The sequence below is a fragment of the Ranitomeya imitator genome, chromosome 4 (assembly GCF_032444005.1).
Source record: "Ranitomeya imitator isolate aRanImi1 chromosome 4, aRanImi1.pri, whole genome shotgun sequence".
NCBI lineage: Eukaryota > Metazoa > Chordata > Amphibia > Anura > Dendrobatidae > Ranitomeya > Ranitomeya imitator.
In genome coordinates, this window is record NC_091285.1 from 599,455,474 (window position 1) to 599,599,652 (window position 144,179).

At 48.2% G+C, this 144,179-nt stretch overlaps 1 non-coding gene across 1 annotated transcript; it reads left to right on the forward strand.

Annotated features, from left to right (window-relative positions):
• The first annotated feature begins 127,539 nt into the window (after window positions 1-127,539).
• TRNAH-GUG (transfer RNA histidin (anticodon GUG)) lies at window positions 127,540-127,611 on the forward strand. The gene has a single exon. It is a non-coding gene; the product is annotated as a tRNA-His (tRNA).
• The last annotated feature ends 16,568 nt before the right edge of the window (window positions 127,612-144,179 follow it).

Here is a 144,179-nt window from a genome sequence, read left to right on the forward strand (position 1 = left end):
TGCTATTTCATCCTTCTTCTCCACTAGATTTCTAAAACTTAACATGGACAAAACAGAATTCATCATCTTTCCCCCATCTCACACGACCTCCCCAACGAACCTATCCATTACAGTAAACGGCTGCCCACTCTCCCCAGTCCCACAAGCCCACTGTCTTGGGGTAATCCTTGACACTGATCTCTCTTTTAAACCACATATCCAAACCCTTTCCACTTCCTGCCGCCTCCAACTCAAAAATATTTCACGGATCTGCACATTCCTAAACCAAGAATCCGCAAAGACCCTAGTCCATGCCCTCATCATCTCCTGCCTTGACTACTGTAACCTCCTGCTCTGTGGCCTCCCCTCTAACACTTTTGCACCCCTCCAATCTATTCTAAACTCTGCTGCCCGACTAATCCACCTGTCCCCCCGCTATTCCCCGGCCTCTCCCCTCTGTCAATCCCTGCACTGGCTCCCCATCACCCAGAGACTCCAGTACAAAAGCCTAACCATGACATACAAAGCCATCCACAACCTGTCTCCTCCATACATCTGCGACCTCGTCTCCCGGTAGTCTCCTGCACGCAACCTCCGATCCTCACAAGATCTCCTTCTCTACTCCCCTATTATCTCCTCTTCCCACAATCGCATACAAGATTTCTCTCGTGCATCCCCCCTACTCTGGAATTCTCTACCACAAAATATCAGACTCTCGCCTACCATCGAAACCTTCAAAAAGAACCTGAAGACCCACCTCTTCCGACAAGCCTACAACCTGCAGTAACCACCGATCGACCAAACCGCTGAACGGCCAGCTCTACCCTACCTACTGTATCCTCACCCATCCCTTGTAGATTGTGAGCCCTCGCGGGCAGGGTCCTCTCTCCTCCTGTACCAGTTGTGACTTGTATTGTTCAAGATTATTGTACTTGTTTATTATGTATACCCCTCCTCACATGTAAAGCGCCATGGAATAAATGGCGCTATAATAATAAATAATAATAATAATCTAATTGGAAAGTGTTGAATCTAGGAACCGGACAGAAGGTAAGTCCTTTCTGTAAGACAGTCATTTCTGAGGGAGAGAGGCACTGTGAAGAAATATTGTACACTATGTTATTGGTGTTTTCAGTACCTGTAATCTGGTGGTCATTCTGCATTGTTCTAGTCCGTATCCGCTTCCCCCTTCGCATTTCCTTTGAAAGGGAGGCTTTGGGGTTGCTCTAAAAAAGACGAGCGTGTTGTGCCAAAATCACTGTCAGAGCTTGAAGAGAATGGACTGTAATCCCATTTTGCAGGTCTCCGGTTCCTAGAATAATTGGGGAATTGCCACCGATACACTTGATTGTTCTTGTAGTCCTCCGTATCACGTAAAAATTTATTTCTCTTTCTGGTTTGCAGATTATCACGTAGGTCAGAAATGGTCTAATTCATTTTTTCTGTCAGTAATTTGAAGTCTTCTGGTGAAGAGGTGCTCTTTAGTTGCTGTTCCGTGGAGGAAATCTTTGTCTTAAGTTCAGAAATCTCCTTCTGTAGAAAGTCAATGGTTAACACAATTAAATCCATGGAACACCTATTTAGAATAGCCTCAAATTTACCACAAAAATCTGTATTATCTTGGAACAGGGTGGGTCTTAGTGGAACCCTAAGCCCCCTGGGAATACGTTGAACACAATGATATTCGGCCAGAGTAATGCTGTGTAGATCCAATGCTGTAAAGTGTTTTAAGTCTCTCTTTTCGTTCGTATATATATATATATATATATATATATATATATATAATATATATAATACGGATACTGAGTCAATCTATGCATTTAGGATATGGCTCTGTTGACATATACATATACATGTTTTATGAGACTATATACTCCCTAGGATGAGTGGAGACATGTTTCTTTAGGCTGCTGTTTTTTTGAGCCATGTTTTTTCTTTTCTTTTTTGGAGTCATGTTCTCTTTTTACCGGAGTTTTCGCTGTTTCTCTCACATACGTACACATAAATTCCATATTTTTTCTGCGTGCATATTTATTCTTTTTCTATGCTTCTCTTGGTTCAATAAGGGGGCCTTATGTCAACTATTACCCACCATTATAACCTATCATTATAATTTGTCCTTACGTTTATTTTTTCATGTCATATCATGGGTTGGTTGGATCCAAAATGTATATTAAGTTATATAGAGTAGCGCACATCATCTTTGCAATATGCATTTTTTGGTTTATTCTGTTTAAAGTCGTATTTCATTTGCATATCTTTCATTTGTATATATTACAGAAAGACAGAAGTCTCTTGAAAAAGGCTAAAAAACGCCGAAACGTTGAGAATTGTATATAATCTGTCTATCATAAAGTCTACAGAGTGTTTCTATGTGGAATCCCACCCGCATATTTTTCTTTGGAATAAAAATTAATGAGCAATCCAATAATCTCCTTTCATTGTGTGCCGGAGTTTCTATTTGTAGTTTCTATTTATAGTAAATATTGACTATTTTTCTCCTGGCACCTCGAGTTCAACAGTGAGCACCCTCTTAACCGTAATTTTTGTATTGCAGGCTGTAGGCTTTCTTGAAGAGATGGGTTTTCAAGTTCCGTCTGAAGGAGCCGAGGGTGGTGGATAGTCGGACATGTTGAGGCGTGGAATTCCAGAGGATGGGGGATATTCGGGAGAAATCTTGGAGGCGGTTTTGTGAGGAACGAATAAGTGTGGAGGAAAGTAGGAGGTCTTAGGAGGATCGGAGATTACGTGAGGGAAGATATTGGGAGATTAGTTCAGAGATATAGGGAGGGGACAGGTTGTGGATGGCTTTGTAGATCAGTGTTAGTAGTTTGAACGGGATTCATTGGGGAATTGGGAGCCAGTGGAGGGATTTGCAGAGAGGAGAAGCAGGGGAGTAGTGAGGAGACAGGTGGATTAGCCGGGCAGCAGAGTTGAGGACAGACTGGAGTGGTGCAAGAGAGTTAGCGGGGAGGCCACAGAGGAGGGTGTTGCAGTAGTCGAGGCGGGAGATGATGAGGGCATGCACAAGAGTTTTGGTAGATTGTGGGCTGAGGAAGGAATGGATTCTGGCAATATTTTTGAGTTGGAGGCGACAGGAGGTGGCAAGAGTTTGGACGTGTGGTTTGAAGGGCAGGACAGAGTTGAGAGTTACCCTGAGGCAGCGAATTTCATGTGCAGGAGAGAGCGTGATGCCTTTTACCATAATAGATAGGTCAGGTAGGGGGGATACGTGAGATGGGGGAAAGATGATGAGTTCAGTTTTGTCTACATTGAGTTTTAGGAAGCGAGAGGTGAAGAAAGTGGATATGGCTGACAGACATTTTTATGTAGCGCATGTAAACTTCTGGTTTCAACTGTATATGTATTTTTATTTTTTTATTAATTTTTAATGAGGGGAAAGGGGAGTGATTTGAACATTTGATTGTTTTCATATTTTTAAAAACATAATTTTTAATTTTTTACATTATTTATTAGTCCCCTTAGGTGACTTCAAGCTTTGATCATCCGATCACTTGTACTACACATAGCAATGCATCAGCACTAGTGATAAGTGGACATGCTCGGATAAGGTATTACCATGTTTCCCCGTAAAAAGGGCGCCCCCAAAGTAAGGCATGCTAGGGTGAGCACTGTGCCTGCTAATATAAGGCACCCCCCCTCCCCCCGAAAATAAGGCATACCTTGTTCTGTGCATGGGGCATGCAGTTGTGTCTCGCTCCCGCTGTCCCCGCTGTCCGGTGCCCTTTGGTGCCCGCCACTGCAGCCGCGCTGTTCACAGGAGTTAATCACAGCCTCGGAGCTGTGTGCTGATCTCTGCCCATGAGCCCTGCACCAATCACAGCGCAGGAACCATGGGCCAGCTGACGTCATCCATTGCCTCTGATTGTTCCTGGGCTGTGATTGGCCCAGGGCTCTTGCACCACCAAAGCACTGAAAGCAGCACAGCGGAGGAAACTATTAAGAAAGTGAAAGTGTGTGTGTGTGTCTGTGTATGGGTGTGTGTGTATGTCTGTGTAAGGGTATGTGTGTGTGTGTGTGTGTGTGTCTGTGTATGGGTGTGTGTGTGTGTCTGTGTAAGAGTGTGTGTGTGTACGGTACACACATGGGAGGCTGCAGTGGGATACTGTGATAATGGGAGGCTGCAGTGGGATACTGGGATGATGGGAGGCTGCAGTGGGATGATGTGGGATTATGGGAGGCTGCAATACTGTACTGTAGAATGATGGGGGCTGTAATGGAATGATAGGGGTGCTGTATTGGGGACTGTAAAGGGATGATGAGGGCTGCAATGGGATGATGGGAATATTTGGGGCTGCAAAATGATGATGGGGCTGCTATGGTAAAGGAACTGCTGTTGGTGATTGTTACGGTAGCGGTACAGTGTCCAGAAAGTGTGTGGGAGCCATTTTAGAGCCCTTATGTTTTGTGGCCCTGTGTGGGAGTCAGGCAATTACAGTACCGTACTGTAGTGTGTTACATGTTGTACATGGAAATACTGTAATTATACAGTAGTAACAAGAAATTCTTGATACGATTCACAGTTTATTTGATTCTACTGTTTTGTGATGACTACTGTTCAGCATATGCTAGCGTGTTAATAAATGTTAATTTTTTTGTTCAAAAAAATTTGTCAATTCTTTTTCTTGAGAAAATAAGACACCCCCCCCCCCCCCCCAAAAAAAAAAAAAAAATAAGACATGGTGCAACTTTCGGAGCAAACATTAATATAAGACATGATTAATCTAATCAGTTTTTATGAAGAGGTAAGCTATAGGCTGGACCACGGTGAGTCATTGGACGTGGTATATCTCGATTTTTCCAAAGCGTTTGATACCGTGCCGCACAAGATATTGGTACACAAAATGAGAATGCTTGGTCTGGGGGAAAATGTGTGTAAATGGGTTAGTAACTGGCTTAGTGATAGAAAGCAGAGGGTGGTTATAAATCGTATAGTCTCTAACTGGGTCGCTGTGACCAGTGGGGTACCGCAGGGGTCAGTATTGGGACCTGTTCTCTTCAACATATTCATTAATGATCTGGTAGAAGGTTTACACAGTAAAATATCGATATTTGCAGATGATACAAAACTATGTAAAGCAGTTAATACAAGAGAAGATAGTATTCTGCTACAGATGGATCTGGATAAGTTGGAAACTTGGGCTGAAAGGTGGCAGATGAGGTTTAACAATGATAAATGTAAGGTTATACACATGGGAAGAAGGAATCAATGTCACCATTACACACTGAATGGGAAACCACTGGGTAAATCTGACAGGGAGAAGGACTTGGGGATCCTAGTTAATGATAAACTTACCTGGAGCAGCCAGTGCCAGGCAGCAGCTGCCAAGGCAAACAGGATCATGGGGTGCATTAAAAGAGGTCTGGATACACATGATGAGAGCATTATACTGCCTCTGTACAAATCCCCAGTTAGACCGCACATGGAATACTGTGTCCAGTTTTGGGCATCGGTGCTCAGGAAGGATATAATGGAACTAGAGAGAGTACAAAGGAGGGCAACAAAATTAATAAAGGGGATGGGAGAACTACAATACCCAGATAGATTAGCGAAATTAGGATTATTTAGTCTAGAAAAAAGACGACTGAGGGGCGATCTAATAACCATGTATAAGTATATAAGGGGACAATACAAATATTTCGCTGAGGATCTGTTTATACCAAGGAAGGTGACGGGCACAAGGGGGCATTCTTTGCGTCTGGAGGAGAGAAGGTTTTTCCACCAACATAGAAGAGGATTCTTTACTGTTAGGGCAGTGAGAATCTGGAATTGCTTGCCTGAGGAGGTGGTGATGGCGAACTCAGTCGAGGGGTTCAAGAGAGGCCTGGATGTCTTCCTGGAGCAGAACAATATTGTATCATACAATTAGGTTCTGTAGAAGGACGTAGATCTGGGGATTTATTATGATGGAATATAGGCTGAACTGGATGGACAAATGTCTTTTTTCGGCCTTACTAACTATTTATGTTAAGACAGTGTCCTATTTTGGGGGAAAAAGGGTATCCGAGCTTGCTGGTGTGCTAACCGATTGTTTTTGGCGTGCTCAGAATATACATTCGAGTCCCCACGGCTGCATGTAACACCTTTTCTGAGCACATTCAATCTTCACTAGTGTTGAGCATTCCGATACCGCAAGTATCGGTTTTCGGCCGATACTTGCGGTATCGGAATTCCGATACCGAATTCCGATACTTCCCGCGTATCGGATACCGGAATCGGAAGTTCCCAGAATTCAAACTGAATGCAGCAGCCAATGAGGAATGAATGGAAGTGTGGGCACATCCTGTTTAGCATGGTGGGCATGTAAGTACTGGCAAGGCTGTGATTGGTTGCTGAAATTATGTCACTCTGCACTATAAAAAACGCTGCCGCCATTTTGCACTCACTCTGCTGTGATTTCAGTTAGGGACAGGACGCTGTGTTCTAACTGAGGGCCAGTTGAGATAGCTAATTGCTTTATTTTGCTTTTCCAAGGCTAATTTAGCAAACGCTGTGTTCACTGTTCAGTTCACCTTGCTCTTGCCTTGCAGCGCTGTTTTAACAGCGTTCTGCAAGGTCTCAGTGTGTGTGTCTGTGTGCAGCTCACTCTGTAGTCTGTGTGCAGCCATATACCAGTTTGTATTCAGCTCAGGGGGTTTCACACTGCCTCACACAGTTCTATCCATTGTCCTTTTTTGCTCATAGTGCAGCCTGCTGCACATTTTTTCTAAAATTTCCTTTTAGTGTCTTTCCACCCGTCTCCAGCCAAATAGTGGAAAAACACTAGATAGGATAACCTAGAGGGGGGTTTTTGGGCCTTGCAGCGCCGTTTACGGCTGTCTGCACGGTCTCCGTGTGAGCGCAGCTCGCCCTGTAGTCTGTGTGCAGCCACAGCCGGTTGTATTCAGCTCAGGGTTTTGTCACTGCCTCATACTGTAAAATAACTTGTCCTTTTTTCAAATAGTGCAGCCTGTTGAATTTTTTTTTAAAAATTTCCTATTAGTGTCTTTCCACCCGTCTCCAGCAAAATAGTGGAAAAACACTAGATAGGATAACCTAGAGGAGGGTTTTTGGGCCTTGCAGCGCCGTTTACGGCTGTCTGCACGGTCTCTGTGTGAGCGCAGCTCGCACTGTAGTCTGTGTGCAGCGACAGCCCGTTGTATTCAGCTCAGGGTTTGTCACTGCCTCATACCGTTCAATATCTTTTCATTTTTTTCAACTAGTGCAGCCTGTTTAAAAATTATTTAAAAAATTCCTATTAGTGTCTTTCCACCCGTCTCCAGCTAAATAGTGGAAAAACACTAGATAGGATAACCTAGAGGAGGGTTTTTGGGCCTTGCAGCGCTGTTTACGGCTGTCTGCACGGTCTCCGTGTGAGCGCAGCTCGCCCTGTAGTCTGTGTGCAGCCACAGCCCGTTGTATTCAGCTCAGGGTTTGTCACTGCCTCATACCATTAAAAAACTTTTCCTTTTTTTCAACTAGTGCAGCCTGTTTAAAAATTATTAAAAAAATTCCTATTAGTCTCTTTCCACCCATCTCCAGCTAAATAGTGGAAAAACACTAGATAGGATAACCTAGAGGAGGGTTTTTGGGCCTTGCAGCACCGTTTACGGCTGTCTGCACGGTCTCCGTGTGAGCGCAGCTCGCCCTGTAGTCTGTGTGCAGCAACAGCCCGTTGTATTCAGCTCAGGGTTTGTCACTGCCTCATACCGTTCAATAACTTTTCATTTTTTTCAACTAGTGCAGCCTGTTTAAAAATTATTTAAAAAATTCCTATTACTGTCTTTCCACCCGTCTCCAGCTAAATAGTGGAAAAACACTAGATAGGATAACCTAGAGGAGGGTTTTTGGGCCTTGCAGTGCCGTTTACAGCTGTCTGCACGGTCTCCGTGTGAGTTAAACTCGCTCTGTAGCCCGATCTGCCCAAAAAAAAAAAAGTAAAGTTCACCAAACACCACTTAACACTTGTGTAGGCCACATTTTATCAATAATAAAGTCTAGTCCACACTTTACAACATTAGTGTGTCTTACACCTGTTAGGGGGAGCATTTCAGGAATAAGCACACTAAGGCCTTAGTACTTTTCTGCTTATCTTTATCTGTCAACCAAGATGAAGAGGGCAGGGAGTAAGGGTCGTGGGCGTGGAGCAGGGAGAGGAGCAGGGAGAGGACGTGGTGATTCTGTGCCTGCTGCGGGCACCGGTGACTCACCATCATCCAGTTTCAGCAGGGAACAGTCCTTCATGCGCAGCTTTGTCGGAGAGCGCCGTGCACCGCTGCTGCGTGAAGATCAAATTGAAGCCGTTGTCGGATGGATGGCAGCTAACGCATCGACTTCAATTAGTGCCACATCCTCTCAGGCACAGACCACTGGAGAACAGCCATCTGTCTCTTCACCACATGCCAAATTGGCCAGGCAGTCAGAGAGCCCAGGACAGGAGCAGTCTCTACTTCTGTTCTCTGAATCTCTTGGCTTGGAAACAGGGGGCTAGCCAAGCAGTATTGGAGAAATGGAAGAAGAGGCAGTGTGCAGTGATGCCCAACAGCTTTGTCTCTCTGACTATGAAGAGGCGGGTGGGTCAGTGCCTGCGGTGACCACAGCGCAGTACGCATCTGATGATGAAACTCAGGTGCCGCTTTCTGGTGCGTACTGTGCTGCCGAGACTACCCAGGAGGAGCAGTTGGTGGCAGAGGGTAGTGGAGATGATGAGGTCCTTGACCCATCGTGGCGTGAGGAACAGGAAGGTGGTGGGAGCAGCTCAGAGGAAGAGATTCCCCTAACGGGCCAAAGAGGGAGAGGGAGGGGGAAGACTGCGGAGCCTGTAGCCTCCACTTTGGCACCAGTTAGGAGCCTGTCTCTTTCAAAATTCAAAAAGGGCGCTCCCAAGACTTGCAGTGCCTGGTCCTTTTTTGACACAGTTGCAGATGACATTTGTTTTATCAAATGCAAGCTGTGTAATCAGAAAGTAAAAAGAGGTAAAAGTGTCAGCAACCTCAATACCACAAATATGTGGAAACATGTGCGGACCAGGCACGCGGTGGAGTACCAAAAACACACTGAAGACCTAGGTCAACCAACAGCGGCAGCTACCACCTCTTCAGCTCGTGTTGCTTCTTCCTCCAGCTCACGCACAGCTGGTTCGGCTACCTCCTTGGATCGCCATGGAAGAACCTCTGGCACTGTTGTCCAGAGACCTAGTGTAATTCCACCCACAGCACCACGCTCCCAGTCATCCTCACACTCCCAGCCTAGTCTACAGCCATCGGTAGTACAGGCATGGGAGAAAAGGCGGGCATTCTCGGCAAACCACCCCCGAGCACAGGCTCTGAATGCAGGCATTGCCAAACTTCTGTCCCTGGAAATGCTCTCATTCAGGCTGGTGGAGACTGACAGCTTCCGTGACTTGATGGCATTGGCAGTCCCACAGTACCAGGTGCCCAGCCGCTTTTACTTCAGCAGGCAAGCTGTCCCTGCCCTGCACAAGCATGTGGAGGGACAAATAAAACATGCGCTACTGAACGCCGTCAGTAGCAAGGTCCACCTCACCACCGATGCGTGGACCAGTCAACATGGACAGGGGCGATACCTTTCCGTCACTGCCCATTGGGTTAATGTTGTTGAGCCGGGTACAGACCGTGCGAGTGGCGCAGGACGTGTCCTGCCCACTCCAAGGATTGCAGGAATCCAGTCTGTATGCATTGACTCCTCCTCTTACACCAGTTCCTCAGATTCCTCGCTGCAGGATCCGTCACAGTCCACCTCCACATGGACCCGTGAACGTTTACCTGTTACGACTGACATGAGCACAGCCGTGGCCAAACGTCAGCAGGCCGTCTTGAAATTAGTTTCTTTGGGGAATCGAAGCCACACAGCGCAGGAGCTCTGGAATGCCCTAAAGCAGGAGAGCGATGTGTGGTTTGTGCCAGTTAATCTCCAGCCAGGCATGGTAGTGTGTGACAATGGCCGAAATCTGGTGGCAGCTTTAGGCCTTGGCAACCTCACTCACATCCCATGTCTGGCACATGTGCTCAATTTGGTTGTGCAGAGTTTTCTGAGGGACTATCCGGATCTTGATGCACTTCTGCACAAGGCCCGCCTAGAGTGTGCTCACTTGCGGCGTTCCAGCTTGGCAAGATCCCGCATTGCTGCTCTGCAGCGTCGGTTTCGCCTTCCTGAACATCGCATCATATGTGACCTACCTACCAGGTGGAATTCCACGTTACATATGTTGGAGCGGTTGTGTGAGCAGCAGCAAGCAGTAATGGAGTACCAGCTGCATCAGGCGCAAAAAAGTCGCAGTCAGCGCCGCTCAGACTTCACAACCACAGAGTGGGCCACTATGAAGGACGTCTGCCAGGTTTTGTGTCCTTTTGATTATTCCACGCGGATGGCAAGTGCAGATGATGCACTAGTCAGCATGACTGTCCCCCTTATCTGCTTGCTTCAAGAAACCCTGCAAGGGATAAGGGATGATGTGGAAGAGGTGGAGGATGAGGAGTCACCTTTTCCATCAGGTTCTGGACAGTCAGCGCCACGTGGTTCCTCACAAAGGGGTCGGCAGGGGACCCTTTGTGAGGAGGATGAGGAGGAGTCAATGGACAAGGAAGAGCTACGTCCAGAAGAGGGAGTTCCACCATTGTCCAGTGGTCAGTGTGTACAGCGAGGGTGGGGTGATGAAGAGCGGGCAGAGGTCATGTCTCAAGCAGGGGACAGCGTTTCTGGGCCAGTTGGCAGTCTGCAGCATATGGTTGAGTTCATGTTGCAGTGCCTGAGAGACGACCGCCGCATCGACCACATTCTCAACGTGCCTGATTATTGGGTGTACGCCCTCCTCGATCCTCGCTACCGTGACAATGTCCAAAACCTCATCCCGGCGTTGACACGGGAGCGTAAAATGCGGGAGTACCACGACACACTGGTGAATTCCATCATCTTCTCCAGTCCAACTGAGAGGAGTGCTGCTAGTGCTTTACAAAGTAGCTCAGTGCGTCGAGACAGTGGAGGAGGAGGCTCTGCACAAAGAGGGAGCAGAAGCAGTGCCTCTGCCCAAGGCAAGCCAAGTATGGCACAACTGTGGAAAACTTTTGTGTGCCCGCCCCAAATGTCTACACCATCACCGGCGGCTCCAGTCAGCAGGAGGCAACGGTTCCGTCAGATGGTGACAGACTACATGGCTTGCCCTCTTAGTGTACTCCCAGACGGCTCTTCCCCGTTCAAGTTTTGGGTCTCTAAGCTGGATACATGGCCAGAGCTAAGCCAGTATGCATTGGAGGTGCTGGCTTGCCCTGCGGCTAGTGTCTTATCGGAACGTGTCTTTAGTGCCGCAGGTGGTGTACTAACAGACCGTCGCATGCGACTATCCTCCGATAACGTTGACCGGCTTACTTTCCTGAAAATGAACCAGGCCTGGATCTCGCAGGAATTTGCCACTCCTCTGCCTGATTAAGTAATTGGGTGTCATCCAGATCTCCTGATGTGTTCATCTTTCTACCACCTGAACTGCTATTCCTGGGCTCCAACACCGCCAGTTGCTGCTCAGAAGTGCCGTCTGCACAGTCTAAACATACGACCCAGTGTTATTGGGTTTCAGTAACGTCAGCTGATTCCCAGCTGTGTAGCCGGCAATGTGTCCTGCGACCGCCACGCTGGCACAACAACCTAAATGTAAGGGAACCTGTCCCCCCCCCCCTCGGCGTTTGTTACTGAAAGAGCCATCTTGTGCAGCAGTAATGTTGCACAAGGAAAAGGTAGCTCTTTTATTTTAGCTCCTTGCACACGCAGAACTTAACACTTTTAAAATGTGTTCACTGATACCGTTATACCGTCCCGGAGCTGGGACTTTCCTTCATAATGTGACGCAGCACAGCCGTCATTCCTACCCCCTTGGTGCCATGCGCTGCCTCCTCAGCGTTGTTTTAAGCTGTCACGGAGCCTGCGCTGTTCTGTTATCCCTTGGCCATGGCCAGTTTGCGCTGCCTGTCTTCTGACATAATTTGGTGTCAGGATGGCTGCGCCTGTGCGCCCGCGCTGCCCGAGAACCCGCCTCGCAGTGTCTTCTGATTGAATCACACTGCGAGCCTGGGATCCATGGGCATGCTCAGTGCATATCTTCACCTCGGGCTCTCGCCCATCTCCCTCCGCCTTCTTTAGACTGTGCGCCGTCAGCTGATCCCTAATAGCATGCCACGGCCGTGACGCCGCACAGTCTGAAGAAGAGGGAAGGAGGGGAGTGAGAGTCGAGGATATGCACTGTGCATGTCCATGGATCCAAGGCCCGCAGTGGGATTACAATAGACGACACTGCGAGGTGAGATCTGGAGCAGCGTGGACGCACAGGCACTGACAGCCTGACACCAAATTATGTCAGAAGACAGGCAGCGCTAATTGGGCATGGCCAAGGGATAACAGAACATCGCAGGCTCCGTGACAGCTTAAAACAACGCTGAGGAGGCAGCGCACGGCACCAAGGGGATAGGAATGACAGCTGTGCTGCGTCCCATTACGAAGGAAATTCCCACCTCCGGGACGGTTTTACGGTATAAGGGGGCACATTTTTAGTGTTTACTTCTGTGTTTGCAAGGAGCATAATTAAAAGAGCAACCTTTTCCTTTTGCATCCTTAGTGCTGCACAAGATGGCTCTTTCAGCTACAAACGTCTTGGGGGGGGGTTAAAGGTTCCCTTTCAACTTGCTCCAATCAGGCTTCGGCCTAAACTCTGTTCCTCTGCTCCTCCTGCTGTCCCTGGGCTCTAACACCGCCAGTTGGTGCCTGGAAGTGCTGTCTGCACAGTCAACAGTCGCTCCTCTGTCATTGGGGTTCAGTAACGTCAGCTGATCCCCAGCTGTGTGTGCGGCAATACCTCCAATCTGCTCCTCCTGCTGTCCCTTGGCTCTAACACCGCCAGTTGGTGCCTGGAAGTGCTGTCTGCACAGTCAACAGTCGCTCCTCTGTTATTGGGGTTCAGTAACGTCAGCTGATCCCCAGCTGTGTGTGCGGCAATACCTCCAATCTGCTCCTCCTGCTGTCCCTGGGCTCTAACACCGCCAGTTGGTGCCTGGAAGTGCTGTCTGCACAGTCAACAGTGGCTCCTCTGTTATTGGGGTTCAGTAACGTCAGCTGATCCCCAGCTGTGTATCCGGCAACGTGTCATGCGACCGCCATGCTGGCACAATACCTCCAATCTGCTCCTCCTGCTGTCCCTGGGCTCTAACACCGCCAGTTGGTGCCTGGAAGTGCTGTCTGCACAGTCAACAGTCGCTCCTCTGTTATTGGGGTTCAGTAACGTCAGCTGATCCCCAGCTGTGTATCCGGCAACGTGTCATGCGACCGCCATGCTGGCACAACTAAAATGTAAGGGGACCTGTCCCCCCCCCCTCCTAGGCGTTTGTTACTGAAAGAGCCACCTTGTGCAGCACTAATACTGCACAAGGAAAAGGTCGCTCTTGAAATTATGCTCCTTGCAAACGCTGAACTACACACTCATGTAATGTGTCCCCTCACACCGTCCAACCGTCCCGGAGGTGGGACTTTCCTTTGTAATGTGACGCAGCACAGCCGTCATTGCTACCCCCTTGGCACCATGCGCTGCCTCCTTAGCGTTGTTTGATTCCGTCATGGACCCTGCGCTGTTATGTTATCCCTTGGCCATGCACAGTTTGCGCTACCCGTCCTCTGACATCATTTGTTGTCGTCCTGGCTGCGCCTGTGCGTCCACACTGCCCAAAATCCCACCTTGCAGTGTCGTCTAATGTGATCCCACAGTGGGCCTGGTATCCATGGCCATGCGCAGTGCATATACTAGCCTCTCACTCCCCTTCTTCACGCTTCTTCAGACTAGGCGGCGTCAGCTGATCCCTAATAGCATGCCACGGCCGTGACGCCGCACAGTCTGAAGAAGCAGGAAGGAGGTGAGTGAGAGGCAATGATATGCACTGCGCATGCCCATGGATCCCTGGCCCGCAGTGGGATTACATTAGATGACACTGCGAGGTTGGATCTCGGGCAGCTTGAACGCACAGGCACTGCCAGCCTGACACCTAAATGATGTCAGAAGACGGGCACCGTTAACTGTGAATGGCCAAGGGATAACATTACAGCGCGGGCTCCGTGACAGAACCAAACAACGTTAAGGAGGTGGCGCACGGCACCAAGGGGGTTGGAATGACGGCTGTGCTGTGTCACATTACAAAGGAAAGTCCAACTTCCGGGACGGTTTGATGGTGTGAGGGGACACACTATATGAGTGTGTACTTCAGCGTTTGCAAGGAGCATAATTTTAGGAGCCACCATTTTCCATGTGCAGTATTATTGCTGTACAAGATGGCTCTTTCAGCAACAAATGCCTGGGGAAGGGGGGTTAAAGGTTCCCTTTCAACTTGCTCCACTGCAGGCTTCGGCCTACACTCTGCTCCTCTTTGATTCCCTGGGTTTCAACACTGTCAGTTGCCACCTGGAAGTGTTGTCTACACAGAAAAAACACTAGCTGATGTGTCAGTGGGGTTCAGCACCGCCAGCTGTTCCCCTGCTGTGTAGTCGGCAAAGTGTCCAGAACAAGCCACGCTGGCACAACAGAACAAAATCTGCCACCAGTGCAGGCTTCGGCCTACATTCTGCTCCTCTCCTCCTCCTGCTGCCCCTGGGCTCAAACACCGCTAGTTTTTGCCCCGAAGTGCTAGCTGCACAGAGAAAAACACCAGCCAATGTGTTAGTGGGGTTCAGCACCGCCAGCTGTTCCCCTGCTGTGTAGCCGGCAACGTGACCTGCAAACGCCACGCAGGCACATGAACTGAAATTAAAGGGACCCTGCCACCCACCCCAAGGTGTTTCTATGTATAACAGCTACCTTGTACAGCAGTAATGCTGCATTTGTACAAGGTGGCTGACTTTTTCTCCTTGCCAACGTGGAACTCAACACGTACAAAATGTGTCTCATTGAGGCCATTCCACTGTCCCTGAGGTGTGACTTTCCTTTCTAATGGTACGCAGCACCACCCTTGGTAGCGCTGCCCGTCTTCTGACATCATTGGTTGGCTGCCTGTGCCTGTGCGTCCGCCCTGCCCGACACAACCCCCTCTTTGTCTCATATATTTTGGCTGCGAGGGTGTGATTGATGGGCATGTGCAGTGCATATGTTCGCCTGTCTTAACTCATCTCCTTCCGCCTTCTTCAGACTGTGCGGCCTCATGGCCGTGGTAGGCGATAAGGGATCAGCTGAGGCCGCCCAGTCTGAAGCAGGTGTAAGGACATGTGTGAGCGGCAAACATATTTACTGCACAAGGGCACGAATCCCAGCCACGCAGTGTGGTTTTTTGAAAACACACTTCGGGTCTGGGATTCATGGCCATTGCTAACCGCACCGGCCAACATGAAATGAGGTGAGAAGACAGGCAGCGCTCACAGCGCATGGCCAAGGGATCACAATAGCGCAGACTCCTGTACAGCAAATAACAATGCTCAGGAGGCTGCGCCCAGCACCAAGGCGTTATTTATGTGCACCTGTGCTGCGTCTCCTTAAAAAGACAAGTCACGCCTCCAATACAGAACTGAACTACTGTTCAATGGGCTAAATTGTGTACGTCTTTCATTCTGCGTGTGCAATGAGCAAAACTTAAAGAGCAACCTTTAACTTGTGGAGCTTTACTGCTGCACAAGGTGTGGCTCTTCAACATTGTAACACCTGAGGGTGGGTTAAAGGTTACCTTTGAAATTGGTTCAAGTAGGCTTCCGCCTACACTCTGCTCCTCCTGCAGACCCTGGGCTCTAACTATGCCAGTTGGGGCCCGGAAGTGCTGGCTGCACAGAGAAAAACACCCACCATTGTGTCAGTGGGGTTCAGCACCGCCAGCTGTTCCCCTGCTGTGTAGCCGGCATCGTGTCCAGCACAAGCCACGCTGGCACAACAGACCAAAAGCTGCCACCAGTGCAGACTTCGGCCTACACTCTGCTCCTCTCCTCCTCCTGCTGACCCTGGGCTATAACACTGCCAGTTGTAGCCTGGAAGTGCTAGCTGCACAGAGAAAAACACCCGCCAATGTGTTAGTTGGGTTCAGCACCGCCAGCTGTTCCCCTGTTGTGTAGCCGGCATCGTGTCCAGCACAAGCCACGCTGGCACAACAGACCAAAAGCTGCCACCAGTGGAGGCTTCGGCCTACACTATGCTCCTCTCCTCCTCCTGCTGACCCTGGGCTCAAACACCGCTAGTTTTTGCCCGGAAGTGCTAGCTGCACAGAGAAAAACACCAGCCAATGTGTTAGTGGGGTTCAGCACCGCCAGCTGTTCCCCTGCTGTGTAGCCGGCAACGTGACCTGCAAACGCCACGCAGGCACATGAACTGAAATTAAAGGGAACCTGGCCCCACCCCCCCAGGTGTTTCTATGTATAACAGCCACCTAGTACAGCAGTACTGCTGCATTTGTACAAGGTGGCTGATTTTTTCTCCTTGCCCACGTTGAATTAAACACGTAAAATATGTGTCTCATTACAGACCATTACAATGTCCCTGAGGTGTGACTTTCCTTTTTAATGACACGCACCACCCCCCTTGGTAGCGCTGCCCGTCTTCTGACATCATTGGTTTGCTGCCTGTGCCTGTGCGTCTGCCCTGCCCGACACAACCCCCCTCGTTGTCTCATATATTTTGGCTGCGAGGGTGTGATTGATGGGCATGTGCAGTGCATATGTTCGCCTGTCTTAACTCATCTCCTTCCGCCTTCTTCAGACTGTGCAGCCTCATGGCCGTGGTAGGCGATAAGGAATCAGCTGAGGCCGCCCAGTCTGAAGCAGGTGTAAGGACATGTGTGAGCGGCAAACATATTTACTGCACAAGGCCACGAATCCCAGCCACGCAGTGTGATTTTTTGAAAACACACTGCGGGCCTGGGATTCATGTCCATTGCTAACCGCACCGGCCAACATGAAATGAGGTGAGAAGACAGGCAGCGCTCACAGCGCATGGCCAAAGGATCACAATAGCGCAGACTCCTGTACAGCAAATAACAACGCTCAGGAATCTGCGCCCAGCACCTAGGTGTAAATTTTGACACCTGTGCTGCGTCTCCTTAAAAAGAAAAGTCACGCCTCCACTACTGTTTGACAGTATAATGGGCTAAATAGTGTACGTGTTTTATTCAGCATGTGCAATGAGCAAAATTAATAGAGCAACCTTTGACTTGTGCAGCATTAATGCTGCACAAGGTGTGGCTCTTGTACCTTGCAACACCTGAGGGGGGGTTAAAGGTAACTTTTGAAATTGGTTCAACTAGGCTTCGGCCTACAATCTGCTCCTCTCATCCTCCTGCTGACCCTGGGCTCTAACACCGCTAGTTTTTGCCCGGAAATGCGAGCTGCACAGAGAAAAACACCAGCCAATGTGTTTATGGGGTTCAGCACCGCCAGCTGTTCCCCTGCTGTGTAGCCGGCATCGTGTCCAGCACAAGCCACGCTGGCACAACCGACCAAAAGCTGCCACCAGTGGAGGCTTCGGCCTACACTTTGCTCCTCTCCTCCTCCTGCTGACCCTGGGCTCTAACACCGCCAGTTTTTGCCCGGACGTGCTAGCTGCGCAGAGAAAAACACCAGTCAATGTGTCAGTGGGGTTCAGCACCGCCAGCTGTTCCCCTGCTGTGTAGCTGGCAACGTGTCCTGCAAACGCCATGCAGGCACCTGAACTGAAATTAAAGGGAACCAGCCCCCACCCCCCCAGGTGTTTCTATGTATAACAGCCACCTTGTACAGCAGTACTGCTGCATTTGTACAAGGTGGCTGACTTTTTCTCCTTGCCCACGTTTAATTAAACACGTACTAAATGTGTCTCATTGAGACCATTCCACTGTCCCTGAGGTGTGACATTCCTTTCTAATGATACGCAGCACCACCCTTGGTAGCGCTGCCCGTCTTTTGACATCATTGGTTAGCTGGCTGCGCCTGTGCGTCTGCCCTGCTCGAAACAACGCCCCTCGGTGTCTTATTTTTTTTGACAGCGAGGGTGTGATTAATGGGCATGTGCAGTGCATATGTTTGCCTGTGTTCACTCATCTCCTTCCGCCTTCTTCAGACTGGGTGGCCTCATGGCCGCGGCATGCGATAAGGGATCAGATGAGGCTGCCCAGTCTGAAGCAGGTGTAAGGACATGTGTGAGCGGCAAACCTATTTACTGCACAAGGCCACGAATCCCAGCCACGCAGTGTGATTTTTTGAAAACACACTGTGGGTCTGGGATTCATGTCAATCGCTAACCACAACGGCCGACATGAAATGAGGTCAGAAGACAGGAAGCGCTCACAGCGCATGGCCAAGGGATAACAAGAGCGCAGACTCCTGTACAGCACATAACAACGCTCAGGAAGCTGCGCCCATGCACCAAGGTGTTATTTTGGACACCTGTGCTGCTTTTCTTTAAAAAGACAAGTCACACGGCGCCTCCAGTACTGTTTGACAGTATAATGGGCTAAATAGTGTACGTGTTTTATTCAGCGTGTGCAAGGAGCAAAATTAATAGAGCAACTTTTTACTTGTGCAGCATTAATGCTGCACAAGGTGTGGCTCTTGTACCTTGCAACACCTGAGGGGGGGTTAAAGGTTACCTTTGAAATTGGTTCAACTAGGCTTCGGCCTACACTCTGCTCCTCTCCTCCTCCTGCTGACCCTGGGCTATAACACCGCCAGTTGTAGCCTGGAAGTGCTAGCTGCACAGAGAAAAACACCCGCCAATGTGTTAGGGGGTTCAGCACCGCCAGCTGTTCCCCTGCTGTGTAGCCGGCATCGTGTCCAGCACAAGCCACGCTGGCACAACTGACCAAAAGCTGCCACCAGTGCAGGCTTCGGCCTACACTCTGTTCCTCTCCTCCTCCTGCTGCCCCTGGGCTCAAACACCGCTAGTTTTTGCCCGGAAGTGCTAGCTGCACAGAGAAAAACACCAGCCAATGTGTTAATGGGGTTTAGCACCGCCAGCTGTTCCCCTGCTGTGTAGCCGGCAACGTGACCTGCAAACGCCACGCAGGCACATGAACTGAAATTGAAGGGAGCCTGCCCCCCACCCCCAGGTGTTTCTATGTATAACAGCCACCTTGTACAGCAGTAATGCTGCATTTGTACAAGGTGGCTGACTTTTTCTACTTGCCCACGTGGAACTCAACACGTACAAAATGTGTCTCATTGAGACCATTCCACTGTCCCTGAGGTGTGACTTTCCTTTCTAATGATACGCAGCACCCCCCTTGGTAGCGCTTCACGTCTTCTGACATCATTGGTTGGCTGGCTGCGCCTGTGCGTCCGCCCTGCCTGAAACAATGCTCCTCGTTGTCTTACTTATTTTGACTGCGAGGGTGTGATTAATGGGCACGAGCAGTGCATATCTTCGCCTGTCTTAACTCATCTCCTTCCGCCTTCTTCAGACTGTGCGGCCTCATGGCCGCGGCATGCGAGAAGGGATCAGCTGAGGCCGCCCAGTCTGATGCAGGTGTAAGGACATGAGTGACAGGCGAAAAAATTTACTGCGCAAGGTCACGAATCCCAGCCCCGTAGTGTGACTTAAAGAAAAGACACTGCGGGTCTGGGTTTCATGGCCATCGCTAACCGCACCGGCCAACATGAAATGAGGTCAGAAGACAGGCAGCGCTCACAGCGCATGGCCAAGGGATAACAAGAGCGCAGACTCCTGTACAGCAAATAACAAAGCTCAGGAATCTGCGCCCATGCACCAAGGTGTTATTTTGGACACCTGTGCTGCGTCTCCTTAAAAAGACAAGTCACGCCTCCACTACTGTTTGACAGTATAATGGGCTAAATAGTGTACGTGTTTTATTCAGCGTGTGCAAGGAGCAAAATAAATAGAGCAACCTTTTACTTGTGCAGCATTAATGCTGCACAAGGTGTGGCTCTTGTACCTTGCAACACCTGAGGGGGGGTTAAAGGTTACCTTTGAAATTGGTTCAACTAGGCTTCGGCCTACACTCTGCTCCTCTCCTCCTCCTGCTGACCCTGGGCTCTAACACCGCTAGTTTTTGCCCGGAAATGCGCGCTGCACAAAGAAAAACACCAGCCAATGTGTTAGTGGGGTTCAGCACCGCCAGCTGTTCCCCTGCTGTGTAGCCGGCATCGTGTCCAGCACAAGCCACGCTGGCACAACAGACCAAAAGCTGCCACCAGTGCAGGCCTCGGCCTACACTCTGCTCCTCTCCTCCTCCTGCTGCCCCTGGGCTCAAACACCGCTAGTTTTTGCCCGGAAGTGCTAGCTGCACAGAGAAAAACACCAGCCAATGTGTTAGTGGGGTTCAGCACCGCCAGCTGTTCCCCTGCTGTGTAGCCGGCATCGTGTCCAGCACAAGCCACGCTGGCACAACCGACCTAAAGCTGCCACCAGTGCAGGCTTCGGCCTACACTTTGCTCCTCTCCTCCTCCTGCTGACCCTGGGCTCAAACACCGCTAGTTTTTGCCCGGAAGTGCTAGCTGCACAGAGAAAAACACCAGCCAATGTGTTAGTGGGGTTCAGCACCGCCAGCTGTTCCCCTGCTGTGTAGCCGGCAACGTGACCTGCAAACGCCACACAGGCACATGAACTGAAATTGAAGGGAGCCTGCCCCCCACCCCCAGGTGTTTCTATGTATAATAGCCACCTTGTACAGCAGTACTGCTGCATTTGTACAAGGTGGCTGACTTTTTCTCCTTGCCCACGTGGAACTCAACACGTACAAAATGTGTCTCATTAGAGACCATTACAATGTCCCTGAGGTGTGACTTTCCTTTTTAATGACACGCAGCACCCCCCTTTGTAGCGCTTCCCGTCTTCTGACATCATTGGTTGGCTGGCTGTGCCTGTGCGTCCGCCCTGCCCGACACAACGCCCCTCGTTGTCTCATATATTTTGACTGCGAGGGTGTGATTGATGGGCACGAGCAGTGCATATCTTCGCCTGTCTTCACTCCCCTCCTTCCGCCTTCTTCAGACTGTGCGGCCTCATGGCCGTGGCAGGCGAGAAGGGATCAGCTGAGGCCGCCCAGTCTGAAGCAGGTGTAAGGACATGTGTGAGCGGCGAACATATTTACTGCACAAGGCCACGAATCCCAGCACCGCAGTGTGACTTTATGAATAGGCACTGTGAGTCTGGGATTTATGGCCATCGTTAACCGCACCGGCCAACATGAAATGAGGTCATAAGACGGGCTGCACTAACAGGGTATTGCCAAGGGATAACACAAGAGCGCAGACTACTGTACTGCAAATAACAACGCTCAGGAATCTGCGCCCAGCACCTAGGTGTAAATTTTGACACCTGTGCTGCGTCTTCTTAAAAAGACAAGTCACGCCTCCACTACTGTTTGACAGTATAATGGGATAAATAGTGTACGTGTTATATTCAGCGTGTGCAAGGAGCAAAATTAAGAGAGCAACCTTTGACTTGTGCAGCATTAATGCTGCACAAGGTGTGGCTCTTGTACCTTGCAACACCTGAGGGAGTTTAAAGGTTACCTTTGAAATTGGTTCAACTAGGCTTCGGCCTACACTCTGCTCCTCTCCTCCTCCTGCTGCCCCTGGGCTCAAACACCGCTAGTTTTTGCCCGGAAGTGCTAGCTGCACAGAGAAAAACACCAGCCAATGTGTTAGTGGGGTTCAGCACCGCCAGCTGTTCCCCTGCTGTGTAGCCGGCATCGTGTCCAGCACAAGCCACGCTGGCACAACCGACCAAAAGCTGCCACCAGTGGAGGCTTCGGAATACACTCTGCTCCTCTCCTCCTCCTGCTGACCCTGGGCTCAAACACCGCTAGTTTTTGCCCGGAAGTGCTAGCTGCACAGAGAAAAACACCAGCCAATGTGTTAGTGGGGTTCAGCACCGCCAGCTGTTCCCCTGCTGTGTAGCCGGCAACGTGACCTGCAAACGCCACGCAGGCACATGAACTGAAATTGAAGGAAGCCTGCCCCCCACCCCCAGTTGTTTCTATGTATAACAGCCACCTTGTACAGCAGTACTGCTGCATTTGTACAAGGTGGCTGACTTTTTCTACTTGCCCACGTTGAACTCAACACGGAGAAAATGTGTCTCATTGAGACCATTCCACTGTCCCTGAGGTGTGAATTTCCTTTCTAATGATACGCAGCACCACTGTTGGTAGCGCTTCCCGTCTTTTGACATCATTGGTTAGCTGGCTGCGCCTGTGCGTCCGCCCTGCTCGAAACAACGCCCCTCGGTTTCTTATTTATTTTGTCAGCGAGGGTGTGGTTTATGGGCACGAGCAGTGCATATGTTTGCCTGTCGTCACTCATCTCCTTCCGCCTTCTTCAGACTGTGCAGCCTCATGGCCGCGGCATGCGAGAAGGGATCAGCAGAGGCCGCCCAGTCTGAAGCAGGTGTAAGGACGTGTGTGAGCGGCTAAAATATTTACTGCTCAAGGCCACGAATCCCAGCACCGCAGTGTGACTTTATGAAAAGGCACTGTGGGTCTGGGATTTATGGCCATCGTTAACCGCACCGGCCAGCATGAAATGAGGTCATAAGAAGGGCAGCGCTAACAGGGCATTGCCAAGGGATAACACAAGAGCGCAGACTCCTGTACAGCAAATAACAACGCTCAGGAAGCTGCGCCAAGCACCAAGGCGTTATTTGTGACACCTGTGCTGCGTCTCCTTAAAAAGACAAGTCATGCCTCCACTACAGTTTGACTGTAGAATGGGCTAAATTGTGTACGTCTTTCATTCAGCGTGTGCAAGTAGACAAATTAATAGAGCAACCTTTGACTTGTGCAGCATTAATACTGCACAAGGTGTGTCTCTTGTACTTTGTAACACCTGAGGGGGGGTTAAAGGTTTCCTTTGAAATTGGTTCAACTAGGCTTCGGCCTACACTCTGCTCCTCTCCTCCTCCTGCTGCCCCTGGGCTCTAACACCGCAAGTTTTTGCCCGGAAGTGCTAGCTGCACAGAGAAAAACACCCGCCATTGTGTCAGTGGGGTTCAGCACCGCCAGCTGTTCCCCCACTGTGTAGCCGGCAAAGTGTCCTGCAAACGCAACGCAGACAAAAGCTGCCTCCAGTGCAGGCTTCGGCCTACACTCTGCTCCCCCTGCTTACCCTTTGCTCCAACACCGCTAGTTGGGGCTCTAAGAAGACAATCTTTAATAGGCAACGCATCCGGGTTCCAGCGCCGCCAGCTGGTTCTCGGCAGTGTTTTTGTCACGGGTACTCCCTCGTGCCCAGCCTGGTTCCAGCACCGTCAGCTGTTTCCGGGTAATGTCAAACTCACTGAGACACCTATGTGTTGTCCCGTCGTGTTGCGGTCGAGTTAGCCAACTCCAGGGTGCCTCCAGTTTAGGAGCTTCCTATGTGGGCTGCGTGAATTGGTAGTCAAGGCTGGTTCTGTAGTGCCAGTAGGCCAAGCTCCCCCTGTAGGACTGTTGGGGTTCGGTAACTGCGGCTGCCTCGCGGCCTAGCTGTTCTCTCCTCTCCTGTGGACCTTCGGGTCCACCACCTGGTTCCAGTACCGTCAGCTGGTTCCGGGCCGAGCCTTTGGCTTAGGTGCCTCCTCCTGGGTGTCCGAGTTCCGCCAACGCCAGGCGGTCCTTGGTAGTGCTTTTAAGCGCAGGCACCTACAGCTTAGTAACCGGGTTCCAGCACCGTCAGCTGGTCCTCGGTCGTGCCATTGGCTCTTGCACACTGGGGCGACGCATCCGGGATCCAGCACCGCCAGCTGGTTCTCGGCAATGTTTTTGTCACGGGTACTCCCTCGTGCCCAGCCTGGTTCCAGCACCGTCAGCTGTTTCCGGGTACTGTCAAACTCACTGAGACACCTATTTGTTGCCCCGTCGTGTTGCGGTCGAGTTAGCCAACTCCAGGGTGCCTCCAGTTTAGGAGCTTCCTATGTGGGCTGCGTGAATTGGCAGTCAAGGCTGGTTCTGTAGTGCCAGTAGGCCAAGCTCCCCCTGTAGGACTGTTGGGGTTCGGTAACTGCGGCTGCCTCGCAGCCTAGCTGTTCTATCCTCTCCTGTGGACCTTCTGGTCCACCACCTGGTTCCAGCACCGTCAGCTGGTTCCGGGCCGAGCCTTTGGCTTAGGTGCCTCCTCATGGGTATCCGAGTTCCGCCAACGCCAGGCGGTCCTTGGTAGTGCTTTTAAGCGCAGGCACCTACAGCTTAGTAACCGGGTTCCAGCACCGTCAGCTGGTCCTCGGTCGTGCCATTGGCTCTTGCACACTGAGGCAACACATCCGGGTTCCAGCACCGCCAGCTGGTTCTCGGCAGTGTTTTTGTCACGGGTACTCCCTCGTGCCCAGCCTGGTTCCAGCACCGTCAGCTGTTTCCGGGTAGTGTCAAGCTCACTGAGACGCCTATGCTTGCCCCGTCGTGTTGCGGTCGGGTTAGCCAACTCCAGGGTGCCTCCAGTTTAGGAGCTTCCTATGTGGGCTGCATGAATTGGTAGTCAAGGCTGGTTCTGTAGTGCCAGTAGGCCAAGCTCCCCCTGTAGGACTGTTGGGGTTCGGTAACTGCGGCTGCCTCGCGGCCTAGCTGTTCTCTCCTCTCCTGTGGACCTTCAGGTCCACCACCTGGTTCCAGCACCGTCAGCTGGTTCCGGGCCGAGCCTTTGGCTTAGGTGCCTCCTCCTGGGTATCCGAGTTCCGCCAACGTCAGGCGGTCCTTGGTAGTGCTTTTAAGGGCGGGCACCTACAGCTTAGTAACCGGGTTCCAGCACCGTCAGCTGGTCCTCGGTCGTGCCATTGGCTCTTGCACACTGGGGCCACGCATCCGGGTTCCAGCACCGCCAGCTGGTTCCCGGCAGTGTTTTTGTCAAGGGTACTCCCTCGTGCCCAGCCTGGTTCCAGCACCGTCAGCTGTTTCCGGGTACTGTCAAACTCACTGAGACACCTATGCGTTGCCCCGTCGTGTTGCGGTCGAGTTAGCCAACTCCAGGGTGCCTCCAGTTTAGGAGCTTCCTATGTGGGCTGCGTGAATTGGTAGTCAAGGCTGGTTCTGTAGTGCCAGTAGACCAAGCTCCCCCTGTAGGACTGTTGGGGTTCGGTAACTGCGGCTGCCTCGCGGCCTAGCTGTTCTCTCCTCTCCTGTGGACCTTCTGGTCCACATCCTGGTTCCAGCACCGTCAGCTGGTTCTCGGCAGTGTCTTTTGCTCTTGTACCTTCTGCTCCCCATCCTGGTTCCAGTACCGTCAGCTGGTTCCGGGCAGAGCCTTTGGCTTAGGTGCCTCCTTCTGGGTATCCAAGTTCCACCAACGTCAGGTGGTCCTTGGTAGTGCTTTTTAGCACGGGTACCTCCTGCTTAGTAACCGGGTTCAAGTAACGTCAGCTGTTCCTCGGTAGTTCCATTGGCTCTTGGACCTTCGGCTACCCATCCGGGTTCCAGTACCATCAGCTGGTTCTCGGCAGTGTCTTTTGCTCTTGTACCTTCTGCTCCCCATCCTGGTTCCAGTAACGTCAGCTGGTTCCGGGCAGAGCCTTTGGCTTAGGTGCCTCCTTCTGGGTATCCGAGTTCCGCCAACGTCAGGCGGTCATTGGTAGTGCTTTTTAGCACGGGTACCTCCTGCTTAGTAACCGGGTTCCAGTAACATCAGCTGGTCCTCGGTAGTTCCATAGGCTCTTGAACCTTCGGGTAGCCATCCGAGTTCCAGTTCCATCAGCTGGTTCTTGGCATTTTCTCAGCCTTCTTGTACCTTCTGCTACATTTCCAAGTTGAAGACCCTAAAGTCGACGACCCGGAAGACCACCCCGATGACGACGACGACGGCGGAGACGACGACCCTGGAGACGACGACCCTGGAGACGACGACATGGAAGACCGAGAAGCAGAAGAACAAGAGGCTGCAGAACAAAGAGCAGAAGAACATTAAGCATAACACTTAATATCAGAGCAAAAGATATTATCTAAATTATATGCAGAAGAAGACTAAGCAGTGTATGGGGGTGAGTCCGTTCCTCCTCGTGGTGCCCCTGGATAATGCCTGATGCTGCAGGCCAAACTGAACGCGGACAAATGTAACTTTTGTGACTGGCAGAACGGAAGGTGTAATCTTCAAACTTTTATAGATAACAACTACGGGAATGCCTGTCACAAATGAGAATATGATGAAGAAGTAGAATAGGAAGAATAATAATAGTTGAATAAAATGAATATGAAGAATGTAATAAAAAAAAAAAAATAGGTAGAAGATGAAGAAGAAGATGAATAAGGTGAAGAAAGTTGATGTCAAAGATGCTGATGATGATGAAGATGAAAGTGTGGGAAAAGTAAAAAAAAAAAGGGGAAGGGCGTGGAATAGTGAAACATCAATATCTGACAAAATAAAAAAAAAATTACATAGTCAATATCTTTGTCACTACGAACGTCTTTAAAAAAAAAAAAAAAGGCTATTCTATTTGATTGCTCTAAACCTCTATGACTTTAATGTCTCCGCCACCTCCCCAAATACATCCTGCATTATTCTTTGTTGTTTTCCTTCATGTAGAATGAACCTACAAGGAAAGAAAGGGATTATTTTAATTCCGATATTTTGGTCCCATTGACTTGCATTGGGATTGGGTATCGGTATCGGCGATATCCGATATTTTTTGAATATCGGCCGATCCAATCCGATACCGATACTTTCCGATATCGGAAGGTATCGCTCAACACTAATCTTCACTAATCAGCACTGCTATATATAATGAAAATCACAATTTCCTATGAACGCCAGCTAATGCTAACTTTCACGGGAGAATTGTCATGACAAGCAAGGAGGTCTTCAGACCCCTGGATACACTGATGGGTGCTTGGAATGATGCACACTCTGACGTGTTAAATGCCGCTGTTAGGCTGGTTTCACATTTGCGGTTGTGTCCGCATCGTTTGTGCCGCAATTTCCGCATGCGTCGTGTATTCCTATCTTTAACATTAGGGAAGCATGTGCCTGCGATAGGTTGGATTTTGCCGTGTTTGACGACGCATGCGTCGTTTCGTCGTCTGCGGCTTAGTGCGGTGAAAGCTACATGTAGTAATTTCAGAGGCATCAATTTGCCGCCTAGAAATGTATGCAGTTGTTAGCGCAAGGAATGCGGCAAAAAAATGCATTACGGTCTATGTGAACGCATACATTCGCAAGCGCATGCGTTTGCTTGCATTTGTGAACGCATGCGTTGTACCACAGGAAAACATGTCTAGACACTGATTAGCCACCCCCCACATACAAACTGATAAAAGGAGGGAGTGGGCATTGGCAGGTCACTAAACAGCAGACTGGGAAGCAGATCAGACGCTGGAAAGCACCTTGGAGGAAACCACGCTCTGAACAATGTGAGTATATCAAAGCCAATGTCTGTATTTTCTATTTTCTGTCTCTGTTTGTCCTAATTTCTGTCATTTTTTTCTTCCTTCATGCATCAGAATGTCATCTTCTTCTGAGGAGGAGCAAAGGCCTGGGCCTGCACAAGGTGGAAATGTCAGTTAAGTGAGTACTCTCCTCTTCAGATTGGTAAGTATTCACTGTCAAATCTACACACGTGACAAATTTTTTTTCCTTTTTTAGAGCAGTTCTTCCACTGTGGCAGAGGCTGAGCAGGAGCAGCGTGGAGACGCTCGGGTGGTAAGGCGGCAGCGTGTAAGCATGCCTGACTGACTGTTTAGTGTATCCTGACTTTACTATTCTTGAATGTTCATTTCTTTACTTTCCTCTTTCTTTACCTTTTTCTTCTTGACTTCTTTTTTTTCTTGACTTTGAATATTCATGCCAGTTTTCTGTCTCTGTTTTCTTTCTTTTCCTTATGTTAATGTCTCCAACATTAATGTCTTAATTTATTTTTTAGCTTCTAGAATGGGATGAGGACCTCAATGAAAATGACCTCCTTATCTCCCTGGTCCATGAGTGAGTCCCGTTGTGGGACACCCGGGTTCCGCAGCATTCGGACAACATGACGATCCGGCGGCTATGGAATGAGGTGGCCAAAGAGATGTGGGATGGCTGGAACAACACCCCAACTCGGGTCCGAAATGCATTTTGTAAGTATTGCAATGCGATGTACTGCAGCAGTGACTTTGGCCGGGATCTCACAACTGTGTGTGATGAGAGAAACTCGCAGCAGATTCTCTCATCACACACAGTTGTGTGATCACGGTCAAAAGTGCATTGTCTAACTATTATTTATATTTTTCAACAGTGCTCAAAGTCAAAACACAATGGTGTTCGATGAAGGATCGTTTCAACAAGGACCTTCGTCAAGAAAGGCGAGTTCCTAGTGGTTCTGGAGCAAGGATCCGCAAACACAAATAGCACCGCATCCTTGCATTTTTGAGACCGATTCCTTGCCCAGAGAACGTAAGTATTTTTTATGGTGTTAAGGGTTGTGTTGGATTGCCTAATCTGTATATTTCTATTCCACAGGAGTTGGCTCTTTACTATTGTAAATGTTTTGTATTAATGTATTTTTTTCTTCTTTTTTCATAGCACATGGAGCAGCACTCTTGACCCTGGTTCTGGAGCGGTCCTTCATCAACCAGCCATGGACCCATCCCAGCCTTCCAGCAGCGCTGCAGCAAGTGGGCCTGCTACTCAGACTAGAGACAAGGAAGCTGGTCCATCAGGTGTTCCCCTGTCCCAGTCCTCTGCCTCTTTTTTGGGGGGCTCTTCCCAGCAGCGTCAGAGGGCCTCGGACAGGTCACTCATGCCCGAGTTTTTGCACTTGAGCTCGGTCTTTCATGATGGACTCAAGGCGATGGGTGACCGACTGGATAGTGCCATAAACCATATGAATACACTTACCCAGGATGTCACCAAAAGCCTTGACCAAGTGAAAGCTGACCTCCAGAGGCCAGTACATAATTTTTTCAATCAAATAGAGAAGGGTATATCGGAACACCTTACTCCTGATCTCCAGCTTAGTGTCATGCAGGCCTGAATGCTGCTTACGTGCAGGTTGTGCAGCAAAGTCGGTATTTTCAGCAGATAGTGGTGGCATTTCCACCTGTGCCAACACTGTCACGCTTGACCTCAATGCCAATCTCTGCTGCATACCACTGCATGCCACCACCATTCCAAGCACTGCCGGACACCACTACAGCACCACCACTATGCCGAGTGCTGTAGGACAGCCCACCGCTACCACCATGACAACTGCTGCTTCTGCTTGGACCTCCTCCACTGCCACCACCATGCAACAGCAGCAGGACCCTGGCATGGCCTTCCGCACAACCATGCAACAGCAGCAGGACCCTGGCATGGCCTTCCGCACCACAACCATTCAACAGCAGCAGGACCCTGGCATGGCTTTCCGCACCACAACCATGCAACAGCAGCAGAACCCTGGCATGGCCTTCTACTCTCCCACCACAACCATGGAGCAGCAGCAGGGCCCAAGCATGGCCTTCCCCACCACCATGCAGCAGCAGGACCCTGGCATGGCCTAGTGCTCTCCCACCACAACCATGCAGCAGCAGTAATACACGGACCCTGACAGGTCAGGCACTATGACAGGCTGCAAGAAATGAGCCCACCAAGGCTCCCCAGACCGCAGCGCCGATCCCAAAAAGGTAAAAAGAAACAGCGGACTATCTCAATTCATAGTAACATAGTAACATAGTAACATAGTTAGTAGGGCCGAAAAAAGACATTTGTCCATCCAGTTCAGCCTCACCTCCCAATGTGTCTGTAATGTCAGGTTTGTCTCCCCATTCCAGTGTTTCTCAGCCCTCTCATGCATCAAGCCCCATCCCCGAACTCCCGGACCCCACTACTTTAATTGCCCCTTGTCCTGCCACCCCTGCGTTGTCCACACTTAGCCAGGCCTCACAGCTACACACCCTACAGTTCCGTCACTCTACCCCAAGCAGGCGCAGTTAAATTTAGTTATTTGTTAAAAAATAAATTATAATGTTTTTTGCTCCCAATACTGTTTGGTTATTTGTGTATTTCGCCGCCGTCATCACACACCGTGCACCGAATAAAACACTGCGCCGCACACTTTATTTTTTTTTGTCAACTCATAGTTCCAGTAGTTAGTAAGTACAACACTGCAGCTTTGTGTCTTTGGTATAGAGCTATGAGGTGGCAAAAAAAATATTACTTGTATTTTCTCCATAATCTCTTCAGTCTGCTTAATCTTTATTCTCAGCGAGGAAAGGCAAGTTTAGGACCTGGTATAAGAGAGATACCGTAAAGTGACTACCAGGTACACATAAAATTGGCCATTTTTATGCGCTAAACACTCTCATTTTTCATATTTCTAGTGCAGTAATGCAGTTCAATTTTCATGTTTCATGTTTGCATGTTTTACCGCTGCAGTGTGCTGCCTTATTTATTTGACTATATATGAGTTGGCTACTCTAGGTTCAGCACCTGTTCACACTTAGTCTATGTTTGGATGTGATGGTCAGTCTTTTGAAATGTATTCTTTAGTAGAGTTGAGCGACCTTGACCTTTTTAGAGTCGAGCCGGGTTTCGCGAAACCCGACTATCTCAAAAGTCGGGTCGAGTGAAATCGGCCGATTATGACGTAAAGTCGGGATCGACCGAAACACGAAACCCAATGCAAGTCAATGAGGCAGCATAGTCGGCAGTGAGTGGGGGCCAGGAAAACACCTAGAGTGCCCATTTTAATGTCAAAACCATCCATTCTTCTTAATGAAGCTTGTCAAGCGTAATTTACCTTATAATAATTGGAAGGCATTTGAAATTGGGGGTCATTTGGCTAAAGTTGTGGTGGGTAGGGCTGGTTCAAGTAATTAGTGGGCCCAGGAAATCTGGACCACGTCACGGCAGTGGAGCAGGGAGAGGTAAGTATTTCAACTTTGCAAGTACTGTGAACCTGAGCAAGCAGGGGGGGCCCACTCGTTGGCATTGGCACTGGCACAGGGCCCCTCAAAGTACAGCGGTGTGTTTGCACGGCGGGGGCGCCTCCCACTGGCAGCAACACTTTTGCGTACCATGAGAGGCCCTGTGCCAGTGACGTCGCCAACTAGTATTCCTCCCCCCACCTGATGAAGGAACCTGCACTTTCATCTGCACCTTCCTGTTTGTCCCCGTGTAAGGTGGTATGGTATGCGGGAAGGGGGACCTGACTTTCAGCAGGGTCACAATCTTGCAGTGTAGCGTGCACGGGAAATGTTGCATTATGGGTCAATGTACCAGCAGACTCATCTATCACTGGCTGGGCAATGGGCAGGATGAGGAGGAAACACTGATATAGGCCCAAAGAATAAAGTGGGCTAAATGCAGTTCAAAATTGGTAACACAGGACTAATCAGGGGGCATTGCAGTGGAGGACAACTGGAATGAGAGGCTGACACAGAGAGTAGGCCCAAATCAGTAAGTAGTCGAAATGCAGTTCAAAATTGGCAACAGTAGTAAACAGGCGGCACAGCTTTGTTCAGTGGAGGAGAACAGCAAGGAGTGGCAGACACCGATAGTAGGCCCCAACCCAACTAGTAGGCCAAATGCAGTCTAACATTAACAACTACTTAACGAGCGCCTGAAAACGGAATTTCAGGACAGGAAACCAGGAGAACAGCAAGGAGCGGCAGACACCGATAGTAGGCCCCAAACCAACTAGTACGCCAAATGCAGTTGTTCCGTTTAACCACAATTTAATGAGAGCCTGAAGATAGAAGTTCAGGAAAGGCAACCTGGAGAACACCTTGGAGTGGAACACACCATCTCTCTACACCCCATACCCAATTTGTAGGTCTAATGCAGCTACTAAACGAGAGCATGATGATCGAAGCATTAGCGAGGAAACCTGGGGAACACCTTGGAGTGGAACACACCATCTCTCTACAGTGGAACACACCATCTCTCTACACCCCATACCCAATTTGTAGGCCTAATGCAGCGTAGTTTCCAACAACTACTAAACGAGAGCCGGAAGATCGAAGCAATGGAGAGGAAACCTGGGGAACACCTTGGAGTGTAACACACCATCTCTCTACACCCCATACCCAATTTGTAGGCCTAATGCGGCGTAGTTTCCAACAACTACTAAACGAGAGCCGGAAGATCGAAGCAATGGAGAGGAAACCTGGGGAACACCTTGGAGTGGAACACACCATCTCTCTACACCCCATACCCAATTTGTAGGCCTAATGCAGCGTAGTTTCCAACAACTACTAAACGAGAGCATGATGATCGAAGCATTGGCGAGGAAACCTGGGGAACACCTTGGAGTGGAACACACCATCTCTCTACAGTGGAACACACCATCTCTCTACACCCCATACCCAATTTGTAGGCCTAATGCAGCGTAGTTTCCAACAACTACTAAACGAGAGCCGGAAGATCGAAGCTCAGGAAAGGCAACCTGGAGAACACCTTGGAGTGGAACACACCATCTCTCTACACCCCATACCCAATTTGTAGGCCCAATGCAGCGTAGTTTCCAACAACTACTAAACGAGAGCCGGAAGATCGAAGCAATGGAGAGGAAACCTGGGGAACACCTTGGAGTGTAACACACCATCTCTCTACACCCCATACCCAATTTGTAGGCCTAATGCAGCGTAGTTTCCAACAACTACTAAACGAGAGCCGGAAGATCGAAGCAATGGAGAGGAAACCTGGGGAACACCTTGGAGTGTAACACACCATCTCTCTACACCCCATACCCAATTTGTAGGCCTAATGCAGCGTAGTTTCCAACAACTACTAAACAAGAGCCGGAAGATCGAAGCTCAGGAAAGGCATCCTGGGGAACACCTTGGAGTGTAACAAACCCTCTCTCTACACCACGGAAGGGCTGATTCTTAGGAAGGAAGGCTGTCGGAAAGAAGCAGGGCGCGTCCGAGGGTGATTATATTCTTATTAGGTATATACTCACCCTCGGACGCGCCCTGCTTCTTTATTTGTAATGAATGTTTATTTGCAATGTGGTTTTGACTTACTCTATTTTTTTGGTAAATAATGATTTTATTATTTTCATTGTTTTGCATCTTCTTGGCAATAATATAAAGAAGATGCGACAGGACAACACTCGGTGGATGCCATATCTGTGTTTAAAATTGAAAAAACCTTTCAGTTAACTACTTGCAGGAGAAAGTTATTGTAGCTGGTGGCCATTTTTAGTACTGTACCAGATTTTTGTTGTATGTGTTTGTTTTTAATGTTAAAATGTCTGCATTTGATATCTCTCCAGTATTTTCTTTTTTATAAGCAAAATACTTATTTTTATATTTTCTGATGTTGGTTCCAGGGGTACACGGGCAGCAGTGGTGTGGTCAGTGGAGGCCTAGTGGAAGGAGTGACCGCAGACAGGCATCGAAGGCCTAAAATAATAACACATGGCTGTAGGCAATTTTAAATTGGTTCCAGGGGTACACGGGCAGCAGTGGTGTGGTCAGTGGAGGCCTAGTGGAAGGAGTGACCGCAGACAGGCATCGAAGGCCTAAAATAATAACACATGGCTGTAGGCAATTTTAAATTGGTTCCAGGGGTACACGGGCAGCAGTGGTGTGGTCAGTGGAGGCCTAGTGGAAGGAGTGACCGCAGACAGGCATCGAAGGCCTAAAATAATAACACATGGCTGTAGGCAATTTTAAATTGGTTCCAGGGGTACACGGGCAGCAGTGGCGTGGTCAGTGGAGGCCTAGTGGAAGGAGTGACCGCAGACAGGCATCGAAGGCCTAAAATAATAACACATGGCTGTAGGCAATTTTAAATTGGTTCCAGGGGTACACGGGCAGCAGTGGTGTGGTCAGTGGAGGCCTAGTGGAAGGAGTGACCGCAGACAGGCATTGAAGGCCTAAAATAATAACACATGGCTGTAGGCAATTTTAAATTGGTTCCAGGGGTACACGGGCAGCAGTGGTGTGGTCAGTGGAGGCCTAGTGGAAGGAGTGACCGCAGACAGGCATCGAAGGCCTAAAATAATAACACATGGCTGTAGGCAATTTTAAATTGGTTCCAGGGGTACACGGGCAGCAGTGGTGTGGTCAGTGGAGGCCTAGTGGAAGGAGTGACCGCAGACAGGCATCGAAGGCCTAAAATAATAACACATGGCTGTAGGCAATTTTAAATTGGTTACAGGGGTACACGGGCAGCAGTGGTGTGGTCAGTGGAGGCCTAGTGGAAGGAGTGACCGCAGACAGGCATCGAAGGCCTAAAATAATAACACATGGCTGTAGGCAATTTTAAATTGGTTCCAGGGGTACACGGGCAGCAGTGGTGTGGTCAGTGGAGGCCTAGTGGAAGGAGTGACCGCAGACAGGCATCGAAGGCCTAAAATAATAACACATGGCTGTAGGCAATTTTAAATTGGTTCCAGGGGTACACGGGCAGCAGTGGCGTGGTCAGTGGAGGCCTAGTGGAAGGAGTGACCGCAGACAGGCATCGAAGGCCTAAAATAATAACACATGGCTGTAGGCAATTTTAAATTGGTTCCAGGGGTACACGGGCAGCAGTGGTGTGGTCAGTGGAGGCCTAGTGGAAGGAGTGACTGCAGACAGGCATTGAAGGCCTAAAATAATAACACATGGCTGTAGGCAATTTTAAATTGGTTCCAGGGGTACACGGGCAGCAGTGGTGTGGTCAGTGGAGGCCTAGTGGAAGGAGTGACCGCAGACAGGCATCGAAGGCCTAAAATAATAACACATGGCTGTAGGCAATTTTAAATTGGTTCCAGGGGTACACGGGCAGCAGTGGTGTGGTCAGTGGAGGCCTAGTGGAAGGAGTGACCGCAGACAGGCATCGAAGGCCTAAAATAATAACACATGGCTGTAGGCAATTTTAAATTGGTTACAGGGGTACACGGGCAGCAGTGGTGTGGTCAGTGGAGGCCTAGTGGAAGGAGTGACCACAGACAGGCATCGAAGGCCTAACATAACAAAAATGTCAATACAATGGTATTGTCAGTGGCAGGCATTGAAGGATGTCAGCGCATAGACTAAACATTGGTGGAGCTGTGAGATAATTTTGCAAGTGGTAGAGCACTGTTTGAGCTGGGGTGGGGGGAAACTGTCTTGTGGCCGGCGGTACAGGCCCAGGGCCCCTCATATTACAACGGTGTGTCTGACGTTGGGTGCGCACCACCACCGCCAGAGACACTTTATTGTACTAGGAGGGACCCAGTGGCAGTGCCGTCGACCAAAAGCGGGCTCACCCACCTCTTCAGACAAACTGCACTCTCACGGGTGCTGTCGCCAAGTGTCGATACCACGGCCCCGTGTGGGGAGTTTGGCCATTTAGTGAGGTGTAAACATGTCGTATGCTGGACAATCAGGTGCAGAAAATTACGAGATTGGAAAAGGCATTCAGAATAGTCCACAGGCAAGACCTTTTCATAGGAAAGCTAGGTGTCAGCCGGGCAAGGTGGGGCAAAAGATTTCGAAATCCAGTTGTGGTTCATTTTAATGAAGGTTAGATCATCTACATTTTGGGTAGCCAGACGAGTCCTTTTTTCTGTTAGTATTGAACCTGCAGCACTGAATACTCTTTCTGATAGGACACTAGCTGCCGGGCAAGCAAGCTCCTGCAATGCATATTCTGCCAATTCTGGCCAGGTGTCTAATTTTGATGCCCAGTAATCAAATGGGAATGACGGTTGAGGGAGAACATCGATAAGGGATGAAAAATAGTTTGTAACCATACTGGACAAATGTTGTCTCCTGTCACTTTGAATTGATGCTGCAGTACCTGTCCTGTCTGCGGTCATAGCAAAATCACTCCACAACCTGGTCAGAAAACCCCTCTGGCCAACGCCACTTCTGATTTCTGCCCCTCTAACTCCTCTAGTCTGCTGGCCCCTGCAGCTCGTGTGAGAACGATCACGGGCGCTGTGTGCAGGGAATGCCAGAAGCAAACGGTCAACAAGAGTTGATTGTTTGGTTGCTAATATTAGTTCCAAGTTCTCATGTGGCATTATATTTTGCAATTTGCCTTTATAGCGAGGATCAAGGAGGCAGGCCAACCAGTAATCGTCATCATTCATCATTTTAGTTATGCGTGTGTCCCTTTTGAGGATACATAAGGCATAATCCGCCATGTGGGCCAAAGTTCCAGTTCTCAAATCTGCGGTTGTGCTTGGTTGAGGGGCAGTTTCAGGCAAATCCACGTCACTTGTGTCCCTCAAAAAACCAGAACCCGGCCTTGCCGCGCCACCAATTTCCAGTGGCCCCGGAAAAGCTTCCTCATTAAAAATATAATCATCCCCATCATCCTCCTCGTCCTCCTCCTCCTCTTCGCCCGCTACCTCGTCCTGTACACTGCCCTGGCCAGACAATGGCTGACTGTCATCAAGGCTTTCCTCTTCCTCAGCTGCAGACGCCTGATCCTTTATGTGCGTCAAACTTTGCATCAGCAGACGCATTAGGGGGATGCTCATGCTTATTATGGCGTTGTCTGCACTAACCAGCCGTGTGCATTCCTCAAAACACTGAAGCACTTGGCACATGTCTTGAATCTTCGACCACTGCACACCTGACAACTCCATGTCTGCCATCCTACTGCCTGCCCGTGTATGTGTATCCTCCCACAAAAACATAACAGCCCGCCTCTGTTCACACAGTCTCTGAAGCATGTGCAGTGTTGAGTTCCACCTTGTTGCAACGTCTATGATTAGGCGATGCTGGGGAAGGTTCAAAGAACGCTGATAGGTCTGCATACGGCTGGAGTGTACGGGCGAACGGCAGATATGTGAGCAAAGTCCACGCACTTTGAGGAGCAGGTCGGATAACCCCGGATAACTTTTCAGGAAGCACTGCACCACCAGGTTTAAGGTGTGAGCCAGGCAAGGAATGTGTTTCAGTTGGGAAAGGGAGATGGCAGCCATGAAATTCCTTCCGTTATCACTCACTACCTTGCCTGCCTCAAGATCTACAGTGCCCAGCCACGACTGCGTTTCTTTCTGCAAGAACTCGGACAGAACTTCCGCGGTGTGTCTGTTGTCGCCCAAACACTTCATAGCCAATACAGCCTGCTGACGTTTGCCAGTAGCTGCCCCATAATGGGAGACCTGGTGTGCAACAGTGGCAGCTGCGGATCGAGTGGTTGTGCGACTGCGGTCTGTGGACGAGCTCTCGCTTCTGCAGGAGGACGGAGAGGTGGAGGAGGGGGTGCGAACGGCTACAGCCAATTGTTTCCTAGACCGTGGGCTAGGCAGAACTGTCCCAAACTTGCTGTCCCCTGTGGACCCTGCATCCACCACATTTACCCAGTGTGCCGTGATGGACACGTAACGTCCCTGGCCATGCCTACTGGTCCATGCATCTGTTGTCAGGTGCACCTTTGTGCTCACAGATTGCCTGAGTGCATGGACGATGCGCTCTTTAACATGCTGGTGGAGGGCTGGGATGGCTTTTCTGGAAAAAAAGTGTCGACTGGGTAGCTCGTAGCGTGGTACAGCGTAGTCCATCAGGGCTTTGAAAGCTTCGCTTTCAACTAACCGGTAGGGCATCATCTCTAACGAGATTAGTCTAGCTATGTGTGCGTTCAAACCCTGTGTACGCGGATGCGAGGCTAAGTACTTCCTTTTTCTAACCATAGTCTCATGTAGGGTGAGCTGGACTGGAGAGCTGGAGATCGTGGAACTAGCGGGGGTGCCGGTGGACATGGCAGACTGAGAGACGGTGGGAGATGGTATTGTTGCCACCGGTGCCCTAGATGCAGTGTTTCCTACTACGAAACTGGTGATTCCCTGACCCTGACTGCTTTGGCCTGGCAAAGAAACCTGCACAGATACTGCAGGTGGTGCGGAGAATGGTGGCCCTACACTGCCGGAAGGGATGTTGCGTTGCTGACTAGCTTCATTGGCCGAGGGTGCTACAACCTTAAGGGACGTTTGGTAGTTAGTCCAGGCTTGCAAATGCATGGTGGTTAAATGTCTATGCATGCAACTTGTATTGAGACTTTTCAGATTCTGTCCTCTGCTTAAGGTAGTTGAACATTTTTGACAGATGACTTTGCGCTGATCAATTGGATGTTGTTTAAAAAAATGCCAGACTGCACTCTTTCTAGCATCGGATACCTTTTCAGGCATTGCAGACTGAGCTTTAACCGGATGGCCACGCTGTCCTCCAACAGGTTTTGGCTTTGCCACGCGTTTTGGGCAAGATACGGGCCCGGCAGATGGAACCTGTTGCGATGTTGATGCCTGCTGCGGCCCCTCCTCCTCCGCTTCAGAACTGCTGCCGCCTGCACCCTGTTCCCCCAATGGCTGCCAATCGGGGTCAAGAACTGGGTCATCTATTACCTCTTCTTGTAGCTCGTGTGCAACTTCGTCTGTGTCACCGTGTCGGTCGGTGGTATAGCGTTCGTGATGGGGCAACATAGTCTCATCAGGGTCTGATTCTTGATCAGCACCCTGCGAGGGCAATGTTGTGGTCTGAGTCAAAGGACCAGCATAGTAGTCTGGCTGTGGCTGTGCATCAGTGCACTCCATGTCAGATTCAACTTGTAATGGGCATGGACTGTTAACTGCTTCACTTTCTAAGCCAGGGACGGTATGTGTAAAGAGCTCCATGGAGTAACCCGTTGTGTCGCCTGCTGCATTCTTCTCTGTTGTTGTTTTTGCTGAAGAGGACAAGGAAGCGACTTGTCCCTGACCGTGAACATCCACTAACGACGCGCTGCTTTGACATTTACCAGTTTCACGAGAGGAGGCAAAAGAGCTAGAGGCTGAGTCAGCAAGATAAGCCAAAACTTGCTCTTGCTGCTCCGGCTTTAAAAGCGGTTTTCCTACTCCCAGAAAAGGGAGCGTTCGAGGCCTTGTGTAGCCAGACGACGAACCTGGCTCCACAGCTCCAGACTTAGGTGCAATATTTTTTTCCCACGACCAGCTGATGCTCCACCACTACCACTACCCTCATTACCAGCTGACAATGAACGCCCCCGGCCACGACCTCTTCCACCATACTTCCTCATTGTTTTAAAAACGTAAACAAACTAACGGTATTTGTTGCTGTCACACAAATTACACGGTGAGCTATAACTTCAGTATGATTTAGCTACCCATTTACAGGTGAGTGAGACCACAACGAAAATCAGGCACAATGTTACACACTCTGTTGTTGGTGGCAACAAATGAGAGAGATGCCACACACGCAGGACTGTCACTGAAGCACAAATGTAAATATTAATCTCCCACTGATTTGATTTTTTTTTTTTTTTAAGGGAGACTTTAGGAAAAAAAAAAAATAGAATAAAATGATTTTTTCAGGAAGAATTTAGAAACCAAATAAAATAAAATGATTTTTTCAGGGAGAATTTAGAAAACAAATAAAACAAAAAAAGGCTTTCTATGGCCCACTGAGTGAGAGATGACGCACACAGGATTCAGGAGTGGCACACAAGCCCAGAGGCCAATATTTATCTCCCACTGATTGATGTAGTGATTTTTTCAGGTAGATTTTGGAACCCAAATCAAGCTAAAAAAATAATAGGCTTTCTATGGCCCACAATTGGAGAGAGAGAGAGAGATGGCACACCCAGGAGTCAAGACTGGCACACAAGCAGAAAGGGCAATATTAATCTCCCACTGATTTGTTTTTTGTTTTTTTGTTTTTCAGGGAGACTTTAGGAAAAAAAAAAATAGAATAAAATGATTTTTTCAGGAAGAATTTAGAAACCAAAGAAAATAAAATGATTTTTTCAGGGAGAATTTAGAAAACAAATAAAACAAAAAAAGGCTTTCTATGGCCCACTGAGTGAGAGATGACGCACACAGGAGTCAGGAGTGGCACACAAGCCCAGAGGCCAATATTTATCTCCCACTGATTGATGTAGTGATTTTTTCAGGTAGATTTTGGAACCCAAATCAAGCTAAAAAAATAATAGGCTTTCTATGGCCCACAATTGGAGAGAGAGAGAGAGAGATGGCACACCCAGAAGTCAAGACTGGCACACAAGCAGAAAGGGCAATATTAATCTCCCACTGATTTGTTTTTTGTTTTTGTTTTTTTCAGGGAGACTTTAGGAAAAAAAAAATAGAATAAAATGATTTTTTCAGGAAGAATTTAGAAACCAAAGAAAATAAAATGATTTTTTCAGGGAGAATTTAGAAAACAAATAAAACAAAAAAAGGCTTTCTATGGCCCACTGAGTGAGAGATGACGCACAAAGGAGTCAGGAGTGGCACACAAGCCCAGAGGCCAATATTTATCTCCCACTTTTTTTTTTTTGTTCCAGGGAAAATTTATAAACCCAATAAAAAAAATAATAAATAGGCTTTCTATGGCCCACTATCTGAGAGACAGAGAGAGATGGCACGCTTAGGACTGGCACACAAGCCCAAAGGCCAATATTAATCTCCCTTTTTTTTTAAGGGAGAATTTATAAAACCAAAAAAAAAAAAAAAAATAGGCTTTCTATGGCCCACTATTTGTGAGAGAGATGGCACGCTCAGGACTGGCATACAAGCCCAGAGGCCAATATTAATCTCCCACTTTTTTTTTTTTTTCCAGGGAAAATTTATAAACCCATTAAAAAAAATAAAAAATAAATAGGCTTTCTATGGCCCACTATCTGAGAGAGAGAGATGGCACGCTTAGGACTGGCACACAAGCCCAAAGGCCAATATTAATCTCCCTTTTTTTTTAAGGGAGAATTTATAAAACCAAAAAAAAATAAATAAATAGGCTTTCTATGGCCCACTATTTGTGAGAGAGATGGCACGCTCAGGACTGGCACACAAGCCCAGAGGCCAATATTAATCTCCCACTTTTTTTTTTTTTTTCCAGGGAAAATTTATAAACCCATTAAAAAAAATAAAAAATAAATAGGTTTTCTATGGCCCACTATCTGAGAGAGAGAGATGGCACGCTTAGGACTGGCACACAAGCCCAAAGGCCAATATTAATCTCCCACTGATTGATTTATTGATTTTTTCAGGTAGAATTTAGAACCCAAATAAAGCAAAAAAAAAAAAAAATGGGCTTTCTATGGCCCACTGAGTGAGTGATGATGCACACAGGAGTCAGGAGTGGCACACAAGCCCTGAGGCCAATATTTTTCTCCCACTGATTGATGTAGTGATTTTTTCAGGTAGATTTTAGAACCAAAATCAAGCAAAAAAATAAATAGGCTTTCTATGGCCCACTGAGTGAGTGATGATGCACACAGGAGTCAAGAGTGGCACACAAGCCCTGAGGCCAATATTTTTCTCCCACTGATTGATGTAGTGATTTTTTCAGGTAGATTTTATAACCCAAATCAAGCAAAAAAATAAATAGGCTTTCTATGGCCCACTGAGTGAGAGATGACACAGACAGGGATGGCACTCTAGCAGAAATGTCAATCTTAATCTCCCACAAAAAAAAAAAAAAAACAGGGAGTGTCCTTCAATTACTATCTCCCTGCAGTAATCTCAGCCAGGTATGGCAGGCAGCAATAAGGAGTGGACTGATGCACAAATTAAATAAAAAGTGTGTACAAACCAAAAAGATAGCTGTGCAGAAAGGAAGGAACAAGAGGATTTGTGCTTTGAAAAAAGCAGTTGGTTTGCACAGCGGCGTACACACAGCAATGCAGCTATCAGGGAGCCTTCTAGGGCAGCCCAATGAGCTACAGCGCTGAGAAAAAAAAAATGTAGCTTCCACTGTCCCTGCACACCAAAGGTGGTGTTGGGCAGTGGAAATCGCTACAGCACAAGCGGTTTGGTGGTTAATGGACCCTGCCTAACGCTATCCCTGCTTCTGACGAAGCGGCAGCAACCTCTCCCTAAGCTCAGATCAGCAGCAGTAACATGGCGGTCGGCGGGATTGCCCCTTTATAGCCCCTGTGACGCCGCAGACAGCAAGCCAATCACTGCAATGCCCTTCTCTAAGATGGTGGGGACCAGGACCTATGTCATCACGCTGCCCACACTCTGCGTTTACCTTCATTGGCTGAGAAATGGCGCTTTTCGCGTCATTGAAACGCGACTTTGGCGCGAAAGTCGCGTACCGCATGGCCGACCCCGCACAGGGGTCGGATCGGGTTTCATGAAACCCGACTTTGCCAAAAGTCGGCGACTTTTGAAAATGAACGACCCGTTTCACTCAACCCTATTCTTTAGCCTTGTGACTGAGCACTCGTCCTCCTAGTCACAGGTGTTTTAATTACAGCAGGTCCATTACCTCTCCATAGAGAGAGAGAATGTTAGTCTAAGAAGAGGATTCACAGGTACCCATTCAGATGAAGATGTTTATTCTTAGCGAGGAAAGGCAAGTTTAGGACCTGGTATAAGAGAGATGCCGTAAAGTGGCTACCAGGTACACATAAAATTGGCCATTTTTATGCGCTAAATGCTCTCATTTTTCATATTTCTAGTGCAGTAATGCAGTTCAATTTTCGTGTTTCATGTTTGCATGTTTTAGCGCTGCAGTGTGCTGCCTTATTTATTTGCATAATCTGTGTCACAGACTAAAGAGAAAATGGCGGTAATACAAAGCAGAACTATACTCAACAGGTCATGTTTTATGGGTTTATGAGAAATCGCTCCTGTCAAACCAATCTAATCAGTTTTTATGAAGAGGTAAGCTATAGGCTGGACCACGGTGAGTCATTGGACGTGGTATATCTCGATTTTTCCAAAGCGTTTGATACCGTGCCGCACAAGAGGTTGGTACACAAAATGAGAATGCTTGGTCTGGGGGAAAATGTGTGTAAATGGGTTAGTAACTGGCTTAGTGATAGAAAGCAGAGGGTGGTTATAAATGGTATAGTCTCTAACTGGGTCGCTGTGACCAGTGGGGTACCGCAGGGGTCGGTATTGGGACCTGTTCTCTTCAACATATTCATTAATGATCTGGTAGAAGGTTTACACAGTAAAATATCGATATTTGCAGATGATACAAAACTATGTAAAGCAGTTAATACAAGAGAAGATAGTATTCTGCTACAGATGGATCTGGATAAGTTGGAAACTTGGGCTGAAAGGTGGCAGATGAGGTTTAACAATGATAAATGTAAGGTTATACACATGGGAAGAAGGAATCAATGTCACCATTACACACTGAATGGGAAACCACTGGGTAAATCTGACAGGGAGAAGGACTTGGGGATCCTAGTTAATGATAAACTTACCTGGAGCAGCCAGTGCCAGGCAGCAGCTGCCAAGGCAAACAGGATCATGGGGTGCATTAAAAGAGGTCTGGATACACATGATGAGAGCATTATACTGCCTCTGTACAAATCCCTAGTTAGACCGCACATGGAGTACTGTGTCCAGTTTTGGGCACCGGTGCTCAGGAAGGATATAATGGAACTAGAGAGAGTACAAAGGAGGGCAACAAAATTAATAAAGGGGATGGGAGAACTACAATACCCAGATAGATTAGCGAAATTAGGATTATTTAGTCTAGAAAAAAGACGACTGAGGGGCGATCTAATAACCATGTATAAGTATATAAGGGGACAATACAAATATCTCGCTGAGGATCTGTTTATACCAAGGAAGGTGACGGGCACAAGGGGGCATTCTTTGCGTCTGGAGGAGAGAAGGTTTTTCCACCAACATAGAAGAGGATTCTTTACTGTTAGGGCAGTGAGAATCTGGAATTGCTTGCCTGAGGAGGTGGTGATGGCGAACTCAGTCGAGGGGTTCAAGAGAGGCCTGGATGTCTTCCTGGAGCAGAACAATATTGTATCACACAATTATTAGGTTCTGTAGAAGGACGTAGATCTGGGGATTTATTATGATGGAATATAGGCTGAACTGGATGGACAAATGTCTTTTTTTGGCCTTACTAACTATGTTACTATGTTACTATGTTACTATGTTTAAAAAAACTCATTAGTTTTGACACCTGACCTGGTGAGTAGAGAACTACCTTGTATAACCTCCATTTTTTCTTCAGTGTACGTAATCTATTTCACACAAACTGAAGAGACGATGGAGGTCATACAAGGCATACCTATACTCACCTGGTCAGGTGTCAGAGATAATGAATTCATGTGCCTGCGTTTTGTGCTCATGAAGTCATTGTTTGTGACACATGACCTGATGAGTATAGATCTGCTTTGTATTATACCTCCATCTTCTCTTCAGTCTGCGTCCAATAGATACTGCAGAACAGAATCAGGACAAAATGATGTCAACTACTTTTATCACTAGCAACCTAAGTGATTTTTAGACTCGGAGACTCGGTCAAGATATAAAAACATGAAGTTTATTAACAAAAAATATTATTAACATTTCAAACATAACTGGTATAGACCCAAACCCAACAGGACATTTTACACAAAATTGTCTTGCCATGCCAGACAATTTAATATCAGAATCAAAATAGGCAACAAATTGGTCCCGCATGTGGCCAACTTCAACAGTTGACCACAGCGGGTGATGCTGGTAATCTGACAATGGGTTTGCAACTGGTTCATCCAGTTCAATGTTGGGTCGCTCCTTATCCATTATGTAATTGTGAAGAACCTCACAGGCTTTGACCACCTCATCGACTGTCTCCATTTTTATATTAATGGCTGTCCCAAGAATGCACAATTTTGAGACAAGAATCCCAAAGGTACACTCCACTGTTCTTCGGACCCTGGTCAGTCTGTAGTTATAAATCCTTTTAGTGTGGTTAAAGTCCCAACTGGAATATGGCTTCAGTAGGTTTTCACACATCTGAAAGGTCTCATCCCCAACCATAAAAAATGGCATCGTGGGCCTTGAGTGTTGGGGAGAGGTCGTGGCAGGGGAAAATTAAAATTTTTGCCATACACACGTTGGCCCATATCAGAGTTCTTGAAAGTCTGGGAGTCATTGCCACGGCCAAAATCTCCAATGTCCACGGCGATAAAGTGACAGTCCACATCTGCTATTGCCATCAGCACTACAGAAAAATGTTTCTTGTAGTTGAAGTACTCTGATCCAGTTCTGGTGGGTTTGATAATGTGTATGTGCTTTCCATCCACCGCTCCCAAACAGTTGGGGAAATCACACACACTCCAGAATTTTTCTGCAATTTCCATTCACATTTCCGCTGTGGGTAGGGGTATAAAGTCATCCCGGAGAACGTTCCACAAAGCCTGGCAGGTGTTCGCAACTATTCCAGGCAAGGTGGAAATTCGAAGCCGGTACTGAAAGTGGAGGGATGATAAGCTCTCTCCGGTTGCCGGAAATCTGAAATAAAAGAAAAAAATAAAATTACAATTAATTTGATTTATGGTGGTGTTTAAAGACATAAAGCAAAATACAAATAATACATAACAGACCAACAATAATTATGACTGGCATTTGTTTAGAAATATTACGTTCCTTAATGTAACCAGGAGATGTTCCTCTGCAAGATTCACTCTACGGAGCTGGGCGTCCTGTCTCCGGATGGCTCCTTGGACACGACCAAGCAAATCCAGAAAATAGTCTTGAGACCTCCTGGTATATTCCGGGAATTTGTCAGGGTTGGCATAAAGCGAGCCATATAGCGTGTGCTTGGCTCCACGGCTCTCCCGGTCGGAGTTCCATAATGGGGTGTCTCCAAAAACGCCGACGCCGTGTCCTTCTCTGCCTTTCTCGATTTCTTTGTTGCTCCCAAGCAAACGCACAGGCAAGAAACAGCTTGATACTTAAATCCAGGTTGACATAAAAGCTCTCCATGCAAAGATCCATCATCATGACGCAGGATACAGTAGTAAACTGTTAAGATTTCAGCAGTCCAAGGATCTATATATAGATATCCCATAATATACACCCACTGTTGTCCCATTGGCGGTGTCTGTTAATCTAGATTTTTCTCCTGTTAATTTTTCCACCATGCGCACAGAAAATGCAAATGCATGCAAAATGCATGAAAAAGCGTGAAAACGTTTCTTTTTTTAACCGCATGCGTTACCTTATGCGTCTAAAAAATGCTGCATTTGTACGCGTTTTCATGCATTTTTCCGTGTGTTTGAGGTTGCGGATTAAACAATGCGGATTCTAACGCAAATGTGAAACTAGCCTTAGAGATTAGCAGTGGCATTAAACAGGTTAACAGCCGCAGTTGGAGTAGAGCTGATGTTAGAGGCACATGATGGCTGAAAGATGCTTCATTATAACCCAAAGGTAATTACTTTGATTAATTAAATAAATAATGATTAAATAATTGACTAGCAATATTATTCTTATCTAGCCCTATTTGGAGCCAATCATGACCCATGATTCTTCACTTTGGCAGTAAGTCTAGCTCCGAGTCATGGCTGTATGGCGGCAGTTACAGTGGGGCAAAAAAGTATTTAGTCAGTCAGCAATAGTGCAAGTTCCACCACTTAAAAAGATGAGAGGCGTCTGTAATTTACATCATAGGTAGACCTCAACTATGGGAGACAAACTGAGAAAAAAAAATCCAGAAAATCACATTGTCTGTTTTTTTAACAATTTATTTGAATATTATGGTGGAAAATAAGTATTTGGTCAGAAACAAACAATCAAGATTTCTGGCTCTCACAGACCTGTAACTTCTTCTTTAAGAGTCTCCTCTTTCCTCCACTCATTACCTGTAGTAATGGCGCCTGTTTAAACTTGTTATCAGTATAAAAAGACACCTGTGCACACCCTCAAACAGTCTGACTCCAAACTCCACTATGGTGAAGACCAAAGAGCTGTCAAAGGACACCAGAAACAAAATTGTAGCCCTGCACCAGGCTGGGAAGACTGAATCTGCAATAGCCAACCAGCTTGGAGTGAAGAAATCAACAGTGGGAGCAATAATTAGAAAATGGAAGACATACAAGACCACTGATAATCTCCCTCGATCTGGGGCTCCACGCAAAATCCCACCCCGTGGGGTCAGAATGATCACAAGAACGGTGAGCAAAAATCCCAGAACCACGCGGGGGGACCTAGTGAATGAACTGCAGAGAGCTGGGACCAATGTAACAAGGCCTACCATAAGTAACACACTACGCCACCATGGACTCAGATCCTGCAGTGCCAGATGTGTCCCACTGCTTAAGCCAGTACATGTCCGGGCCCGTCTGAAGTTTGCTAGAGAGCATTTGGATGATCCAGAGGAGTTTTGGGAGAATGTCCTATGGTCTGATGAAACCAAACTGGAACTGTTTGGTAGAAACACAACTTGTTGTGTTTGGAGGAAAAAGAATACTGAGTTGCATCCATCAAACACCATACCTACTGTAAAGCATGGTGGTGGAAACATCATGCTTTGGGGCTGTTTCTCTGCAAAGGGGCCAGGACGACTGATCCGGGTACATGAAAGAATGAATGGGGCCATGTATCGTGAGATTTTGAGTGCAAACCTCCTTCCATCAGCAAGGGCATTGCAGATGAAACGTGGCTGGGTCTTTCAACATGACAATGATCCAAAGCACACCACCATGGCAATGAAGGAGTGGCTTCGTAAGAAGCATTTCAAGGTCCTGGAGTGGCCTAGCCAGTCTCCAGATCTCAACCCTATAGAAAACCTTTGGAGGGAGTTGAAAGTCCGTGTTGCCAAGCGAAAAGCCAAAAACATCACTGCTCTAGAGGAGATCTGCATGGAGGAATGGGCCAACATACCAACAACAGTGTGTGGCAACCTTGTGAAGACTTACAGAAAACGTTTGACCTCTGTCATTGCCAACAAAGGATATATTACAAAGTATTGAGATGAAATTTTGTTTCTGACCAAATACTTATTTTCCACCATAATATGCAAATAAATTGTTAAAAAAACAGACAATGTGATTTTCTGGATTTTTTTTTCTCAGTTTGTCTCCCATAGTTGAGGTCTACCTATGATGTAAATTACAGACGCCTCTCATCTTTTTAAGTGGTGGAACTTACACTATTGCTGACTGACTAAATACTTTTTTGCCCCACTGTATGTCCTGAGTGCTGTTTATTCTGGTCCTGATAAGAGAGGATTTACTTGGTCTTTGATTCATATTTTTTATGATGTTCTGCAGGAGAGTTAATCATTTTTCACATCTGTAATAAATATGCACCGTAGAACACTGTTTATGTATTTCTGTAAGCATCTCCAAGAAGCGAGGGAAATGATAACTTGCTGCTTCTCTCCGTTTTTACTGACACATTGGAAATAAAATTATCCCCCAACGTGGTAAAGAAAATAAACTTGCATAGTACATTTTATAAATCTTCGTCTTTACGGATCGCAGTTTCCTGCTTTGGCATCAGCTTCTATTAACTTGATAATACAAGATCATTTAAGTGGATGTGATTATTACTGAGCTGAATACTTTGGAAATCAACATTTCCATATAGATAGCATTATTTAGGTATTTATGGCATCTTTTGACAGGTAAAAGCTTCTTTCAAAGTGGAACATGACTATAATTGTAACTTTTCATTACAAGGCAGAGGCTGCAGAGTGATTTTAGTGCCCGATAGTAACGTGGAGACAGTACAATCGCTCTATAGCATAGATCTTGTTCCTCCTACTTGTGTGTGTGTATGTGACTCGGTCACGCAGGCAATCTGAAGCTGATTTCTGTAGAATTACACTACACCATTGGACCATAATCATGTTTATATACATTATAGATGTAACTGCAGTCTATGGTTATTTCTTTCTTATTTATTTATACATGTGTCAAGGAGAAGAAGCTAACACCCTCTCTGTGATGTAACTAATATATTGGATTTGTAAGTGTTTAAAGGGGTTGTCTGGTCCAAATCGATAAGTCTGCAATCACTGTGTGACTGAAGACTTATGAATCCTTCCCAGCGCATGCACTGTGTGCTGCGAGGATTCACCGGCTTCTGAGCAGGAACCACTGGGTATGTATGTGTTATATACTACATACTCCCGACTGAAACCCATCCAGCTCCCAAATAGTGAAGTGGTCGTCCAATGGGCAAGGCCGAGAGTATGTAAGGATGGACTCTGGCAGGGAGTATGTATAACGCATACATACCCACTTGTCGCGGCAGCTTGGTTCTCGAACTGCACAAAATGAGGAACGGCATTGGCTGCTGTCCAGTTCATGGAGCTTTGCTCTCTGAATGGGTCTCCATATACTGGTTGAAGAGACAGGGCCATAGTGGGACCTACATATGTATTACGCCTGGCCGTTGTGGATTTTTTCTTTTGGTGGTAAATGAATGTGAGGATAGCATTTGTTTCTAATTATGCCAGAAGTGTTTTTCTTTTGTGAGTCAAGATACATAAGCCATTGTTCATATGAGCGTGAGCATTAACTCTTGAATGTATTATTGTGTTCCTATCCTTGGAGAACTTTGTAACTGAACAATTGATGTTTGCTAATAGATTGATTACCCATTGTGCTAGGCCATGCAGTTTGTTGACGTGCTAACATTGAAGGATAAACTATGCAAATTGATTGAATACTCGAACAATGAGAGATGACTTCTTCCCACCTTCCCCCTGACCTGTCGATGATGGCCTGAAGGACAGTTGTGAACTAAAAAAGGGTGATCTGCCTCTGTTCCAAAAAAGATTCTCCAGGCCCCAGCTGGAGGAATACATATCTGCTCCATTGACCATCACTGAACCCTCAGAGACGTTTGGAGAATCCAGGTTGGGACATATAGGTCACTTGGCCACATTCCTCACTTCACTCAGTCAACTTGCTAAGCTTGCCGCTGCCTCCTCTTTATGGGTGACCGCCAGTTGCAGGGTGCTACAGGTTGGGGTATTAGACCCTAGATGTCCCAAAGATGCAGCTACTCTAATCCCAGCAGCCTGAAGAAGGGTGAGATACTGTCTTTTGCAAAATCTTTTGTATTTTCTGGGACTGTTCTATATCTTCTTGTCTGTTGGTAGTTCAATAAATCATTGCCACACTTGTTTCACCCTCACCCTGTGTTGTCTGAGAAGAATTCTGCCTATGACAAAAGAATGTGGGCGTTCAGTGGGATGAGCCCTGGTCCATGTGGTCTTTCTAAAGACAGCTGAGCCAGCGGATGAGAGCATCTACTGACTTTCATGTCTCCACAATGGGTTAAAAAGAGAAATTATTGGGTAGTGATTTTTACAAACAAAGGTCTTTTCTGTGTTTGTTTATTCTTTTGACAATGGGCTTAGTAATAGGGGGAAGTGGCAAGCCTAAAACTATTACCTCGATTGTCATTCACCAGGGAAATCAGAAAGAGCCAAGGCTAAGCACCAGAATTGGCATAACTAATGGATGCACCATTTCTGAGGCGGCTTACAGCTGGTTGACTATTATTAGACTAGGAAGGAGCCAATATCTCTGGACTTTCCCAGCCTATTAATATCAGCCCGCAGCTATCTGCTTAGCCTTTGCTGGTCGTTAAAAATAGGGGGGACCCCACGTCTTTTTTGGGGACAGCCTTTTTAGTAACCAGTAAAGGGTAAACAGAGAGCTGTGAGCTGATATTAATAGGCAGGGAAGCTTCATAGATATAGGCACTTCCCCAGCATAATAAGACCAGCCTACCACTCTCTGTCTTCACTTACCTAGTTAATAAAAATAGGAGGAACCCTATGCCATTTTTTGCAATTATTTATTGAATATTAGCTAATTAGCTAAATACGATAAGCTACACAAGTAAAGCACTGATTAGATAGATAGATATTTCACGGACACATAGCTAGCTAGCTATGTTTCACGTAGAATGTAAGCCCACAAGGGCAGGGTCCTCTCCCCTCTGTACCATTCTACCTTTGTTAGATTGTCTGCTGTAAGTGATATTTGTATTTTGATGTAACCCCTTCTCATGTACAGCACCATGGAATCAATGGTGCTATATACTGTAAATAAATAATAGTAATAATAGCTAATTTAATGATGAGTGAGTATACTCGCTGCTCGGGTTTGAGCGCGCTCGGGTGAGCTCTGAGTATTTGTTAGTGCTCGGAGATTTAGTTTTCATCGCCTCAGCTGCATGATTTAGGGCTGCTGGACTGACTGAACACATGTGGGAATTCCCTAACAAACAGGCATCCCCCACATGTATTGAGCCTGGCTAGCAGCCGTAAATCATGCAGCTGCGGCAACGAAAACTAAATCTCCGAGCACTAACAAATATTCGGAGACCACCCGAACGTGCTTGGGAAAACCCGAGCAACGAGTATATTCGCTCATCACCACTAATGATCTATCTCTACTTTTCAACACCTTTAACACAATAAAACCTTTGATTTTCATTTTGCATTCTATTCCTGTATGTGTTACACAGACAGCACACAGATGTCATCCATGTGCACATGTGTGGCACGCATTTAATTTGTGCTGCATGGAAAAAAGGATATGGCTACATGTCTTGCACACGGATACACGGTCCATGTGAAAACACTGACGTGTGCAGGATCATAGATTTTAATTTGTGTGCTTGTGTAAGTGTTTGCAGTACATGTGAAAACGGACACCACATGTACTGTAAACACAGACGCGTGAAGGAGTCCTAAGGGTGGTCGACTAGGGGTATTGCACTGCGATAATCTGATGTTGTGCAAAATAGTATTATGCGTTAATATATGTATAGTTGACTATAGAACTAGTGTATATTTTTGTAGCGGCGTTAATGTAAGTGCATAGAGTCAGCTGCAAGTATAATCCCAAACCACATAGGGAAGTAATAAGGCTACAAAGAGAAATATAATATAATACCTGCGCTCCAAGTCAATATGCACTTGTAAGACACAAACAAAAAAAATGAATGAATTACCTGTTAGATATAGAGAGGGCTGCCTAGCGCTGTATACTGAAGGTGGATCAAATGGGTGTATGCTGACTCAAGCTAAAGTGAAAGGGAGAAGGGGTGATTAGTAGTGTTGAGCGATACCTTCCGATATTCAAAAGTATCGGTATCGGATTGTATCGGTCGATATCCAAAAAATATCGGATATCGCCGATACCAATACTCGATACCAATGCAAGTCAATGGGAAACAAATATCGGAAGGTATCCTGGATGGTTCCCAGGGTCTGAAGGAGAGGAAACTCTCCTTCAGGCCCTGTGATCCATATTCATGTAAAAAAATAAAGAATAAAAATAAAAAATATGGATATACTCACCCCTCCGACGAACCCTGGCTGTCACCGCTGCAAGCGTCTGCCTACGTTGCTAAGAATGCAAAGAGTGAAGTACCTTCGATGACGTCGCGGTCACGTGAGCGGTCAGGTGAGCGGTCACTTGACCGCGACATCATCAAAGGTCCTTCACTCTCTGCATTCTTAGGAACGGATGCACACGCTTGCAGCGGTGACAGGGTTCGTCGGAGGGGTGGGTATATCCATATTTTTTATTTTTATTCTTTATTTTTTACATGTATATGGATCCCAGGGCCTGAAGGAGAGTCTCCTCTCCTCCAGACCCTGGGAACCATACGCACCGCACACGCCGAAGATGACTGGGAACTTATAGGAACTTGATTCAGATTTCCGATATCACAAAAATATCGGAACTCGGTATCGGAATTCCAATACAGCGAATATCGGCCGATACCCGATATTTGCAGTATCGGAATGCTCAACACTAGTGATTAGTATACACACCAACTATCCAAATACTATGCGGTAACTAGGAGATGCTGGAGTAAAAATAAATATGTCTATGTATAAACCATACCCTGCTTTTGTGGGCCAATATGAGATGATTTCAACAACAAGAATATAATAAAACTTAGTGAGGAATGAACCTCCTGGATATAAATTCAATAAAGCGGCAGGACTTCTTGTAATTAAAAGAGCGGTACCTGTGTTGGGGTTGCGCGCTGTTTCCGGAGAAGGTGTCCTTATTAATAGATAGTAGGGCCATAGTGGGACCTACATATGTATTACGCCTGGCCGTTGTGGATTTTTTCTTTTGGTGGTAAATGAATGTGAGGATAGCATTTGTTTCTAATTATGCCAGAAGTGTTTTTCTTTTGTGAGTCAAGATACATAAGCCATTGTTCATATGAGCGTGAGCATTAACTCTTGAATGTATTATTGTGTTCCTATCCTTGGAGAACTTTGTAACTGAACAATTGATGTTTGCTAATAGATTGATTACCCATTGTGCTAGGCCATGCAGTTTGTTGACGTGCTAACATTGAAGGATAAACTATGCAAATTGATTGAATACTCGAACAATGAGAGATGACTTCTTCCCACCTTCCCCCTGACCTGTCGATGATGGCCTGAAGGACAGTTGTGAACTAAAAAAGGGTGATCTGCCTCTGTTCCAAAAAAGATTCTCCAGGCCCCAGCTGGAGGAATACATATCTGCTCCATTGACCATCACTGAACCCTCAGAGACGTTTGGAGAATCCAGGTTGGGACATATAGGTCACTTGGCCACATTCCTCACTTCACTCAGTCAACTTGCTAAGCTTGCCGCTGCCTCCTCTTTATGGGTGACCGCCAGTTGCAGGGTGCTACAGGTTGGGGTATTAGACCCTAGATGTCCCAAAGATGCAGCTACTCTAATCCCAGCAGCCTGAAGAAGGGTGAGATACTGTCTTTTGCAAAATCTTTTGTATTTTCTGGGACTGTTCTATATCTTCTTGTCTGTTGGTAGTTCAATAAATCATTGCCACACTTGTTTCACCCTCACCCTGTGTTGTCTGAGAAGAATTCTGCCTATGACAAAAGAATGTGGGCGTTCAGTGGGATGAGCCCTGGTCCATGTGGTCTTTCTAAAGACAGCTGAGCCAGCGGATGAGAGCATCTACTGACTTTCATGTCTCCACAATGGGTTAAAAAGAGAAATTATTGGGTAGTGATTTTTACAAACAAAGGTCTTTTCTGTGTTTGTTTATTCTTTTGACAATGGGCTTAGTAATAGGGGGAAGTGGCAAGCCTAAAACTATTACCTCGATTGTCATTCACCAGGGAAATCAGAAAGAGCCAAGGCTAAGCACCAGAATTGGCATAACTAATGGATGCACCATTTCTGAGGCGGCTTACAGCTGGTTGACTATTATTAGACTAGGAAGGAGCCAATATCTCTGGACTTTCCCAGCCTATTAATATCAGCCCGCAGCTATCTGCTTAGCCTTTGCTGGTCGTTAAAAATAGGGGGGACCCCACGTCTTTTTTGGGGACAGCCTTTTTAGTAACCAGTAGTGTTGAGCATTCCGATACCGCAAGTATCGGGTATCGGCCGATATTTGCGGTATCGGAATTCCGATACCGAATTCCGATACTTCCCGCGTATCGGATACCGGAATCGGAAGTTCCCAGAATTCAAATTGAACGCAGCAGCCAATGAGGAATGAATGAAAGTGTGGGCACATCCTGTTTAGCATGGTGGGCATGTAAGTACTGGCAAGGCTTGGATTGGCTGCTGAAATGATGTCACTCTGCACTATAAAAAAGCGCTGCCGCCATTTTGCGCTCACTCTGCTGTGATTTCAGTTAGGGACAGGACGCTGTGTTCTAACTGAGGGCCAGTTGAGCTAGCTAATTGCTTTATTTTCCTTTCCAAAGGCTAATTTAGCAAAACGCTGTGTGTTCTTCACTGTTCACCTTGCTCTTGCCTTGCAGCGCTGTTTTAACAGCGTTCTGCAAGGTCTCTGTGTGTGTGTGTGTGTGCAGCTCACTCTGTAGTCTGTGTGCAGCCATATACCCGGTTGTATTCAGCTCAGGGGGGGTTCACACTGCCTCACACAGTTGTTCTTTTTTGCTCTTAGTGCAGCCTGCTGCACATTTTTTCTCAAATTTCCTATTAGTGTTTTTCCACCAGTCTCCAGCTCTATTGTGGAAAAACACTACATAGGATAACCTAGAGGGGGGTTTTTGGGCCTTGCAGCGCCGTTTACGGCTGTCTGCACGGTCTCCGTGTGAGCCCAGCTCGCCCTGTAGTCTGTGTGCAGCCATAGCCGGTTGGATTCAGCTCAGGGTTCGTTACTGGCTCATACCTTGAGAAAAATTTTCCTTTTTTTCAAATAGTGCAGCCTGTTTAAAATTTGAAAAAAAAAATTCCTATTAGTGTCTTTCCACTCGTATCCAGCTAAATAGTGGAAAAACACTATATAGGATAACCTAGAGGAGGGTTTTTTGGCCTTGCAGCGCCGTTTACGGCTGTCTGCACGGTCTCCGTGTGAGCCCAGCTCGCCCTGTAGTCTGTGTGCAGCCATAGCCGGTTGGATTCAGCTCAGGGTTCGTTACTGGCTCATACCTTGAGAAAAATTTTCCTTTTTTTCAAATAGTGCAGCCTGTTTAAAATTTGAAAAAAAAAATTCCTATTAGTGTCTTTCCACTCGTATCCAGCTAAATAGTGGAAAAACACTATATAGGATAACCTAGAGGAGGGTTTTTTGGCCTTGCAGCGCCGTTTACGGCTGTCTGCACGGTCTCCGTGTGAGCCCAGCTCGCCCTGTAGTCTGTGTGCAGCCATAGCCGGTTGGATTCAGCTCAGGGTTCGTTACTGGCTCATACCTTGAGAAAAATTTTCCTTTTTTTCAAATAGTGCAGCCTGTTTAAAATTTGAAAAAAAAAATTCCTATTAGTGTCTTTCCACTCGTATCCAGCTAAATAGTGGAAAAACACTATATAGGATAACCTAGAGGAGGGTTTTTTGGCCTTGCAGCGCCGTTTACGGCTGTCTGCACGGTCTCCGTGTGAGCCCAGCTCGCCCTGTAGTCTGTGTGCAGCCATAGCCGGTTGGATTCAGCTCAGGGTGCGTTACTGCCTCATACCTTGAAAAAAAATTTCCTTTTTTTCAAATAGTGCAGCCAGTTTAAAATTTGAAAAAAAAAATTCCTATTAGTGTCTTTCCACTTGTATCCAGCTAAATAGTGGAAAAACACTATATAGGATAACCTAGAGGAGGGTTTCTTGGCCTTGCAGCGCCGTTTACGGCTGTCTGCACGGTCTCCGTGTGATTTAAACTAGCTCTGTAGCCCGATCTGCACCAAAAAAAAGGTTAAGTTCACCAAACACAACTTACACTTGTGTAGGCCACATTTGAAAAATAATAAAGTTTAGTCCACAATTTACAACATTAGTGTTTCTTACACCTGTTAGGAGGAGCATTACAGGAATAAGCACACTAAGGCCTTAGTACTTTTCTGCTTATCTTTATCTGTCAACCAAGATGAAGAGGGCAGGGAGTAAGGCACGTGGGCGTGGGCGCGGAGCAGGGAGAGGAGCAGGGAGAGGACGTGGTGATTCTGTGCCTGCTGCGGGCGCCGGTGACTCGTCGTCACTCAGTTTCAGCAGGGAACAGTCCTTCATGCGCAGCTTTGTCGGAGAGCGCCGTGCACCGCTGCTGCGTGAAGACCAAATTGAAGCCGTTGTCGGGTGGATGGCAGCTAACGCCTCGGCATCGACTTCAGTTAGTGCCACATCCTCTCAGGCACAGAGCACTGGAGAGCAGCCATCTGTCTCTTCACCACCTGCCAAATTGGCCAGGCAGTCAGAGAGCCCAGGACAGGAGCCGTCTCTACTTCTGTTCTCTGAATCTCTTGGCTTGGAAACAGGGGGCCAGCCAAGCAGCATTGGAGAAATGGAAGAAGAGGCAGTGTGCAGTGATGCCCAAAAGCTTTATCTCTCTGACTCTGAAGAGGCAGGTGGGCCAGTGCCTCCGGTGACCACAGCGCAGTACGCATCTGATGATGAAACTCAGGTGCCGCTTTCTCGTGCGTACTGTGCTGCTGAGACTACCCAGGAGGAGCAGTTGGTGGCAGAGGGTAGTGGAGATGATGAGGTCCTTGACCCATCGTGGCGTGAGGAACAGGAAGGTGGTGGGAGCAGCTCAGAGGAAGAGCTTCCTCTTACGGGCCAAAGAGGGAGAGGGAGGGGGAAGACTGCGGAGCCTGTAGCCTCCACTTTGGCACCCGTTAGGAGCCTGTCTCTTTCCAAAGCCAAAAAGGGCGCTCCCAAGACTTGCAGTGCCTGGTCCTTTTTTGACACAGTTGCAGATGACATTTGTTTTGTCAAATGCAAGCTGTGTCATCATAAAGTAAAAAGAGGGAAAAATGTCAGCAACCTCAATACCACAAATATGTGGAAACATGTGCGGACCAGGCACGCGGTGGAGTTACAGAAACACACTGAAGATGTAGGCCAACCAACAGCGGCAGCTACCACCTCTTCAGCTCGTGTTGCCTCTTCCTCCAGCTCACGCACAGCTGGTTTGGCTTCCTCCCAGAGACCTTGTGTAATTCCACCCACAGCACCACCTTCCCAGTCATCCTCACACTCCCAGTCTACTCTACAGCCATCGGTAGTACAGGCATGGGAGAAAAGGCGGGCATTCTCGGCCAACCACCCCCGAGCACAGGCTCTGAATGCAGGCATTGCCAAACTGTTGTCCCTGGAAATGCTCTCGTTCAGGCTGGTGGAGACTGACAGCTTCCGTGACTTGATGGCATTGGCAGTCCCACAGTACAAGGTGCCCAGCCGCTTTTACTTCAGCAGGCAGGCTGTCCCTGCCCTGCACAGGCATGTTGAGGCAAACATAAAACATGCGCTACTGAACGCCGTCAGTAGCAAGGTCCACCTCACCACCGATGCGTGGACCAGTCAGCATGGACAGGGGCGATATGTTTCCCTCACTGCCCATTGGGTTAATGTTGTTGAGCCAGGTACAGATCGTGCGAGTGGCGCAGGACGTGTCCTGCCCACTCCAAGGATTGCAGGAATCCAGTCTGTACGCATCGACTCCTCCTCTTACACCAGTTCCTCTGATTCCTCTCTGCAGGATCCGTCACAGTCCACCCCCACATGGACCCGTGAACGTTTACCTATGACCGACATGAGCACAGCCGTGGCCAAACGTCAGCAGGCCGTCTTGAAACTAGTTTCATTGGGGCATCGAAGCCACACAGCGCAGGAGCTCTGGAATGCCATAAAGCAGGAGAGCGATGTGTGGTTACTGCCAGCGAATCTCCAGCCAGGCATGGTAGTGTGTGACAATGGCCGAAATCTGGTGGCAGCTTTGGCCCTTGGCAACCTCACTCACATCCCATGTCTGGCACATGTGCTCAATTTGGTTGTGCAGAGTTTTCTGAGGGACTATCCGGATCTTGATGCCCTGCTGCACAAGGTCCGCCTAGAGTGTGCTCACTTGCGGCGTTCCAGCTTGGCCAGATCCCGCATTGCTGCTCTGCAGCGCCGATTCCGCCTTCCGGAACACCGCATCATATGTGACCTACCTACCCGGTGGAATTCCACGTTACATATGTTGGAGCGGTTGTGTGAGCAGCAGCAAGCAGTTATGGAGTACCAGCTGCATCAGGCGCAAAGAAGTCGCAGTCAGCGCCGATCAGACTTCACAACCACAGAGTGGGCCACTATGAAGGACGTCTGCCAGGTTTTGCGTCCTTTTGATTATTCCACGCGGATGGCAAGTGCAGATGATGCACTAGTCAGCATGACTGTCCCCCTTATCTGCCTGCTTCAGCAAACTTTGCAAGGGTTAAGGGATGATGTGGTGGAAGAGGTGGAGGATGAGGAGTCACCTTTTCCATCAGCTTCTGGAGAGTCAGCGCCACGTGGTTCCTCACAAAGGGGTACGCAGGGGCCAATTTGTGAGGAGGATGAGGAGGAGTCAATGGAGGAGGAAGAGCTCCGTCCAGAGGAGGGAGCGACACAATTGTCCAGTGGTCAGTGTGTACAGCGAGGGTGGGGTGATGACGAGCGGGCAGAGATCATGTCTCAAGCAGGGGACAGCGTTTCTGGGCCGGTTGGCACTCTGCAGCACATGGTGGATTTCATGCTGCAGTGCCTGAGAAACGACCGCCGCATCGACCACATTCTCAACATGCCTGATTATTGGGTGTTCACCCTCCTCGATCCTCGCTACCGGGACAACGTCCAAAACCTCATCCCTGCGTTGACCCGGGAGCGTAAATTGCGGGAGTACCACGACACACTGGTGAATTCCATCATCTTCTCCTGTCCAACTGAGAGGAGTGCTGCTAGTGCTTTACAAAGCAGCTCAGTGCGTCGAGGCAGTGGGGGAGGCTCTGCCCAAAGAGGGAGCAGAAGCAGTGCCTCTGCCCAAGGCAAGCCCAGTATGGCACAACTCTGGCACACTTTTGTGTGCCCGCCCCAAATGTCTACACCATCACCGGCGGCTCCAGTCAGCAGGAGGCAACGGTTCCGTCAGATGGTGACAGACTACATGGCTTGCCCTCTTACTGTACTCCCAGACGGCTCTTCCCCGTTCAAGTTTTGGGTCTCTAAGCTGGATACATGGCCAGAGCTAAGCCAGTATGCATTGGAGGTGCTGGCTTGCCCTGCGGCTAGTGTCTTATCGGAACGTGTCTTTAGTGCCGCAGGTGGTGTACTAACAGACCGTCGCATGCGACTATCCTCCGATAACGTTGACCGGCTTACTTTCCTGAAAATGAACCAGGCCTGGATCTCGCAGGAATTTGCCACTCCTCTGCCTGATTAAGTAATTGGGTGTCATCCAGGTCTCCTGCTGTGTTCATCTTTCTACCACCTGAACTGCTATTCCTGGGCTCCAACACCGCCAGTTGCGGCTCAGAAGTGCAGGCTGCACAGTAAAAACATACGACCCAGTGTTATTGGGTTTCAGTAACGTCAGCTGATCCCCAGCTGTGTAGCCGGCAATGTGTCCTGCGACCGCCACGCTGGCACAACAACCTAAATGTAAGGGAACCTGTCCCCCCCCCCCCCCCCGTCGTTTGTTACTGAAAGAGCCATCTTGTGCAGCAGTAATGCTGCACAAGGAAAAGGTAGCTCTTTTTTTTTAGCTCTTTGCACACGCAGAACTTAACACTTATAAAATGTGTTCACTGATACCGTTATACCGTCCCGGAGCTGGGACTTTCCTTCGTAATGTGACGCAGCACAGCCGTCATTCCTACCCCCTTGGTGCCATGCGCTGCCTCCTCAGCGTTGTTTTAAGCTGTCACGGAGCCTGCGCTGTTCTGTTATCCCTTGGGCATGCCCTATTTGCGCTGCCTGTCTTCTGACATAATTTGGTGTCAGGCTGGCTGCGCCTGTGCGGCCGCGCTGCCCGAGATCCCGCCTCGCAGTGTCTTCTGATTGAGTCACACTGCGGGCCTGGGATCCATGGGCATGCGCAGTGCATATCTTCCCCTCGGGCTCTCGCTCATTTCCCTCCGCCTTCTTTAGACTGTGCGCCGTCAGCTGATCCCTAGCATGCCACGGCCGTGACACCGCACAGTCTGAAGAAGAGGGAAGGAGGGGAGTGAGAGTCGAGGTTATGCACTGTGCATGCCCATGGTTCCAAGGCCCGCAGTGGGATTACGTTAGATGAGACTGCGAGGTGGGATCTGGAGCAGCGTGGACGCACAGGCACTGACAGCCTGACACCAAATTATGTCAGAAGACAGGCAGCGCTAATTGGGCATGGCCAAGGGCTAACAGAACAGCGCAGGCTCCGTGGCAGCTTAAAACAACGCTGAGGAGGCAGCGCACGGCATCAAGGGGATAGGAATGACAGCTGTGCTGTGTCCCATTACGAAGGAAATTCGCACCTCCGGAACGGTTTAACGGTATAAAGGGACACATTTTTAGTGTTTACTTCGGTGTTTGCAAGGAGCATAATTAAAAGAGCAACCTTTTCCTTTTGCATCCTTAGTGCTGCACAACATGGCTCTTTCAGCTACAAACGTCTTGGGGGGGGGGGTTAAAGGTTTCCTTTCAACTTGCTCCAATCAGGCTTCGGCCTACACTCTGTTCCTCTGCTCCTCCTGCTGTCCCTGGGCTCTAACACCGCCAGTTGGTGCCTGGAAGTGCTGTGTGCACAGTCAACAGTCGCTCCTCTGTTATTGGGGTTCAGTAACGTCAGCTGATCCCCAGCTGTGTGTGCGGCAATACCTCCAATCTGCTCCTCCTGCTGTCCCTGGGCTCTAACACCGCCAGTTGGTGCCTGGAAGTGCTGTGTGCACAGTCAACAGTCGCTCCTCTGTTATTGGGGTTCAGTAACGTCAGCTGATCCCCAGCTGTGTATCCGGCAACGTGTCATGCGACCGCCACGCTGGCACAACTAAAATGTAAGGGGACCTGTCCCCCCCCCCCCCTAGGCGTTTGTTACTGAAAGAGCCACCATGTGCAGCACTAATACTGCACAAGGGAAAGGTCGCTCTTGAAATTATGCTCCTTGCAAACGCTGAACTACACACTCATGTAATGTGTCCCCTCACACCGTCCAACCGTCCCGGAGGTGGGACTTTCCTTTGTAATGTGACACAGCACAGCCGTCATTGCTACCCCCTTGGCACCGTGCGCTGCCTCCTTAGCGTTGTTTGATTCCGTCATGGACCCTGCGCTGTTATGTTATCCCTTGGCCATGCACAGTTTGCGCTGCCCGTCCTCTGACATCATTTGTTGTCGTCCTGGCTGCGCCTGTGCGTCCACGCTGCCCGAAATCACACCTCGCAGTGTCGTCTAATGTGATCCCACAGTGGGCCTGGTATCCATGGCCATGCGCAGTGCATATACTAGCCTCTCACTCCCCTTCTTCACGCTTCTTCAGACTAGGCGGCGTCAGCTGATCCCTAATAGCATGCCACGGCCGTGACGCCGCACAGTCTGAAGAAGCAGGAAGGAGGTGAGTGAGAGGCGATGATATGCACTGCGCATGCCCATGGATCCCTGGCCCGCAGTGGGACTACATTAGATGACACTGCAAGGTTGGATCTCGGGCAGCTTGGACGCACAGGCACTGCCAGCCTGACACCTACATGATGTCAGAAGACGGGCACCGCTAACTGTGCATGGCCAAGGGATAACATTACAGTGCGGGCTCCGTGACAGAACCAAACAACGTTGAGGAGGTGGTGCCCGGCACCAAGGGGGTTGGAATGACGGCTGTGCTGTGTCACATTACAAAGGAAAGTCCCACTTCCGGGATGGTTTGACGGTGTGAGGGGACACATTATATGAGTGTGTACTTCAGCGTTTGCAAGGAGCATAATTTTCGGAGCCACCATTTTCCATGTGCAGTATTACTGCTGTACAAGATGGCTCTTTCAGCAACAAATGCCTGGGGGGGGGGGGTTAAAGGTTCCCTTTCAACTTGCTCCACTGCAGGCTTCGGCCTACACTCTGCTCCTCTTTGATTCCCTGGGTTTCAACACTGTCAGTTGCCACCTGGAAGTGTTGTCTACACAGAAAAAAACACTAGGTGATGTGTCAGTGGGGTTCAGCACCGCCAGCTGTTCCCCTGCTGTGTAGTCGGCAACGTGTCCAGCACAAGCCACGCTGGCACAACAGAACAAAAGCTGCCACCAGTGCAGGCTTCGGCCTACACTCTGCTCCTCTCCTCCTCCTGCTGACCCTGGGCTCAAACACCGCTAGTTTTTGCCCGGAAGTGCTAGCTGCACAGAGAAAAACACCAGCCAATGTGTTAGTGGGGTTCAGCAACGCCAGCTGTTCCCCTGCTGTGTAGCCGGCAACGTGACCTGCAAACGCCATGCAGGCACAGGAACTGAAATTAAAAGGGAACCTGGCCCCACCCCCCCAGGTGTTTCTATGTATAACAGCCACCTAGTACAGCAGTACTGCTGCATTTGTACAAGGTGGCTGACTTTTTCTCCTTGCCCACGTGGAACTCAACACGTACAAAATGTGTCTCATTGAGACCATTCCACTGTCCCTGAGGTGTGACTTTCCTTTGTAATGATACGCAGCACCCCCCTTGGTAGCGTTTCCCGTCTTTTGTCATCATGGTTAGCTGGCTGCGCCTGTGCATCCGCCCTGCTAGAAACAACGCCCCTCGTTGTCATATTTATTTTGTCAGCGAGGGTGTGGTTTATGGGCACGAGCAGTGCATATGTTCGCCTGTCTTAACTCATCTCCTTCCGCCTTCTTCAGACTGTGCGGCCTCCTGGCCGTGGTAGGCGATAAGGGATCAGCTGAGGCCGCCCAGTCTGGAGCAGGTGTAAGGACATGTGTAAGCGGCCAACCTATTTACTGCACAAGGCCACGAATCCCAGCCACGCAGTGTGATTTTTTGAAAACACACTGTGGGTCTGGGATTCATGTCCATCGCTAACCGCAACGGCCGACATGAAATGAGGTCAGAAGACAGGAAGCGCTCACAGCGCATGGCCAAGGGATCACAATAGCGCAGACTCCTGTACAGCAAATAACAACGCTCAGGAATCTGCGCCCAGTACCTAGGTGCAAATTTTTACACCTGTGCTGCGTCTCGTTAAAAAGACAAGTCACGCCTCCACAACTGTTTGACAGTATAATGGGCTAAATAGTGTACGTGTTTTAGTCAGCGTGTGCAAGGAGCAAAACAAATAGAGCAACCTTTTACTTGTGCAGCATTAATGCTGCACAAGGTGTGGCTCTTGTACCTTGCAACACCTGAGGGGGGGGTTAAAGGTAACCTTTGAAATTGGTTCAACTAGGCTTCGGCCTACACTCTGCTTCTCTACTCCTCCTGCTGACCCTGGGCTCAAACACCGCTAGTTTTTGCCCGGAAATGCTAGCTGCACAGAGAAAAACACCAGCCAATGTGTTAGTGGGGTTCAGCACCGCCAGCTGTTCCCCTGCTGTGTAGTCGGCAACGTGTCCAGCACAAGCCACGCTGGCACAACCGACCAAAAGCTGCCACCAGTGCAGGCTTCGGCCTACACTTTGCTCCTCTCCTCCTCCTGCTGACCCTGGGCTCAAACAACGCCAGTTTCTGCCCGGACATGCTAGCTGCACAGAGAAAAACACCAGCCAATGTGTTAGTGGGGTTCAGCACCGCCTGCTGTTCCCCCGCTGTGTAGCCGGCATCGTGTCCAGCACAAGCCACGCTGGCACAACCGACCAAAAGCTGCCACCAGTGCAGGCTTCGGCCTACACTTTGCTCCTCTCCTCCTCCTCCTGCTGACCCTGGGCTCTAACACCGCTAGTTTTTGCCCGGACATGCAATCTGCACAGAGAAAAACACCAGTCAATGTGTCAGTGGGGTTCAGCAACGCCAGCTGTTCCCCTGCTGTGTAGCTTGCAACGTGACCTGCAAACGCCACGCAGGCACATGAACTGAAATTGAAGGGAGCCTGCCCCCCACCCACAGGTGTTTCTATGTATATCAGCCACCTTGTACAGCAGTACTGCTGCATTTGTACGAGGTGGCTGACTGTTTCTCCTTGCCCACGTGGAACTCAACACGTACAAAATGTGTCTCATTAGAGACCATTACAATGTCCCTGAGGTGTGACTTTCCTTTGTAATGACACGCAGCACCACCCTTGTTAGCGCTGCCCGTCTTTTGACATCATTGGTTAGCTGGCTGCGCCTGTGCATCTCCCCTGCTCGAAACAACGGCCCTCGGTGTCTTATTTTTTTGGACAGCGAGGGTGTGATTGATGGGCATGTGCAGTGCATATGTTTGCCTGTGTTCACTCATCTCCTTCCGCCTTCTTCAGACTGGGTGTCCTCATGGCCGCGGCAGGCGATAAGGGATCAGATGAGGCCGCCCAGTCTGAAGCAGGTGTAAGGACATGTGTGAGCGGCAAACATATTTAGTGCACCAGGGCACGAATCCCAGCACCGCAGTGTGATTTTTTAAAAACACACTGTGGGTCTGGGATTCATGTCCATCGCTAACCGCAACGGCCGACATGAAATGAGGTCAGAAGACAGGAAGCGCTCACAGCGCATGGCCAAGGGATCACAATAGCGCAGACTCCTGTACAGCAAATAAGAACGCTCAGGAATCTGCGCCCAGTACCTAGGTGCAAATTTTGACACCTGTGCTCCGTCTCGTTAAAAAGACAAGTCACGCCTCCACAACTGTTTGACAGTATAATGGGCTAAATAGTGTACGTGTTTTAGTCAGCGTGTGCAAGGAGCAAAACAAATAGAGCAACCTTTTACTTGTGCAGCATTAATGCTGCACAAGGTGTGGCTCTTGTACCTTGCAACACCTGAGGGGGGGGTTAAAGGTAACCTTTGAAATTGGTTCAACTAGGCTTCGGCCTACACTCTGCTCCTCTACTCCTCCTGCTGACCCTGGGCTCAAACACCGCTAGTTTTTGCCCGGAAATGCTAGCTGCACAGAGAAAAACACCAGCCAATGTGTTAGTGGGGTTCAGCACCGCCAGCTGTTCCCCTGCTGTGTAGTCGGCAACGTGTCCAGCACAAGCCACGCTGGCACAACCGACCAAAAGCTGCCACCAGTGCAGGCTTCGGCCTACACTTTGCTCCTCTCCTCCTCCTGCTGACCCTGGGCTCAAACAACGCCAGTTTCTGCCCGGACATGCTAGCTGCACAGAGAAAAACACCAGCCAATGTGTTAGTGGGGTTCAGCAACGCCAGCTGTTCCCCTGCTGTGTAGCTTGCAACGTGACCTGCAAACGCCACGCAGGCACATGAACTGAAATTGAAGGGAGCCTGCCCCCCACCCACAGGTGTTTCTATGTATATCAGCCACCTTGTACAGCAGTACTGCTGCATTTGTACGAGGTGGCTGACTGTTTCTCCTTGCCCACGTGGAACTCAACACGTACAAAATGTGTCTCATTAGAGACCATTACAATGTCCCTGAGGTGTGACTTTCCTTTGTAATGACACGCAGCACCACCCTTGTTAGCGCTGCCCGTCTTTTGACATCATTGGTTAGCTGGCTGCGCCTGTGCATCTCCCCTGCTCGAAACAACGGCCCTCGGTGTCTTATTTTTTTGGACAGCGAGGGTGTGATTGATGGGCATGTGCAGTGCATATGTTTGCCTGTGTTCACTCATCTCCTTCCGCCTTCTTCAGACTGGGTGTCCTCATGGCCGCGGCAGGCGATAAGGGATCAGATGAGGCCGCCCAGTCTGAAGCAGGTGTAAGGACATGTGTGAGCGGCAAACATATTTAGTGCACCAGGGCACGAATCCCAGCACCGCAGTGTGATTTTTTAAAAACACACTGTGGGTCTGGGATTCATGTCCATCGCTAACCGCAACGGCCGACATGAAATGAGGTCAGAAGACAGGAAGCGCTCACAGCGCATGGCCAAGGGATCACAATAGCGCAGACTCCTGTACAGCAAATAAGAACGCTCAGGAATCTGCGCCCAGTACCTAGGTGCAAATTTTGACACCTGTGCTCCGTCTCGTTAAAAAGACAAGTCACGCCTCCACAACTGTTTGACAGTATAATGGGCTAAATAGTGTACGTGTTTTAGTCAGCGTGTGCAAGGAGCAAAACAAATAGAGCAACCTTTTACTTGTGCAGCATTAATGCTGCACAAGGTGTGGCTCTTGTACCTTGCAACACCTGAGGGGGGGGTTAAAGGTAACCTTTGAAATTGGTTCAACTAGGCTTCGGCCTACACTCTGCTCCTCTACTCCTCCTGCTGACCCTGGGCTCAAACACCGCTAGTTTTTGCCCGGAAATGCTAGCTGCACAGAGAAAAACACCAGCCAATGTGTTAGTGGGGTTCAGCACCGCCAGCTGTTCCCCTGCTGTGTAGTCGGCAACGTGTCCAGCACAAGCCACGCTGGCACAACCGACCAAAAGCTGCCACCAGTGCAGGCTTCGGCCTACACTTTGCTCCTCTCCTCCTCCTGCTGACCCTGGGCTCAAACAACGCCAGTTTCTGCCCGGACATGCTAGCTGCACAGAGAAAAACACCAGCCAATGTGTTAGTGGGGTTCAGCAACGCCAGCTGTTCCCCTGCTGTGTAGCTTGCAACGTGACCTGCAAACGCCACGCAGGCACATGAACTGAAATTGAAGGGAGCCTGCCCCCCACCCACAGGTGTTTCTATGTATATCAGCCACCTTGTACAGCAGTACTGCTGCATTTGTACGAGGTGGCTGACTTTTTCTCCTTGCCCACGTGGAACTCAACACGTACAAAATGTGTCTCATTAGAGACCATTACAATGTCCCTGAGGTGTGACTTTCCTTTGTAATGACACGCAGCACCCCCATTGTTAGCGCTGCCCGTCTCCTGACATCATTGGTTGGCTGGCTGTGCCTGTGCGTCCCCCCTGCCCGACACAACGCCCCCCGTTGTCTCATATATTTTGACTGCGAGGGTGTGATTGATGGGCACGAGCAGTGCATATGTTCCCCTGTTTTCACTCCCCTCCTTCCGCCTTCTTCTGACTGTGCGGCCTCATGGCCGCGGCATGCGATAAGGGATCAGCTGAGGCCGCCCAGTCTGAAGCAGGTGTAAGGACATGTGTGAGCGGCGATCATATTTACTGCACAAGGCCACGAATCCCAGCACCGCAGTGTGACTTTAGGAAAAGCCACTGTGGGTCTGGGATTTATGGCCATCGTTAACCGCACCGGCCAACATGAAATGAGGTCATGAGACGGCCTGCACTAACAGGGTATTGCCAAGGGATAACACAAGAGCGCAGACTCCTGTACAGCAAATAACAACGCTCAGGAATCTGCGCCCAGTACCTAGGTGCAAATTTTGACACCTGTGCTGCGTCTCGTTAAAAAGACAAGTCACGCCTCCACAACTGTTTGACAGTATAATGGGCTAAATAGTGTACGTGTTTAATTCAGCGTGTGCAAGGAGCAAAATTAAATAGAGCAACCTTTGACTTGTGCATCATTAATGCTGTTCAAGGTGTGGCTCTTGTACCTTGCAACACCTGAGGGGGGGGTTAAAGGTAACCTTTGAAATTGGTTCAACTAGGCTTCGGCCTACACTCTGCTCCTCTACTCCTCCTGCTGACCCTGGGCTCAAACAACGCCAGTTTCTGCCCGGAAATGCTAGCTGCACAGAGAAAAACACCAGCCAATGTGTTAGTGGGGTTCAGCACCGCCAGCTGTTCCCCTGCTGTGTAGTCGGCAACGTGTCCAGCACAAGCCACGCTGGCACAACAGAACAAAAGCTGCCACCAGTGCAGGCTGCGGCCTACACTTTGCTCCTCTCCTCCTCCTCCTGCTGACCCTGGGCTCTAACACCGCTAGTTTTTGCCCGGACATGCAATCTGCACAGAGATAAACACCAGTCAATGTGTCAGTGGGGTTCAGCAACGCCAGCTGTTCCCCTGCTGTGTAGCTTGCAACGTGACCTGCAAACGCCACGCAGGCACATGAACTGAAATTGAAGGGAGCCTGCCCCCCACCCACAGGTGTTTCTATGTATAACAGCCACCTTGTACAGCAGTACTGCTGCATTTGTACAAGGTGGCTGACTTTTTCTCCTTGCACACGTGGAACTCAACAAGTACAAAATGTGTCTCATTACAGACCATTACAATGTCCCTGAGGTGTGACTTTCCTTTTTAATGACACGCAGCACCCCCATTGTTAGCGCTGCCCGTCTCCTGACATCATTGGTTGGCTGGCTGTGCCTGTGCGTCCCCCCTGTCCGACACAACGCCCCCCGTTGTCTCATATATTTTGACTGCGAGGGTGTGATTGATGGGCACGAGCAGTGCATATGTTCCCCTGTTTTCACTCCCCTCCTTCCGCCTTCTTCTGACTGTGCGGCCTCATGGCCGCGGCATGCGATAAGGGATCAGCTGAGGCCGCCCAGTCTGAAGCAGGTGTAAGGACATGTGTGAGCGGCGATCATATTTACTGCACAAGGCCACGAATCCCAGCACCGCAGTGTGACTTTAGGAAAAGCCACTGTGGGTCTGGGATTTATGGCCATCGTTAACCGCACCGGCCAACATGAAATGAGGTCATGAGACGGCCTGCACTAACAGGGTATTGCCAAGGGATAACACAAGAGCGCAGACTCCTGTACAGCAAATAACAACGCTCAGGAATCTGCGCCCAGTACCTAGGTGCAAATTTTGACACCTGTGCTGCGTCTCGTTAAAAAGACAAGTCACGCCTCCACAACTGTTTGACAGTATAATGGGCTAAATAGTGTACGTGTTTAATTCAGCGTGTGCAAGGAGCAAAATTAAATAGAGCAACCTTTGACTTGTGCATCATTAATGCTGTTCAAGGTGTGGCTCTTGTACCTTGCAACACCTGAGGGGGGGGGTTAAAGGTAACCTTTGAAATTGGTTCAACTAGGCTTCGGCCTACACTCTGCTCCTCTACTCCTCCTGCTGACCCTGGGCTCAAACAACGCCAGTTTCTGCCCGGACATGCTAGCTGCACAGAGAAAAACACCAGCCAATGTGTTAGTGGGGTTCAGCACCGCCAGCTGTTCCCCCGCTGTGTAGCCGGCATCGTGTCCAGCACAAGCCACGCTGGCACAACCGACCAAAAGCTGCCACCAGTGCAGGCTTCGGCCTACACTTTGCTCCTCTCCTCCTCCTCCTGCTGACCCTGGGCTCTAACACCGCTAGTTTTTGCCCGGACATGCAATCTGCACAGAGAAAAACACCAGTCAATGTGTCAGTGGGGTTCAGCAACGCCAGCTGTTCCCCTGCTGTGTAGCTTGCAACGTGACCTGCAAACGCCACGCAGGCACATGAACTGAAATTGAAGGGAGCCTGCCCCCCACCCACAGGTGTTTCTATGTATAACAGCCACCTTGTACAGCAGTACTGCTGCATTTGTACGAGGTGGCTGACTTTTTCTCCTTGCCCACGTGGAACTCAACACGTACAAAATGTGTCTCATTACAGACCATTACAATGTCCCTGAGGTGTGACTTTCCTTTGTAATGACACGCAGCACCACCCTTGTTAGCGCTGCCCGTCTTTTGACATCATTGGTTAGCTGGCTGCGCCTGTGCATCTCCCCTGCTCGAAACAACGGCCCTCGGTGTCTTATTTTTTTGGACAGCGAGGGTGTGATTGATGGGCATGTGCAGTGCATATGTTTGCCTGTGTTCACTCATCTCCTTCCGCCTTCTTCAGACTGGGTGTCCTCATGGCCTCGGCAGGCGATAAGGGATCAGATGAGGCCGTCCAGTCTGAAGCAGGTGTAAGGACATGTGTGAGCGGCAAACATATTTACTGCACCAGGGCACGAATCCCAGCACCGCAGTGTGATTTTTTAAAAACACACTGTGGGTCTGGGATTCATGTCCATCGCTAACCGCAACGGCCAACATGAAATGAGGTCATAAGACAGGAAGCGCTCACAGCGCATGGCCAAAGGATCACAAGAGCGCAGACTCCTGTACAGCAACTAACAACGCTCAGGAAGCTGCGCCCATGCAAAAAGGTGTTGTTTTCGACACCTGTGCTGCTTTTCTTTAAAAAGACAAGTCACGCCTCCACTACTGTTAAACAGTATAATGGGCTAAATAGTCTACGTGTTGCATTCAGCTTGTGCAAGTAGACAAATTAATAGAGCAACCTTTTACTTGTGCAGCATTAATGCTGCAGAAGGAGTGGCTCTTGTTCTTTGTAACACCTGAGGGGGGGTTAAAGGTAACCTTTGAAATTGGTTCAACTAGGCTTCGGCCTACACTCTGCTCCTCTCCTCCTCCTGCTGACCCTGGGCTCTAACAACGCTAGTTTTTGCCCGGAAATGCTAGCTGCACAGAGAAAAACACCAGCCAATGTGTTAGTGGGGTTCAGCAACGCCAGCTGTTCCCCCGCTGTGTAGCCGGCATCGTGTCCAGCACAAGCCACGCTGGCACAACCGACCAAAAGCTGCCACCAGTGCAGGCTTCGGCCTACACTTTGCTCCTCTCCTCCTCCTCCTGCTGACCCTGGGCTCAAACACCGCTAGTTTTTGCCCGGAAATGCTAGCTGCACAGAGAAAAACACCAGCCAATGTGTTAGTGGGGTTCAGCACCGCCAGCTGTTCCCCTGCTGTGCAGCTTGCAACGTGACCTGCAAACGCCACGCAGGCACATGAACTGAAATTGAAGGGAGCCTGGCCCCCACCCCCAGGTGTTTCTATGTATAACAGCCACCTTGTACAGCAGTACTGCTGCATTTGTACAAGGTGGCTGATGTTTTCTCCTTGCCCACGTGGAACTCAACACGTACAAAATGTGTCTCTTTGAGACCATTCCACTGTCCCTGAGGTGTGACTTTCCTTTCTAATGATACGCAGCACCCCCCTTGGTAGCGCTTCCCGTCTTCTGACATCATTGGTTGGCTACTTGCGCCTGTTCGTCCGCCCTGCCTGAATAAAATGCTCCTCGTTGTCTTAATTATTTTGACTGCGAGGGTGTGATTGATGGGCACGAGCAGTGCATATCTTCGCCTGTCTTAACTCATCTCCTTCAGCCTTCTTCAGACTGTGCAGCCTCATGGCCGCGGCATGCGAGAAGGGATCAGCAGAGGCCGCCCAGTCTGAAGCAGGTGTAAGGACGTGTGTGAGCGGCCAAAATATTTACTGCTCAAGGCCACGAATCCCAGCACCGCAGTGTGGCTTTATGAAAAGACACTGTGGGTCTGGGATTTATGGCCATCGTTAACCGCACCGGCCAACATGAAATGATGTCATAAGATGGGCAGCGCTAACAGGGCATTGCCAAGGGATAACACAAGAGCGCAGACTCCTGTACAGCAAATAACAACGCTCAGGAAGCTGCTCCAAGCACCAAGGCGTTATTTTGGACACCTGTGCTGCGTCTCATCAAAAAACCAAGTCACGCATCCACTACAGTTTGACTGTAGAATGGGGTAAATTGTGTATGTCTTTCATTCAGCGTGTGCAAGTAGACAAATTAATAGAGCAACCTTTCACTTGTGCAGCATTAATACTGCACAAGGTGTGTCTCTTGTACTTTGTAACACCTGAGGGGGGGGTTAAAGGTTTCCTTTGAAATTGGTTCAACTAAGCTTCGGCCTACACTCTGCTCCTCTCCTCCTCCTCCTGCTTCAACACGGGCTCTAACATCGCTAGTTTTTGCCCGCAAGTGCTAGCTGCACAGAGAAAAACACACGCCATTGTGTTAGTGGGGTTCAGCAACGCCAGCTGTTCCCCCAGTGTGTAGCCGGCAAAGTGTCCTGCAAACGCAACGCAGACACAAAGCTGCCTCCAGTGCAGGCTTCGGCCTACACTCATCTCCCCCTGCTTACCCTTTGCTCCAACACCGCTAGTTGGGGCTCTAGGAAGACAATCTTTAATAGGCAAGGCAACGCATCCGGGTTCCAGCACCGCCAGCTGGTTCTCGGCAGTGTTCTTGTCACAGGTACTCCCTCGTGCCAAGCCTGGTTTCAGCACCGTCAGCTGTTTCCGGGTTGTGTCAACTTCACTGAGACGCCTATGCTTGCCCCGTCGTGGTGCGGTCGAGTTAGCCAACTCCAGGGTGCCTCCAGTTTAGGAGCTTCCTATGTGGGCTGCGTGAACTGGTAGTCAAGGCTGGTTCTGTAGTGCCAGTAGGCCCAGCTCCCCCTGTAGGACTGTTGGGGTTCGGTAACTGCGGCTGCCTCGCGGCCTAGCTGTTCTCTCCTCTCCTGTGGACCTTGGGGTCCACCACCTGGTTCCAGCACCGTCAGCTGGTTCCGGGCCGAGCCTTTGGCTTAGGTGCCTCCTCCTGGGTATCCGAGTTCCGCCAACGCCAGGCGGTCCTTGGTAGTGCTTTTAAGCGCGGGCACCTACAGCTTAGTAACCGGGTTCCAGCACCGTCAGCTGGTCCTCGGTCGTGCCATTGGCTCTTGCACACTGGGGCAACGCATCCGGGTTCCAGCACCGCCAGCTGGTTCTCGGCAGTGTTTTTGTCACAGGTACTCCCTCGTGCCAAGCCTGGTTTCAGCACCGTCAGCTGTTTCCGGGTTGTGTCAAGCTCACTGAGACACCTATGCTTGCCTCGTCGTGGTGCGGTCGGGTTAGCCAACTCCAGGGTGCCTCCAGTTTAGGAGCTTCCTATGTGGGCTGCGTGAACTGGTAGTCAAGGCTGGTTCTGTAGTGCCAGTAGGCCCAGCTCCCCCTGTAGGACTGTTGGGGTTCGGTAACTGCGGCTGCCTCGCGGCCTAGCTGTTCTCTCCTCTCCTGTGGACCTTGGGGTCCACCACCTGGTTCCAGCACCGTCAGCTGGTTCCGGGCCGAGCCTTTGGCTTAGGTGCCTCCTCCTGGGTATCCGAGTTCCGCCAACGCCAGGCGGTCCTTGGTAGTGCTTTTAAGCGCGGGCACCTACAGCTTAGTAACCGGGTTCCAGCACCGTCAGCTGGTCCTCGGTCGTGCCATTGGCTCTTGCACACTGGGGCAACGCATCCGGGTTCCAGCACCGCCAGCTGGTTCTCGGCAGTGTTTTTGTCACAGGTACTCCCTCGTGCCAAGCCTGGTTTCAGCACCGTCAGCTGTTTCCGGGTTGTGTCAAGCTCACTGAGACACCTATGCTTGCCTCGTCGTGGTGCGGTCGGGTTAGCCAACTCCAGGGTGCCTCCAGTTTAGGAGCTTCCTATGTGGGCTGCGTGAACTGGTAGTCAAGGCTGGTTCTGTAGTGCCAGTAGGCCCAGCTCCCCCTGTAGGACTGTTGGGGTTCGGTAACTGCGGCTGCCTCGCGGCCTAGCTGTTCTCTCCTCTCCTGTGGACCTTGGGGTCCACCACCTGGTTCCAGCACCGTCAGCTGGTTCCGGGCCGAGCCTTTGGCTTAGGTGCCTCCTCCTGGGTATCCGAGTTCCGCCAACGCCAGGCGGTCCTTGGTAGTGCTTTTAAGCGCGGGCACCTACAGCTTAGTAACCGGGTTCCAGCACCGTCAGCTGGTCCTCGGTCGTGCCATTGGCTCTTGCACACTGGGGCAACGCATCCGGGTTCCAGCACCGCCAGCTGGTTCTCGGCAGTGTTTTTGTCACAGGTACTCCCTCGTGCCAAGCCTGGTTTCAGCACCGTCAGCTGTTTCCGGGTTGTGTCAAGCTCACTGAGACACCTATGCTTGCCTCGTCGTGGTGCGGTCGGGTTAGCCAACTCCAGGGTGCCTCCAGTTTAGGAGCTTCCTATGTGGGCTGCGTGAACTGGTAGTCAAGGCTGGTTCTGTAGTGCCAGTAGGCCCAGCTCCCCCTGTAGGACTGTTGGGGTTCGGTAACTGCGGCTGCCTCGCGGCCTAGCTGTTCTCTCCTCTCCTGTGGACCTTGGGGTCCACCACCTGGTTCCAGCACCGTCAGCTGGTTCCGGGCCGAGCCTTTGGCTTAGGTGCCTCCTCCTGGGTATCCGAGTTCCGCCAACGCCAGGCGGTCCTTGGTAGTGCTTTTAAGCGCGGGCACCTACAGCTTAGTAACCGGGTTCCAGCACCGTCAGCTGGTCCTCGGTCGTGCCATTGGCTCTTGCACACTGGGGCAACGCATCCGGGTTCCAGCACCGCCAGCTGGTTCTCGGCAGTGTTTTTGTCACAGGTACTCCCTCGTGCCAAGCCTGGTTTCAGCACCGTCAGCTGTTTCCGGGTTGTGTCAAGCTCACTGAGACACCTATGCTTGCCTCGTCGTGGTGCGGTCGGGTTAGCCAACTCCAGGGTGCCTCCAGTTTAGGAGCTTCCTATGTGGGCTGCGTGAACTGGTAGTCAAGGCTGGTTCTGTAGTGCCAGTAGGCCCAGCTCCCCCTGTAGGACTGTTGGGGTTCGGTAACTGCGGCTGCCTCGCGGCCTAGCTGTTCTCTCCTCTCCTGTGGACCTTGGGGTCCACCACCTGGTTCCAGCACCGTCAGCTGGTTCCGGGCCGAGCCTTTGGCTTAGGTGCCTCCTCCTGGGTATCCGAGTTCCGCCAACGCCAGGCGGTCCTTGGTAGTGCTTTTAAGCGCGGGCACCTACAGCTTAGTAACCGGGTTCCAGCACCGTCAGCTGGTCCTCGGTCGTGCCATTGGCTCTTGCACACTGGGGCAACGCATCCGGGTTCCAGCACCGCCAGCTGGTTCTCGGCAGTGTTTTTGTCACAGGTACTCCCTCGTGCCAAGCCTGGTTTCAGCACCGTCAGCTGTTTCCGGGTTGTGTCAAGCTCACTGAGACACCTATGCTTGCCTCGTCGTGGTGCGGTCGGGTTAGCCAACTCCAGGGTGCCTCCAGTTTAGGAGCTTCCTATGTGGGCTGCGTGAACTGGTAGTCAAGGCTGGTTCTGTAGTGCCAGTAGGCCCAGCTCCCCCTGTAGGACTGTTGGGGTTCGGTAACTGCGGCTGCCTCGCGGCCTAGCTGTTCTCTCCTCTCCTGTGGACCTTGGGGTCCACCACCTGGTTCCAGCACCGTCAGCTGGTTCCGGGCCGAGCCTTTGGCTTAGGTGCCTCCTCCTGGGTATCCGAGTTCCGCCAACGCCAGGCGGTCCTTGGTAGTGCTTTTAAGCGCGGGCACCTACAGCTTAGTAACCGGGTTCCAGCACCGTCAGCTGGTCCTCGGTCGTGCCATTGGCTCTTGCACACTGGGGCAACGCATCCGGGTTCCAGCACCGCCAGCTGGTTCTCGGCAGTGTTTTTGTCACAGGTACTCCCTCGTGCCAAGCCTGGTTTCAGCACCGTCAGCTGTTTCCGGGTTGTGTCAAGCTCACTGAGACACCTATGCTTGCCTCGTCGTGGTGCGGTCGGGTTAGCCAACTCCAGGGTGCCTCCAGTTTAGGAGCTTCCTATGTGGGCTGCGTGAACTGGTAGTCAAGGCTGGTTCTGTAGTGCCAGTAGGCCCAGCTCCCCCTGTAGGACTGTTGGGGTTCGGTAACTGCGGCTGCCTCGCGGCCTAGCTGTTCTCTCCTCTCCTGTGGACCTTGGGGTCCACCACCTGGTTCCAGCACCGTCAGCTGGTTCCGGGCCGAGCCTTTGGCTTAGGTGCCTCCTCCTGGGTATCCGAGTTCCGCCAACGCCAGGCGGTCCTTGGTAGTGCTTTTAAGCGCGGGCACCTACAGCTTAGTAACCGGGTTCCAGCACCGTCAGCTGGTCCTCGGTCGTGCCATTGGCTCTTGCACACTGGGGCAACGCATCCGGGTTCCAGCACCGCCAGCTGGTTCTCGGCAGTGTTTTTGTCACAGGTACTCCCTCGTGCCAAGCCTGGTTTCAGCACCGTCAGCTGTTTCCGGGTTGTGTCAAGCTCACTGAGACACCTATGCTTGCCTCGTCGTGGTGCGGTCGGGTTAGCCAACTCCAGGGTGCCTCCAGTTTAGGAGCTTCCTATGTGGGCTGCGTGAACTGGTAGTCAAGGCTGGTTCTGTAGTGCCAGTAGGCCCAGCTCCCCCTGTAGGACTGTTGGGGTTCGGTAACTGCGGCTGCCTCGCGGCCTAGCTGTTCTCTCCTCTCCTGTGGACCTTGGGGTCCACCACCTGGTTCCAGCACCGTCAGCTGGTTCCGGGCCGAGCCTTTGGCTTAGGTGCCTCCTCCTGGGTATCCGAGTTCCGCCAACGCCAGGCGGTCCTTGGTAGTGCTTTTAAGCGCGGGCACCTACAGCTTAGTAACCGGGTTCCAGCACCGTCAGCTGGTCCTCGGTCGTGCCATTGGCTCTTGCACACTGGGGCAACGCATCCGGGTTCCAGCACCGCCAGCTGGTTCTCGGCAGTGTTTTTGTCACAGGTACTCCCTCGTGCCAAGCCTGGTTTCAGCACCGTCAGCTGTTTCCGGGTTGTGTCAAGCTCACTGAGACACCTATGCTTGCCTCGTCGTGGTGCGGTCGGGTTAGCCAACTCCAGGGTGCCTCCAGTTTAGGAGCTTCCTATGTGGGCTGCGTGAACTGGTAGTCAAGGCTGGTTCTGTAGTGCCAGTAGGCCCAGCTCCCCCTGTAGGACTGTTGGGGTTCGGTAACTGCGGCTGCCTCGCGGCCTAGCTGTTCTCTCCTCTCCTGTGGACCTTGGGGTCCACCACCTGGTTCCAGCACCGTCAGCTGGTTCCGGGCCGAGCCTTTGGCTTAGGTGCCTCCTCCTGGGTATCCGAGTTCCGCCAACGCCAGGCGGTCCTTGGTAGTGCTTTTAAGCGCGGGCACCTACAGCTTAGTAACCGGGTTCCAGCACCGTCAGCTGGTCCTCGGTCGTGCCATTGGCTCTTGCACACTGGGGCAACGCATCCGGGTTCCAGCACCGCCAGCTGGTTCTCGGCAGTGTTTTTGTCACAGGTACTCCCTCGTGCCAAGCCTGGTTTCAGCACCGTCAGCTGTTTCCGGGTTGTGTCAAGCTCACTGAGACACCTATGCTTGCCTCGTCGTGGTGCGGTCGGGTTAGCCAACTCCAGGGTGCCTCCAGTTTAGGAGCTTCCTATGTGGGCTGCGTGAACTGGTAGTCAAGGCTGGTTCTGTAGTGCCAGTAGGCCCAGCTCCCCCTGTAGGACTGTTGGGGTTCGGTAACTGCGGCTGCCTCGCGGCCTAGCTGTTCTCTCCTCTCCTGTGGACCTTGGGGTCCACCACCTGGTTCCAGCACCGTCAGCTGGTTCCGGGCCGAGCCTTTGGCTTAGGTGCCTCCTCCTGGGTATCCGAGTTCCGCCAACGCCAGGCGGTCCTTGGTAGTGCTTTTAAGCGCGGGCACCTACAGCTTAGTAACCGGGTTCCAGCACCGTCAGCTGGTCCTCGGTCGTGCCATTGGCTCTTGCACACTGGGGCAACGCATCCGGGTTCCAGCACCGCCAGCTGGTTCTCGGCAGTGTTTTTGTCACAGGTACTCCCTCGTGCCAAGCCTGGTTTCAGCACCGTCAGCTGTTTCCGGGTTGTGTCAAGCTCACTGAGACACCTATGCTTGCCTCGTCGTGGTGCGGTCGGGTTAGCCAACTCCAGGGTGCCTCCAGTTTAGGAGCTTCCTATGTGGGCTGCGTGAACTGGTAGTCAAGGCTGGTTCTGTAGTGCCAGTAGGCCCAGCTCCCCCTGTAGGACTGTTGGGGTTCGGTAACTGCGGCTGCCTCGCGGCCTAGCTGTTCTCTCCTCTCCTGTGGACCTTGGGGTCCACCACCTGGTTCCAGCACCGTCAGCTGGTTCCGGGCCGAGCCTTTGGCTTAGGTGCCTCCTCCTGGGTATCCGAGTTCCGCCAACGCCAGGCGGTCCTTGGTAGTGCTTTTAAGCGCGGGCACCTACAGCTTAGTAACCGGGTTCCAGCACCGTCAGCTGGTCCTCGGTCGTGCCATTGGCTCTTGCACACTGGGGCAACGCATCCGGGTTCCAGCACCGCCAGCTGGTTCTCGGCAGTGTTTTTGTCACAGGTACTCCCTCGTGCCAAGCCTGGTTTCAGCACCGTCAGCTGTTTCCGGGTTGTGTCAAGCTCACTGAGACACCTATGCTTGCCTCGTCGTGGTGCGGTCGGGTTAGCCAACTCCAGGGTGCCTCCAGTTTAGGAGCTTCCTATGTGGGCTGCGTGAACTGGTAGTCAAGGCTGGTTCTGTAGTGCCAGTAGGCCCAGCTCCCCCTGTAGGACTGTTGGGGTTCGGTAACTGCGGCTGCCTCGCGGCCTAGCTGTTCTCTCCTCTCCTGTGGACCTTGGGGTCCACCACCTGGTTCCAGCACCGTCAGCTGGTTCCGGGCCGAGCCTTTGGCTTAGGTGCCTCCTCCTGGGTATCCGAGTTCCGCCAACGCCAGGCGGTCCTTGGTAGTGCTTTTAAGCGCGGGCACCTACAGCTTAGTAACCGGGTTCCAGCACCGTCAGCTGGTCCTCGGTCGTGCCATTGGCTCTTGCACACTGGGGCAACGCATCCGGGTTCCAGCACCGCCAGCTGGTTCTCGGCAGTGTTTTTGTCACAGGTACTCCCTCGTGCCAAGCCTGGTTTCAGCACCGTCAGCTGTTTCCGGGTTGTGTCAAGCTCACTGAGACACCTATGCTTGCCTCGTCGTGGTGCGGTCGGGTTAGCCAACTCCAGGGTGCCTCCAGTTTAGGAGCTTCCTATGTGGGCTGCGTGAACTGGTAGTCAAGGCTGGTTCTGTAGTGCCAGTAGGCCCAGCTCCCCCTGTAGGACTGTTGGGGTTCGGTAACTGCGGCTGCCTCGCGGCCTAGCTGTTCTCTCCTCTCCTGTGGGCCTTGGGGTCCACCACCTGGTTCCAGCACCGTCAGCTGGTTCCGGGCCGAGCCTTTGGCTTAGGTGCCTCCTCCTGGGTATCCGAGTTCCGCCAACGCCAGGCGGTCCTTGGTAGTGCTTTTAAGCGCGGGCACCTACAGCTTAGTAACCGGGTTCCAGCACCGTCAGCTGGTCCTCGGTCGTGCCATTGGCTCTTGCACACTGGGGCAACGCATCCGGGTTCCAGCACCGCCAGCTGGTTCTCGGCAGTGTTCTTGTCACAGGTACTCCCTCGTGCCAAGCCTGGTTTCAGCACCGTCAGCTGTTTCCGGGTTGTGTCAACTTCACTGAGACGCCTATGCTTGCCCCGTCGTGGTGCGGTCGAGTTAGCCAACTCCAGGGTGCCTCCAGTTTAGGAGCTTCCTATGTGGGCTGCGTGAACTGGTAGTCAAGGCTGGTTATGTAGTGCCAGTAGGCCCAGCTCCCCCTGTAGGACTGTTGGGGTTCGGTAACTGCGGCTGCCTCGCGGCCTAGCTGTTCTCTCCTCTCCTGTGGGCCTTCGGGTCCACCACCTGGTTCCAGCACCGTCAGCTGGTTCTCGGCAGTGTCTTTTGCTCTTGTACCTTCTGCTCCCCATCCTGGTTCCAGTACCGTCAGCTGGTTCCGGGCAGAGCCTTTGGCTTAGGTGCCTCCTTCTGGGTATCCAAGTTCCACCAACGTCAGGTGGTCCTTGGTAGTGCTTTCAGGCACGGGTACCTCCTGCTTAGTAACCGGGTTCCAGTAACGTCAGCTGGTCCTCGGTAGTTCCATTGGCTCTTGGACCTTCGGCTACCCATCCGGGTTCCAGTACCGTCAGCTGGTTCTCGGCAGTGTCTTTTGCTCTTGTACCTTCTGCTCCCCATCCTGGTTCCAGTAACGTCAGCTGGTTCCGGGCAGAGCCTTTGGCTTAGGTGCCTCCTTCTGGGTATCCGAGTTCCGTCAACGTCAGGCGGTCCTTGGTAGTGCTTTTTAGCACGGGTACCTCCTGCTTAGTAACCGGGTTCCAGTAACGTCAGCTGGTCCTCGGTAGTTCCATAGGCTCTTGAACCTTCGGGTAGCCATCCGAGTTCCAGTTCCATCAGCTGGTTCTTGGCATTTTCTCAGCCTTCTTGTACCTTCTGCTACATTTCCAAGTTGAAGACCCTAACGTCGACGACCCGGAAGACCACCACGATGACGACGACACGGAAGACCACCCCGATGACGACGACGACGACGGCGGAGACGACGACGGCGGAGATGACGACACTGGAGACGACGACCCTGGAGACGACAACATGGAAGACCGAGAAGCAGAAGAACAAGAGGCTGCAGAACAAAGAGCAGAAGAACATTAAGCATAAGACTTAATATCAGAGCAAAAGATATTATCTAAATTATATGCAGAAGAAGACTAAGCAGTGTATGGGGGTGAGTCCGTTCCTCCTCGTGGTGCCCCTGGATAAAGCCTGATGCTGCAGGCCAAACTGAACGCGGACAAATGTAACTTTTGTGACTGGCAGAACGGAAGGTGTAATCTTCAAACTTTTATAGATAACAACTACGGGAATGCCTGTCACAAATGAGAATATGATGAAGAAGTAGAATAGGAAGAATAATAACAGTGGAATAAAAAGAATATGTAGAATAAGAAGAATAATAATAGTTGAATAAAATGAATATGAAGAATGTAATAAAAAAAAAAAAATAGGTAGAAGATGAAGAAGAAGATGAATAAGGTGAAGAAGTTGATGTCAAAGATGCTGATGATGATGAAGATGAAAGTGTGGGAAAAGAAAAAAAAAAAGAAAAAAAAGAAGGGGAAGGGCGTGGAATAGTGAAACATCAATATCTGACAAAATAAAAAAAAAATTTACATAGTCAATATCTTTGTCACTCCGAACGTCTTAAAAAAAAACAAAAAACATGCTATTCTATTTGATTGGGATAAACCTCTATGACTTTAATGTCTCCGCCACCTCCCCAAATACATCCGGCATTATTCTTAGTTGTTTTCCTTGATGTAGAATGAACCTACAAGGAAAGAAAGGGTTTATTTTAATTCCGATATTTTGGTCCCATTGACTTGCATTGGGATCGGGTATCGGTATCGGCGATATCCGATATTTTTTGAATATCGGCCGATCCAAACCGATACCGATACTTTCCGATATCGGAAGGTATCGCTCAACACTAGTAACCAGTAAAGGGTAAACAGAGAGCTGTGAGCTGATATTAATAGGCAGGGAAGCTTCATAGATATAGGCACTTCCCCAGCATAATAAGACCAGCCTACCACTCTCTGTCTTCACTTACCTAGTTAATAAAAATAGGAGGAACCCTATGCCATTTTTTGCAATTATTTATTGAATATTAGCTAATTAGCTAAATACGATAAGCTACACAAGTAAAGCACTGATTAGATAGATAGATATTTCACGGACACATAGCTAGCTAGCTATGTTTCACGTAGAATGTAAGCCCACAAGGGCAGGGTCCTCTCCCCTCTGTACCATTCTACCTTTGTTAGATTGTCTGCTGTAAGTGATATTTGTATTTTGATGTAACCCCTTCTCATGTACAGCACCATGGAATCAATGGTGCTATATACTGTAAATAAATAATAGTAATAATAGCTAATTTAATGATGAGTGAGTATACTCGCTGCTCGGGTTTGAGCGCGCTCGGGTGAGCTCTGAGTATTTGTTAGTGCTCGGAGATTTAGTTTTCATCGCCTCAGCTGCATGATTTAGGGCTGCTGGACTGACTGAACACATGTGGGAATTCCCTAACAAACAGGCATCCCCCACATGTATTGAGCCTGGCTAGCAGCCGTAAATCATGCAGCTGCGGCAACGAAAACTAAATCTCCGAGCACTAACAAATATTCGGAGACCACCCGAACGTGCTTGGGAAAACCCGAGCAACGAGTATATTCGCTCATCACCACTAATGATCTATCTCTACTTTTCAACACCTTTAACACAATAAAACCTTTGATTTTCATTTTGCATTCTATTCCTGTATGTGTTACACAGACAGCACACAGATGTCATCCATGTGCACATGTGTGGCACGCATTTAATTTGTGCTGCATGGAAAAAAGGATATGGCTACATGTCTTGCACACGGATACACGGTCCATGTGAAAACACTGACGTGTGCAGGATCATAGATTTTAATTTGTGTGCTTGTGTAAGTGTTTGCAGTACATGTGAAAACGGACACCACATGTACTGTAAACACAGACGCGTGAAGGAGTCCTAAGGGTGGTCGACTAGGGGTATTGCACTGCGATAATCTGATGTTGTGCAAAATAGTATTATGCGTTAATATATGTATAGTTGACTATAGAACTAGTGTATATTTTTGTAGCGGCGTTAATGTAAGTGCATAGAGTCAGCTGCAAGTATAATCCCAAACCACATAGGGAAGTAATAAGGCTACAAAGAGAAATATAATATAATACCTGCGCTCCAAGTCAATATGCACTTGTAAGACACAAACAAAAAAAATGAATGAATTACCTGTTAGATATAGAGAGGGCTGCCTAGCGCTGTATACTGAAGGTGGATCAAATGGGTGTATGCTGACTCAAGCTAAAGTGAAAGGGAGAAGGGGTGATTAGTAGTGTTGAGCGATACCTTCCGATATTCAAAAGTATCGGTATCGGATTGTATCGGTCGATATCCAAAAAATATCGGATATCGCCGATACCAATACTCGATACCAATGCAAGTCAATGGGAAACAAATATCGGAAGGTATCCTGGATGGTTCCCAGGGTCTGAAGGAGAGGAAACTCTCCTTCAGGCCCTGTGATCCATATTCATGTAAAAAAATAAAGAATAAAAATAAAAAATATGGATATACTCACCCCTCCGACGAACCCTGGCTGTCACCGCTGCAAGCGTCTGCCTACGTTGCTAAGAATGCAAAGAGTGAAGTACCTTCGATGACGTCGCGGTCACGTGAGCGGTCAGGTGAGCGGTCACTTGACCGCGACATCATCAAAGGTCCTTCACTCTCTGCATTCTTAGGAACGGATGCACACGCTTGCAGCGGTGACAGGGTTCGTCGGAGGGGTGGGTATATCCATATTTTTTATTTTTATTCTTTATTTTTTACATGTATATGGATCCCAGGGCCTGAAGGAGAGTCTCCTCTCCTCCAGACCCTGGGAACCATACGCACCGCACACGCCGAAGATGACTGGGAACTTATAGGAACTTGATTCAGATTTCCGATATCACAAAAATATCGGAACTCGGTATCGGAATTCCAATACAGCGAATATCGGCCGATACCCGATATTTGCAGTATCGGAATGCTCAACACTAGTGATTAGTATACACACCAACTATCCAAATACTATGCGGTAACTAGGAGATGCTGGAGTAAAAATAAATATGTCTATGTATAAACCATACCCTGCTTTTGTGGGCCAATATGAGATGATTTCAACAACAAGAATATAATAAAACTTAGTGAGGAATGAACCTCCTGGATATAAATTCAATAAAGCGGCAGGACTTCTTGTAATTAAAAGAGCGGTACCTGTGTTGGGGTTGCGCGCTGTTTCCGGAGAAGGTGTCCTTATTAATAGATATAATGAAGTGATACTTAGTCAGTCTGCTTATACAGTCTGCTTGTAATGAAGTTCTGAACGCACTGCCCCAGCCGGTGACAGGCGCTCGTTCAGTAGGAGATGTAGCGCTCATAGTGCTTTGCTGTGCTGAGCAGCAGCTTGCAGGACCTGCATGACGTTCGGGTCACATGACTCGCCCAGTCACGTGGTGCCCCTGCATGCAGTACGGAATGCGGCAGGAGCCAATAACCAACGCGTTTCGGAATGACAACAGATTCCTTCATCAGGGTTGGCTCTCCCTGTGTCGTAGGGCTTTAAATACCCATAGTTCATCATGACCATATTTGTCACTATTGGTCAAAAGCAAAAAGTTCAACTTCATTATTTAAACCCTTGGGTTAAAGAGTGTCCAGTTCAAAGATAAATCTGGTTTCTTCTCTGGACATCTGTTTTACATAGTCCCCATTACGCCAGTCATTCTTAACCACCTTAACCCCTTCATGACCGGGAGATTTTTCATTTTTCCGTGTTCATTTTTCGCTCCCCTCCTTCCCAGAGCCATAACTTTTTTATTTTTCCGTCAATTTGGCCATGTGAGGGCTTATTTTTTGCGGGACGAGTTGTACTTTTGAACGACATCATTGGTTTTAGCATGTCGTGTACTAGAAAACGGGAAAAAAATTCCAAGTGCGGTGAAATTGCAAAAAAAGTGCAATCACACACTGGTTTTTTGTTTGGCTTTTTTGCTAGGTTCACTAAATGCTTAAACTGACCTGCCATTATGATTCTCCAGGTCATTACGAGTTCATAGACACCAAAAATGACTAGGTTATTTTTTATCTAAGTGGTGAAAAAAAATTCCAAACTTTGCTAAAAAAAAAAAAAAAAAAATTGCGCCATTTTCCGATACTCGTAGCGTCTCCATTTTTCATGATCTGGGGTCAGTTGAGGGCTTATTTTTTGCGTGCCGAGATGACGTTTTTAATGATAGCATTTCGGTGCAGATACGTTCTTTTGATCGCCCGTTATTGCATTTTAATGCAATGTCGCGGCGACCAAAAAAACGTAATTCTGGCGTTTTGAATTTTTTTCCCGCTACGCTGTTTAGCGATCAGCTTAATACTTTTTTTTAATTGATAGATCAGGCGATTCTGAGCGCGGCGATACCAAATATGCGTAGATTTGATATTTTTTTTATTGATTTATTTTGATTGGGGCGAAAGGGGGGTGATTTAAACTTTTATATTTTTTTTATTTTTTTCACATTTTTTTAAACTTTTTTTTTTAACTTTTGCCATGCTTCAATAGTCTCCATGGGAGGCTAGAAGCAGGCACAGCACGATCGCCTCTGCTACATAGCAGCGATCTGCTGATCGCTGCTATGTAGCAGAATTGCACGTTTGCTGTGAGCGCCGACCACAGGGTGGCGCTCACAGCGACGGGCGATCAGTAACCATAGAGGTCTCTAGGACCTCTATGGTTACCATCCAGACGCATCGCCGACCCCCGATCATGTAACGGGGGTCGGCGATGACGTCATTTCCGGCCGCCCGGCCGGAAGCGTTAGTTAAATGCCGCTGTCTGTGTTTGACAGCGGCATTTAACTAGTTAATAGGTGCGGGCAGATCGCGATTCTGCCCGCACCTATTACGGGCACATGTCAGCTGTTTAAAACAGCTGACATGTCCCGGCTTTGGTGCGGGCTCACCGCGGAGCCCTGCATCAAAGCAGGGGAGCCGGCATCGGACGGTATAGTACGTCCGATGCCGGTAAGGGGTTAATGCCTGTTACTTTAATTACTTGAAGGGACCCCCCATGGCAAACTGAAGAGTATTTGGACAAAGGATGTTAGTCATATTTGTTTCTTATGTTATGTATATGCTCATTGATTCTCTTGCACAGGGGGCGTTTGATATGTCCCACATACATTTTTCTACAGGGGCATTCGATCACATATATTACTCCCTGTGTGGTGCATGTAATGAAATCTGTAATCTGTATATATGTATTATTCTGAGATGACACAAATTTTTGTGGGAGAGGCTAGTGTTAAGTGGAAGTCACTGCATCCTACTAGGAAGACATATAAGGCCTGGAGTACTGGGTGAGCGGACCTAGTGGTCCAAAGTGAACAGTCCTGCATTCGAGGGTTACCCTTAATGAGAGGACCTTGAAGAGAAGGGATAGCGAGATCCTGAAAATGTGTGACAGAGAGACATAGTGGCCTTCCAGAGAAGGGTCCTAGGAGAGGATGCCTAGCCACTAGTGATGAGCGAATATACTCATTACTCAAAATTTCTCGAGCACGCTCGGGGGTCCTTCGAGTATGTTTTAGTGCTCAGAGTTTTAGTTTTTCTTGCCGCAGCTGAATGATTTACATCTGATAGCCAGCATAAGTACATGTGGGGGTTGACTGGTTGCTAGGGAATCTCCATATGTACTTAAGCTGGCTATCAGATGTAAATCATTCAGCTAAAACTCCGAGCACTAAAAAATTCTCGGAGGACCGCCGAGCATGCTCGAGAAATCTCGAGTAACGAGTATAGTCGCTCATCACTACTAGCCACAAGATCTTGGGCATTGTAACATTGAAAAGGTAACGGGTCTAAACATGATTCAGAGACTGGGACTAGTGAAGAGTCCTGAGCGGGAGTTCCAGGGCACTATTAGGGTATGTTCACACTGGGCTTTTTGCTGCTATTTTTTCCTGCAGCAAAACCTGATTTCTTGGCAGGAATGAAGCTGCTGCAAAAATTCAGGTTTAGGTGCGGTTTTGGTGCGTTTTTTTGGTGTGTTTTTTGGTGCACTTCTTTGGGCTAACTTGTGTCTCTTTGTCCATGCTAATGTCCATAACGTTTCTGCAGAAAAAAGGCTGCAAATAATGATACTTGCATTTTTGCAGCAATTTTGCAGCGTTTTTCCAACACCCATTCAAGCCAATGGGTGAAAAACGCTGCAAAAAACGCTGAAAGAAGTGACATGCTCTATGTCCAAAAAAAAGCAGCAAAGCAGCAAAGCACAAAATCCTGATGACAAAAAAACATTGTGTGTATGAGATTTCTAAAATATCATAGGCTTTGCTGGTACTGTAAAAAGCAGCTGAAAATTAGCATAAAAAACGCAGAAAAGCGCCCTTTGTGAACATAGCCTTAGTGACAAAATTAGGACGCGGAATCGCTGAACAAGTAAATGAGACTTGTTATTCAGGACTTTACCATAAAACCTGGGCTATGGCAAAGTAGGGAGAAACAGTGGATATAGAAAGACCTGTTGTATACTACAGAGGAAGGATACAGTGGTGAAAATGCTTCATACTATAAAGGAAACGTCTATAAGACTTTGTACCCGCCATACCTTGTATGCAACCCTTACCAAGGTGCCCTCCAGTAAAGAGTTTATTTCTGAATGGTGGTCTCCCTCATTGGTCACTGGTCCTAGAACACGAGCAACATTGGTTACATATGGCCTGCATGGGCGTAATGTCGCCACAGCACAATTCCACACACCCAGCCAGGACCTCCACTTTCACCCTCGGCTATCACCCCACATCTGTTACAGCAGGAAGACAGAAAAGGATAAACATCCGCATAGAGGAACAGTAAGTACAAGTGTTATTGCTATTATGCCAGCAATATGCTGTATATGGTGATAATTAAGCTAGAACCTATGTACAACACAGAAGCAGCACTGAAGAAGTTTTATGCCTGCTATCAAATGCTTAACGTTTTGTTCAAGATGTTCAGTAAAAGTTTTTGTATTTTTGTTACTTGTACTGAAACTTTCTTGAATTGTCCTATGCCAGTGGGGCTCCCTTGTCATCTGCCTGCGGCCTAAGGCTGGTTTTACATATTAGTGTCTCCGGTACGCAAATCATTCAGCTGCGGCGAAGAAAACTAAATCTCCGAGCACTAAAAAATACTCGGAGGTCACCCGAGCGTGCTCGAGAAATCTCGAGTAACGAGTATATTCGCTCATCACTATTCAGCATTGTTTCAGCATTTCCCCCCCCCCCCATTGAAAGCAATGGGTGGTGCAAAGAAGCTGAAAAAAGACTGCAAAACACAGATATCAGTGTTTGCTGCATTTTTGGTGCCAAAACCTGAAACAGATTTTTTTTATGCACTAAACTTTATCAGAATGCATAAGAGACAAATGTACCCAACATAAACATAGCTAAAAATGCAACTAAGTCTAAGTCTGCTTTTTAAGGAAAGTTTCTTACTGCTAAGAGAGCAGGTTTTGCCTGCGGAACAAAAAACATCAAAAACACGTGTGAACATAACCCTATTTTTAAATTAGTTAATTAATTACAGATTGGCATGAGAAGGGCCGGCATCAGCACCCAACGCACCGGGCAAGTGCCGGGGCCATGAGCAGGTGGGGGGGCCCATTTCCATTTTGACAAGTGTGTGACCATGTTTTCACTATTGATGCTGCCTATGCAGCATCAATAGTAAAAAGGTGTAATGTTAAAAATAATTTAAAAAAATAAAAAATCATGCTATACTCACCTTCCAGCGGCCCCCGCAGCCTTCCTGATGCTCACGATGCTGCCGGCAGCTAGCATTCCCAGTAATGCCTTGCGAGACCGCAACGTCATCACAGGTCATTGTCTCGCAAGGCATTACTGGGAGCGGGAGCTGCCGGGAGCATCACTAAAGGCCTGGGCTGGATCCAGGGGCCGCCAGAAGGTGAGTATATAATTATTTTTTATTTTAATTCTTTTTTTAACAGGGTTATGGTGCCCACACTGCTATATACTACATGGCTGTGTTATAGGCTACATGGGCTGTGTTATATACTACGTGCCTGTGCTATATGCTATTGTGACGCCCAAGAGACCGGGGTACCCAGCACCGGACCAATGGGGTCTGTCTCTTGAGGGGGGTGTCACGGGTGGCTTGACCCGGTGCTCTGGCCTCAGGCAATGCACAGTGTAAAGGGTATCGTGAGGGAACAGGCACTTACTTGATCAGCAGCAGGTTCTCCCAGCGGTGATGATCCCAATCCTGGATAGATGGCTATTGTCCAAATGAAAGACTGAGGCACTGAAACGTTTAACCAGTTTACTTTAACAAAAAAGGATTTACAACCAGTCCTGTCACCGGAGTCTGTATGGGAACTCTGAGTTACTTTGACCCTGCCGGGGTCTTCGCCTCTTATTGTACGCAATATCTGTGTGGCCCTGCTGCTGTATGTGAACTGGCTGCCGGCCCAATCTGTCCCCTCCGGGCCCTGGTTCGACGGGCAACCCGAGTCCTTTTATCGGCTTACCCCTTCCAGGAGTACCGCTGAACTCTGTGTCTGTTGCTGCGTCCGACCCTAGTGAAGCTGATATCACCTCACGTTTTTCCGGTTGCTGTATTATATGTAATGAATACAGCCACGGATCCGGTATCCGTCTTTGCGCCTGTTCTGGGTAGTGATTAATGCTACCCGGTTCTCACAATGTCCTTTTTCTCTATCCCTCTTCTCCTCAGGCCGGTGATTTAGGCCTGGTAACAGTCACAGGGCTGTTAGAGATTCAACTGTATGACCTCTCACTATCAGCTCCTTAGCCCAACTGCCATTTCTTCTCTCAGACCAGAATGGATCAAGGGGAGTCTCTGGAGCTCCCCCTTCTGGCCGGAGGTGGTAGTGCAGTCTTGCTATTTTAGTATTTGCATTTACTGTCAGTAACTATTTTTGTGGCAAATACCCCTAGGGGTGCCACATTCCCCCTTAGTTAAGAACAGTACTCCGGGACTGTGGGACAATAACATTTTGAAATAACAATTAATATGTACAGAGTCTTAAAAATGAAAAGTTACAAAAACCACTCGAGGAAACAAAAATATAGTTCTGTACAAAGTCACTTCAAATAGCGTCCATTAATACAGTTCTATCCTTGAAGGTACTAGGAAAGGCACTGCACTTTGCGTCCAGGAATTTAGTTCCATTTTTCCAACGGAGTTATCAATATAAAGTCTAAAGAAAGTTCAAAAAGAGCGAGGAGCAAAGTTCAAAAAGCAGTCTTTCCGGAGCTTTGATTTAGTGCCTCCAGGCTGATAAAAAGTTCAAGAATATGCAAGAAGTTCATACAGACAAGTCTCTGTAGGCACTGGGCTTAAACGTTGCAGACTGATAACAATGACTATACTACATTTTCTGTTTAACTATATACGGCATAACATATATACAATTCACATTATGAGCTTTATAGTTGGTAATCTGCATACCTGGCCGGTAATTGACCCTGGGTACTACGCTGTGATCTACGTAATAGCGGTGTCTCTTCATGTGGTGTACTACTGTCTACTGCGGATGTAGTATCTGCCCGCTCTGCTAAAGATAATTCCACGACTATGGAGTTGGCAAGTCCACCGTGAATGGGATTACTCTGACCAGGAATCTGTTCTTCCTGGCCTGGAACCTCCTGTACTACGGGGTCAGCCTCTTCCTGTCTTGGGACTTCTGGTATTGGGTTTGGTGTTGGGTAAAAAGCCACCATGGGAACCACTACTGCACCATGGTATGTTAGTAGGGTTTTGGGAAGGTCTCCTATACAGGTGTGATACACTTCCTCTTCTTTTTCCTTTACTGGTTGAACCTGTATGGGTTGAATAACTTCTGGTTCTGGCTGGACAACGTCTGGCTCTTTCAATGCTTCCGGACATAATTTAAGATTGTCTCTTGACACTAGTACAGATGTTAAGCCTCCGTTTTTGCTAATGAGACACATTTTAGGATTATCCACTCTTGTTGGTAAAACTGTGTAGGGTACGGCTTCCCACTGATTGTCCAGTTTATTGGTTCGACGATTTCTCTTGAGCACTTGGTCACCTGGTCTTAATGGGGTCGCTAGAGCATTCTGGTTGAAAGTTCGCTCTTGTCTTTCTCTAGTTTGCTGAAGGCTTCTTTCCACACTCTCTTGCACTTGGCGATACTGCTTTTGCCGTATGATATCCCAATTGGAGTCTTGGACTTCTGCGTCTGGTTTCAGAATTCCCATTTCTAGATCGATTGGTAATTGGCCGGGTCTTGCACGCATAAGGTAAGCTGGGGTGCAATTGGTGGAACTCACCGGGACATGATTATACAGATCCACCAAGTCAGGCAATTTCTCTGGCCATTGATTCCTTTCTGCCTCAGGTAAAGTCTTTAGTAGTTCTATTACAATATGGTTCATCTTCTCGCATAAGCCGTTTGTTTGTGGATGATAGGCCGTCGTCCGGATCTTTTTGCAACCATACATATTACAGAATTCTCTGAAGATCTCTGATTCAAAGGCTGTACCTTGGTCGGTGAGAACCTGTTCCGGATATCCATGGGGTCTACAAAAGTACGTTTGGAACGCTTTGGCTGCTGTTTTTGCTGTCAGATCTTTTACGGGTACTACTACCAAGAAGCGTGAATAATGGTCCACGATGGTCAAGGCATAGACATAGCCAGACCGGCTTGGTGTCAACTTCACGTGGTCCATGGCTACAAGTTCAAGTGGTTGTTTGGTGATTATGGGCTGCAGTGGTGCTCCTTGGTTCTTTTGATCGTTTCTTCTGAGGTTGCACGGGCCACAATTTCTGCACCACTGTTCGATTGATTTTCTCATCCCGACCCAATAAAATCTTTCTCTTAGAAGTACTTCTAACTTTTTCCAACCGAAGTGACCAGCACCATTATGGTAAGCTTCGAGGACCATCTTGACATCTTGTTTAGGCACGATAATCTGCCAAACCAATTCATGTGTTTTCGGATTGGTGTACCTTCTACAGAGCTTCCCTTGATACAGGAACATTTTGCCTCTCTCTTTCCAGAGTTGATGCGTCTCTTCTGGGGCATCCTCATCGGGATATGCACTTTGCTCAGTTAACAGTTCCTTCACCAACTTCACAGCCGGATTGCTGTCTTGGGTGTCAGCCCATCTGTGGTGTGCTAACGGATTTAAATTCACCTCTTGTTGTTTCTGATAGGTACTTGACTGATGATGTTTTGCCTTGGGATGATGGAAGGCTGGTAGTTCAATTTCTTCAAGCTCCCCCATTTCTTCTTCTACATCTCTCAAGTGTGGCATCCGGGATAGGGCATCGGCATTTCCATTCTTGCGACCTGCTCGATACTTGATCTTGAAGTTGTAATTAGATAACCGGGCTATCCATCGCTGTTCTAACGCACCTAATTTGGCTGTGTCCAGGTGGGTCAACGGATTGTTGTCAGTATAGACAATAAATTCTGCAGCGGCCAGATAGTGTTTGAAACGTTCAGTCACAGCCCAAACTACTGCCAGTAGTTCCAATTTGAAGGAGCTGTAATTTTCTGAATTTCTTTCAGTAGGCCGGAGCTTTCTACTTGCAAAGGCGATGACTTTCTCCCGACCTTCTTGCTTTTGTGACAGCACCGCTCCTAGTCCCACATTACTGGCATCGGTGTAGAGGATGAAAGGTTGATGGTAATCTGGGTATGCCAGAACCTCTTCTCCGGTTAGTGCCTTCTTTAGTTGTTCAAAGGAGTCTTCCCTTTCGTCGTTCCACTGAAAAGGAGGGTTTCGGTTTGAAGGTTTCTTCGTCTGCCCTACCAAGGTGTCTTGCAAGGGTGCTGCCAACTTGGTAAATCCTTTTATAAATCTGCGATAGTAACCCACCAATCCCAGGAATTGTCTCACTTCTTTTGCGCTGGTAGGTCTTGGCCAATCCCTTATGGCGCTTATTTTCTCGGGATCTGGTGCTACTCCCTCCGAACTCACGATGTGTCCCAGGTACTGTACCTTTGGCTTGAGAAGGTGACATTTGGATGGCTTGACTTTCATGCCATACCTGGATAAGGCTTCGAACACTTCTGCCAGGTCTATTAAGTGTTGTTTGTAAGTCTTTGAGTAGACGATCACATCATCTAGGTACAGGAGGACGGTCTCGAAGTTCTTGTGTCCGAGGCAGCATTCCATCAGCCGCTGGAAGGTACCGGATGCGTTGCAGAGTCCGAACGGCATGCGATTAAATTCACATAGACCCATTGGTGTGGTGAATGCCGTCTTTTCCTTATCTCGCTCAGCCACAGGGACTTGCCAATACCCGCTTGTTAAGTCTAAGGTGGAAAAATAATTAGCAGATTTCAAAGCAGTTAAGGACTCTTCTATCCTAGGCAAGGGGTAGGCGTCTTTATGGGTGATGTTATTAATCTTCCGGTAGTCTACGCACATTCTCATGGTTCCGTCCTTTTTTTTGACAATCACTAGAGGGGCCGCCCAGGGGCTACAGCTGTCTCTTATTACCCCGGCCTGTTTCATCTCCCTCAGCATATCTTTTGCACATTGATAGTGAGCGGGCGGTATGGGTCTATATCTTTCTTTTATTGGGGGATGGTCACTGGTGGGGATTGTGTGTTCTACCCCTTCTATCCGTCCGAAGTCCAATGGGTGTTTACTGAAGACTTGTTCATATTCCGTCACTAGCCTATACACCCCTTGTTTTTGATGGGTAGGTGTTGAATTTATGCCCACGTGTAGCTGTTGGCACCAATCCTCCATTTCTCCATCTGAGCCATTGCCTTCCACCTGACAGGTTGGTTCTAAGGGCTCAATGGTTGTGATGGCATTGTTGTCAACAGTATATAGCTTTGCCATTGTAGCATACCTTGGCAAAGTGACCTCTTCCTCTCCACAGTTCAAAAGTCGTACCGGCACTCGTCCCCGGTGTACCTCGACTATCCCTCGTGCTGTGAGTATAGTGGGCCTGCTGTCGGTGTACACTGGTTCTATTAAGGCTTGATAATCTCGTCCCTTAGTACCAATGGCTGCTCTACACCATACCAGCATTTCTGTTTTTGGTGGGATTACAATAGATGTTGGATCACTTACCCTCACACTGCCGATTTCTCCACCTGCAACTTCTACCTGTTGCCTTAACATCAATACTTTTATTTCCCTCCGGAGAACTCTCTGCTGGCAGGATTGGGCAGTTTCAGCAATTTGCTGTAAGACAGAAATGACTTCGGAAAAGCAGTTCTCTAACACATTCATTCCTATCAATACAGTTGGTTCACAGTTCCGCCGGTCAACATCAACATGGCTGTGCTATATGCTACGTGTGCTGTGTTGTATACTATGTGGGCTGTGTTATATGCTACATGGCTGTGCTATATACTGCATGGCTGTGTTATATACTATGTGGCTGTGCGTTATTCTGCATTGCCTGTGTTATGTACTATGTGGCTGTGTTATATATTTCGTGGCTGTGCTATATGCTTTGTGGGCTGTGTTATATACTATGTGGGCAGTGTTATATGGTGCGTGGGCTGTGCTATATACTACATGACTGTGTTATATACTCTGTGGCTGTGCTATATACTACATGGGCTGCGTTATATGCTACAGCTACGTGGCTGTGCTATATACTACGTGGGATGTGTTATATACCATGTGGGCTGTGTTATGTGCTACGTGGCTGTGCTAAATACTACATGGCTGAGTTATATACTATGTGGCTGTGTTATATACTACGTGGGCTGTGTTATATACCATGTGGGCTGTGTTATATGCTATGTGGCTGTGCTAAATACTACATGGCTGAGTTATATACTACATGGCTGTGTTATATACTATGTGGGCTGTGTTATATGCTACGTAGCTGTGCTATATGCTACGTGAGCTTTGTTATATGCTACGTGGCATAATCCCATTCACGGTGGACTTGCCAACTCCATAGTCGTGGAATTATCTTTAGCAGAGCGGGCAGATACTACATCCGCAGTAGACAGTAGTACACCACATGAAGAGACACCACTATTACGTAGATCACAGCGTAGTACCCAGGGTCAATTACCGGCCAGGTATGCAGATTACCAACTATAAAGCTCATAATGTGAATTGTATATATGTTATGCCGTATATAGTTAAACAGAAAATGTAGTATAGTCATTGTTATCAGTCTGCAACGTTTAAGCCCAGTGCCTACAGAGACTTGTCTGTATGAACTTCTTGCATATTCTTGAACTTTTTATCAGCCCGGAGGCACTAAATCAAAGCTCCGGAAAGACTGCTTTTTGAACTTTGCTCCTCGCTCTTTTTGAACTTTCTTTAGACTTTATATTGATAACTCCGTTGGAAAAATGGAACTAAATTCCTGGACACAAAGTGCAGTGCCTTTCCTAGTACCTTCAAGGATAGAACTGTATTAATGGACGCTATTTGAAGTGACTTTGTACAGAACTATATTTTTGTTTCCTCGAGTGGTTTTTGTAACTTTTCATTTTTAAGACTCTGTACATATTAATTGTTATTTCAAAATGTTATTGTCCCACAGTCCCGGAGTACTGTTCTTAACTATTTTTGTGGCAAATACCCCTAGGGGTGCCACACTATGTAGCTGTGCTATATACTATGTGGCTGTGCGATATACTACATGGCTGTGCTGTATACTACGTGGCTGTGCTATATACTACATGGCTGTGCTATATACTACGTGGGCTGTGTTATATACTATGTGGCTGTGTTATATACTATGTGGCTGTGTTATATACTACATGGCTGTGCTATATGCTACGTGTGCTGTGTTGTATACTATGTGGGCTGTGTTATATGCTACATGGCTGTGCTATATACTGCATGGCTGTGTTATATACTATGTGGCTGTGCGTTATTCTGCATTGCCTGTGTTATGTACTATGTGGCTGTGTTATATATTTCGTGGCTGTGCTATATGCTTTGTGGGCTGTGTTATATACTATGTGGGCAGTGTTATATGGTGCGTGGGCTGTGCTATATACTACATGACTGTGTTATATACTCTGTGGCTGTGCTATATACTACATGGGCTGCGTTATATGCTACAGCTACGTGGCTGTGCTATATACTACGTGGGCTGTGTTATATACCATGTGGGCTGTGTTATGTGCTACGTGGCTGTGCTAAATACTACATGGCTGAGTTATATACTATGTGGCTGTGTTATATACTACGTGGGCTGTGTTATATACCATGTGGGCTGTGTTATATGCTATGTGGCTGTGCTAAATACTACATGGCTGAGTTATATACTACATGGCTGTGTTATATACTTTGTGGGCTGTGTTATATGCTACGTAGCTGTGCTATATGCTACGTGAGCTTTGTTATATGCTACGTGGCTGTGGTATATACTACATGGCTGTGTTATATACTACGTGGACTGTGTTATATACTACGTGGGCTGTGCTATATACTACGTGGGCTGTGCTATATACTATGTGGCTGTGCTATATACTGCGTGGCTGTGCTATATGCTACACATTTTACACTTTTACAAATGTTCTACGTTAATACTTTCTAATGTTTACTTTAAAAAGTTTTCCATTAAAAAATTGTCATATTCAATGTATGTAGTTTTTTATTTTCAGCAAGTTTAGCTAACAATAAAATGCCTACTGGTAACGGAGGAAGAGGGAGTAGGTCACAAAAATTGGCATATAAGGGGTTGACTTATATAAAGCCCCTCTGATGTATGATGTTGTAGAATTTACAATAGCTATCACTCATGTAAGAAGTGAAATCTGGCATTGTACTATACCTTTATTTCTATGCTGTATCTGTGCATCATGAATCGTGGTATGTGTTAACCCATTATCTACCAATGTCCTTTTTTTGGGACGCCTAATCTTTAGCTTCTAGCAACTAAGATTTTATACTTGTTATAATTAGGTCCAATTTTTTGTGTTGTGTTTGTAAAATGAATGTTTTCAAAATAGGAAATCATGTCATTGTAATTTTTAATTGAATATTGGAACGTCCTTTTCTGAAAAATCCGTACTTGTAAAAATTTAATAAGGCAAGTAATGGGTTAAAGGGGGTCCCATATAGACTCTTTCCCTCAAAAACCTGGAGCCTGCACTGGGCATGAGTCTTAGGGCCCCTTTCCATTTGTGAGGAAAACGGACGAGTGCAATCCGATAAAAAATCGGATTGCACTCGGACCAATGTTAATCAATATGTGACACTCCATTTGCGATTTTTTTCCCAGCCGAAATCGGACTGAGAAAAATCTGTGTCGGCTGAGAAAAAAATCGCAGCATGCTGCGTATTGCTGAGATTCTCGGACGAGACTCGCCAATGCAAGTCAATGGGTGCGAGAAAAAAAACGCACAGCACTCGCACCATGCGAGTGCTGTCCGATTTTTACGCACCCGTGTCCTTAGAAAAGCCGGTAATTCAGCGCAGAGTACAGTAAAATCACACTGACAGGTTAGATGAGAGTAGATATATACACATAGAATAGGTATATATACATATATATATGTCAGGGAGACACCTATATATATATATTTATATTTAATGCAGCGTGAGATAGCTTTAAAGCTGGTAATTCAATTACCAGCTTTTGCTTTCTCCTTCACAAACCCGACATGATATGAGACCTGGTTTACATACAGTAAACCATCTCATATCACCATTTTTTTTGCATATTCTACACTACTAATGTTAGTAGTGTGTATATGCAAAATTTGGGCGTTCTAGCTATTATATTTAAGGGTTAAATGGCGGAAAAAATTGGCGTGGGCTCCCGCACAATTTTCTCCGCCAGAGTAGTAAAGCCAGTGACTGAGGGCAGATATTAATAGCCTGGAGAGGGTCCATGGTTATTGGCCCCCCCCTGGCTAAAAACACCTGCCCCCAGCCACCCCAGAAAAGGCACATCTGGAAGATGCGCCTATTCTGGCACTTGGCCACTCTTCCCATTCCCGTGTAGCGGTGGGATATGGGGTAATGAAGGGTTAATGCCACCTTGCAATTGTAAGGTGACATTAAGCCTAATTAATAATGGAGAGGCGTCAATTATGACACCTATCCATTATTAATCCAATTGAAAGAAAGGGTTAAAAAAATACACACACACATTATTAAAAATTATTTTAATGAAATAAAAACAAAGGTTGTTGTAATTTTTTATTTAACGCCCAATCCACTCAGTGAAGACCCTCGTTCTGTGACAAAAAAAAAATAATAAACCAACAATATACTTACCTTCCACAGATCTGTAAAGTCCAACGATGTAAATCCTTCTGAAGGGGTTAAAACATTTTGCAGCCAGGAGCTTTGCTAATGCAATGCTACTCCTCGCTGCAAAAACCCTGGGAATGAGTCTAAATATAGATCAATGAGCTATATTTAGCTTCATTTGCGGTGAGGCGCCCTCTGCTGGCTGTTCATAGATCGTGGGAACTTTCCTTGAAAGCTCCCAGGCTTTCTAGGAAAGTTCCCACGATCTATGAACAGCCAGCAGAGGGCGCCTCACCGCAAATGAAGCTAAATATAGCTCATTGATCTATATTTAGACTCATTCCCAGGGGTTTTGCAGCGAGGAGTAGCATTGCATTAGCAAAGCTCCTGGCTGCAAAATGTTTTAACCCCTTCAGAAGGATTTACATCGTTGGACTTTACAGATCTGTGGAAGGTAAGTATATTGTTGGTTTATTATTTTTTTTTTTGTCACAGAACGAGGGTCTTCACTGAGTGGATTGGGCGTTAAATAAAAAATTACAACAACCTTTGTTTTTATTTCATTAAAATAATTTTTAATAATGTGTGTGTGTATTTTTTTAACCCTTTCTTTCAATTGGATTAATAATGGATAGGTGTCATAATTGACGCCTCTCCATTATTAATTAGGCTTAATGTCACCTTACAATTGCAAGGTGGCATTAACCCTTCATTACCCCATATCCCACCGCTACACGGGAATGGGAAGAGAGTGGCCAAGTGCCAGAATAGGCGCATCTTCCAGATGTGCCTTTTCTGGGGTGGCTGGGGGCAGGTGTTTTTAGCCAGGGGGGGGCCAATAACCATGGACCCTCTCCAGGCTATTAATATCTGCCCTCAGTCACTGGCTTTACTACTCTGGCGGAGAAAATTGTGCGGGAGCCCACGCCAATTTTTTCCGCCATTTAACCCTTAAATATAATAGCTAGAACGCCCAAATTTTGCATATACACACTACTAACATTAGTAGTGTGGAATATGCAAAAAAAATGGTGATATGAGATGGTTTACTGTATGTAAACCAGGTCTCATATCATGTCGGGTTTGTGAAGGAGAAAGCAAAAGCCGGTAATTGAATTACCAGCTTTAAAGCTATCTAGCGCTGCATTAAATATAAATATATATATATAGGTGTCTCCCTGACATATATATATGTATATATACCTATTCTATGTGTATATATCTACTCTAATCTAACCTGTCACTGTGATTTTACTGTACTCTGCGCTGAATTACCGGCTTTTCAAAGGAGACCCGTGCGTAAAAATCGGACAGTAATACGGATGTCATACGGATGTTGCGATAAAAAAATCGCATGACACTCGCATGACACTCGCATGGCACTCGCATGGCACTCGCAGACGTTACATCAGTTTTTTCGGTCCGTAAATCGGACCGTTTTTTTCTCACACAAGTGGAAAGGGGCCCTTAGAGTCAGCATCAGCAGTTTTCAGCTTTGAGATGCTACAATTCAGTTTAGCCAAGTTGTATTTACTTCGTTATTTTAGTGATCTCATTGTACACTATAATTATTTTTTTTAACATTTGGAGCATACATTTTGGAGAGTAGAACATCTGAGCCGTATTTGGATGATCTATTTTAGCATTGATATATATTAATTAATAAATTGATATATTTTACCATTCACAATTTAACTTACCATGCTACCTTACCATTACATTCTTAAAGGGGTAGTCAAATTTACGTATTTAATTACTGAGGTTTGGATCATTCTGTTTATATGCAGCAGCCACAGATTATTTATAGACAGATATTATCCCTTGGTCATGAGTGGCAAAGATAGGAATAACCTTTTAATTGACAAGCTCCCAATTATTAGTTGTGTACAATATAATGTAAGGTGGACTATAGTCAATGTTAGGAAGTCTTGGTCTATGACCAGCTAGAAACAGAATAATCTTAGTGCGTCTGTCATTTTAATATCAACTCATCTTCTTTTCTGATGTTTTTGCTTTTATCAAACTCATACATACAAGCTTAAGAGGTTTCATTAAAATCAGATGGCAAATGGAAGCCATGCAAATCTTAGTTGTTTTAGCCGATTTGTTTATAAGCATGCAAAATCCAACCTGGTCATGTTAATAATGCCTTACGTAACTGAAGCACAGCCACAACCTGGGCTATGCGTCATTAATAGTGTTGAGCGATACCTTCCGATATTCGAAAATAGCCAGACGTGTCCTTTTTTCAGTCAGTATTGAACCAGCGGCACTGAAGACTCTTTCTGATAGCACACCAGAAGCAGGGCAAGCGAGTTCCTGTAATGCATATTCTGCCAATTCAGGCCAGGTGTCTATTTTAGATGCCCAGTAATCAAAGGGGAATGACCTGTGAGGGAGAACATCGATAAGGGAGGAAAAGTAGTTCGTAACCATAGTGGACAAATGCTGTCTCCTGTCACTTTGAATCGATGCAGCAATACCTGTCGTGTCAGCGGCCATTGCGAAATCAATCCACAACCTGGTCATAAAACCCCTCTGTCCAATGCCACTTCGGATTTGTGCACCTCTAACACCTCTGCCATGTTGCCCCCTACGGCTCATGTGAGAACCATCACCGCCGCTGTGTGCTGGGAATGCCTGAACCAAACGGTCTACAAGAGTTGCTTGTTTGGTAGCCAATATTTGCTCAAGGTTGTCATGTGGCATGATATTTTTAATTTTCCTTTATATCGTGGATCCAGGAGGCAGGCCAACCAGTAATCTTCATCGGTCATCATTTTGATAATGTGGGGGTCCCTTTTTAGGATACGTAAGGCATACTCAGCCATGTGGGCCAATGTTCCTGGTGTCAATTTACTGCCTGTGCTGGGTTGAGGAGCACTTTCTTGCAAATCAACATCACTTGTGTCCCGCAAAAACCCTGTACCTGACCTTGCAACGCCACCAGTTTCTATTGCCCCCTGAGAAGCATCCTCCTCCCATAAATATTCATCCCCATCACCCTCCTCCTCCTCTTCGTCCACCACCTCGTCCAAGAGAGTTCCCAGAGCAGACAATGGCTGACTGTCATCAAGGCTTCCCTCCTCCTCGGCTGCAGACGCCAGCTCCTTAATATGCGTCAAACTTTGCATCAGCAGATGCATTAGTGGGATGTTCATGCTTATGATGGCATCGTCTGCACTTACCAGCCGTGTGCATTCCTCAAAACACTGAAGGACTTGACAGAGGTCTTGGAGCTTCGACCACTGCACACCAGACAACTCCATGTCTGCCATCCAACTGCCTGCCTGTGTATGTGTATCCTCCCACAAATAAATTACAGCACGCCTCTGTTCGCACAGCCTCTGAACCATGTGCAGTGTGGAGTTCCACCTTGTTGCAATGTCAATTATTAGGCGGTGCTGGGGAAGATTCAGCGATCGCAAATGGTTCAGTATACGACTGGAGTGTATGGGCGACCGGCGGATGTGCAAGCAAAGTCTTCGCACTTTCAGGAGCAGGGCTGGTAACTCCGGATAATTTTTGAGGAAGCACTGCACCACCAGGTTCAATGTGTTTGCCAGGCAAGGTATGTGTTTAAGTTCTGAAAGGGCTATGGCAGCCATAAAATTCCTTCCGTTATCACTGACTACCTTGCCTGCCTCAAGTCGTACACTGCCCAGCCATGACTGAGTTTGTTGCTTCAAGTACTCGGCCAGTACCTCCGTGGTGTGTCTGTTGTCGTCCAAGCACTTCATTTGTAACACAGCCTGCTGACGCTTACCACTAGCTGCTCGATAATGGGACACCTCGTGTGCAACACCGGCAGCTGCGGATGGAGTGGTCATGTGACTGCGCTCTGTGGACGAGCTTTCGCTTCTGGAGGAGGAGGAGGAGGGGTGGCAATCGCCTACAGCCAACTGTTTCCTAGACCATGGGCTAGGCAGAACTGTCCCTCTATGGCTGTCCCCTGTGGACCCTGCATCCACCACATTAAGGCCTCTTTCACATGTCAATGTCTCCTGTACGTGTACTGACAGTTTTCTCATGTACCGGAGACACTGACACACGTAGACCCATTCAAATGAATGGGTCTATGCACATGTCTCCGTGTTTTCATGGACTGTGTGTCCGTGTTGAAAACACGGAGACATGTCCGTTTTTCGCCGGCAGCACGGTCCGCAAAGCGTCTCGCACACGTGCACTCAGAGAACAGTGTGCACTCTCCTCCGTGTGCACATACCACCCGCAGGAGAGACAGCACTACAGTAAGTGCTGTCCCTCCCTCCCCCCCCCCGTGTGGTGCTGAAGCCGGTATTCATCCCTTCTTCCCAGCAGCTGGAGAGGAGGAATGAAAAATCAGGGGATGGGAGGCGGGATGGGACGCACAAACTTTATTTTTAAGGGAAAAGAAAAAAAAAGATTTTTCATTCCTTCTCTCCAGCGAACGCTGCTGGGAAGAAGGGATGAATACCGGCTTCAGCACCGCACGCAGGGGACAGCGCTTAACTGTAGCGCTGTCTCCTGCACGGTCCATGTGGTCCTCAGTCGGCACACGGGTGGCACACAGCCGCCACACTGATGTGCTACGTGAGCACACGGACACGGATAATTCCGGTACCGATTTCTCCGGTACTGGAATTATCTGGACGTGTGAAAGAGGCCTAACCCAGTGTGCAGTGATGGACACGTCCCTGGCCATGCCTACTGGTCCATGCATCTGTTGTGAGGTGCTCCTTTCTACTGACTGATTGCCTCAGTGCATGGACAATGCGGTCTTTGACATGCTGGTGGGATGGCTTTTCTCGCAAAGAAGTGTTGACTGGGTAGGTCATAGCGTGGTACTGGGTAGGCCATCAGGGCTTTGAAAGCTTTGCTTTCAACCAACCGGTAGGGCATCATCTCTAACGAGATTAGTCTAGCAATATGGGCGTTCAAACCCTGTGTACGCAGATGAGGATGAGTACTTTCTTTTTGTCGCGTGAGTGTGGAGATAGCAGGAGCAATTGCCAGATGCACAGCAGGGGAGCAGCTGACGTTACTGAACCCCACTAACACAGGAGCGAGTGTTTTTCTCTGTGCAGACAGCACTTCCGAGCACTAACTGGCGGTGTTGGAGCCCAGGGTCAATCAGGGTGTAGGCCGAGGCCTAATTGGAGCGAGTTTAATATCTGAAGTCATGTGAGTGTGGAGATGGCAGGAGCAATTGTCGGATAAACAGCAGGGGAGCAGCTGACGTTACGGAACCTCAATAACACGGCAGCAAGTGATGACTGTGCAGACGGCACTTCTGAGCAGCAACTGGCGGTGATGGAGCCCAGGGAATCCAGGAGAAGCAGAGAGTAGGCCGAGGCCTGCACTCTAGGCAGTTTAATATCTGTTGTTGTGTCAGCGTGGAGGTAGCAGTAGCAATGGCCGGATACACAGCAGGGGAGCAGCTGATGTTACTGAACCCCACTAACACAGGAGCGAGTGTTTTTCTCTGTGCAAACGGCACTACCAAGCAGCAACAGGCGGTGTTGGAGCCCAGGGATTACAGGAGAAACAGAGTGTAGGCTGAGGCCTAATTGGAGCAAGTTGAAAGGGAACCTTTAACCTACCAGGCATTAGTAACTGAAAGAGCCACCTTGTGCAGCAGTAATGCTGCACAAGGAAAAGGTGGCTCTTTTAGTTATGCTCCTTGCACACGCTGAACTAAACACTTATTAAATGTTTAAATGTGTCCTCTCATACCGTGAAACAGTCCCAGAGGTGGGACTTTCCTTCGTAATGAGATGCAGCACAGCAGGCATTCATACCCCCTTGGAGCCGGGCGCCGCCTCCTCAGCGTTGTTTGAATCTGTCCCTGAGCCTGCACTATTATGTTAAACCTTGGACATGCGCAGTTAGCGATGCCCGTCTTCTGACATCATTTGGTGTCAGGCTGACTGCGCTTGTGCGGCCGCGCTGCCCGGGATCACGACCCACAGTGTCTTCTGATTTATTCACACTGCGGGGCTGGGATTCATGGGCATGTGCAGTGCATATCTTCGCCTATCATTCATCTCCTTCCGCTTTCTTCAGACTGTGCGGCGTCACGGCCATGGCATTTGATTAGGGATCAGCTGACGCCGCACAGTCTGAAGAAGGCGGAAGGAGATGAGTGACAGGCAAAGATATGCACGGCACATGGCCATGAATCTCAGCCCCGCAGTATTAATAAATCAGAAGACACTGCGGGGCGGGATTTCGGGCAGCGCGACCACACGGGAGCAGTCAGCCTGACAGCAAATCATGTCAGAAAATGGGCAGCGCTAACTGCGCATGCCCAAGGTTTAACATAACAGCGCAGGCTCCGGGACAGATTCAAACAACGCTGAGTGGGGCGGCACCCGGCGCCAAGGGGGTATGAATGCTGGCTGTGCTGCGTCTCATTTTGAAGGAAAGTCCCACCTCCGGGATGGTTTCACGGTATGAGGGGACACATATTTTATAAGTGTTAATTTCAGCATGTGCAAGGAGCATAACTAAAAGAGCCACCTTTTCCTGGTGCAGCATTTGTGCTGTACAAGGTGGATCTTTCCATTACAAACACCTGGGGGGAAACTGGTTCCCTTTAATTTGTGTAGTAGTGTGAGTGTGGAGGTAGCAGGGACAATTGCCGGCTACACAGCAGAAGATCAGCTGACGTTACTGAAACCCAATAACACTGGGTCATGTGTTGACTCTGCAGATGGCACTTCTGAGCAGCAACTGGCAGTGTTGGAGCCCAGGGATTACAGTTCAGGTGGTAGAAACATGAACACAACAGGAGACCTTGATACTGTTGCCAACTAAGTATTTAATCTCGAAGAGGAGTGGCAAATTCCTGCGAGATCCAGGCCTTGTTCATTTTCCAAAAAGTAAGCCGATCAACATTATCGGTAGTGTTGAGCGATACCGTCCGATATTTGAAAGTATCGGTATCGGATGGTATCGGCCGATATCTGAAAAATATCGGATATCGCTGATACCGATATCCGATACCAATACAAGTCAATGGGACACAAATATCGGAAGGTATCCTCTATAGTTCCCAGGGTCTGAAGGAGAGGAAACTCTCCTTCAGGCCCTGGGATCCATATTCATGTGTAAAATAAAGAATAAAAAAAAAAATATTGATATACTTACCCTCGGACGCGCCCTGGTTGTAACTGCTGCAAGCGCCATGATTCCCTTCCTAAGAATGAGTGCGTAAAGGACCTTCGATGACATCGCGGCTTGTGATTGGTTGCGTGACCGCTCATGTGACCGCTTACGCGACCAATCACAAGCCGTGACGTCATCGAAGGTCCTTCACGCGCTCATTCTTAGGAACAGAAGCATGGCGGTTGCAGCGGTTACAACCAGGGCGCGTCCGAGGGTAAGTATATCAATATTTTTTATTTTTATTCTTTATTTTACACATCAATCTTCATCCCGATACCAATTCCCGATATCGCAAAAATATCGGAACTCGGTATCGGAATTCCGATACCGCAAATATCGGCCGATACCCGATACTTGCGCTATCGGAATGCTCAACACTAATTATCGGAGGATAGTCTCATGCGACGGTCTGTTAGTACACCACCTGCGGCCCTAAAGACGTGTTCCGATAATAAACTAGGAGCAGGGCAAGCCAGCACCTCCAATGCATACTGGCTAAGCTCTGGCCATGTATCCAGCTTAGAGACCCAAAATTGAAGGGGAAGAGCCGTGTGGGAGTACACTGAGAGGGCAAGACATGTAGTCTGTCACCATCTGCCTCCTGCTGACTGGAGCCGTCTGTGATGGTGCAGACATTTGTGGCGGGCACACAAAAGTTTGCCACAGTTGGGCCATACTGGTCTTGCCTTGTGCTGAGGCACTGCCTCTGGTTCCTGTTTGTATTGAGCTTCCTCCACTGCCTTGACGCACTGAGCTGCTTTGTAAAGCACTAGCAGCACTGCTCTCATTTGGACTGGAGAAGATGATGGAATGCACCAGTGTGTCTTGGTACTCCCGCATTTTATGCTCCCAGTTCAACGGTGTTATGAGGCTTTGTAAGTTGTCACGGTAGCGTGGATCTAGGAGGGTGTACACCCAATAATCAGCCGTGTTGAGAATGTGGGCGATGCGGCGGTCGGTTCTCAGACACTGCAGCATGAAATCAACCATGTGCTGCAGACTGCCAACTGGCCAATAAACGCTGTCCCCTGCTTGAGGCGTGATCTCTGCCTGCTCTGCATCACCCCACCCTCACTCTACATACTGACTACTGGAGCATTGTGTAACTCCCTTCTCTGGACAGATGTCTTCCTCCTCCATTGACGACTCCTCACCCACCTCACAAAGTGTCCCCTGCCTAGGCCTTTGTGAGGAACCACGTCACGCAGACTGTCCAGAAGCAGATGGCATTTGTGACTGCTCATCCTCCACCTCTTCCACAACCTCATCCTTTAGCGCTTGCAGTGTTCTTTCAATCAGGCAGATAAGTGGGACAGTCATGCTGACTAGTGCATCATCTGCACTTGCCATCCACGTGGAATCATCGAAGGCACGCAAAACCTGGCAGATGTCCTTCATAGTGGCCCACTCAGTGGTTGTGAAGTCTGAACGGCGTGCAGTGCGACTTCTTTGCGCCTGATGCAGCTGGTTCTCCATTATTGCTGGCTGCTGCTCACACAACCGCTCCAACATATGTACCGTTGAATTCCACTTTGTGGGTAGCTCACATATGATGCGATGTTTCGGAAGGCGGAATCAGTGCTGCAGAGCTGCAAGGCGCAATCTTGCCATGCCGCAAGTGAGTGCCCTCTAGGCGGACCTTGTGCAGCAGTGCATCAAGATCCGGATAGTCCCTCAAAAAACTCTGCACAACCAAGTTGAGCACATGTGCCAGACATGGTAAGTGAGTGAGGTTGCCTAGGCCCAGAGCTGCCACCAGATTTTGGCCATTGTCACACACTACCATGCCTGGCTGGAGATTAGCTGGAACAAACCACACGTCGCTCTCCTGCTTGATGGCATTCCAGAGCCCCTGTGCTGTGTGGCTTCGATTCTCCAAAGAAATTAATTTCAGTACGGCCTGTTGACGTTTGGCCACGGCTGTGCTCATATCGGTCGTAACAGGTAAGCGTTCATGGTTCAAGGTGGAGGTAGACCGTGACGGCTCCTGCAGCAATGATTCAGAGGAACTGGAGTATGAGGAGGAGGCAATGTGTACAGACTGGATTCCTGCAATCCTTGGAGTTGGCAGAACACGTACAGCACCACTCGCAAGATCTGTACCCGGCTCCACAACATTGACCCAATGGGCAGTGAGGGAAAGGTATCGTCCCTGTCCATGGTGACTGGTCCACGCATCGGTGGTGAGGTGGACCTTGCTACTGATGGCATTTAGTAGCGCATGTTTAATGTTTCCCTCCACATGCTTTTGCAGGACAGGGACGGCTTGCCTGCTGAACTAAAAGCAACTGGGCACGTTGTATTGTGGGACTGCCAATGCCATCAAGTTACGGAAGGTGTCAGTCTCCACCAGCCTGAATGACAGCATTTCAAGTGACAGTAGTTTTGCAATGCCAGCATTTAGAGCCTGTGCTCGGGGGTGGTTTGCCGAGAATGGCCGCCTTTTCTCCCATGCCTGTGTTACCGATGGCTGTAGACTGAGCTGGGAGTGTAAGGATGACTGGGAACGTCGTGCTGTGGGTAGAATTACACTGGGTCTCTGGCCAACAGTGCCAGAGGTTCTTCCATGGCGATCCTGTTAGGAAGCCGAACCAGCTGTGTGTGAGCTGGAGGAAGAGGCTCCAACACGAGCTGAAGAGGTGGTAGGTGCCGATGTTGATTGACCTAGGTCTTCAGTGTGTTTTTGTAACTCCACCACGTGCTTGGTCCGCACATGTTTCCACATATTTGTGGTATTGAGGTTGCTGACACTTTTCCCTCTTTTGACTTTCTGATGACACAGCTTGCATTTGACAAAGCAAATGTCAGCTGCAACTGTGTCAAAAAAGGACCAGGCACTGCAAGTCTTGGGAGCGCCCATTTTGGCTTTTGGAAGAGGCATGCTCCTAATTGGTGCCGAAGTGGAGGCTACAGGCAACGCAGTCTTCCCCCTCCCTCTCCCTCTTTGGGCCGTTCGGGGAATCTCTTCCTCAGAGCTGCTCCCACCACCTTCCTGTACCTCACGCCATGATGGGTCAAGGACCTCATCATCTACACTACTCTCTTCCACCAACTGCTTCTCCTGGGTAGTCTCGGCAGCACAGTACGCACCAGACCAGAAAGTGGCACCTGATTCTGATCCTCAGATGCGTACTGAGGTGTGCTGACCGGAGGCACTGGCCCACCCACCTCTTCAGATTTAGAGAGACAAAGCTGTTGGGCATCACTGCATACTGCCTCTTCTTCCATTTCTCCAATGCTGCTTGGCGGGCCCCCTCTTTCCAAGCCAAGAGATTCAGAGATTAGAAGTAGAGATGGCTCCTGTCCTGGGCTCTCTGACTGCCTGGGCAATTTGGCAGGTGGTGAAGAGACAGATGGGTGCTCTTCAGTGCTCTGTGCCTGAGAGGATGTGGCACTAATTAAAGTCGATGCGTTAGCTGCCATCCATCCGACAATGGCTTCAATTTGTTCATCCCGCAGCAGCGGGGTACGGCGATCTCCTACAAAGCTGCGTATGAAGGACTGTTCCCTGCTGAAACTGGGGGATGATGAATCACCGGTGCCCACAGCAGGCACAGAATCCCCATGTCCTCTCCCTGCTCCACGCCCACGACCACGTGCCTTACTCCCTGCCTTCTTCATCTTGGTAGACTGATAAAGATAGGCAGAAAAGTACTAAGGGCTTAGTGTGCTTATTCCTGAACAGCTCCTAACAGGTATAAGAAACACTAATTTTCTAAAGTGTGGACTAGACTTTAATATGAGTTAATGTGATCTACACAACTGTAAAGTGGAGTGTTTGGTGAACTTTATTAACTTTTTTTTTTTTTTCGCAGAACAGACTACAGAGCGAGCTGCACTCACACCCAGACCATGCAGACAGCCGTATACAGCGCTGCAAGGCCAAAACAAGCTCCTCTATGTAATCCTATATAGTGTTTTTCCACAATCTAGCAGGATACGGATGGAAACCCACTAATAGGATAAATTTGAAAAAATGTGCAGCAGGCAGCACTAATTGAAAAAGGACAATGGAACAGTATAAGGCAGTGACGCACCCTGAGCTGATTACAACCGGCTGTGGCGGCAGAACAGGCTACAGAGTGAGCTGCACTCACACACAGACCAATCAGACAGCCTTGAACGGTGCTGCAAGGCCACAAAAAGCTCATCTATGTACTCCTATATAGTGTTTTTCCACAATCTAGCAGGATACGGAAGGAAACCCACTAATAGGATAAATTTGAAAAAATGTGCAGCAGGCAGCACTAATTGAAAAAAGGACAATGGAACAGTATGAGGCAGTGACACACCCTGAGCTGACTACAACCAGCTGTGGCGGCAGAACAGACTACAGAGTAAGCTGCACTCAGACCGTGCAGACAGCTGTGAACGGCGCTGCAAGGCCAAAAAAAGCTCCTCTATGTACTCCTATATTGAGTTTTTCTACAATCTAGCAGGATACTGATGAAAATCCACTAATAGGATAAATTTGAAAAAATGTGCAGCAGGCAGCACTATTTGAAAAAGGACAATGGAACAGTATGAGGCAGTGACGCACCCTGAGCTGACTACAATCGGCTGTGGCGGCAGAACAGACTACAGAGTGAGCTGCACTCACACACAGACCTTGCAGACAGCCGTGAACGGTGCTGCAAGGCCAAAAAAGCTCCTCTATGGAATCCGATGAAGTGTTTTTCCACAATCTAGCAGGATACGGATGAAAACCCACTAATAGGAGAAAAACAGGAAAAATGTGCTGCAGGCAGCACTAATGCAAAAAAGGACAATTGAACAGTAAGAGGCAGTGACGCACGCTGAGCTGACTACAACCAGCGGTGGCTGTAGAACAGACAACAGCGTGAGCTGCACACACACAGAGACCTTGCAGACAGCTGTGAACAGCGCTGCAAGGCAACAACAAGTTTCTCACACAGCAGTTGCTAAATTAGCCTGGGTAAAGCACAATGAAGCAAATCGCTATCTCAAAACTGGCCCTCAGTCAGAACACAGTGTCCTGTCCCTAACTGAATTCACAGCAGAGTGAACCCAAAATGACGACGGTGACTTTTATAGTGCATCATGATATCATTTCAGCAGCCAATCACAGCCATGCCAGTAGTTACATGCCTACCATGCAGAACAGGATGTGCCCACACTTCTAACCATTCCTCATTGGCTGAATTAAATGAAACTGGCTCTTTGCATTATGGGAACTTCCAATTCCGGTATCTGATATTGCGAAAGTATCGGAACTCGGTATCGGATATCCGATACCGCAAATATCGGCCGATACCCTATACTTGCGGTATCGGAATGCTCAACACTAGTCATTAATAACAGAAGAATCTTTATATCAGCTAATCAAAGGGGATTCAGAAAGTCAGTCTTCCTTCGATTAAATAGAATGCATAATCAGAAAATTTATTGTATAATCGGAAAGCAAGTAAGCAAAGCAGGAAGCACTAGATGCCCCAGAGCCAAATGTGTGGACAGCAAATAGCAAAGTGGTAGATGTAATAGCAAAAGGACAAGGGAGGGGATTTGGTTATGCGTATAGATGAGCAAACTTGTTCGGAAAATGTTTGACAATCTCACAAATGTAGCACATTAGGATTTGTGTTCGGTTTTCCAAGCATTTTTCTTCAAAGTCAGCAATATTTGGTCAGAGATCTGTAAATTATTGCGTTCCCACCTATGGTTTTGTTTTGAATTTGACCAGCATAGCGGTTCTATATGATGAGCGGAGGGACGTGTTTTATGAGGGAATGGAGTGTGTGATCAGTGGAGGGTATTTTTTATGTGTGTACATTCTGGCAGCCAATCAGGGTGCAGAAAACATCCACAACATCATGACTAGGGCTTATGTGATTGGCTGCTGAAACTGTTGTTTTGCTGGTGGAGCGCCCCGTCAGGGCAGTGGGGTACTCGGTACAAGGTCCAGTACTTTACAGGGGTATGTCACGGTGGCTGCTGACCTAGTCCGTGGTCTTGGGACATCCGTATAAAAGGGAAAGGTCTTTAAAGGGATAGAGTTTGTGTTCGTGATGCCACCTGTGGTATTCGGTCAGGGTGACCGACGCTGCTTTAAGGGGTCCGCAGGGGTGATGTTATGGCAGCTGGATGGTATAACTTCCCGCAGGTGAAGTGTATCCTCAGGGCTTACCGGTGTATAGATGATGAATGGTGAGTGGCGCAGAGAAGAACGAGGACACAGGCTTGCAGTCTCTTTACCTTTACTGAAGACTTCAGCATCCACAGTCCAGATGACAGGGCAGGTAGAGAAGTCCAGGCAGTCCAGAGACAAGTAAGTTCCCTTGGGTAAGTCAGGTGGGAGCCTACCACTCTGCGCTTTCCCTCTCTAAGTCCCTGCTGCCACTAAGTGTCTCAACAAGGTTTTTAATTGTTCTGCTGTCCTAGGATAGGTACCTGTATCACAGGCAGCTCAGGCCGTAGGTTCTGGGGTTCATTCTTGGGACTCCAGGCTCCTAAGTGCTGCTGTGCCACAGGCAATTATGGGCAGAGTTTTGGTAATGCAATGCACTCTGGTTCTGCTCCATGTCGTAGAGTCTGAGTGAGCCTCGGGCTCCCGATTCCTGGATTCTTGCACTGTAGCGCTTCAGAGGCCTGCTCATGGCCTCTTGGGGCTTTCACTTTCCTCTGTGCTCCACTCCTGTCTGTCCTCGCACACAGACTCCTACTATAAACTGAGCTCTCTCCGCCTCCAAACCAAGATCTTTATTCAGGGAAGATGCCCTAAAACAGGGCTTGGAGCTCCCATTCCTGGCCTGGAAGTGGAAGGTGTTGTGTGTGTGTAAATCTACCAAAGGAAATCTCACTTGTCTCCAGACATAGCACTATCCTCCCCGTGAGGAGACAGCACTACTGTGGTACTCGAACTCCTGGGGTACCACATTGGTGCAATTTTCTTAGTGTAACAGCACAGAGAGACCACTCCGGCTCTTGCTACTAGTGAGCTTGTTATTTAGTTAGATAGGATCCTGTCCTGGGTGAAATCAACCTTGCAGCATCTAATTAGTTTGTGCTAATAGTGTTGTGAGGGCAGGAGTTCACATTTCATACTCAAAATTGTTTGGGCTAAAACTGTGTCGCAGTCAGGACTCAGAAGGCCCCATTTGCTAATCAAAATCATTAGGGCTAATATTGGGGTGCAGCCAGAAGGCTTAATTTGCTAATCAAAATTGTCAGGGCTAATAGTGTTGTGAAGGCCATAGTCCACATTTCCTGCTCAAAATCATTTGGGGTAATAGTGTGTTGCAATCAGGATTGAGGATGCCCCATTTGCAAATAAAAATGTTTGGGGCTAATATTGGTGTTCAGGCACACTATCTCAGAAAAAGATACTGATTGTTCTTTTAGTAACAGGTGACTAAGGTTGTGAAACAACTGGTTAATAGAGGGGAAGGGTACAACATGAGTGTGAATAATCAAGGTCATGGTGAAAGGGGAAATAGGCTTGGTCTTCGAGGTGTACGTGAATTAGGTGGAAATGTTACTAAAAGCTCTACTAAGCAAACACTGTCTTATCCTATCCAAAGATAACTGACAACATCTGTTACTGGACAGGCTACTGTTACTGTTAACATCACAGACAGTGCAATCGTCAGAGGTAGCACCTCAATCACCCTTGTTTCCATTGTTTCCACCCCCATCACAACTTTGCAACTGCCAAGCTGACTGTGGGGAACCACAGATGGGCCAGTCTGCAGAGCTGTTCACACATTCTATTCCATGGGCATCAGACGTCTGCTCCAGAGATTTGCAGAATCCAGAGGAGGAAAGCATCTGCACCGATGCCTAAATTTTTGCCTGCTTTTTCTGGGGCTGTCGAAGTAGGGATCGAGTAGAATCCAGAGCTTCATCACCAGATGTTACCCACCTGGAATGGAGGTGATACTGATGAGACTTAGATACCTGAGGCACATGTGGACTGTACTGTGCTGTCAAGGCAGAAAGAGGAGGATAGTGACTCTCAGGGCAGGGAGTGGGAGAACAAAGAGAATAATGATGAGGTTGTTGATCCCACTTGTTGTGAACTCAGAGGCATGCAGCTGAGTAACTCAGCAGAGGAGGTGGAGAAGAGGAAGACATGGAGGTTACGTTACGGCTTGCCACACAGACACGGAGTGATGCAAACATAAGAAGCAACGCATCCTCTGCCACAACTGTAGCTGTGGCCAGCACCGGTCACTAGTGATGAGCGGGTATGCTCTTTACTCAGGTTTCCCAGCGCATGCTCGGGTGGTCTCCGAGTATTTTGGCGTGCTCAGAGATTTAGTTTTCGTCGCCGCAGCTGCATGATTGCTAGACAGCCTGAATACATGTGGTGGTTGCCTCTTCGTTAGGGAATTCCCACATATATTCAGCCTGTCCAGCAGTCACAAATCATGCAGCTGTGACAACAATAACTAAATCTCTGAGCACGGCAAAATACTCGGAGACCACCCGAGCATGCTCTGGGAAACCTGAGAAATGAGTATACTCGCTCATCACTACCGGTCACAAGTCTGCAGTTTGCATGGGAAGCAAAGGTTGCCTTGCTTGGACCTTTTTTGAGACCGCAAAGGATGATTCAACACATGGTATCTGCCAACTTTGCAAAAGACAACTCAGTAGAGGCAAAAATTGTAATAATTTGACTACTATATGCATGAACCAGTAAATGCGTGATTAACATGCATTAGTCTCGAAATCTAACTGCAATAAAATGCTGACTACTGGGCCTCACCAACCACTGGCCATCCCATCAACCAGATCTGCTGCTTCTTCCTCCTCCATCACCATGGCAAGTGTTCTCACACAGGTCTCCATTTGCAGAGCCTCCACTTGTTTACCCCCTACAGCCTGGGTGAGTGAGAGCCTGTCAGCTGTTATGGAAGTGGAGATGCCTGCAGTTTTTGTTTCACCCAGCACACCACATCTTTTTAAATCCACCATAATATCTCTGCCTGCATCTCACTCACTGTCTAGCAGCTTGTTGTGTTCACCCTACTCCACCCTCTCTCAGCACAGCTGTCAGCCCTTGGTCCCGCAGTTGTGATCACATAAAACAATGTTTCCTCCTACACAAGCCAATGCTAAGAGCTTAAACTCCATCATCTCCAATCTATTGTCCATGGAAATGCTGCCTTTACTCCTGGTGGATACAGATTATTTCTGAAAGTTGATGGTCATTGCACTCCCCTAGTACCAATTGCCTGTGTCACCATTTCTTCTTTAAGTAAGCTGTGTCTGCGCTAAACCAGCATGTCGCAGACAACATCACCCATTCCCTAAAAAAATCTATGTCTGCCAGGGTGCATTTCACAACTGACACCTGGACGAGCAAACATGGGCAGGGGCGTTACATCTCATTGACTGGGCACTAGGTGACTCTGGTGGCTGTGGGGGCAGCTGGTCAAGTGGCTGCTCTAAATGTCTTGGAATCCCCAAGGCTTCCGAGACAAACCTCTGTATCTAACACTTCCTCTGATTTTTCAGGCTACTCCTCCACCTCCTGTAGGGCCTCCACCTGCACCCTCAACCTCTCCCTTAATCAGACAGTCGCTGTGTACTCACCTTTGTCAATCACATCCCGCAGGTCATTGACTTGCATCGCTACAGAGGTCTTTCGACCTGCCACTTAACTGTTTGATTTGCGATGTGCCGACATGGTGGAATTCCACTCTGTACAATTTGCAGCGGCTATGACAGCAGCAACAAGCCCTGGTTCAGTATGTCCTTTTCCTTACCCTGAACCAATGCAGTACAGTTGTGGTACAAATTATGCTTGCAAAGTGGGCAGAGATGAAGAACCTCTGCCCCCTTCTGCACAGTTTTGAAATGGCTACCAAGATAATTAGTGCTGATGATGCCATCATCAGCATCACTACTCTGGTCATCTACATGCTGGAGCACATTTTGAATAGCCTGAGGGAGGAGGTTGTGGTCCCAGAGGAAGAAGTGGAAGCACAGGAGAATGCAGAAGAGATAACAATATTGCTAAATTACAGTCTGTCAATGCACAGGTGGGTACCAGGGGGTGGATTACAGTGATCGAGGGGGTCTCATGGTAAGAGACAAACTGTTATTGAAGGTGCAGGAGCTGAGGAACAAATGGAGGAGGGCGAGGAGGAAGATGTGATGGGCGCGGAAAGTCACGAGATGAATAGCATAATGACCACTTCTCTGTTGTCCATGGTTGGCAGGAGGGGATGGAGGAAGCAGCCTTGAGTGTTACCCCACAGAGTTTTAGAGTCAGACTGTCAGGCACAATGTAGGAAAAGACTAAGTGCAACATGAAGGGATAGATTGATTAGATTCAGAGAGAAACACACGTCCTCCAAACACCTAGGAGAAAGATAGCCGACTGCTATAGCTTCAAACTTCAACAGGGAAATGGAAATATCACTGGCAACTTCCATCAGCAAGCTGGAAGTTATAAATACCCGGTCCATGTGTGCCCGTTATAGTAGAAGGATGGTTGCCACTGGGTCCTAGAGTCAGAATGACCAGGAACAAGTCTGCAAAGCAAACTGCTGAGACCTTCTGCAGTCAGAAGCAGTGCGACGATCTGCAGCCTTTGACACACCCGTGACATAGACATACACGTCTGAAACCATACAGCCAGTGTCTGATAAATGTTGTATGTTTATGTTGCAGCATGTATTAGCTGTCCTGTTCCCTTTAAGATGTAAAAAAAATCCCCAACATGTTTAGAAATTACATTTAATACAAAAACGTGATTTAACCCCTTATTGACAAAGCCAATTTGATACTTAATGACCGAGCCAGTTTTTACAATTCTGACCACTGAGGTTATAAGTCTGGAACGCTTTAACGGATCCCGCTGATTCTGAGAAAGTTTTTTCCTGACATATTGTACTTCATGTCAGTGGTAACATTTATTCGCTATTACTTGCGATTATTTATGAAAAAAAAGGAAATATGGCAAAAAGTTTTAAAATTTTGCAATTTTCAAAATTTGTATTTTTATGCCCTTAAATCAGAGAGATATGTCACACAAAATAGTTAATAAATAACATTTCCCACATATCTACTTTACATCAGCACAATTTTGTAAACAAAATTTTTTTGTTAGGAAGTTATAAGTGTTAAAAGATGACCAGTGATTTCTCATTTTTACAACAAAATTTACAAAACCATTTTTTAGGGACCATCTCACATTTAAAGTCACTTTGAGGGGTGTACAACATGACAGAAAATACCCAAACTTGACACCATTCTAAAAACTACACCTCTCAAGGTGCTCAAAACCACATTCAAGAAGTTTATTAACCCTTGACGTGCTTCACAGCAACTGAAACATTGTGGAAGGAAAAAAATGAACATTTAAATTTTTTTTGCAAACATTTTAATTCAGAACCAATTTTTTTTATTTTCACAAGGGTAAAAAGAGAAAATGAACAACAAAATTTGTTGTGCAATTTCTCCTGATTACGCTGATACTCCATATGTGGGGGGTAAACCACTGTTTGAATCCCCAAGTGCTTCACAGAAGTTTATAACGTAGAGCTGTGAAAATAAAAAAATCACATTTTTTGCAAAAAAATGATCTTTTTGCCCACAACTTCTTATTTTTACAAGGGTAGCAGGAGAAATTAGACGATGAAAGTTGTTGTGCAATTTGTCCTGAGTACACCAATACTCCATATGCGGGGATATACTACATATTGGGCGCACAACAGAGCTTGGAAGAGAAGGATTTCCGTTTGACTTTTTCAATGCAGATTTGGCTGGAATTGAGATCAGACGCCATGACGCGTTTGGAGAGCCCCTGATGTGACTAAACAGTGGAAACCCCCCACAAGTGACCCCATTTTGGAAACTAAACCCATTAAGGAACTTATCTAGATGTGTGGAGAGCACTTTGAACCCCCAAGTGCTTCACAGAACTTTATAATGCAGAGCCGTGAAAATAAAAAAAATCCTTTTTTTTCCTCAAAAATGATTTTTTAGCTCGCAATTTTGTTATTTTCTCAAGGGTAACAGGAGAAATTGGACCCCAAAATATGTTGTCCAGTTTGTTCTGAGTATGCTGGTACCCCATATGTGGGGAAACCACTGTTTGGGCACACATCTGGGCTCGGAAGGGAAGTAGTGACTTTTTAAAATGCAGACTTTGATGGAATGGTCTGCGGGCGTCATATTGCATTTGCAGAGCTCCTGATGTACATAAACAGTAGAAACCCTAAGAGACCCCATTTTGGAAACTAGACCTCCAAAGGAACTTATCTAGATGTGTGGTGACGGTGAGCACTTTGAACCCCCAAGTGCTTTACAGAAGTTTATAATGCAGAGTCATGAAAATATATATATTTTTTTCACAAAAATGATTTTTTATCCCCTAATTTTTTATTTTCCCAAAGGTAACAAGAGAAATTGGACCCAAAACTTTGTTCTTCAATTTGTTCTGTATACGCTGATACCCCATATTAGGGTTGAGCGACCTTTACTTTTATAGGATCGGGTCGGGTTTCACGAAACCCGACTTTTTCAAAAGTCGGGTCGAGTGAAATCGGCCGATCCTATAAAAAAGTCGGGGTCGGGGTCGGCCGAAACCCGAAACCCAATGCAGTGCATTAGGTTTCCATGGTTCCCAGGGTCTGAAGGAGCGGAAACTCTCCTTCAGGCCCTGCGATCCATATTTTAGTGTAAAATAAAGAATTAAAATAAAAAATATCGCAATACTTACCCTCTGACGCGCCCTGGTACTAACCGGGAACCTTCCTCCTTCGAATCAGCGCTTCCAGGACCTTGCGGTGACGTCGCGTTGACGTCGCGGCTTGTGATTGGTCGCGCGGCCGCCCATGTGACCGCTCGCGCGACCAATCAGAAGCCGTGACGTCACCGCGACGTCACCGAAGGTCCTGCAAGCGCTGATTCTTAGGAAGGAAGGCTGCCGGAAAGAAGCAGGGCGCGTCCGAGGGTGAGTATATTCCTATTAGGTATATACTCACCCTCGGACGCGCCCTGCTTCTTTCCGACAGCCTTCCTTCCTAAGAATCAGCGCTTGAAGGACCTTCGGTGACGTCACGGCTTCTGATTGGTCGCGCGAGCGGTCACATGGGCGGCCGCGCGACCAATCACAAGCCGCGACGTCACCGCAAGGTCCTGGAAGCGCTGATTCGAAGGAGGAAGGTTCCCGGTTAGTACCAGGGCGCGTCAGAGGGTAAGTATTGCGATATTTTTTATTTTAATTCTTTATTTTACACTTAAATCTGAATTCCGATACCAATTCCCGATATCTTAAACATATCGGGAATCAGTATCGGAATTCCGATTCCAGATTCAAAAGATCGCCGACTTCATGGCCGACCCCACACAGGGGTCGGGTCGGGTTTCATGAAACCCGACCTTGCCAAAAGTCGGCGACTTTTGAAAATTTTCGACCCGTTTCGCTCAACCCTACCCCATATGTGGGGGTAAACCACTGTTTGGGCGCACGGCAGAGCTCAGAAGGGAGGGAGCACCAATTGACTTTTTGAATGCAAAATTGACTGTCATGTTTGGAAACCCCCTGATGTACCTAAACAGTGGAAACACCCCAAATCAAACTCCAACCATAACTCCAACACACCCCTAATGCTAATTTCAGCCCAATCCATAACTCTAATCAAAACCCTAACCCCAAAACACACCTAACCCTAATCCCAACCCTAACCATAACCCTAATCACAACCCTAATGCCAAAGCACCCCTAACCCTAATCCCAACCCTAACACTAATCCTTAAGCCCAAAACACCCCTAATCATAATCTCAACCCTAACCTCAAACCTAACCCCAACCCTAACCTTAATCCTAATCCCAAACTGAACCCTAATCCCAAACGTAACCCTAATGCCAATCTTAACCCTAATAACAACCCTAACCCTAATCCAAACCCTAACCCTAGTCCAAACCCTAATCCCAACCCTAACCCTAATCCCAACTCTAACCCTAACTTTAGCCCTAACCCTAACTTTAGCCCCAACCCTAACTTTAGCAACAACCTTAACCCTAACTTAAGCCCAACCCTAGCCCTAACCCTAACTTTAGCACCAACCCTAATCCTAACTTTAGCCCTAACCCTAACTTTAGCTCTAACCCTAACTTTAGCACCAAACCTAACCCTAGCCCTAACCCTAACTTTAGCCCCAACCCTAACCTTAACTTTAGCCCAAACCCTAACCCTAACTTTAGCCCCAACCCTAACCCTAACTTTAGCCCTAATCCTAACCCTAACTTTAGCACCAGCCCTAGCAATTACCCTAACTTTAGCCCCAACCCTAACCCTAGTCCTAACCCTAACTCTAGCCCTAGCCCTAACCCTAGCCCTAACCCTAACCCCTAGCCCTAACCCTAATTGGAAAATAGAAATACATACATTTTTTTTTATTTTATCATTTTTCCTAACTAAGGGGGTGATAAAGGGGGGGTTATTTACTATTTTCATTATTTTGATCACTGTGATAGGATTTCACAGTGACTAAAGTAAAACAAGAGGAAGAATCTTCCTCTCCCTGCCGTCACATCACGGCAGGCGCACTGCGAATGCGCCCACCATTTTCTTCCCGGAGGAAGAAGCCGGCGGCATTGAGGGGACACAGGAGGACCCAGGGACACCTGTAAGTATGATAGGGTCCCTGAATCCCCCTATTTCTCTGTCCTCTGATGTGCAAACACATCAGAGGACAGAGAATCACACGCCGCTTTTTTTCTGCTTTTGTCGGTAAATGGTTAATTACCGGCGATCGCAAAACAGGGGTGGGTAAAAACTGACTCCGATCATTGTTATGGACCTGGTGGTTAGGAGCACCCGGCACGACCTGATACTTAAACTCACACAGGACAAGCTCTGGGATGTGGGAGCTCTGCTGACCGCAACCCCTAATCCTATCACACAACTAGAAATAGCCATGGAGCGTTCCTGACTCTCCCTAGACGCCTCTTCACAGCCTAAGAGTTAGCTAGCCCTAGAGATAGAAAATAATGCCTACCTTGCCTCAGAGAAATTCCCCAAAGGAAAAGGCAGCCCCCCACATATATTGACTGTGAGTAAAGATGAAAGTCACAAACGCAGAAATGAAACAGGTTTCAGCAAAGGGAGGCCAGACTTACTAAACAGACAGAGGATAGGAAAGGTATCTTTGCGGTCAGCACAAAAAACTACAAAAGACCACGCAGAGTGTGCAAAAAGACTAACGGTGCAGAGATGCCACTCTGCATCCCAGAGCTTCCAGCTAGCAAAACAAAATCATAATATGCAGCTGGACTAGGAAACAATGAACAAATAATAACAAGCAGGAACTTAGCTTCTGCTGGAGTAGACAGGTCACCAGAAAGATCCAAGAGCGAACTGAACCAATGCAGGAACATTGACAGCTGGCAAGGAGTAACGATCTGAGTGGAGTTAAATAGAGCAGCCAACCAAAGGATAAACCACGTCACCTGTGTAAGGAACCTCAGAAGCAGCAGCTCCACTCACAGCCACCAGAGGGAGTCCATGGACAGAACTCGCCGAAGTACCATTCACGACCACAGGAGGGAGTTCGACAACAGAATTCACAACAGTACCCCCCCTTGAGGAGGGGCCACCGAACCCTCACCAGAGCCCCCAGGCCGATCAGGATGAGCCAAATGAAAGGCACGAACTAGATCGGCAGCATGAACATCAGAGGCAAAAACCCAGGAATTATCTTCCTGACCATAACCCTTCCACTTGACCAGGTACTGGAGATTCCATCTCGAAACACGAGAATCCAAAATCTTCTCCACCACATACTCCAACTCCCCCTCAACCAACACCGGGGCAGGAGGATCAACGGAGGGAACCATAGGCGCCACGTATCTCCGCAACAACGACCTATGGAACACATTATGGATGGCAAAAGAAGCTGGAAGGTCCAAACGAAATGACACAGGATTAAGAACTTCAGAAATCTTATATTGCTCAATGAAACAAGGCTTAAACTTAGGAGAGGAAACCTTCATAGGAACATGACGAGATGACAACCGAACCAAATCCCCAACATGAAGTCGGGGACCAACACAGTGCCGGCGGTTAGCGAAACGTTGAGCCTTCTCCTGGGACAATGTCAAATTGTCCACCACATGAGTCCAAATCTGCTGCAACCTGTCCACCACAGTATCCACACCAGGACAGTCCGAAGGCTCAACCTGCCCTGAAGAGAAACGAGGATGGAAACCAGAATTACAGAAAAAAGGGGAAACCAAAGTAGCCGAGCTGGCCCGATTATTAAGGGCGAACTCAGCCAAAGGCAAGAAGGACACCCAATCATCCTGATCAGCAGAAACAAAGCATCTCAGATATGTTTCCAAAGTCTGATTAGTTCGTTCGGTTTGGCCATTAGTCTGAGGATGGAAAGCCGAAGAAAAAGACAAATCAATGCCCATCTTAGCACAAAAGGACCGCCAAAACCTCGAAACAAACTGGGAACCTCTGTCCGAGACGATGTTCTCCAGAATGCCATGCAAACGAACCACATGCTGGAAAAACAATGGCACCAAATCAGAGGAGGAAGGCAACTTAGACAAGGGTACCAAATGGACCATCTTAGAGAAGCGATCACAAACCACCCAAATGACCGACATCCTTTGAGAAACAGGGAGATCAGAAATAAAATCCATGGAAATATGCGTCCAGGGCCTCTTCGGGACCGGCAAGGGCAAAAGCAACTCACTGGCACGAGAACAGCAGGGCTTAGCCCGAGCACAAGTCCCACAGGACTGCACAAAAGAACGCACATCCCGTGACAAAGAAGGCCACCAAAAGGATCTAGCCACCAAATCTCTGGTACCAAAGATTCCAGGATGACCAGCCAAAACCGAACAATGAACCTCAGAGATAACTCTACTAGTCCATCTATCAGGGACAAACAGTTTCTCCGTTGGACAACGGTTAGGTCTATCAGTCTGAAACTTCTGCAGCATGCGCCGCAAATCAGGGGAGATGGCAGACAAAATTACCCCCTCTTTAAGAATACCCGCTGGCTCCGGAACACCCGGAGACTCAGGCACAAAACTCCTTGACAGGGCATCAGCCTTCACATTCTTAGATCCCGGAAGGTATGAAACCACAAAATCAAAACGAGAGAAAAAGAGCGACCATCGAGCCTGTCTAGGATTCAACCATTTGGCAGACTTGAGATAAGTCAAATTCTTGTGATGCGTCAAGACCACCACGCGATGTTTAGCTCCTTCAAGCCAATGTCGCCACTCCTCGAATGCCCAATTCATGGCCAACAACTCTCGATTGCCAACATCATAATTGCGCTCAGCAGGCGAGAATTTTCTAGAAAAGAAGGCACATGGTTTCATCACCGAGCCATCAGAACTTCTTTGCGACAAAACAGCCCCTGCTCCAATCTCAGAAGCATCAACCTCGAACTAAAACCGGAGCGAAACATCTGGCTGGCACAACACAGGGGCAGAAGAAAAACAACGCTTCAACTCCTGAAAAGCCTCTACAGCCGCAGAGGACCAATTGACCACATTAGCACCTTTCTTGGTCAAATCAGTCAATGGTTTAGCAATACTAGAAAAATTAGTGATGAAGCGACGGTAAAAATTAGCAAAGCCCAGGAACTTCTGCAGGCTCTTCACAGATGTCGGCTGAGTCCAATCATAAATGGCCTGAACTTTAACAGGGTCCATCTCAATAGTAGAAGGGGAAAAAATGAAACCCAAAAATGAAACCTTCTGAACTCCAAAGAGACACTTTGACCCCTTCACAAACAAGGAATTCACACAAAGGACCTGGAACACCATTCTGACCTGCTTCACATGAGACTCTCAATCATCCGAAAAGACCAAAATGTCATCCAAATATACAATCATGGATCTATCCAGGTACTCTCGGAAGATGTCATGCATAATGGACTGAAACACAGATGGAGCATTAGAAAGCCCGAATCGCATAACCAGGTACTCAAAATGGCCCTCGGGCGTATTAAATGCTGTTTTCCATTCATCGCCCTGTTTAATTCGCACAAGATTTTACGCCCCTCGAAGATCTATCTTGGTGAACCAACTAGCCCCCTTAATCCGAGCAAACAAATCAGACAGCAGCTGCAAAGGATACTGAAATTTGACTGTGATCTTATTAAGAAGGCGGTAGTCAATACAAGGTCTCAAAGAGCCATCCTTTTTGGCCACAAAAAAGAACCCTGCTCCCAATGGTGACGACGACGGGCGAATATGACCCTTCTCCAAGGATTCCTTTATATAACTCCGCATAGCGGCGTGCTCTGGCACAGATAAATTAAACAGTCAGCCTTTAGGAAACTTACTACCAGGAATCAAATTAATAGCACAATCACAATCCCTATGAGGAGGTAGGGCACCGGATTTGGGCTCTTCAAATACATCCCAGTAATCTGACAAAAACTCAGGGACCTCAGAAGGAGTGGAAGGCGAAATTGACAACAATGGAACATCTCCATGTACCCCTGACAACCCCAGCCGGACACAGACATAGATTTCCAATCCAACACTGAATTATGGACATGTAGCCATGGCAACCCCAAAACGACCACATCATGCAGATTATGCAACACCAAAAAGCGAATATCCTCCTGATGTGCAGGAGCCATGCACATGGTCAATTGAGTCCAGTACTGAGGCTTATTCTTGGCCAAAGGCGTAGCATCAATTCCTCTCAATGGAATAGGATACTGCAAGGGCTCCAAGAAAAAACCACAGCGCCTGGCAAACTCCAAGTCCATCAAATTCAGGGCAGCGCCTGAATCGAAAAAATGCCATAACAGAATAGGACGACAGAGAGCAAATCAGAGTAACAGACAAAAGAAATTCAGACTGTACCGTACCAATGGTGGCAGACCTAGCGAACCGCTTAGTGCGCTTAGGACAATCGGAGATAGCATGAGTGAATTCACCACAGTAAAAACACAGCCCATTCCGACGTCTGTGTTCTTGCCGTTCAGCTCTGGTCAAAGTCCTATCACATTGCATAGGCTCAGGCCTATGCTCAGGGAATACCGCCAAATGGTGCACAGCTTTGCGCTCACGCAAGCGCCGATCGATCTGAATGGCCAAGGACATAGACTCATTCAGACCAGCAGGCGTGGGAAATCCCAACATGACATCCTTAAGGGCTTCAGAAAGACCCTTTCTGAAAATTGCCGCCAGGGCACACTCATTCCACTGAGTAAGCACAGACCACTTTCTAAACTTCTGACAGTACACCTCCGCTTCATCCTGACCCTCACACAAAGCCAGCAAGATTTTCTCTGCCTGATCCACTGAATTTGGTTCATCATAAAGCAATCCAAGCGCCAGAAAAAACGCATCAACATCACGCAATGCAGGATCTCCTGGCGCAAGGGAAAATGCCCAGTCTTGAGGGTCACCACGCAACAAAGAAATAATGATTTTTACTTGTTGAACGGGGTCACCAGAGGAGCGGGGTTTCAAAGCTAGAAACAGTTTACAATTATTTTTGAAATTCAAGAACTTAGATCTATCCCCAGAAAATAAATCAGGAATAGGAATTCTAGGCTCTAACCTCGGATTCTGAACCACAAAATCTTGAATGTTTTGTACCCTTGCAGTGAGACGATCCACACAAGAGGACAGACCTTGAATGTCCATATCTACACCTGTGTCCTGAACCACCCAAAGGTTTAGGAGAGAAGAAAGACAAGACACAGTGCAAAGAAAAAAAAATGGTCTCAGAACTTCTCTTATCCCTCTATTGAGATGCATTAATACTTTGGGCCAGCTGTACTGTTATGGACCTGGTGGTTAGGAGCACCCGGCACGACCTGATGGTTAAACTGACAGAGGACAAGCTCTGGGATGTGGGAGCTCTGCTGACCGCAACCCCTAATCCTATCACACAACTAGAAATAGCCGTGGAGCGTTCCTGACTCTCCCTAGATGCCTCTTCACAGCCTAAGAGCTAGCTAGCCCTAGAGATAGAAAATAAAGCCTACCTTGCCTCAGAGAAATTCCCCAAAGGAAAAGGCAGCCCCCCACATATATTGACTGTGAGTAAAGATGAAAGTCACAAACGCAGAAATGAAACAGTTTTCAGCAAAGGGAGGCCAGACTTACTAAACAGACAGAGGATAGGAAAAGTATCTTTGCGGTCAGCACAGAAAACTACAAAAGAGCACGCAGAGTGTGCAAAAAGACTAACGGTGCAGAGATGCCACTCTGCATCCCAGAGCTTCCAGCTAGCAAAGCAAAATCATAATATGCAGCTGGACAAGGAAACAATGAACAAATAATAACAAGCAGGAACTTAGCTTCTGCTGGAGTAGACAGGTCACCAGAAATATCCAAGAGCGAACTGAACCAATGCAGGAACATTGACAGCTGGCAAGGAGTAACGATCTGAGTGGAGTTAAATAGAGCAGCCAACCAAAGGATAAACCACGTCACCTGTGTAAGGAACCTCAGAAGCAGCAGCTCCACTCACAGCCACCAGAGGGAGTCCATGGACAGAACTCGCCGAAGTACCATTCACGACCACAGGAGGGAGTTCGACAACAGAATTCACAACAGATCATGTCCTTTGGAGTCTCAGCTACCCCTGGCAGCCGAGACCCCAAAGATCTGCCGGGTGCCGGACGGCGGGTGCACTGCGCATGCGCCAGCCATTTTTTCAACGGAAAAAGATGGTGGTGCCCATCGGGAGCCACGAGGAGCATCGGGGGAGATGGATGAGTATCGGGGGGCTATCAGGGACCCCATTTCTCTGTCCTCTGATGTGCGATCACATTGGAGGACAGAGAAATTAAATGGGAAATCGCGATATATTTTTTTTGTGGTCGCCGGTAAACGGTTAATTACCGACGGTCGAAACCCGGGGGTCGGTAAAACCCCCCCCGAATCATGTTCTCTGGGGTCTCGGCTACCCTCGGCAACCGAGACCCCAGAGAAAATCTGACTCTGGGGGGCGCTATTCACTTTTTCCACAGCGCTGTTAATTAACGGCGCTGTGTTTTAAGTACCCTTTGGGTTTGAGGTTAGGCGGTCGTTAAGGGGTTAAACAATCAGTATTTTTCTGACAACAAATTCCTTTTAAATATTGATTTCCTTTCCCATGTCCCAGAAAAGCACTATGAAATTAGATAATCTGACTTACACCTGCAAACATTTTATAGTACTTACAGTGGCGTGTAAAAGTTACTGTTATTGTGAACAAGCAACTTTACATGTCACTGTATACAGTAGTTTGATAGTAGTCCATCTCTTAAATACTAATATATAAGGGGATAAAATAATAATAAACCAAAAAATTGCAATACAAGGACATCTGTTAAGTGCGATATGTGTAGGTTCGCAGACAGGGGGAATCAAAGGTTAATGTGATGTTTTTCAGTAAAATGAAGGATTGAAAATTTTGCTTTTAGTAAACATTAAATTTCTTTGTTTTCCTTTTTGATAATAGTAATGTTATTTTCATTCTATGGCAGTGGCCCAGCAGGCGCATTGTATAGCCCATTATTCACTGATATTGTTTATGTCAAAGAAATTATATTTACATTTATTCAAATCGTGTCTAACTACATCCTGTACATCTTTTTGTACTGTGGACATTCTGTGGAAGATGGATGCTTCTTTATGAACGCTATTAAAATGGCCTATTAGGGTTGTAACAAGAATTTTTAATGAAATAATTTTAATTGCATCACCAATGTGCAGGATTTGCTTTTATGGTTCGTGTAATAATAGGAATTTTCCACAGATCTGTGAAACATAAAGACTTTAGAATTAAACTTTATACAAGGTTTTTGTTATTTTTCCTGGGTTTTACCCCCTTATTGACATATGACGTACTGGTACATCACATGCCGGATCACTGACTTTGATGAGGGCTTGAAGTCCGAGTCTGCATCTTCCCCAGCAGATGATGGCATGCAGCTGTTAACTTATTAAATGCCATTGTCAATCTCTGACAGCGGCATTTAACATACGTCGGCTGGAGGGCACGTCATTCCATGCGCCTATCGACATGCCTGTGATGTGATCGTGGGGTGCCGATCAGTTGCCATTAAAAGAGCTGCTGATGACCCCTGTGCCTGTCATTACAGTACGCTGTGAAAGCCAGAGTTCACAGGAGATTGTGATTTTCATTATGCAGGGTGGGCCATGTATATGGATACACCTAAATAAAATGGGAGTGGTTGGTGATATCAACTTCCTATTTATAGCACATTAGTATATGGGAGGGGGAGGACTTTTCAAGATGGGTGGTGACCATGGCAGCCATTTGGAAGTTGGCAAATTTGGATCCAACTTTATTTTTTCCAATGGGAAGAGGGTCATGTGACACATCAAACTTATTGAGAATTTCACAAGAAAAATGGTGAACTTCGTTTTAACGTAACTTTATTCTTTCATGAGTTATTTACAAGTTTCTCTTTGTTTACAGCCATTGACATGTCGTACAGGCTAACACGTGAGGAGCGGATAGAAATTGTGTTGATGTCTGGTGAACACAGTACCCGAGTCATTGCAGCAGATTTCAATGCAAGACACCCTACGGAAGAAAACTGTCACTATTCTTATGTTATCTTGGTGTATCCTTTTAAATGGGCCACGCAAAAAGTTTTCCTCATCACTGAATTCAGCACGCCGATCTGGGTCATCCTCATTGCGATGCTGCAGAAGCTGGATTTTGTAAAGGTGCCATTTGTGAGTAGCTTGTATCCGCCGATGTTCAACTGATGCCAGATCAGCGCGCTGAATTTGCAGAATGGACAAAACAAAAATTGGAACAGGACCCTCAGTTTAAACAGAACATTATGTTCAGTGATGAGGCAAACTGGCCAACTTCAAAATGGCCGCCATGGTCACCACCCATCTTGAAAAGTTTTCCCCCTCTCATATACTAATGTGCCACAAACAGGAAGTTAATATCACCAACCATTCCCATTTTATTTAGGTGTATCAATATACATGGCCCACCCTGTACATATGCTATGTACAGCACAAGCTGTTTCAAGTCCTCTAAAGCAGACCGGGGCAAAGTGCGGCCCGCGGGCCACATCTGGCCCTATGGCTGCTCCAGTTCGGCCCGTGGACCGAGACAACAGAGGGGCTGAAAACAGTGGCCCACAGGCCGGAATATGGACTTTGGGAGGCTATGGGGACTTGTCATGGGGATGCTATGTTGGTCTTAAAAAGCGGAGGCTATGGGGTATGGGTAGGCTATGGGGGGTCTTAACATGAACATGGGGAGACTGGGGCTCATATGGTGGCCATAAGAAGGCTGTGTGGAGCTCATATAGTGGACATGGGGAGGCTGTGTGGAGCTCATATAGTGGACATTGGGAGGCTGTGTGGGCCTCAGATGCTGGACATGGGGATGCTATGTGGGCCTCAGATGCTGGACATGAGGACACTGTGTGGTGCTCATATGGTGGATATGGGGAGGCTGGGGGCTCATATGGTGGTCATGGGGAGGCTGTGTGGGGCTCATATGGTGGCCATGGGGAGGCTATGTGGACCTCACATGCTGGACATGCTGGCTCGAGGATGTTGCCGTGATCGTATAGTGGTTAGTACTCTGCGTTGTGGCCGCAGCAACCCCGGTTCGAATCCGGGTCACGGCATCTTATGGATTCTGTAGGAAGCTTTAAATTAGCTGCTTTCTTTTTTCGGCCTTACTAACTATGTTACTATGAACAATTTTGTATCATACAATTAGGTTCTGTAGAAGGACGTAGATCTGGGGATTTATTATGATGGAATATAGGCTGAACTGGATGGACAAATGTCTTTTTTCGGTCTTACTAACTATGTTACTATGTGACATGGGGACGCTGTGTTGGCCTCACGTGCTGGACATGGGGATGCTGTGTGGGCCTCAGGTGCTGGACCTGGGGACGTTGCGTGGGCCTCAGGTGCTGGACATTGGGATGCTGTGTGGGCCTCAGGAGCTAGACATGGGGATGCTGTCTAGGCCTCAGGTGCTGAACATGGGGACCCTGTGTGGGCCTAAGGTGCTGGACATAAGAAAGCTGTGTGGGCCTCAGGTGCTGGACATGATAGGCTGTGTGGGCCTCAGGTGCTGGACATGGGGAGGCTGTATGGGCCTCAGGTGCTGGACAAGGGGATTCTGGTGGACCTTAGATGCTGGACATGGGGAGGTTGTGTGGGCCTCAGGTACTGGACAAGGGGAGGCTGTGTGGGCCTCAGGGGCTGGCCCTGGGGACGCTGTGTGGGCTTCAGGTGCAGGCCCTGGGGAGGCTGTATGGGCCTCAGGTGCTGGCCCTAGGGAGGCTGCGTGGGCCTCAGGTGCTTGCCCGGGGGAGGCTATGTGGGCCTCAGATGCTGGCCCCGGGGAGGCTGTGTGGGCCTCAAGTACTGGCCCTGGGGAGGCTGTGTGGGCCTCATTTGATATATTAAAGGGTCTGTGTTCAGGTTGAAATCATATGTAGGGGATGTCAGCATACTTAATTCTACTCAATATTAACCCCTTTACCCCAAGGGTGGTTTGCATGTTAATGACCGGGCCAATATTTACAATTCTGACCACTGTCCCTTAATGAGGTTATAACTCTGGAATCCCAGAGATTCTGATATTGTTTTCTCGTGACATATTGTACTTCATGTTAGTGGTAACATTTTCTTGACATTACTTGAGTTTATTTGTGAAAAAAACGGAAATTTGTCGAAAATTTTGAAAATTTTGCAATTTTCATGCCCTTAAATCACAGAGATATGTCACACAAAATACTTAATAAGTAACATTTCCCACATGTCTACTTTACATCAGCACAATTTTGGAATCAACATTTTTTTGATAGGGAGTTATAAGGGTTAAAATTAGACCCGCAATTTTTCATTTTTACAACACCATTTTTTTAGGGACCACATCACATTTGAAGTCACTTTGAGGGGTCTATATGATAGAAAATACCCAAGTGTGACACCATTCTAACAACTGTACCACTCAAGGTGCTCAAAACCACATTCAAGAAGTTTATTAACCCTTCAGGTGTTTCACAGGAACTTTTGGAATGTTTAAAAAAATGAACATTTAACTTTTTTTCACTAAAAATTAACTTCTGATCCAAATAGTTTTATTTTACCAAGGGTAACAGGAGAAATTGGACCCCAATAGTTGTTGTTCAATTTGCCCTGAGTACGCCGATACCCCATATGTGGGGGTAAATCACTGTTTGGGCGCGTGGCAGAGCTCAGAAGGGAAGAAGCGCCTTATGACTTTTCAATGGGCAGCACGGTGGCGCAGTGGTTAGCACAGCAGCCTTGCAGCGCTGGAGTCCTGGGTTCAAACCCCACCAAGGACAACATCTGCAAAGAGTTCTCTCCGTGTTTGCGTGGGTTTCCTCCGGTACTCCGGTTTCCTCCCACATTTTCAAAGACATTCTGATAGGGAATTTAGATTGTGAGCCTCAACGGGGACAGTGATGATAATGTGTGCAAACTGTAAAGCGCTGCGGAATATGTTAGCGCTATATAAAAAAAAATGCAAAATTGGCTGGAATTGAGATAGGACGCCATGTCTCGTTTGGAGAGCCCCTGATGTGCCTAAACATTGAAGTCCCCCACAAGTTACATCATTTTGGAAAGTAGACCCCCTAAGGAACTTATCTAGATGTGTGGTGAGAACTTTGAACCCCCAAGTGCTTAAGAGAAGTTTATAATGCAGAGCCGTAAAAATAAAAAATCTTGTTTTTTTCACCAGATTGATTTTTGCCCCAATTTTTTAATTTCCCAAGGGTAACAGGAAAAATTGGACCCCAAAAGTTGTTGTACAATTTGTCCTGAGTACGCTGATACCCCATATGTGGGAGAAAACTACTGATGGGGTGCATGGCAGAGCTCGGAAGGAAAGAAGTGGCTTTTTGGAATGCAGACTTTGATGGAATTGTCTGTGGGCATCTCGTTCCGTTTGCAGAGCCCCTGATGTACCTAAACAGTAGAAACCCCCCACAAGTGACCCTATTTTGGAAACTAGACTCCCCAAGGAACGTATCTAGATGTGTGGTGAGCACTTTGAACCCCCAAGTGCTTCACTAAAGTTTATAACGCAGAGCCGTGAAAATAAAAAAAAATCCTTTTTTTTCCACAAAAATGATTTTTAAGCCCCCAGTTTTGTATTTTCCCAAGGTTAACAGAAGAAATTGGACCCCAAACATTGTTGTCCAATTTGTCCTGAGTACACCCCCTCCCTGCACGATGCTTCCCTATGCTGCTGGAATGCTGTGATCATGTTTGGTCGCAGTGTTCAGGGGGTTAATGTGCCAGGAGCGGTCCGTGACTGCTCCTGGCACATAGTGCTGGATGTCAGCTGTGGTAGTCAGCTGACACCCGGTCATGATCAGCCACGCTCCCCCCGTGAGCGCGGCTGATCACGTTAGATGTACTATCCCGTTGGTGGTCATACGGGCCCATACCACCTTGACGGGATAGTATGTCTAATGTCAGAAAGGGGTTAAGTGATATAATTATTATTAATATAATTTTTAATATTATAATTCTAATTAATATGTTGATATTAATATTGAGCCTAATTAATTTCAGTCTATTGGTTCGGATCTCTACAACAGTCATGGCCTCTCCTGTGGCCCCTCAGGAAAATTAATTGCCCACCACTACCCTAAGGGGACTAGTAAATATCGGGAAAAGGGAAAAATATGCTTTTAAAAATATGGAAAAAATACAAAAGTTTAAATCACTTCCCCTTTTGTCACATTAAAAACAAAGCAATAAAAATATACATATTTAATATTGCTGCATTCATATAAGTCCGACATATCAATATCAAAATGAATTAATCCAATAATGTAAATTACGTAATAAAAAAAAAATCAAAAAGCCAGAATTATGCTTTTAAGGCCGGGGTCACACTTGCATATGGCATCCAATGCATAAGCTAATGACCCTCGGCTCCTGCTCAGCTTCGAGTGAGAGCCTAGTGTCATGCGTCTGTGCTCCAAGTCTCTTGCACAGAGAAGATCGGAGCACAGCCGTGGAGGAGGCAGAAAAATTAATTTCTCCATCTCCTCCAGCGTATAACGCACATCACTCGGATGACATCTGAGTGATATGCATTGTCTCACTCGCACCCATAGGTTTATATGGGTGCGAGTGAGCCGAGACTCGGCCAAGTGTCGGTGACAATCGCAGCAATACGGCCGAGCAAAAAAAACTGTGATGTGAGCTGCCCCATAGAGGAATACTGGTCCGTGTGCTATGTGATGTTTTATCACATAGCACTCATCCGTATTCATCGCTAATGTGACCCCGGCCTAAAAATGCAACAAGAGACTATCAAAACATTGTGCCGTAAAATAGTATCAGTAAAAAAGTGAGCTCAAGGTGCAAAAAATAAGCCATTATACAGCCCCCGACCAAAAAAATTGAAATTGTTCCAAATCTCGGAAAATGACAACAAAAGCAAAAAATTTTTTTTTTACAAATTTTCACATTTTTGACACCACTTAAATAAAAAATAATCAATACATGTTTTGTATCTACTTAGGCCTTTTTCACACTTCTGTCTTTCAGCTCCCGTCACAATCCGTTGATTTTTGAGAATGCAGGATCCTGCATTTTCCCATAGACTTGTTTTTCGTGACGTCCATCGATATGTCATTTTACTGCACAATGACGCACAGCAGAAGACGGAAGTGTGAAAGAGGCTATATTTGTACTGACCTGGAGAATCAAATTACCATGTTAGCCTGCTGAAGAAAACATCCACTCTGTTCATGGAATATGGAGTTTCTTTGCCAAACTGCTAAAAAGACCCTAGATTGGGCTGCAAGAAAGATGTCTGAAATCTTCAATGAGCCAATCAGTCTCCCTACATTAACCCCATAGAACATGTCTGGTCTATGCAGTGAGACATTAGTCACAAAAACACTGTTTCATGTTGAGAGCTTTTAGAGTTTTTGCATGCTGAGTGGGCCGACATTCCACTGGTCAAGATGACAAAACTCATTGATTCCATGCCAAAACAGCATAAGACTTTGAATAAAGCAAGTTTTAATATGCATACTTGGCTTTTCCAACAAGTAGTTTCTATGAAATAAAAGGCAATGGGGCAATCAATCAAAGCTAGGATAAACTTGCATAAAACGCTTTGAAAAGAGTTTGTGTAACGTGGAGTTACTGTACGGAGGACAGCCAAGTTAATGGTCTCTCCTGCGTGTCTGGGCTGGAACCGTTGGGGCTGTCACCAGTGTTGCAGGGGGAAGAGATTGCTGACCGGAGCAGTACAGGGCTCCTGACTGATGGGGACGGGTTCGATATATATAGCAGTTTTAGCGGGAAGACTGGACACTTGATGGGGACCGAGCTTGTGAGTAGAAAGATGGTTAACTCCCTCTTCACAGACCCACGCCCGCTAGCTGTGTCTATACCCCCAGCTAGCCAGACTGCCGACCTGAGGCGTAGCTAGGGTTTTGGTTCAGGGGGGGGCAAAACTTCTGAGTGGGCCCCTAACTAGGTAACCTTCTTTACAATTCGGTGACGCACCATAATACTGGAGGAGAACCTCAGCGAATGTTTGCACTGTTACTGAAGATAATCTCTATATAAAGACCAATATGGATATTGCCACCATATGGTCAGTGGTAGATACCAGCCCTACAGAACATGTAAGAGGTCACAGTTACAGATAATGTCTTACCGCTGACGTCCTTTCTGATGGAATCATTCATTTTTCCCGTCTTTTCCATCTGGCCCAGTCCGGCATGACAACTTCTTCCAGCCAGAACTCGTCTGCAGAGAATACAACAAAGACACATTTAACTTCTCATATTCCACCCCCATCACCATCTATTCCCAACCTGCACAAACTCTTCATCCTACTGATACCCCAAAATACTGAGCCGCTGCTGCCGTATGTGTCCCTATTACTGCACCTGATACCCCAATACTGAGCCGCTGCTGCTGTATGTGTCCCTATTACTGAACCTGATACCCCAATACTGAGCCGCTGCTGCTGTATGTGTGCCTATTACTGCACCTGATACCCCAATACTGAGCTTTTGCTGCCGTATGTGTCCCTATTACTGCCCCTAATACCCCAAATACTGAGCCGCAGCTGCCGTATGTATCCCTATTACTGCCCCTGATACCCCAATACTGAGCTGCTGCTGCCGTATGCGTCCCTATTACTGCACCTGATACCCCAATACTGAGCCGCTGCTGCCGTATGTGTCCATATTACTGCACCTGATCCCCCAATACTGAGCCACTGCTGCCGTATGTATTCTTATTACTGCACCTGCTGTGTGGTTCTCTATGCCCTCTAAATTCTAAAGCACCCCTCTATAACATAGTAATGCTGGGTGCAAGTGCCCTAGAAAAGTGCCCATATTTTTCCCCCTAGAAAGTAACATTGCCCTGTGTGCCCCTTTGTTAGCCATAGTAACCTGAGTTCCCCTATAACAATAAGTGCCCACTTTACATTTATTAATGTCCTGAGTCTCCCCCTGTACAGCTCCCCTATACACAGCATGATTCTCTCTTATACACAGTATAATGCCCCTCCTTAGTAGCCCCCAAACTGTTTGATGGCTCCAACAATGTATAATGACCCCAACACTGTAATCTCCATACTGTATGACGGCCCCCTAGATTGCCTCCATATACAGTAGCATAATGCACCAAATAGTCCACAATATAGTATAATGCACTCCCCATAGGCAGACTCTATAGCATAAGGCAGCCCACATAGGTAGACACTGTAATAAGGCAGCACCCCCATATAGGCAGACCCTGTAATAAGGCAGCACCCCTATAGTCAGACCCTGCAATGAGGCAGCACCCCTATAGGCAGACCCTGTAATAAGGCAGCAGCACCCATAGTCAGATCCTGTAATGAGTCAGCAACCCCATAGTCAGACGCTGTAATAAGGCAGCCCCCATAGTCAGACCCTGTAATAAGGCAGCCACCTTAGTCAGACCCTGTAATAAGGCAGCCCCCCATAGGCAGACCTTGTAATAAGGCAGCACCCCCATAGGCAGACCCTGTAATAAGGCAGCCCCACATAGGCAGACCCTGTAATAAGGCAGCACCCCCATAGGCAGACCCTGTAATAAGGCGGCAGCACCCATGAAAAAAAATAAAAAATAAATACTCACCTCTCTTCTTCCTGGTTCCTGCGCTGCTCCCGCTGATCTCCTGACAGGGGGCGCCGGGCAGTGACATCATCGAGCACACTATCAGTGTCGGCGACGTTTGGCAATTTCAAGACTGCTGCATTGCTCTTCAAGACATCTCACAATTTTGGACTTTTCAGAGCCCCTCAAATCTCTCTTCTGACCCATTTTGCCAAAGGACTGGTTATTACAGGCGGTTTGCGAAAAATTAGGCTAGATGGGCAAAGCCCTTACAGGAACCCTCTGGTGCCAAGAACTGGAAAATCTGTTGGCAGGAGCCCCAAGAAGAAGCCTTTCAAGATCTCAAAAGGGCACTCACCAAAGCTCCTATCCTGGCCTATGCGGATTTCTCTCAACTGTTCATTCTTCACAATGAAGGGAGTCTGCTGGGACTTGGGGCTGTGTTGTCGCAGATACAGGACAGAAGTGAGAGGGTGATCGCTTATGCAAGTCGGTCCCTTCACGATTCCAAATGTAATCCGTACAATTACAGTTCTTTCAAGTTGGAGCTGTTAGCGTTGGTGTGGGCTATGACAGGGAGATTCGCTGAATATCTGTCATGCTCTGAAGTGTTGGTGCGTACTGATAACAGCCTGCTTGCGCACCTGGAGATTGCAAGACTGGGGGCCTTAGAACAGCAGTGGATAGCCAGAATGGTGAAATTCTGTTATAAAATTGCCTACAGAAGGGGGGCAGAAAATACCCACACCGATGCCCTGTCCCAGAGGAAGGATACCAAACCCGAGCGGGACAGAGATGAAGAGCTAGGTGATGAAAATGTCCCTTGATCCTGGAGGTCCACCAGGATGGTGGTGGCAATGCAGGGACAGATGCATACCCCAGTCCAAGACGATACATTGGAATGAACTCGAGATGAGTAGGTCCAGCTTCAACAGGAAGATGGTGAACTGGCTTTATTAAGATGATGAGTGGCTTCTCAGAGACTACCAAGCTCATCGGAAAGGGGGACCATGTCCCTTGAGGCATTGTAGATCCTACGACAGTGGGAACAACTACAAATGAAGAACGGCTTACTATATCGAAAAAGCGCAACTGTGGACTGATCCGAATGTGACCTGGCAAGTCTACGTTCCAACAACGTCAATATCTGAAATTGCTGTCGCTGCACACGAGCAAGGAGCCCACTTTGGTTCAGAGAACACCTTCCAATGGCTTTAACGGTTCATCTTCCATCCTCAGTTGAAGGCAAAAGTGGACGAGGCCTGTAGAAAGTGCCGAACATGTGAGCTGGCTAAGCAGCCAGAACCGAAGTCTCCCATTCAGTCCATTATGACCTCATCTCCTCTGGTACTCTTGACAATAGACTATCTAACCATCGGCCTGGCCCATCAGGGCTACAAACATTGCCTGGTAATGGTAGATCATTTTACAGAATTCGCTGTGGTGACTCCGACACAGGATCAGACTGCAGAGTCCGCTTACATATGCAATATGTAAGAACTTCATTCAACCCTATGGGTGTCGGAAAAGAATTCACTCCAACCAAATTGCTTGATTCTTGGGAAAAGTAAAGGATGAATTGCACCATCTGTACCGGATTGACAAATCCTGCACCACACCGTACCACCCTCAAGGTAATGGTGCATGTGAACGATTCAACCATACACTGATCCAGAGGTTAAGGACTCTAGAGGAAGATCGGATGGCCCAGTGGCCAGGGTACGTTTCTGAACCGGTGTGGGTGTATAATAATCGAATACACTGTACCAAGGGATACACACCTTACTCCCATCTGTTCGCTAGAGATGGAAAAGGAATCACCGAGTTGGCGTTGGACCCAGAAGAGGACTACCCACGGACAGGGGTGTCCTCCTGGGTTCAAGAACATCGACACCGCCTGCAGACCTAACACCGGTTGGTCCAGACCAGGTTACAGGAGCTAGAGCATGCAGAGAGGACCTCGTCCGAAGCAACAGAGTTTCGAGCTGGAGACCGTGTCCTAGTACGAGACAAGCTGGAAAATCATTGGGAGAAAAACCTGTATTGGGTGAAGAGAAGAGTTAGTGCAGAGGGACCTGTCTACGAAGTTCAACTTGAAGGAAAAGAAGATGCCCCCACTCGAATTCTTCATCGAAATATGCTCCAACCCTGCTTGTCTAAGAACCATGTTTGAGTAAAAGAGGAGCCCGAGGCTTCTGAAATGGTCCATATGCTGGTAGAAGCAGAGGACGAAGAAGGGGGTGAAGGATTAAGCTCCGAGATGTTAGAACCAGATGATGCAAGCTCCCCCATGGCTCTTCCCACACAGCTGGATTTGGCCCCACAAGAGGGCTCCACTACTTCTTCTGAACTGAGATGCTCTGAGCGAATAACAGCTGGCAAGTCACGATCTCTATGACCATGAGAACTTCATCTGGCAACAATTCACACAGAGAAAGAGAAAACGGCCATACGCTTCTCGAAGAGCCTCACCAGTGGAATGGTGAGGGAAAAGAGCGGGGGAATGTAGGGAGGAGAGGCAAGTTAATGGTCTCTCCTGCGTGTCTGGGCCGGAACCGTCAGTGCTGTCACCAGTTTTGCAGGGGAAAGAGATTGCTGATTGGGCGGGTCCGATATATATAGCAGTTTGAGCGGGAAGACAGGACACTTGGCGGGGACGGAGCATGTGAGTAGAAAGATGATTAACTCCCTCTTCACGGACCCACTCCTGCTAGCTGTGCCTGTACCCCCAGCTAGCCAGACTGCCGACGTGTCATACCCTCAGCCCAGAGAGACTTCCTCAGCGGGTAGTGACCAGGATAGTGTATGCACCTTTGCTCCGCTCACCACTACGAGGCACCACTTAGTCCCATCCTTGCGGTGCCTGTTGAGGACCGGCCTGTGGCTGTGTCAGCTGGACTGTGTGCTCCTACTGCAGCCTTGCTCACGAAACTCTCTGCTTCTTCTTCTGTGCCGCCTATCTATCACCCCTGCTTCACTGTGCGCACGGATCAGGAGATGGCATAACGAAGGACCCGGAGGATTCGTCATCGCAAGGAGAAAGTGCATCGCTCATCTGCGGGATCGGATCGGAGACATCTCGTGCCGCCTGAGGCGCTGCCGAGGGATCTTCCAGCCACCTTCCTCCAGTGCACATAGACTGATAAGTTAACCTGTTACTTTCTATTGCATTTGATTTTCCCCCTCCTCCAATCACATCCTTTACCCTTCAGCTTGTACAATTACTGTTCCTATATATAAAGAACCTGTTAACCCTTGCTCTGCCTCCTTTGTGTCACTGCATCCTACGCACCTGCTATAGCATCATACATTACTAAAACCTTCTACTTTTGGCATTTTCATAACACTTTGCAGTAGCTCACTCAAAATGACAAAAATGGGAAGAAACCAGGATGAAAGAGATCATAGCTACGCAAATTCTACAAAAGAGGTGATATTTCTTACTACAGAAACGTTACTCTAGTTCCCGACTGGAGTAGCATTTCTGGCAAGGCGCACACGATGAAGAAAATGTGCCAAATTAATTTGGTGGGGTCGGCTGCTTAATGGGTTCAGTACATCGTACTCCAGCGAGATCTTCATTAAGACTGGCATTAAAAACGCCAGTCAGTTTCTGAAAACCAGGGTCTCCTATTTATTGGTCAGTACTGCATGACTATAAAATGCTGCAAATTGTCTCTTCAGAGAGGAAGAGGACTAGGTCCCACTGCTGGTCAGGTCAGATTGGTGTCTCCGGTCCGCTCCGGCGCCTCCCATCTTCATTACAAGACATCCTCTTCTGATCTTCAGCCACGGCTCCGGCGCAGGCGTACTTTGCTCTGCCCTGTTGAGGGCAGAGGATAGTACTGCAGTGCGCAGGCGCCGGGCCTCTGACCTTTCCGGCGCCTGCGCACTGCAGTACTTTGTCTGCCCTCAACAGGGCAGAGCAAAGTACGCCTGCGCCGGAGCCGTGGCTGAAGATCAGAAGAGGACGTCTTGTAATGAAGATGGGAGGCGCCGGAGCGGACCGGAGACACCCATCTGACCTGACCAGCAGCGGGACCGCCCCTGGGTGAGTATAATCTAACGTCTTTTTCTCCTCTTTCAGGTAACATCGGGGGCTTATCTACAGCATTACAGAATGCTGTAGATAAGCCCCTGATGCCGGTGGGCTTACCTCACCCGCAATTTTCGGGGTGACAGGTTCCCTTTAAGAAGAGCCATAGCACTTCTTAAAATGAATGGCTTTTGTTGTCACATTATGAAATCGTTCTTGTGTGCTGACTTTGAGAAAAATGTGCAGAAAAAAAATACTTATTAGGGAAATACTATTTTTGGGGAAATATAAGTGTAGCTCAACACACTTCTTAAAGGGAACCTGTCACCCCGAAAATCGCGGGTGAGGTAAGCCCACCGGCATCAGGGGCTTATCTACAGCATTCTGTAATGCTGTAGATAAGCCCCCATTGTTACCTGAAAGAGGAGAAAAAGACGTTAGATTATACTCACCCAGGGGCGGTCCCGCTGCTGGTCAGGTCAGATGGGAGTCTCTGGTCCGCTGCGGCGCCTCCTATCTTCTTTCCATGACGTCCTCTTCTGATCTTCAGCCACGGCTCCGGCGCAGGCGTACTTTGCTCTGGCCTCTTGAGGGCAGAGGATAGTACTGCAGTGCGCAGGCGCCGGAAAGGTCAGAGGCCCGGCGCCTGCGCACTGTAGTACTTTGTCTGCCCTCAACAGGGCAGAGCAAAGTACGCCGGAGTCGGAGCCGTGGCTGAAGATCAGAAGAGGATGTCATGGAAAGAAGATAGGAGGCGCCGCAGCGGACCAGAGACGCCCATCTGACCTGACCAGCAGCGGGACCGCCCCTGGGTGAGTATAATATAACGTCTTTTTCTCCTTTTTCAGGTAACATCGGGGGCTTATCTACAGCATTACAGAATGCTGTAGATAAGCCCTTGATGCCGGTGGGCTTACCTCACCCGCGATTTTCGGGGTGACAGGTTCCCTTTAATATTGAACATCATCCCAACAGTTACAGACAATATTCCATCAATGTCAGATAATTTATTGTGCTGATCACAGATTTCCTATTTTGACACAATTATCTTATATTAAGGATTATTACGTGCAAACAGAAGGGCCCCATATGCGATCTACATTCTACCTGCCTGTGATTTTGCTTGTGGCATAGAGGGAGATGCTATTTATATTTCCTGAAATAAATTTATTTTTTTTCTGAAATAATTCCTTTTGTGTTGCGGTTAATCTAACATCACTGCTTCATCTATGATTTGTTCATTCAGGATAAAATGTATTTGTTCTGACTAGAGATGAGCAGATTGATCAACGGAAATTTTATAGTTTCACGGAAATGCAAATACTGTATTTTGAGATTCACGGTTGACAAAAAAACTTGCCCGACACTATTTCCCATTTTGCTGAATCATCAGAGAGCAGGGTATCGTCATTTTGCACTGCAATGCCAATCTCCCCATAATGCCCTGCACCTGACATTTTACAGACTATCATACCTTGTACACTGGTAGCCAGTACCTGGGCAATCACAGGTCAGCGATGAAAAGGGGAGCACAGTTTGTAAGGCAAGGTCACTGGGCAAGTGTCATGATTCCACCACTCACTGTGTCCTAGGTATGCAGTGAGTGACAGCTCAGCCACCCTATGGATTTCAGGGGCTTGCTGGACTGTCATTTTTGTGACTGGGATAGCCTGGCTGCCCAAACAAGGGCTGAATCGTGCCGAGCTATCCCTATGTAAATTAAGCATGGTCCTGCAGCCCAATCAATCCAGGTCTGCTGACTTTCTTCCACGTGTCACCCTTTCTGGCCTATTTATCTAGCTGACAATGGTCATGTAATAGTATGCAGGTACTGAGTGTGTCACCACGGAACAGACAGACCAACAGTTGAGGGGTTTAATAACAGGAATCAGGTTCTCCTCGCAGGGACGAAGAAGTAGAATATAACTAACAATAAAACAGTGCAAAAATATGGGAGTCAAACAGTGTAACATGATTTCTTGAGAAAAAGAACACTTATCTGTCTGATAAGGACTTGCTTGAAGGGTTGTCTTCTCCAACGTAGGCACCGAGAAACAGCGGCACTTGTCATCCCTCTGTTGTCCGTGGGCTGAGTAGTCTCTAGGAGCCCGCTGCCTGGGGTTTCGGGAGTTAATGTGGTATGCACAGGCTCTGAGTCTTTAGCTTTTACAGCACAGCCTATCCTGGGAAAATGATGGTCAGTCTATTATTAAGTCTCTCACCAGGAATAAAGGGCTCTGCACTGATACCGTGGGTACCAGGGGGTCACAGTCTCTGTACTGATACCGTGGGTACCAGGGGGTCACAGTCTCTGCACGGGCCAATGTCTCTGCACGGGTCTCAAAGCGCCCCTCTCCAGTCACAGCAGAGTCCACTTTCATGTACTCACAAGATGCAGTCTTTCTGGGCAATCTCCCTGTATTTGTCCTCTGACTGGGAGCTCTCTCTCTCTCTCGGTGCACAACTGCGCCCTGCTCTGACCGCTGCTCACGTTGCTCACGCTGCTCTGCTGCTTGTGCCTTTCTCACGCTCTGCCCGGCTTCCTTCCTGTCCCAGTCTCTAAGTCTGCCCCCTGGGGAACCCGTAGCACAGCTCAATGGTTCCAGGCATAGAGCCGAGAAGGTAACCGCCCCTGGACTCTTCTTGTGCTTCACCTCCTTACATCCCCCCTCTTTCTGCTCGCCATTCCACGGGGGAGATTTTCAGGAGTTCCTGTTGGCAATCTTCCAGTCCTTGCACAATCTGCTGCCAGATGAACTCGTCCTGATTGTAGCGAACAGGAGGTACACCAGCCGTTGAACGTTCAGAGCTTCTCAAATCAGCAGGGGCTGTGGTTTCAACTGCTGTGGGAGGAGTCAAGGTTTCCTCCAATATGTTGGTAGTTTCAGGCACCAGCCCTGTTTCTGGGTTCCCTGGGAGAGATTGGGAGTCTTCCTCGTCTTCCACATCTACATTGATCATTGGGGCAGCCGGTGGGGGCGCTGGAGCCAATTGGACTTATTCAGGATCTCGAGACAAACATGGACGCAACATATTCCTGGGAGTCCCCTCTTCCGTTTCGGGCTGGACCTCATAAACGGGACCCCCGTTGCCGAGCCGCCGCTTCACTCGGTATGGCCTTTTCTCCCACTGTACTCTAGTTTGTTGTGTGGGCGCTTTTCCCTCACTAAGACTCGGTCTCCAGGCCACAGGGCTGTCCCCTTTTGAGGAGCTACATGGGGATGCTCCAATTCTTGCAGCCGGTTCTGCACTAGACGTTGAAATGTCTGCAGCCGACGACGATGTTCTTAAACCCAGGAGTACACCCACGTCCGTGGGTAATCCTCCTCGGGTTCCAGCTCCAGCTCTGTCAGCCCCTTCCCAGGTCGGCCAAAGAACAAAGAGTAGGAGGTGAATCCGGTGGTGCTGTGTTTCCGATTGTTATACGCCCACACCTATTCAGGGATGGACACAGTCCACTTCGCCTTCTGGTCCTCTTCCAGCGTCCTCAGCATTTGAATCAGAGTGCGGTTACATTTTTCACAAGCCCCATTCCCCTTTGGATGATAAGGGGTGGTCCAGAGCTAATCGATTTTGTACAGCTGGTGCAGCATCTCCATCACTCTGCCAAGGATGCAGGTCCCTTCATCAGAATGGATGCGCTTGGGACACCCGTACACCTGTATGAAGTGTTTACAAATTGCGTGAGCAGCAGACTTGGTCCCGCATGGGCATCACTACGGCAAATTTAGTAAAGTGGTCTATCATCACTAAACAATGCTCATAGCCTACGTGTGCTGGTCCAATTGTCAAGTAACCTATTGCCAGTAGGTCCATGGGGCCAGAAGACCCTTCTTCTGCATTGCTGACATACTTTCTCCACAATGTTTCTTAAGTTGAGATGATAAAATAGGCGCTGTAACCACTGGAAAGTTTTTTCTGGCCCAAAGTGTGCTCCTTTCTCATGTGCTTCCTTAGCCACCTGATCTATCAAGGACGAGGGAATCACCATCTGCCATACAAGACAGAGTTCTGTTTGCAGGAGTACCTTCCAGTACAGGATACCATCCCGCAACTGGAGCCTCTCCCACTGGCATAGCATCTTCAGTACTTCAGGTGACATCGACCTCCTCTCGTGCCGATTGGGCATTTGTTTAGACATGACCCACCTTCTCAACTGAGCTAGCTCCGGATCCTCCTGCTGCACTCAGACCCACTCATCGCGGGGCTGCTCCAGCAAATTCACACAGGCCTCTTCCTGTTCAAATTCCCACATCGCTGCCACCGTCCTGGCAGTCTCTCCAAAACCTGGAACCTCCACATCTTCCAGTTCTTCATCCTGGCTGGGTGCTGGTTTGCGATAGTTTACTCGGGAGATGGCATCCACATGAACATTCTCAGCTCCGCTTTTATGCGAAATTCTGTATGGGAACTTGGCCATTCAGGCTACCCAACGTTACTCTAGGGACCCTAACTTGACATTCTCGAGATGGGCCAACGGATTGTTATCGGTGTGTAAATGAACTTCTGAGCCAGCCAGATATTCCGCGAACTTCTCAGTCATTGCCCACACCAGCGCCAACAACTCCAGCTTAAACGAACTGTAGTTTTCTGGATTCTTTTCCGAGTCATGCAAAGACCGACTGGCATATGCGATGACGCGCTATTTCCCGTTCTGCATCTGGGTTAGTACGGCCCTGAGGCCCTGCATGCTCCCATCAGTGTGCAAGATCAACGGTTGCGTGAAGTCAGCGTAGGCCAGCACGGGCGCCTCCGTCAAAGCCTTCTTCAAAGCCAAGAATGCCTCCTCCTGACGCTTCCCCCACTGTATGTTCCTATTTTTGGCTCAAGAGGGCACTCCCCTCAACAACTCCTGGAGTGGATTAGCAAGGTTGGTAAAGTCTTTTACGAAGCGTCTGAAGTATCCTGTGAGTCCCAGGAACGCACGCACATCTTTCACAGTTTTTGGAGTTGGCCACTCTTATACCGCAGAGATCTTCTCCTGGGAAGGCCTCACCCCCTCAGTGGAGACAACGTGTCCCAAGTATTCAATCTTGGTGCGGAAGAGGTGACATTTCTGGGGCTTCACTTTCAGCCGTACTTCTGTAGACGACTCAGAACTTGCTCTAGTCTCTGCAGATGCTCCTCAAAGGTGGGGGCAAAGTTCAGGTCTCCCAGACATCTCTCCATGAGTCACTGAAATGTTCCTGGGGTGTTTGCTAGGCCAAAGGGCATCCGGTCAAACTCATACAGTCCCATCGGAAGGATGAAAGCCGACTTGGCTCGGTCTTGCTCAGACATAGGCACCTGCCAGTAGCCACTGGCCACGTCTAATGTGGAGAAATATCTGGCATTCCCTAGTGCCATCAGATACTCCTCTATCCTTGGCAGTGGGTACGAGTTCCGCACTGTGCAAGCGTTAAGCCGACGATAGTCCACACAGAACCGCAAGGACCCGTCTTTCTTTCTCACCAAGACTATAGGGGCAGCCCACGGGGACTATAGGGGCAGCCCACGGGCTCTGACTCTCGTGTATAACTCCCTTCTTCAGCATGTGTGACAGCATTCCCTTCACCTCCTGGTATATCTGTGGGGGTATTTGGCGGTACCATTCCCGGATTGGTGCCGCATCCTTGGTGGGTATCTCGTGGGTGATGGCCGTGGTTAGGGTTGAGCGAAACGGGTCGTTCAATTTCAAAAGTCGCCGACTTTTGGCAAAGTGGGGTTTCATGAAACCCGATCCGACCCTTGTGCGGGGTCGGCCATGCGGTACGCGACTTTCGCGCCAAAGTCGCATTTCAATGACGCGAAAAGCGCCATTTCTCAGCCAATGAAGGTGAAAGCAGAGTGTGGGCAGCGTGATGACATAGGTCCTGGTCCCCACCATCTTAGAGAAGTGCATTGCAGTGATTGGCTTGCTGTCTGCGGCGTCACAGGGGCTATAAAGGGGCGTTCCCGCCGACCGCCATCTTACTGTTGCTGATCTGAGCTTAGGGAGAGGTTGCTGCCGCTTCGTCAGAAGCAGGGATAGCGTTAGGTAGGGTCCATTAACCACCAAACCGC